The following is a 144,179-nucleotide window of genomic DNA, read 5'->3' as shown; positions in this document are numbered from 1 at the left end:
ATAAATGCTCTGATTGGACTGAAACTGGATTGCATCCACTCTGCATTTGGTGTGACTGAGGCATCATGTCCTCTCCCAGTAGCAGCTGCAGCACTGCTCTAGTTTATCCTTCACCGTGTGTCTTAATCCTGGTCCTCAGCACCCCCGTCCTACAGGTTTTAGATGTTTCCCTGCTGTCACACCTGATCTAAATGAATGAGTGATTAACATATTCCTGCAGCTCTTGATTTCATCCTGAGAAGGCCATGCAGATAAGTAAATCTGAAGCAGACATGGAATGGGCCATTTGACCTATACTATATCTAGATAAACCCAAATTAAGTCTGTATAACCGTTACCGGATCAAGAACATCTGAATGTCCATGTGCTTCACGCTGCAGCAGCCTCTGGTCCAAAACTGATGCAGCTTGAAAAAATTCAGGCAGTCGCGGTTGGCCTGAATTTACAACTGATAATATAATATCAACCATATATAGGATCACTTTGCCCCACTGTATATAGTAAAAATAATTGGTCCAACTGAACCCTGTGGTACTCCACAAGTAACCCTGGAGTATGAAGATTTGTCATGAACATATACAAAATGAAATCTATCAGACAGGCAGGATTTAAACCAGCCTAGCGCTGTTCCTTTGATCCTAAAACATGTTCAAGCCTTTCTAAAAGAACATAAATAAATCATTTTTGCATCCTGGTAATGAGATGCTTAGAGCTGCAGTGTGTTCAGTATTTTAGTTCGAATTTGACTGTAAATTTACACCCAGAATCCTCGTTACAATAATAAAAACTAAACACACACTGCACCTGTGTAAAATCTTCGTTAAAGGCAGTGTTTAGAGGCACTTCACACATCACACAAGCAACCACTTTAGATTTCTTCTAGGTCAAACTGTCGTCACACAGTTGGAATAAAAACCACAACACATTCAAAATAGCTATTTATTCGATTTAGAGTTGAACATTCATCAGTGACTCTGTCATAATAAAGGAGTGTATGAAGCTCTGGAGTCTTGTCATTAGGAGTCCCACTGGGCCACTGTGTAACAAACACTAAATCAGATGTGTTCATGAGGAGCAAAAGACCAGTCACACAGGCATCTCTGATGGTTTCACAACTTCTGGATGACAATAGAAGAGGCTCCGCCTCCTCCGTTACAGATCCCTGCAAGTCCATACTGACCAGCTTTCAGGTTGTGCACCATGTGACCCACAATTCTTGCCCCAGACATCCTGGCAAAGACAAAACAAATACATTTTTTTAGAAGTTCTTGGCAGTTTTAAATTTCTGACACAAACTTTACTTCACACAATGACATCCAATCTTAGAGTGGAGTAGATAAATCGCAAGACTGTAACACTTAGCAATAAACTCATACTCTACTATCAAATCCAAGGTTTTTTTTTCATTTATTCACATTAAAATCAATATACAAAACTAAATTACTAAAACCAAAATAAAAAGGCACGGCAAGGTAGCTTTATCTATATAGCATGTTTCAAACATAGGGCAATTCAATGTGCTTTACAATTAGCATGAAATGGCACAACAAAAACAACAACGACAACAAACAAGAGAACACTAATTAAACACAAACACAGATAAAATTATAATTTTTAGCTAAAAGGAAAAGACAGAATTAAGGTTGAGCGCGGGCGCGGGGGGTGCTTGGCATTTAATTTTTCTCTGCGTCTGGAAAAACATCTCCTTTTGCCCCTCTTTATTTTGGTCCAAGATCATTACTGGGCTGGCCCTATTAGAAACATTCAACACCCCTGCTTAGTAGACTTAATGAAGTATTTTTAAGCCAGTATAAAAATGACTGAAACACAAATATACATATTTGGCATTATTGACCAATATCTTTGATTTAATATATTTGTTAAGAACATCAAGATGCATTACAGTGAACATTATAATAAAGTAAATTTTCTAGGGCAGAGAGGAGACAACCCATAGCAGTGATTTGATCTCATTTCAGAGAAAAATAGAACAGGTCAGATGCACCTAATAAATAAAATTACTAACAAACTCGGGAATCAGTTCTTTGCTTCATTGTTCAGGTGCTGAAAATATCACTCATGCGGATCAAAGGAGATACACAGATGAATGCACCTCTTATTTATTATTTGGAAATTGGAAAACAAGTCAGTCTTCCCTACATTTACTGCAGGTAGCAAAGGCAGAGATTTTTTCTATTGATACATGAATTTACAGAATCCTTTTAAATTTTAATAGGGGAAGACTGCGGGACGGAGCGGTAAACTACAGGGGGTCCCCAGCAAAAAAAATAAACTTTACGAGTCTGATGAAACCTGCTGATTTTCCATCAGGCAGTCACGGGGCAGCTCCAGTGACCCAGTGGCTATGCAAACTAGCAATGGGTCAAGGTTATCGAGCTCAGTCCGGCTCGGCAGAAAGTGAACGAGGCGAAGTCGTGCTCTGCTTAAGAAGAAGTTTTATTTTTCAGCTTCAAAAGAAGTGTCCAACGTGTTTTTACGCTTTCTTCGAGACATGTCACATCGCTAAGTTGTTAGCGCCGCGCGCTAACACGTCAATTGTGCAGCGTAGCCTGCTCGAGATTTTAAGGGTTCAGATGAAAACACCCGACCTCTCACGCTGCTCAAACATCGATCTTAAGTTGTTGCTGTTGCGCTCACACCGTAATACAGTATTAGATGCGGTTAAAGTTGTCATGGTCTGCGTCTGCGTCTCCCCTCGTGTCTCCCTGTGTTCTCCATCCCTCTCTAGGTTCTCCTTTTGTGTCTCCTAGCGCCCACCGTTCATTCTGTAGCTTTATTATAATAATTTTATTGCCGCAAATAAAAAATAGCACATTAAAATGAGAATTATCAGTTTATTACTACTCTGGAAAGAACAAACAGGATATTTAATATCCAGTGTTTTAGTGAATTGTCTACCCATCTTCAAATTCTAGTTACTGCTAAGGTAAATGTTGCCTTTATATCACGTTTATCAGTTATGAACGATTTTATATTTTTATACAGCAGCAAAAACAAGCTGCATCAGCCATCATATAATCACCATTTTAGCATCACTGAGACCCTTCACCAGCACATCTTGGGGTGTCTGAACAAGCATCGCAAAGGATATGCTAGCATTTGCATTTTAATATTTTTTTTTTATCATTGTTGTACCTTGTATCTTTGTTCATCACTTTGGTCAGCTGTCATGCTATTTCAAAATGTGTTATAGAAATAAACCTGGGATGGTATAGTATATTGTTTTTTTTTAATACTTCAATAATTGTGAAAACACAGATAGTATTTCATGGTTGTTAAAACATTTAGTTTCCTTCCACTATCTAGCAACCCACAGAAACTGAAATTGCAGTAACCAGATCTGACCACAGGATGTCACTATAACTCAAATCTTACATACACTCAACAAAAATATAAACGCAACACCTTTTTTTCTGCTCCGATTTTTCATGAGACTGACTTAAAGATCTAAAATTCATTCCAGATACACAATATTACCATTTCTCTCAAACATTGTTCACAAATCAGTCTAAATGTGTGATAGTGAGCACTAGGGATGTGAATCTCAGAGCAACTCACGATTTGATTCAATTCCGATTCTCAGGGTGCCGATTCGATTCAGAATCAGTTCTCGATTTAAATCGATTCACAGTCAATATTAACAAAGAGTGTCAGCTCCAGGATTAACTACTTTGTTGTGCAAGTTAGTTAAAGCTATGGGGATTTTTTATTTTACTTTAAACTGGTCATGCTAAAAAAAAAAAAAAGCTAATTTACAAGGTAAAATAAAGTGATTCTAAAACTGTAAACAGAAACAATCTTTTGACCAAAAGGCAACATTTATTTTTGCTTACCTTGTAAAATATAACAAATTTTTAGTTACCTAACAGTAGCTTTGAAAGTAGTACAGTCAAATACTTTTTAAGTATCTGTGGAAACAAGTTTAACACTCGAGTCCTCAACCTGTTTAAAAAAAGTGCCACAGATTTCTTACAAAGGAAAATGTTTTCTCTCATTTATCAATAACTTCAAATAAACACATGAGTAATCCTGAGTACTCACTTATCAACTTAGAAAATAAATATGAGAATATCTCAAATTTCTGAGTATGGAAAAAGTTACACTCTAGTCCCCACTTATCAGCAGATTCAAAAATAAATCATCCCAATTTATGGGACCACAAAAGTAAACGGAGTACTAACTCTCCTAACAAAGACAAAAAACAGACAAAAGTGCATCTCAAACCTGTAACATGCCAAACATTAGAGTTCCTGGAATCGATTCTGGACCTTTGTGAATCGATTCTGAATCTTTATAAATAAGAAGAAGAAGAAGAAGAAGAAAAAAGTATAATTTCTATAGCGCCTCTCAAGATAAAAATCACGAAGCGCTTCACAAAAACTTGATAAGAATCTCGATTCAGACTTGAATCGAGTTTTTTTCAGCACCTCTAGTGAGCACTTCTGCTTTGCTGACATAATCCATCCCACCTCACAGGTGTGCCACATCAAGATGCTGATCCGACCTCATGAGTAGTGCACAGGTGTACCTTATACTGCCCACAATAAAAGGCCAACCTAGAATGTGCTGTTTTGTTTCACAGCAAAATGCTACAGATGCTACAAGCATTGAGGGAGCGTGCCATTGGCATGCTGACAGCAGGAATGTCAACCAGATCTGTTGCTTGTGCATTTAATGTTCATTTTTCCACCATAAGCCGTCTCCAAAGGCATTTCAGAGGATATGGCAGTACATCCAACCGGCCTCACAACCGCAGACGACGTGTAACCACATCAGCCCAGGACCTCCACATCCAGCAGGTTCACCTCCAAGATCGAGACCAGCCACTCAGACAGCTGCTGAAACAATTGGTTTGCATAACCAAACAATTTCTGCACAAACTGTCAAAAACCGTCTCAGGAATGCTCAACTGCATGCTCGTCGTCCTCATCGGGGTCTTGACCTGACACCAGCTCATCGCCGTAACAGACTTCAGTGGGCAAATGCTCACATTCAATGGCGTCTGGCACGTTGGAGAGGTGTTCTCTTCACAGACGTATCTCAGATTACATTGTTCAGGGCAGATGGCAGACAGCGTGTGTGGCGTCGTGTGGGTGAGCGCTTTGCTGATGTCAATGTTGTGGATCGAGTGGCCCATGGTTGTGGTGGGGTTATGGTATGGGCAGGCATTTGTTATGGACGAAGAACACAGATGCATTTTATGGATGGCATTTTGAATGCACAGAGATACCGTGATGAGATCCTGAGGCCCATTGTTGTGTCATACATCCATGAACATCACCTCATGTTTCAGCAAGATAATGCACAGCCCCATGTTGCAAGGATCTGTACACAATTCTTGGAAGCTGAAAATGTCCCAGGTCTTGCATGGCCAGCATACTCACCGGACATGTCACCCGTTGAGCATGTTTGGGATGTGCTTGACTGGCGTATACGACCTCGTGTACCAGTTCCCACTGATATCCAACAACTTCGCACAGCCATTGAAGAGGAGTGGACCAAAATTCCACAGGCCACAATTGACAATCTGATAAACTCTATGCAAAGAAGATGTGTTGCACTGCATGAGGCAAATGGTGGTCACACCAGATACTGACCGGTTCTGAGTCCCCAGACCCCCAATAAAGCAAAAAACTGCATATTCCAGGGTGGCCTTTTATTTGGGCAGTATAAGGTACACCTGTGCACTACTCATGATGTCGGATCAGCATCTTGATGTGGCACACCTGTGAGGTGGGATGGATTATCTCAGCAAAGCACAGGTGCTCACTATCACACATTTAGACTGATTTGTGAACAATGTTTGAGAGAAATGGTAATATTGTGTATCTGCAATGAATTTTAGATCTTTAAGTCCATCTCATGAAAAATCGGAGCAGAAACTAAGGTGTTGCGTTTATATTTTTGTTGAGTGTAGATCACCTTTAAATACAGTGTGTTGGGAATTTGAAGTCTCTAGGTGTGCAAAAAAAAAAAAAAAGAGGTCCCTTCAGGTGCTTTTTAGAAGTTTTAAACGTTTTGGTCGTATTTTTCAACCTGTTCAGTTTTCTAAATTTTCTATTACTACCAAATATGGTCAAGCGCTTCCATCTTCTTCTAGCTAATATTTTTGTAGTCCATTTGGAAGAATGCCGAATGTCCGATTATTTGAGCTACACAAAACTCAAAACTGCCTCACTTTAAGGAAGAGTGGTGTGGCAGTAGTTGCAACTCTCAGACTGCTGACTACTGCTAAAAAAAAGCTACAGAAGAAGAAAGCTGTGTATGTGAGTGTGTGTGTGTACAGCCTGATTTATACTTCTTCGTCTGCGTTGGTGCGGAGACACACCACGCCATTTTGTGTCGGTGCAAGAGCTCTTCGATGGGCTCAAAGAGGTTGATAAAGAAATTCTTAAAAGTTTAAGCATCTGATGAAATTGAAAGAGCACATGTCTTTTTACTTTTTAATGGAGCAACAGCGATGCTGGCGACAAATTCACAGGAAGCAGCGTCCTGACCAATCACAAGCTTGCTATCTCCGTCACTTTTGACGGATGTTTAAAATTTTGGGCACATCTCTGTCACCCTCTGTGAGCCCGTTGGAGAGTCCTTGCGCCGACGCATAATGACGTTGCATGTCTCCGCACCGAACCAAAACACCACAACACAAACGTCACTATAAACAGCAAAGCTAAAGAACCAACTTTCCTAAAGCTGCTTGTAAACAAAATATGACATTAAAATTATTGTCTATCATTGCAGAATATGTCGATGACATCATGGAACTGGTCTTTGGAGAAGTTTTCCCTGAACTAGATGAGGTAGAGAAGATCAGCATCCCACCAACCCTCTGGTCTCAGTAATCAGACAACGGAGGTCCCTGCCTACGTCTCCCATTTTTATCCAGGACCAGTTTGAAGCCCACATACTGCCCCTCCCTCATCATCAGGAAACTCCTGCCATATCCTGAGGACAACAGAAGAGGCAGGAGGACAGAAACTCTGAGACCTAGATACCACCAGCACCGGGACAAAAAGCACCTGTGTGCACAACGCCTGTTTAACTACTAAAGCCAAAAGGGGAGACAGAACTAAAAGTCCAATACCACTTATTCAAATACTTTTGTTCATTTTTTTTACTTTTGTATTTTTTTCTTGTTTGCTGTGAGGTTCATACTTTGTAAATTTGTATATTAAAATAAACAAACAATAAAAAAAATCACTGATTGTACACTTTCTCTTGGATGGAATGGTCCAAACTCAGCCTTGTAGACATTTACTGCATCCTGTAGGTAAATACACAGAACAGGCTCAGATCCAGGAGGCCATTCTGGCTTTCACCTGACGGTATTTACTTAGAATGCAGGTAAGATTTAACTATATTTGTTAGCAAAGCAGACTGATCTTGGGAATTTCTCTGCATCCTGGTGAAGGTTCTCAGTCATCCAGGTCATGATTATCCAAAGGGTTCAAATGAAGGCAACTGGACTTCTTTGGTTTGCTGAAGACGTTTCGCTTCTCATCTGAGGAGCTTTGTCAATTCCTACTGGAATATGGGAGAGTCAAGCCTATAAGCTGTAGCGGTCTATTGACAAATAACAAAAATAACTGAGTTATGTGGAACTGAACATGTAAACATTCAATTCAATCTATTTATTTAAATGGTGCCAAATCACAGCAAGAGTCGTCTCAAGGCACTTTACTAAGTAAACACTCCAAATGAACCTACTTAGCAGTGCACTGACTTATGTTCATTATTACAATTAGCTGAAAGTTTACTACCTAAGTAAACCCAGCAGATTGCATCGAGTCACTGACTTGTTTCAGAGCTTTTACAGCAACCCCTTATGCATGTAGTGACAGTGGAGAGGAAGACTCCCATTTAATAGGAAGAAACATCACTCGCTGCCACAGCTCCGCCCTCAGCAAACACCTCCTTGAGGTGCATTTTTCAAACAGGAAATGTGGATGGAGTATAACTCTAGTAGGAGGGGTGACTTGCTCTTTCAGTAGAAAACACTTTTATCCATGTTTACGGTCAGCTAAGCCTAGGTTAGTATCATTCTGGAGACTAGTGTACTTAGGGGTTTAAGAGTTCCATGAAAAGGTCTTTAAGATCAACACCATTCTAGAAAACATGAACCTAGGGTCACCTGAGAAAGGTGCAGTGCTTTAGAGAATGAAAACCACCCTAACCTATCACCTACCCAATCGGATGTCCCAAAGACACCGCTCCTCCGTTGATGTTGACCTTTGAGGGGTCGATATCCAGCATCTTGATGTTGGCTAGCACAACCACACTGAAGGCTTCATTGATCTCCCACATGGAGATATCATCCTTCTTCAGCCCTGCAGCATTCAACACCTGACAGAGGTTCATACATCAGACAGGTCAGGACCACAGGGTTCTGGATCCTTCAGTAGATAATATTAGACTCAAAGATTTCATCCTCATACCCACCTTTGGCACTGCAAATGCAGGGGCGATTGGGAAATCAATAGGGGCAACCGCAGCATCAGCAAAAGCTTTAAACAAAAGAAGTCCATGAGAAATCAGTCATGAGTGAACAGGTCGTCTAGCTAACAGAACGGAGGATTCTGTGCTCACAGACAATTCTGGCAAGAGGAGCAACGCTGAGTCTCTTTGCAGCATCAGCAGTCATTAAAACAAGAGCAGCAGCTCCATCGTTCAGCGTGCTGGCGTTGGCTGCCGTTACCGTGCCTAAAAACAACCAGACAGGCTCAATAAGGAAAGTTAAAAATAACTGTTATCAAGAGATTAAAAGTTAGAGGGAACAGAGCCAATGATTCATCGGATCTGTTTAGTAACCTTTAACACAGTATGATGCTTTTTGTCTTTACCGTTTTCCTTCTGGAAGACTGCTTTCAGCTTGGGGACTTTGCTGAAGTCGACCCGTCTCCACTCCTCATCCTCAGACACCACCACATCAGGTTTGCCTGTAAAACCACAGAAACATTAGCAGTGGGGTTTTAGGACTCAAGCCTTTACTTAAAGAACCAGATAATCTCGGTACCTCTCTGTGGGATGCTAACAGGTACGATCTCCTTTGCTAGCACACCAGACTCGTATGCTGCTTTGCTGCGGCTGTAGGAGCTGATGGCGTAGGCGTCTTGCTCCTCTCTGCTGATGCTGCAGCTCTTGGCTGTGTTTTCGGCACAGTTTCCCTGTAGACCACAAACACCCAGATGTAAGAAAACAAATGCTGGAGAATATTCTACAGTAACTTTAAAATGAGTAACTTTAAAATGTTTCCATTGCCACCATGTGAAATTTGTTGTAGACATCGGTGAGGCCGTCCTTGACGATGAGATCTTCCATCCTCACCCCTCCATAGGGTGGCGTCTCTCGGGCCATCACAAAAGGAACGTTGGACATGCTCTCCATGCCCCCTGCCACCATCACGTCCTACACACACACACACAAAGTTAGGACAGAGGGCTCAGGTCTTGGGACGCATCGATGACTACAGTGTGGCTCTGATCTCTGATCTGCGCCTGTACCGCTGTTCTAGGGACTACGGTTCAGCTATCAGCCTTTTTCATAACCAAACTTTCAGCTGGACGAACGACTGTGCTTGGATATTTTTGTTTGAAGCCAGGTATTCCTTGGACTAACCCACCCCTTTCCACTGTCAGAACCATGGTTTTCTCTCATGAACATTTATTCGTGCATATTTATTAAAGATGAACTATGACTAGACAATCTCCTGAACTCCAAACTGAAGGTCAGAATGGGAAATAAAGGTAATTTAAGCTATTTTGAGCGTGGCATTGTTGTTGGTGCCAGACGGGCCGGTCCGAGTATTTCACAATCTGTTCAGTTACTGGGATGTTCACACACAACCATTTCTAGGGTTTACAAAGAATGGTGTGAAAAGGGAAAAACATCCAGTATGCGGCAGTCCTGTGGGCGAAAATGCCTTGCTGATGGTAGAGGTCAGAGGAGAATGGGCTGACTGAACTTTGACTGAAATAACCACTCGTTAAAACCGAGGAATGCAGCAAAGCATTTGTGAAGCCACAACACGCACAACCTTGAGGCGGATGGGCTACAACAGCAGAAGACCCCACCAGGTACCACTCATCTCCACTACAAATAGGAAAAAGTGGCTACATTTTGCATGAGCTAACCAGAATTGGACAGTTGAAGACTGGAAAAATGTTGAGTCTCGATTTCTGTTGAGACATTCAAACGGTAGTCAGTAAACAGAATGAGAACATGGATCCATCATGCCTTGTTACCACTGTGCAGGCTGGTGGTGGTGGTGTAATGGTGTGGGGGGATGTTTTCTTGGCACACTTTAGGCCCCTTAGTGCCAATTGGGCATAGTTTAAATGCCATGGACTACCTGAGCATTGTTTCTGACCATGTCCATCCCTTCATGACCACCATGTACCCATCCTCTGATGGCTACTTCCAGCAGGATAATGCACCATGTCATAAAGCTCCAATCATTTCAAATTGGTTTCTTGAACATGACGATGAGTTTAGTGTACTACAACGGCCTAGCCTAGTGAACTAGACCAAATTCTTGCTTTGCAAAGTTTGTAGGAAGGCTGAAAGAAAATGGAAAAGAGATCCCGAGAAATGTATAGGGATGCGCTGTTTGTTGTAAACAGGCTAAGACTTAGTTTTTTGCTGATCTGGTGGCACAAAGTTCTCATGATCCACATGTCCATTTTAGCATTCTGATTTCTGTTTTGGACCCATCTGATACTTGCCAACATTCTTCTACTAATGGGACATCTGATGATTTCATTCGTTTTTGTGTTGATACGGTGGCAGCCATTAGAGCTGCGATTCCTCCCCATTACTGTGTGTGCCTTGAGTCACAATTCTGAGTGTGGTCAGACAGCCAAGGTTCTGCCCTGAGCCTCGGTATCATCCTCACCTCTCCCTAATGTTACTCTAAGCATGGCTGAAAATGACATGAAATAACTTTTCAGAACAAACTCCTCTGTAGGTCAGCCAGGCCAAACCGGTACCTGTTAGAAACGGCGTTTCCATCAACCGTGCCTCAATTCCAGCTAACTAGACATGGAACCATGTTTTTTTTAATGAAAAAAATCAAAGCAGAGTTTTGTTACTTTATTATTTTAACGTGGATTGCACGTGATAATTGATCAAGCTGAACTTCACCCTGACCAGAGGAGGAGGACGAATTTCTGTGTGTTAATCAGAAACAGCGCCAATAAAAAAAATTAAGAGGTGTGTGTAGGTTGGTAACGTTCATGACCCTTTAAGCTGTAACACATTGAGTCACATAAAAATGTGACTCAATGTAATACACGTGACAGCCCCATCTAGTGGACAACGATTGTTCCTGCGCATACCGGTAGTTATCGTTATCGAGGTGAAATCCTAAATATATTGCGATATTGATTTAAGGCCATATTGCCCAGCCCTAGCGTGTGCATAGAATATATGTGTGTATGAGTGTATAATGTGTGTATGTATGAGAAGAATGCATGCATGTGTAAGGAGAATATATGTATGAGAGTATCAGAGTGAATTATGGCTTACACGGCCCCTCATCCACTTATCTAAGATGCATGTGTTCATCTCATGCATGTGTTCATCTCATGCATGTGTTCATCTCAATTTTAATTCTGGTGCCTGTTAGCAGCTGAAACACATTGTCGCGTGCTTGTGGATGTCATATATCCGATTCTAGAGAGCTGTGATTGGCCAGCCAGAATGCTGTTGGGGCTGCAGAGGTTCCAGTGGAGCGTTCCTAGACCAAACTTTGCAAAGCAAGAATTTGGTCTAGTTCACTAGGCTAGGGGTGGCCATGCCCCCCTTTAGAGATGTATATACTGTATATATTTTCATGGTGTTTTCTTCCTTTCTGTGTGGCTACTCAAAAGAAATCAGACAAGTATTTCAACACATGTAAACTCTGGTTGGATTCTAAATAAACATCCATCAGTGTGAGCTAGTGTGCTTGTTGCTCTGCTGTTTCTGTAAACGTGTGTGAGCTAAAACCACCTGGTGTCCACACATCAGACTCTGAGCTGCCAGCATGATGGACTTCATCCCAGAAGCACACACTTTGTTGATGGTGGTGGCTGGAGTGCTAAGCATCAAACCTGAACACACAAGTCAGAGACACTGAGACCCTCCTGCTTACTCTTTCATCAGTATTCATCTAAATGTTTCTGTTTGAAAGACAAAAATCTTCATGAACACAGAAACAGATGCTTAGATTTCAGAAATGAGGCCATGCGTGGGTAACGTACCTGCTCCAAGTAGAGCCTGCCGAGTCGGAGCCTGACCTTCTCCGGCTTGAAGCACGTTGCCCATGTAAACCTCTTTCACCTCCTCAGGAGGAATTCCTAAAGTCAGTAAACGTTAAGTCAACCGTGCGTTAGCTGCACCAAACATCAGGCTCAGGTAAGGAGAGAAGAGCAGAAACATCTGGAACCGGCCCAGGCAGCAGCTCCAGGTTCTAATGTGGATACATCTGATGACTGACGCTGGAAGCTGCCCCTGGTGCTGATGTGAGTCTCATCTGGACTCCACAGAGAAGCAGCTTAAGGAAACCTTCAGATGACAAGAGCATTTGTGGTGCAATAGTCGTGATAAACTAAAACACGCGGCTAAATAAGTGTTTTTCCTTACAGAACTCATTCCGGTTTAAGAGCACACACCTGTCACGGCTTCAGTTGTAGAAAATCAACTCCTTTTACAAGTTTAGAAAGAAGCTAGAGCATCACTTAACACGATTAAAATGTAGCATTATATATTTAACGATGAAATATTGACATGTTTTTGTTTTGTTTCCATCCAACAGCTCTGCTGCTCTGTTACATGTTTATATTTATGTAACTACGTTGTAAAAACCTTTGTATGTTTCTTACAAACAGATCTCTGCTGAAAACAGCTTCTTAATGATTACTTTTTAAAGTATAAATAACTTATTTAAGGCTGCACAGTGACAAGAGGGCCAAGAGGTTATGATGAATTTGCTGAATGGTGCTAGTATCAGTAACAACAGATCCACAATGAAAACCCCGGAGTCACCTAAACCACACACACTGCCTTACATTAACTGGGACGACAAGTCTGTGCTTTGTGACACTGGCGTGACGAGGATAACGTCTGAACTATTACTTTGTCCATCTCGATACAGCTTGTTGCCTGATGCAGATCTGTGCTCTGATGCCCCTCCTACATGACAGCACATCTAAACCTGGACCATGCTCCATGAGCATTGTTTATTCCACTTGTATGTCGATGTAATTGTCTTTTAATTCCCGTTTTTCATTCTTGTCTTGTTATTTTAAATGGTTTCCTGTACTGCGCTTTGTCGGCACTCTGGTGCCTGAAAGGCGCTTTAGATGTAAAGTTGAGTTGAGCAGAAGCAGGTTGAACACACCTGCTTTCTCTACGGCCCCCCTGATGGCGGTGGAGCCCAGATTGGTGGCAGGAACTGCTGCCAGGCTCCCTCTGAAGGAGCCCATGGGAGTTCGGACCGCACTCACAATCACCACCTCCTGTAACCAGACCAGAACCGGTCAGCTAGCTCCGCAGGAAGCAGGTCCAAACAGCAAGGTCAGATCCTGCTAGCATACGTACGTTCAGAGATGGGCAGGAGGTGTAGGTCCTGGACAGGTATTTGTGTGCCTTTATCGAACACAGACAACAAACCTGCTGTTAGACCTGGTGTTAGTTCTGGTAACTGTACACAACATGTTTCTGCTAGGCTGTACTTCACCAGGAATGGTTCTGGTGTTACATCGATATATGTCCCCCCCCCCCTCGAGATATGTTTCTTTTGCACCCAGCTGCGAGATTGAGCCAACCACTCGCAAAAAAGTGTCCCAACCCACCCCAAACCTTACCCAAAGCATAACCCTGAAACAAACATGAAAATTGTGCTACAAATTATACTTTCACAAATTATATTTATGCAAAACATACATGTTTGGTGCCATGGTGGTTATGGTAGGGTATTTTCTTGTGATTGGGTCGTTTCCACTTGCAGCTGGGTGCAAATGAAACAGATCTCGGAACATATATCGACATAACACCGGTGTTCCGACTATCCGTGCTACTCGTGGATTTGTGTTACTTTGGAGAAATGCGCAGACCGACTACTACGTCACAGGCTGTTTACCTGAAGACAAGCGCTACCTCTAGAAATTGTTATATTACTGCTTGTTGTGTTTACCTGACACTTAGCTCATAAAATATTATTATACTGTAAACAAGAGCGAAACTGTCGTAACACGCTGCGGTAGGAAAATTAGACGCACACACACGGCCAGTCAGAACACCGACCGTGATAAATTACTGGTCAAGGACGGTCAACAAAAGACAGCTAGGGGAGCTAATCATGTCCACCATGTCAAAGCTTCACGATCACACAGAGTAACGTCACATTTACTCCACGTTACCTACCAGGTGCTTACATATCTGAGCATGCATTATTCTAAGTCCACTGGTTGATATTTTGGCCTGGGAGAAAGAACGGGACGGAGAAAAGCTAGCTAACAGCAGCACAGACACATTAAGCTGACGCAATCATAGGAAGACCAAGGAAGGTTCCGCCTTTCTGGCCTCTGATTGGCTATTGTATGTAGGAGTAAACCGTCGCTGCTAAAGCCAGCCTCCACTCTAGTGATGGGAATTCCGGCTCTTTTAGAGAGCCGGTTCTTTTGGCTCAACTCACCAAAAAAGAGCTGGCTCTTTCGGCTCCCAAGTGGCTCCTCAGATTTTCTGTTGCATAGAGTACATTTATAACCAAAGTAATGCTAAACTATATGTAAAATAATTTACTAATGTAAAAAAAGCAATATATCAAATATTTATCATTTCTATGGATTTAATAACTGAACACTTTAAGAAATCTCCACTTTCCGACTGCGGACGCTCATTTTCTCACCGTCCTCGTCGCGCTCTCCTCCCTCTCGCTTGCCTTTTTCCTCCTCCTCATTCCCTCTCGTCTCCCTCCTCCCACATGTGCTCTGCTGTGTGTCTGTCTGAGTATGATCCTCCCTCTTCCCCGCCCCTACTGCTCTGTGTGTGGACAGTCTGGACACACAGTTACACATGTTGACCAATCGCCTGTAGCTTTCACCAAGGCGGGGGGGGGGGGGGGGGGGGGACGGCTCCCAATGATGAGCCGGCTCCCGTCGTTCACTTCAAAGAGCCGGCTCTTAGAGCCGGTTCGTTCGTGACCGACACATCACTACTCCACTCACCGATTCACGCAAGTACAGTCAAGTACAGTTGGCACCAGCTTGTAGCACGGGGCGGGGAGGGTCCGAGGGGGCACAGGCATTAGTATGTCGCTAGCCTGGAAAGTCAGACCATATATGTGAATATATACAAACTTTGCAAAGCAAGAATTTGGTCTAGTTCACTAGGCTAGTATATAGCTGCAGCCTGCAGACCCGGAGACCGCAGACTCAGGCCGACTGCTGATTCAGGCTTGTACTGTTGTTTGAGACAGCGCCCTCTAAAGGATCAACATGTAACTGCAACTGCAGATTCAAGACTAACTGCAGATTCAAGCCTGCAGACTTGAACACCACAGATTCACGCCTGCTGCAATTTGAAGCTTCTACTGTTTAACTGTTATATATAAAATATGCAATTGTCAGTGAAGCTTATTAAAAATAGTTTATTCGTTGTTAAAACTTCAGTGAAGTAGTTATCAAAATACAAATTTGAAAACTCCTGAGTAACTTTTAATGATAAAAGCTTGAATCATGTTTATTTAATTTAAGTTGTTTGTAGAAACAAAAACAAAAAAAACTTTTTCCAATTTTCCTGGTTCTGGACATCCTTAGATCAACCACCTCGTAACAGCTTGATGGACCAAAACACATTTGGCTCATTAATTCAATGCAGAATGCTGTGGGACTTTGCAATGATGAGTTAAATACATTTTATTAAAGTAAAACTTTATTTAAAACCCAGCTGCATTATCATTGGTCCTTTGGATGGTCAATTATGTTTTTGGTTTTCTTCCTTCTTAATATTTGTGAAATTCTGGCAACTGAGAAACTTGCACTAGACAGATAAATTCTGCTAAAACATTTAATTTGAAATACCGGATATGTGGTGCTAAAAACGATCCAGCTGTTTTGCTAATAATTTCTCTCATATTTTTGAGAATTGAGGAAGTAGGGACACTGGCCTATAATTATCAATACAATGTTTGTCTCCATTTTTAAAAATTGGTTTTTATTTTAGCAATTTTCACGCTGTTTGGAAAAACACCTTTTTGAAATGATAAATTACAAATAAAAGTCAGAGGTTTTACAATAAAATCAATGACCTCTTTAATTATGAATGTATAAATAAAATTAATATCAGTGGATTTCTTATTTTCAAGTTTTCTAACAGTTTCTATTATATCACCGTCGGTGATCCTTCCCAAAAAGAATGAATCTTTATTATCATTAATAAGGTGATCAAACAAATTTCATTTTTTATCACAATTTGGAATTTGTTTGGCCAGACTTCTACCAACATCAGCAAAATAATAGTTAAATTCTTCAGCAACTTCTTGTTTATTGTCCACTATATCACCACATTTATTTAAAAAATGTCTAGGATATTCTGTTTTATTGTAGCGACATGATGTCAGGTTCGATGGGCTGAGCTGGAGTGGTTATGAGACCCAGGCGCGGAGTGAATGGTGGATGGAGACTGATATGTGGCAGCGTGGGAAGTTCTCTTCCCGTATGGTTCGTAGAGTTAGTGTCTTAGGTCTTAGAATGGCTTGGCGTCTATCGTTAGATGATGACTGAGTGCCGGCTCCGCTGTGACAGGTCCTTAAATAGGCTCAGCGGGATGACGTCACCGGGAAGCGTCGGTGACAGGCATGCTGGGAACTGGAGTGCAGTGCCAGCCAGGCCCGCAGAGGAGGTTAAGAGGAGGAGTTCATGACAGGACCCCCCCCCCCCCCCCCCCCCCCCCCCCCGCGAGGGACGGCTCCAGAAGGCCCAGGGCGACGAGACCAGAAATCAGCCAACAGGGAAGGATCCAGAAACGAGCGGGCAGGCTCCCAGCTACGCTCCTCCGGACCGTAACCCTGCCAGTCCACCAAATACTGCCATCCACGGCCCCGGCGGCGGGCGTCCAGAATCTTGCGGACAGTGTAGACGGGGTCCCCATCGACATCTCGGGGCGTCGGCACCCGGGCCGGAGGCGGATGGAGAGGAGAAGACACCACCGGCTTGAGCTGTGAGACGTGGAATACCGGGTGCACCTTAAGAGTGGAAGGGAGGCGCAGCCGGTAAGCGACCGGACCGAGGACATCTCGGACTGGGAAGGGCCCCAAAAAGCGAGGCGACAGCTTCCTGGAACCAGCCGGAAACCGGAGGTTTGCGGTAGAGAGCCAAACCCGGTCACCAGGCTGGAACACAGGGCCGGGCCGGTGGCGGCGGCGGTGTTGTCGGGAGTACTCCGTATTAGCCCGGGTGATGGCGGCGCGAGCCCTGATCCAAGCGAGACGGCAGCGGCGGACCATATCCTGAGCCGCCGGAACCTCCACCTCCGGCACCTGATGGTCGAAAAGAGGGGGCTGGTATCCGTAGCAGGTCTCGAAGGGCGATAGACCCGTGGCGGAGGACGTCTGGAGGTTGTGAGAGAGCTCCGCCCATAGGAGGTAACGAGGCCAGGTGGACGGTTGAGACGAGGCGAAGCAGCGTAAGTAACGCCCAAGCTGCTGGTTTGCTCTCTCCGTCTGACCATTAGTCTGGGGATGATAGCCTGACGACAGACTGGCGGAAGCGCCCACCAACCGACAGAAAGCCTTCCAGAAACGTGAGATGAACTGAGGCCCTCTGTCAGACACCACGTCCTGGGGAAATCCGTGGAGCCTCACCACATGATCGAGGAGGAGCTCCGCCGTTTTCTTAGCCGTGGGGAGCCCTAACATAGCCACTAAGTGCACAGCCTTCGAAAAGCGGTCGGTGATGGTGAGGATGGTGTCCAGGTGGTCGGCAGCGGGAAGCCCCGTGACAAAGTCCACACCTATGTGCGACCACGGCCTTTTAGGCACAGGGAGCGGTTGCAATTCCCCGGCTCCAGGTTGGGTGGTGGACTTAGACCGGGCGCAAGTGTCACATGCAGCGGTGTATTCACGCACGTCCTTTCTCATAGAGGGCCACCACAGGGCCCGGCGGAGGAACTGGAAGGTACGAGCCTGGCCTTGGTGTCCCGCGAGCCGTGAACTATGCCCCCACCTCAAGGCCTCCTGTCGACACACGGCCGGAACGTAAAGGCGGTTAGGAGGCGTCTCTGGGGGTGCCGGGTCCGCCGGGAGAGCCGCCCGGATGGAGGCTTCCAGGGGCCATTGCAGGGCGGCCAAGAACCGTTCGGTCGGGAGGATGGACCTCGGTTCAGGAGGCCTTGGATCCTGGGTGTGTTGACGGGACAGGGCGTCCGCCTTGAGGTTCTTTGAGCCGGGGCGGTAGGCGATGTGAAAGTTATAAGGTTCGAAAAAGAGGGCCCACCGGGCCTGACGAGGGTTGAGTTGGCGAGCGGTCTGAATATGGATGAGGTTCTGATGATCAGTCCAGATTAGAAAAGGAGTGGGGGTACCCAGGAGCCACTGTCGCCACTCCTCCAGGGCCCACTTTATCGCCAACAATTCCCGGTCCCCGACCCCATAGTTCTGCTGGGTAGGAGAGAACTTCCGGGAAAAGAATGCGCAGGGATGGAGTTTCGAGTCCTGGCCACGTTGTGACAGTACGGCTCCCGCGCCCGTCTCAGAGGCGTCCACCTCCACAACGAAAGGCCGTGTTAGGTCCGGGTGGAGGAGGATGGGCTCGCTTACAAAGCGGCGGACCAGCTCATGGAAGGCAGCAACGGCCTCCGGGGAGAGGCGGAAAGGGCGAGGCTGATTGGTTGTCTTCGTCAGAGAAGTTAATGGTGACGCCAGGGCGCTGAAGTTGCGGATAAACCGGCGGTAGAAGTTGCAGAACCCCAGGAAACTCTGCAACTGCTTCAGGGTCTTGGGTAGTGGCCACTGCGTGACCGCCTGAACCTTCTGTGGGTCCATGCGCAGGCCCTGGGAGGAGATGATGAATCCCAGAAACGAGGTGGACTCCTGGTGAAAAGCACACTTCTCCAGTTTACAGAATAAGTCGTGCTCCAGGAGGCGTGACAGAACGGCTCGAACATGCTGGGTGTGTTCCTCGGCAGTGCGGGAGTAGATGAGGATGTCGTCCAAATAAACAAAAACCCAACGACCCAGCATGTCACGGAGGACATCAGTGATGAAACGCTGGAAAACGGCAGGGCTGTTGCAGAGGCCGAAGGGCATGACCAGGTACTCATAATGTCCAGTGGGTGTGATGAAAGCGGTTTTCCACTCCTCTCCCTCCTTTATGCGGATGAGGTTGTATGCACTGCGGAGGTCCAGCTTGGTAAACAGTGTGGCTTGGGCAGTGGCGTCCAGAGCCATGCTCATTAAGGGAAGAGGGTGGCGGTCCCTGATGGTGATTTTATTCAACCCACGATAGTCTATACAGGGCCGGAGGTCACCTTCCTTCTTCTTCACAAAGAAGAACCCTGCCGCCCCAGGAGACGTGGAATGTCGGATAAACCCCTTCTGGAGAGCCTCATTGATGTAAGCGTCCATCGCCTGGGTCTCTGCCGGGGAGAGCGAGAACAGCCGACCCCGAGGCGGGGTGGTTCCGGGCTGAAGCCTGATCTCCAGATCGTAGGGGCGATGAGGAGGCAGCTTGGTGGTAGGCTCCTTTGCAAAGACCCGAGCCAGATCGTGGTATTGGGGTGGAAGGAGTGTTAAATCCACGTCCTTGGGTGGTGTCTCCCTAGGCTGTGATCCTGGAAGGAGTGTTAAATCTACATCCTTGGGTGGTGTCTCCCTAGGCTGTGATCCTGGAGACGGATGATGAAGGCGACAGTTAACACCCCATGCCATGACTTTACTGGTGGACCAGGAGATGTGAGGGTCGTGGAGGCGGAACCAGGAATGACCCAGAATGAGAGGAGTCGTAGGGGCGTGAATGACCAAGAAATGAAGGGTCTCTACGTGTTCTCCGATGGTCATCCGGAGGTTCTGGGTTCGGTGCGTGATCGGATATGGCATGAGAGGGCGCCCGTCCACTGAGGTGACGGGAACGGGATGATCGAGGAGGGTGAGTGGAATCTTGAGCCGGTTGACCAACCCCTGGTCGATAAAGCTTTCTGCAGCTCCGGTGTCGAGGAGGGCCACCAGGGGGACCGGTCCTTGGCTCAGCTGGAAGGAGACCGAGAGGGTGGTGTGATGAGGAGCTGCATGAGTGGAAACTCCGAGTGAGGCAGCTCCTACACCAACCCGGAGGGACCGTTTCCCAGGCGTATGGGGCATGTTGCACGGGGATGACCCAGAGCCCCACAATAGGCGCATCGTCCCTCCTGAAAACGGCGCGCCCGTTCCTCGGGGGGCAAATGACCCAGTTGCATGGGTTCCTCCATGGGTTGGTTCTCCTGACGGCGGGGGAAAGTTCGGGATTGTACGGGAACCGCCCTCACTCCTGGTCTGGTGAGGAGGCAGCGGTCCAGCTGGAGAGCCAGGTCCACCACCTGGTCCAGGGTGGTTGGAGCCTCGTGACCAATCATGCCCTCACGGATGCGGGGTGACAATCCCTCCAAGTACACAGCCTTCACCGCGGCATCACCCCAGGTTAGACGGGCAGCGGTGGTCCGGAAGCGTGAGGTGAATTCGGCCACGGTCTGAGAGCCTTGTCGAAGCTGGAGCAGGCGTGTCTCATCTGCGACCTCGCTGCTGGGATGAACGAATGCCTTCTTCAGTTCTTTCACGAAGGCTTCATAGTCGTTGCAGACTGGGGACTTCTGATGGTACAGAGCAGCCGCCCATTCACCGGCTCGCCCAGTCAGCAGGGAGGTTAACAGAGCCACGCGAGAGCAGAAAGTCGGGTAGCGTGCCGGCTGACACTCAAAAGTCATTGACAGAACGGCCAACATGCTCTCCGGGGATCCTTTAATCCCATCCCATTTCTCTGGGAGACTTAGATGCGGCTCCACCACGTTAGGAGTGGCAGATGACTGTCGTTGGAGGGCTGAGGAGAGTTGGACTACCAGTTCGGTGACGGAATCGAGTTTGGATGCGAGGCGATCAGTAACAGCACGCAGCTGATTGTTCTCCACACGGAGTTGGGCGTTGTCCGCCTCCTGGCGTTCTAATCGGCTGAGCAGCTGTGCTACCTCAGCTCGCAGCTGTGCGATCTCCGCTGGGTCTACTCTGGACTCAGTCATCCTGTCAGGTTCGATGGGCTGAGCTGGAGTGGTTATGAGACCCAGGCGCGGAGTGAATGGTGGATGGAGACTGATATGTGGCAGCGTGGGAAGTTCTCTTCCCGTATGGTTCGTAGAGTTAGTGTCTTAGGTCTTAGAATGGCTTGGCGTCTATCGTTAGATGATGACTGAGTGCCAGCTCCGCTGTGACAGGTCCTTAAATAGGCTCAGCGGGATGACGTCACCGGGAAGTGTCGGTGACAGGCATGCTGGGAACTGGAGTGCAGCGCCAGCCAGGCCCGCAGAGGAGGTTAAGAGGAGGAGTTCATGACACATGAATGGCCTCATTTGTGACCCAAAGGTCACACTTCCTCAGCTGGGTCAAGCTGTCCTGGCTATACTTCTATCTACAGATTATCCATAACAGGAGACACAAAGTCTGCTGTAAACCATCTTTAATCTGAACTGCCTTTATCTGACTGCTGTTCCATCCGCAAGATGAAGGACACTTCAAGATTTAAAAGAATCATTTTTAATAAACTCTTTTCACTGTCTATTACAAGGTTCCTAAATAATCATCAAGGTTCATTATGAATGTATTTAATTACTGAAATGAATTATTATTCTTTGGTTAATAATAATTATTATTTATGATCATCAGTAATGTTTAACAGTGACAAGAAGATCATGTGCACTTATACACACCATGCTGGACACGGAAATCAGGTTTAAGGTAAATGCACTCACGTCTTTGTTCCATAACACCAGAGCTTTCTATCTTGGGAGGGCGTGTTCTGAGGTATGTTAAAACCAAAACTCCTCAGTTCAAGTTCAGTTCCTGAGCTCACCAAAATCTCTCCGTGGCACGGGAGTCCAGGGGATCGGGTCGGTCGCTTGAAACCTCTACTAAAGCTTTTCTGTCACGCCGATAGAATTGCTTCCACAGAAATGCCATCTGCAGCAAAGCTGACGCAAAACTCCTTCAGAGTTATTGATTTTTGAGACGCAACCAGTTTCATCAGTCGTTGTGACCCGGAGACATCTCAGGACCAATTTGGTCGCACTACGGTTCTTCTACCCACCTCGTGCTTGGGGATCATCATCTCCTCCTGACATCTCGGATCCAAAAGGGGGTCTCCTAACTGGGTGAGGTGGACACTTCCGACAGATTGCGTCTGGAATGCCTGTTTCGTTGAGAAATAATTTAGCTTTGCTGCAAACCAAATTCTTTCACCCAGAATGCATTTTTCTCTCTCTAAGATAAAAACCTTTTGAGACCTACATTCACACATCTAACACACACACTTCAATTTTAGTTTCATCCAGACACAGATTGCTTTAATACCAAGTTTTAATACCAAAGCTTTTATAAATTGTCATTTATGAATTGTCATCTCTAAAATGTTAGTAATAAATTCTTAACTTTTTAAACCTGACTCTTCTTTGAAATAAAACACAGAGTGGTGTATATTTGGTCACTGAACAGCAAAGATCTCTTTAAATCTTCTGAATTAATAAATAAACTTTTGCTATTAATTTAAATCTCTTAAATTAATTATATATATATATATATATATATATATATATATATATATATATATATATATGTATAATGTATGTATATGTATTTATATATGTACATATTGTTATATATGTACATATTGTCATGATCTGCCCCGGCCTCCCTGACTGTGTCACTCCTGCCTTAATTAGTCCTATTGTTCTCACCTGCCCCTCGTTAATATGCCCATGTGTTCCTAATTATCCCTGTGTATTTATACCTCCCGTCTTGTACCTGTCTTCGTTGGATCATTGAATGTGCATGTCCTCGTTTTGTCCTGTCGCTCCCGGTTACCATTAAATCCATTTTTATTTCATCTGTGCCTGCTCTTCTGCCTCCTGCACTCTCCACCACACATGGTCTGCCATCTCCACCCTCACCTCATGTCACATACACATATATATTGTATGTATGTATATGTATGCATGTATATATATATGCATACACACACACACACACACACATATATATATATACAGTATATATATATATATATATATATATATATATATATATATATATATATATATATATATATACATATATGTATGCATATATATATATATATGTACACACACACACACACACACACACACACACACACACACACACATATATATATATATATATATATACAGGCGCTGGCCAGTAAATTAGAATATCATCAAAAGGTTGAAAATATTTCAGTAATTCCATTCAAAACGTGAAACTTGTACATTATAGTCATGCAATGCACACAGACCAATGTATTTCCGATGTTTATTACGTTTAATTTTGATATTTATAGGTGACAACCAATGAAAACATCAAATCTGGTATCTCAGAAAATTAGAATATTCTAAAGGCCAATGAAAAAATGTTTGTTTCTCTAATGTTGGCCAACTGAAAAGAATGAACATGAAAAGAATGTGCATGTATAGCACTCAATACTTAGTCGGGGCTCCTTTTGCCTCAATAACTGCAGTAATTGGATAACTGCAGCTCCTCCTTGAACCGTCACCTTATCGTGGTGGAGGAGTTTGAGTGCCCTAATGATCCTAGGAGCTATGTTGTCTGGGGCACTTAGTGCCCCTGGTAGGGTCTCCCATGACAAATTGGTCTTAGGTGAAGGGTGAGACAAAGAACGGTTCGAAGGATCTTTCATGGCGGTGAAAACGAAGAGTCGGAGTACCCGGCCCGGAGGGTTACCGGGGTCCCACCCTGGAGCCAGGCCTGGGGTTGGGGCCCGTGAGCGAGCGCCTGGTGGCCGGGCTTTCGCCCATGGGGCCCGGCCGGGCCCAGCCCGAACCGGATACATGGGCTCGTCCAACTGTGGACCCACCACCCGCAGGAGGAACATGAAGGGTCCGGTGCAATGTGAATCGGGTGGCAGACCAAGGCGGGAGCCTTGGCGGTCCAATCCCCGGACAAGGAAACTAGTTTTTGGGACATGGAACGTCACCTCGCTGGCGGGGAAGGAGCCGGAGCTTGTGGCAGAGGTTGAGCGGTACCGGCTAGATATAGTCGGACTCACCTCGACACATTGCATTGGCTCTGGAACCCGAGACCTGGAGAGGGGTTGGACACTCTACTTTGCTGGAGTTGCTCCGGGTGAGAGGCGGAGGGCTGGGGTTGGCTTTTTGTTAGCCCCGAGACTCTCTGCCTGTGTGTTGGGGTTTACCCCGGGGGACAAGAGGGTAGCTTCCTTGCGCCTTCGGGTCGGGGAACGGGTCCTGACTGTTGTTTGTGCGTATGGGCCAAATATCAGTTCAGAGTACCCACCCTTTTTGGAGTCCCTGGGACGAGTGCTAGATAGTGCTCCATCAGGGGACTCCATTGTCCTGCTGGGGGACTTCAATGCTCACGTGGGCAATGACAGCTTGACCTGGAGGGGTGTGATTGGGAGGAACGGCCCACCTGATCAGAACTCGAGCGGTGTTTTGTTATTGGACTTCTGTGCAAGCCGCAGTTTGGCCATAACGAACACCATGTTCGAACATAAGGATGCCCACCGGTACACTTGGTACCAGGGCAGCCTAGGTCGCAGGTCGATGATAGATTTTGTAGTCGTATCATCTGACCTGCGACGGTATGTTTTGGACACCCGAGTGAAGAGAGGGGCGGAGCTGTCAACTGATCACCACCTGGTGGTGAGTTGGATCAGATGGCAAGGGAACATGCCGCGTAGACCTGGCAGACCCAAACGCATAGTGAGGGTCTGCTGGGAACGCCTGGCAGAAGAACCTGTCAAGACGGTCTTCAACTCCCACCTCCGGCAGAGCTTTGACCACGTCCCGAGAGCAGTGGGGGACATTGAGTCCGAGTGGGCCTTGTTCCACTCTGCGATTGTCGAGGCGGCTGTTGCTAGCTGTGGTCGTAAGGTGGCCGGTGCCAGTCGTGGTGGCAACCCCCGTACCCGCTGGTGGACACCAGAGGTTCGGGGAGCCGTCAGGCTGAAGAAGGAGGCCTACAGGGCGTGGCTGGTCTGTGGGTCTCCGGAGGCAGCAGACAGGTACCGGATAGCCAAGCGGGGTGCAGCAGTGGCAGTTGCCGAGGCAAAATCTCGGGCGTGGGAGGAGTTTGGTGAGGCCATGGAGAAAGACTATCGATCGGCTCCAAAGAGGTTCTGGCAAACTGTCCGGCGCCTCAGGAGAGGAAGGCAGCAACTCGCTCACACTGTTTACAGTGGGGATGGGGAGCTGCTGACGTCAACTGAGGCTATAGTCGGACGGTGGAAGGAATACTTTGAGGAGCTCCTCAATCCCACCAATGCGCATTCCGAGGAGGAACCAGAGCTGGGAGGCCTGGGGATGGACTGTCCGATCTCGGGGGCAGAAGTTGCTGAGGTAGTCAAACAACTACACAGCGGCGGAGCCCCGGGGGCGGATGAGGTTCGTCCTGGGTATCTCAAGGCTATGGATGTTGTAGGGCTGTTGTGGTTGACACGTCTCTACAACATTGCGTGGTCATCGGGGGCAGTTCCTAGGGAGTGGCAGACCGGGGTGGTGGTCCCCATCTTTAAGAAGGGTGACCTGAGGGTGTGTTCCAACTATAGGGGGATCACACTCCTCAGCCTCCCTGGAAAGGTCTACTCCAAGGTACTGGAGAGGAGGGTCCGATCGATAGTTGAATCTCAGATAGAGGAGGAGCAATGTGGTTTTCGTCCTGGCCGTGGAACTGTGGACCAGCTCTATACCCTTGCAAGGGTGATGGAGGGGGCATGGGAGTTTGCCCAACCAATCCACATGTGCTTTGTGGATTTGGAGAAGGCTTATGACCGTGTCCCCAGGGGCACCCTGTGGGGGACGCTCCAGGAGTATGGGGTGGGTGGCTTTCTGTTAAGGGCCATTCAGTCCCTTTACCAGAGGAGCGTGAGTTTGGTCCGCATAGCCGGTAGTAAGTCGGACCTGTTCCCAGTGAGGGTTGGACTCCGCCAGGGCTGCCCTTTGTCACCGGTTCTGTTCATCACATTTATGGACAGAATTTCTAGACGCAGCCGTGGTGTGGAGTGTGTCGAGTTTGGTGGCAGGAGAATCTCGTCTCTGCTTTTTGCGGATGATGTGGTCCTCCTAGCTTCATCCAGCTCTGACCTTCAGCTCTTGCTGGGTAGGTTCGCGGCCGAATGTGAAGCGGCTGGGATGAGGATCAGCACCTCCAAATCTGAGACCATGGTTCTCGACCGGAAAAGGGTGGCTTGCCACCTCCGGGTCGGGGGAGAGGTCCTACCTCAAGTGGAGGAGTTTAAGTATCTCGGGGTCTTGTTCACGAGTGAGGGTAGGAGGGATCGGGAGATCGACAGGCGGATTGGTTCGGCGTCTGCAGTGATGCGGACGCTGAGCCGATCTGTCGTGGGGAAGAGGGAGCTGAGCCAGAAAGCCAGGCTCTCGATTTACCGGTCGATCTACGTCCCAATCCTCACCTATGGTCATGAGCTTTGGGTAATGACCGAAAGAACGAGATCGCGGATACAAGCGGCCGAAATGAGTTTCCTCCGTAGGGTGGCCGGGCTCAGCCTTAGAGATAGGGTGAGGAGCTCGGACATTCGGGAAGGACTCGGAGTAGAACCGCTGCTCCTCCGGATCGAAAGGAGCCAGTTGAGGTGGTTTGGGCATCTGGTCAGGATGCCTCCTGGACGCCTCCCTGGGGAGGTGTTTCGGGCATGTCCTGCCGGCAGAAGGCCCCCGGGTCGACCCAGGACACGTTGGAGAAGTTACATCTCCAATCTGGTCCGGGAACGCCTTGGGGTCCTGCCGGAGGAGCTGGTGGACAAGGCCGGGGAGAGGACGGCCTGGAGCTCCCTAGTTGGGATGCTGCCCCCGCGACCCGGACCCGGATAAGCGGAGGAAGACGAGACGAGACGAGAAACTGCAGTAATGCGGCGTGGCATGGACTCGATCAGTCTGTGGCACTGCTCAGGTGTTATGAGAGCCCAGGTTGCTCTGATAGTCGTCTTCAGCTCCTCTGCATTGTTGGGTCTAGCGTATTGCATCCTCCGCTTCACAATACCCCATAGATTTTCTATGGGGTTAAGGTCAGGCGAGTTTGCTGGCCAATCAAGGACAGGGATACCATGGTCCTTGAACCAGGTGCTGGTGGTTTTGGCACTGTGTGCAGGTGCCAAGTCCTGTTGAAAGGTGAAGTCTGCATCCCCATAAAGTTGGTCAGCAGCAGGAAGCATGAAGTGCTCTAAAACTTCCTGGTAGACGGCTGCATTGACCCTGGACCTCAGGAAACAGAGTGGGCCAACACCGGCAGATGACATGGCACCCCACACCATCACTGACGGTGGAAACTTTACACTGGACCTCATGCAACGTGGATTCTGTGCTTCTCCGCTCTTCCTCCAGACTCTGGGTCCTTGATTTCCAAAGGAAATGCAGAACTTGCTTTCATCAGAAAACATAACTTTGGACCACTCAGCATCAGTCCAGTCCTTTTTGTCCTTGGCCCAGGCGAGACGCTTCTTGCGCTGTTTCTTGTTCAAGAGTGGCTTGACACACGGAATGCGACACCTGAATCCCATGTCTTTCATGAGTCTCCTCGTGGTGGTTCTTGAAGCGCTGACTCCAGCTGCAGTCCACTCTTTGTGGATCTCCCCCACATTTTTGAATGGGTTTGTCGTCACAATTCTCTGCAGGGTGCGGTTATCCCTAGAGCTTGTACACTTTTTTCTACCACATTTTTTCCGTCCCTTCGCCTGTCTGTTAATGTGCTTGGACACAGAGCTCTGCGAACAGCCAGCTTCTTTAGCAATCACCTTTTGTGTCTTGCCCTCCTTGTGCAAGGTGTCAATGATTGTCTTTTGGACAGCTGTTAAGTCAGATGTCTTCCCCATGATTGTGGTGCCTTCAAAACAAGACTGAGGGACCTTTTAAAGGCCTTTGCAGGTGTTTTGAGTAAATCAGCTGATTAGAGTGGCAGCAGGTGTCTTCTATATTCAGCCTTTTCAGAATATTCTAATTTTTTGAGATACCAAATTTGGAGTTTTCATTAGTTGTCACTTATGAATATCAAATTTAAATGTAATGAACATTGGAAATACATTGGTCTGTGTGCATTGCATGAATATAATGTACAAGTTTCACGTTTTGAATGGAATTACTGAAATATTTTCAACCTTTTGATGATATTCTAATTTACTGGCCAGCACCTGTATATATATATATATATATAGTATGTCGATGGTTTGAAACCATTGCTTTGAAAATTCCATCCTCCTCCTTCTACACAGCTCAGCCCTGCATTAACAAAGAAGAAGGAAGTGACATCATTTTTCTTTTTCTCTATCATTAACCCCCTCCTACCACTTGGTGCCTTAGCGCTACCTCTGGCTTTTAACACTCATCTGAGTGACTTTTTTCCCTTTTTCTTTTCCTTATCACAACTCTTATTTCTCCAGCAGCAGCATGTCTGATGTTAATGCTGATTCTGATGTTCAGAGTCCCATAGACCCCATGACAGTGGGTCAGTATGCTGACTCGGCCATCCAAGCCTTATCTGATACGAGCTCTTTTTCCAGGTTCACCAAGGAGGTGACGCAGTAGATACTACGATCCTTGGCTGAAAAAGTGCTCAATGATATAGATCACAGTAGAATTCCAGCTAGCCTTGAAGCTTTGAGTAAATTCTCCATCCTCTTATCTCGCCTCTGGCAGAATGAAGCTGAAAACCATAAATGGTCACAAAAAGAACCAAATGCCGAAAGAAAAGAGAAACTTGAAGCAGTACAACAGATGTCATCCCTCGAGGCGGCACAGAAATCCAAGTCTGCTGACCTTGTGGTCCTGGTGATGAAAAAGAAGTGGCAGGGAAAAGACGTGCTATGGTAACTGAGAAATTAAAGCTTATTAAAGCTGATCACGCCCTATGTGGGTTAAAAATAGTAGAACAGGAGAAAGAGATTCTTGAGCTGAAGCAAAAATTAGAAGCAGCTGAAAAACAGGCCTCCACTGTTAAGGAGCATAAGTAACAGCATTCACGTAGCATTCATGTACAAAAGATCTCCATAATCCAGAATAGACACAAATGTTGCGGTAACTACTCATTTTTGTGCCTGAAAAGAACAACACATTTTATTTTGAAGAAACAAACCCAGTACGAGCATGTCTGTCCCTTATGCTGCATAGTCACTGTGGATGGCTGCTTATACTGAGCCAGGATCCTCTGGAGGTTTCTTCCTGTTATAAGGGAGTTTTCCTCTCCACTGTCGCTGCATGCTTGCTTAGTATGAGGATTGCTGTAAAGTCTCTGACACTAGTCAGTGACTCGATGCAACCTGCTGGGTTCCTTATATAGGACACTTTTTACTGATTGGCTTAATGTACTGACCTGTATTGTTTACTGTGTGAAGGTCCTTGAGACGACTCTTGTCCTGATTTGGCGCTTTATAAATGAACTGAATTGAATTCAAGAGTTCTAGAAATCCAAGTTTCATTTTTATACATTGTTTTTAGTGGTTCAAGGTTACAATAATAGCTTATTACCTTTGTGAGTTTACCTGAAATCTTGGTATTATTTGTCTTCTTCCTTTTCTCCAAGTGTACGTGCTGCTGTAACAAGTGAAATTCCCCATGTGGATCAATAAAAACTATTCCAATTCACACACAGAAACGTAATGCTCTTAAGAGAACTGAGTTTATTTTAATTTTGTTTCAGTACAACTAAAACTGAGTTTAATATGACGATGATGTCAGTGAGTTTGGGAAAGGAGGATTGGTAATGTTATAGCTGTTTGGATGTGAAACATTAGACATAGAGACTGGAGTTGTGGTGAATTCCCCATCCTCCCTGTCCCTTGGGTGCGTCTTGGGTGACGTGAGATTCTTCGGAGGCTTGAGGATCATCATGGACCTGGTGTTGTCCAGATTATTCCCACAATGAACACAAGGTCTTTTCTTTTTTAACTGACTTTATTGACAGTAAAATAAAAACACTTTGCATACATACAAGTTAAAACAGAGATAAGAACAGTAACAGTATAAACAGAATATTTAGACAAATATGCACACATGCATTCAGAGAGTTGTTCCAAAAGGGGCTCTCGTATGGAACAGGACATCCTGAAATGGCCCAAAAAATAAAAGCATCCATAGCTAGCTAGCTAGTTTGGTGTTTCCCACTAGTTTATCTTTACTGACCAACAGGAGTTGTTGTTGCCACTGGGTGTGGATTTTCAACAGTGAAGGTTTGTTTTATTGTAGCCTTAACACCTTACGACCACCCCAACAGTTAGAATAAATACAGTCTTGTTTTTTAAAAGTGGTCTTGAACATCAAAACAAGTTCTCAGAAGGAGGAAGTGTAAAAGGGAAGGGGGTGGGGGGTGAGCCCTGTGTAATACACCTAGAACAGGCTGTCACAAGGGCATGTGTTGCAATGAAATGTGTACGGTCAGCATTCTCTGGCTCTCACACGTCCACAGAGACAGAAGTACACCAGTGACATATGCATTCATGAACACAGTTCCTCAAACGAAGCCACAGAAAAACCCCTCCAACGTCAGCCGGGAAGAAAGAAACGTTTCAGCAGCAGTTGGGATAAAGGGGAAGTGACACTGCAGCACACACTTCTGCGTGGGAACTGATGCTAACTGAAACAATGACACCAACACAAAGACGACAAAATAGGATGCTGCTCAGATGAAAGAGCCCGAAATGTCAGACAGCCTACAGACTGTTGTCGCCTTGCAGCATTAACAGCCAACACCAGTCTGATAAGCTATCTGACAGGCCGAGAGTGGAGCACATGCCCGAGACATACATGTACTGAAGGGAAAACAGAAATAAACAAAACACCCTGTCCTACTTACCGTGAAATGAGAAAAAGGAGACGTGAATGCTCTCGACTAGAGCGGCTGCAGAGCACCGAGTTCAGCCTGCTCAACAGTACCCCTCTGTTTTGAATCTACTCGAGTGATTTGTCTCCTGACACCGTGACTGGGGGAGTGCAACGAGTTCATTCGAAGGTTCAGCTGAGGTAACGGCACAGACACTATTCACTGAGTGTTAGAGTGAGCCCCCGCCCCTCGTGCTCTTACTCCAAAGCATAGCACAGCAGCGGCACAGAGACGAGGACTAAAACGGCACATTTAACTGGCAATTACGGTAAAAACTTAAATAAATAGGCAGTTACGAAACATCCAATGAGCTCAAAAAGCCACCTCGTTGAAAAAAAGAAGAGTGGTGTCATTCATGAGCTTCGTCTTCTGTGAAAAACGGGATTTGACAAAACGAGCTCTGAAGACAAAGAAGAGCACTAATCACGACAATGAAAAAACACCTCTGAGTCTCTTCCAGGCGGGAGTTTACTCGTGGCACACATCGGCTTTAATCCACGAGAGATAAAAGAAAGAGTCACGCTCTGTTCCTCCGGTCTGACGCACACACGGGTGTAGATCTGATTCAATACACGGCTGCATCTGGTAAAGTAGCCTCAGGCTGACTCATGCGCGCTCTTCCTGGAACCAGAACAATGAGGACAGACAAAAGGACCAGCAGGGCGATGCGTGGCTGATTTATCATTACTAATCCAAAAGTACTACTGCCAGCACAAGAGTACTACGATAGCCCACTTACTGGCGTTGGGTCTCTTATCTAAGCCAGTATGGAACAACTCACCAATAAAGTCAAAAATAGTTCTCATAAAGAAACTCACTTTACATTATTTAGTGGTGCCACCACTTGGCATCCGTTAAAAGCACAGATGATCACCAACACTTACCTTAGTGGGAAAAATACAACAAAAAGAACTAAGTCACCACTTTCATCAGCAAGTCCAAATTCAAGAAAGACAGACAGTTTCTACAGAAGGCTGAGCTAGATGAACCGTCTCGCTGTCCGAGGATTTCTCCTGCTGAAAGCGTTTGGCGTGGCTCGGCACCGTGGAGCTGACAATGGAGCATACCATAATGACAACAACGTTCTGGAAAGCCACGAGAGCCATTTCTCCTCCTGCCAGGGACCTCAGAGAAAGAGAGAGGAGCTCGTTCAGCGAGCTGAAGGCCACCCCCTCTTCCCCTGATGCTGTAGGCTAAGTGGGGGATTCAGCTCCATGTGCAGGACAGATAGAGATCAGGGGGTAATAAAACACGCAGCAGCCCCCACCGTCCTCCCTCCCAACGCCCCCACTGACCCCAGCCTGCCGCCTGCCTCTACCGAGTTAAACGGTCTCGCTTCTCTCCAGTAACTGCTGGAGGCTCAGGTTACAGGAGAAAAGGAACATTGTTCTAGAAATGCCTTAATCTGTCCTTGTGCAACTCAGAGGCTAACCTTTTTCCTCTTTCCTTGTGAGCACAGAAAAAAGAAAACTTCTCGTCAATTAATCACTATGAACAAGTGGGGGGTGGGGGTGGGGGTCTTTGAAAACGAAATAGGCTTCAGCTACAACTGGCACTTTTTGTTCTAGACAGGGTGTGTGTGTGTGTTTGGGGAGGGGGCTTGGTCTACAGTTTGTGCTGTGTATAGGCGGGGCAGTGAGTGCAAGTGTGTGTGTGAGACACACACAGAGGAGTGACCACACTCACACACACCGCCCCAGTTGGAGTTGTAGCATGAGTCAGCACAGCCCGCACTACGGTTGTACAGTTCAGACCAATGGGTGAGGCAGACCCCACATGGGCCTCCTCCCTCCTCCCTCACCCGCCTAAGGCATTCATGCCCAAATCAGCCTCTGTAGTTCACTCTATCAATAAAGGTTGGACTTAAGTCCTTAAAATAAATCTGATAAAATATTTAGACCCCCCCCCCCCCCCAATAAAACACAGAGATTTTCTTTTCAACTGTAGTGAAAAATGAGCAAAAGACAAAAGTAGGTGGCCACAGTCCAGATTCAACATGGTGTGCAAATGAATAGGAAATGTGTGTTTTGGGGCCGAAGTCGCTGGACTTACCGTTGGGTTCCCCTCTGTGGCGAGCTGGAGCAGCTTGGCCTTCTGGGCCTCCAGTTACTCCCTGAAGGGCTTTTACAGTGCCGCACCCAGTAGTGGAACAGGGTTTTTTCCACCAATGATGGGTGAGGGTGTTGAAAGAGAAAGAAGGGGAGAGGGTGGGGTAGGGTGGGGGCCACAAATCACGCCATATCATTGTTACTCACCAGCCCAAGGGCAGCAACAAAGGCGAGCATGCTGTCCTGTCTCCTGTACTGTACAGACTCGGCCTGCTTCCTCTCTCTGAGGAAAGAGAAAGAGACAGAGAGAGCAACAACTGCAATCCCTTCATAGCTGTCCAAACACTCACACACACTGAGAAGCACGCGTTGAAACACAACCATGAGAAGCTGCTGAGACTGAAGAATGAAGCTAAATGACTAAAATTTAGAAGAACAATAAAGACTGATAAAAAAAACCAAAATGAAACTTGGCTGGTCCTCAGCTGCGGCAGCAGCAGGCACATTTTCCTGCTCAGCTCCTGGCCTCTCCTCACTCACACACACACACACACACACACACACACACACACACACACACACACACACACACACACACACACACACACACACACACACACACACACACACACACACACACCAGTGAACCCGTTCACCTCCCCTGCAGTGACTCCTCTGCTGCTGGAGCCAGGAGAAAGGAATGGAGTGACTTCTCAGAACTCTCACATTTATCATAGGCGGTTCCTGTAAGAACTGGTTTCAGCCAATTATTGAGGAAGTGAGTCGTACCCAAGCTGTGTCATCACTGGCAGAGACCTGAGGGGATGGCCCATGGGGGGAGGGCCCTGCTGGAAGACAGCCCATATTAGGAAACCCTTTACAAGATTTAACCACAAACTATGAACATACTACTTAGCCCCATTTCCTGTCCTCTCTCTCTCTCACACACACGCACGCACACACACACACACGCACGCACGCACACACACACACACACACACACACAGAATGGATCAGTCGCACATCCCAGTAATGGAGTTAGTGATTATCACTATACAAATATGCTCTCAAGACCCCCACCCCTTATCGTTTTGGATGCACGACTCCTCGGCTTCTGACCAAGTCCTCCAAACACACCCACATCACCCCGCTTCTCCTCCAGCTTCACTGTCTGCCAGTCAACTTCAGGGTTCATTTCAAGATCCTGGTTCTGGTCTATAGGGCCTTACATGGACAAGCACCACCATACATTGGTGATCTCATTCCCTACACCCCCATGTAACCTCACCTATGTCACGGTGAGAGGAAAAACAATAAAGGAAGCCTTTAATGATTAACTTTATAACAGCTTGATAGGCAACATGTGAAAAGGCATACATCTAAACAGAAACTAAATCAATCTCCACTTTAAAAAAATACTTTAATACCTTTTAAAACAAATTCTTGGAAATGATCAAACTAGGATGTTATTGAAAAGAGGAACAAGGGCTTCCATTCTTTCATCTTTCCTTTCACGTACTTAAAATGAGTTTGCTCAATAAAGAAAAATGTAAAAGTTAAACCGGTTACATTAATCGGCATAAAACACATCCAAGCAAGAACAAAGAGGGTGAGGGAGAGCTTTCAGAAATGGCGGGCGAATCATCCTCTACTTGATGAGCAACACTGAGTAATAAGCAAATCTACGAACAAAAGCTCTAAGCTAGCCATCCAAAACACAAATAATTGCCACACAGTCACAACTGCCTCTTGGTCGTCCTTTTTTATCTGTAGATTTTGCTTCTTTTCTTTGGAGGGAAGCACTGTGTTAGCATATTTAGGACTTCCTGCTGTAGGAGTGGTCATGATTCACCCGTGAGTCACTGCGCTGAACGTTTTCTTTGTGAGTGGAAAGTTCAAAAGATGAGCACGTTATCAGATGAAGAAGATTTCCTGTTTTGTAACTTATTCACATGTTGCATATATTGAAGTAAGTTTATATTGGTATAAATGTTGTTAGTCTGAATCCAATAAAAATTTTAAGTGTTGAAGCTGAATATGTTCTTTTTCTTTTATGTGTTCATAACAGAACAACTTAAAAGGAAAAAGCAATGAACGGTATTTTAAAAAGAACAAAAGTTTTTTTGAATTTTTGAAGTGAGTTAAAAAAAACTTTCCATCTGCAGCCTAAAAAATAGATTAAAAAGTTGTTATGAGTGTAAAAATGTATGTATGTATGAAGTATGAAGAAAAAGAAAATGGGTTTTAGTTTAGCTGTGAGCTATAATCTGGACTAAAATTTGATAAAAATGCAAAGAGCTGTGAAGATCATGTGTGCTAACAGGGCCGGCTCTAGGTAATTTGGTGCCCAAGGCGAGAGTGCCCCTTTGCCCCCCCCCCCCCCCCCCGTGCCTGCACGCCTCTCACCCAAACCCGTCCACCCACCCACCACACATTGGAAAAAGCAACTCCACAGTTATTCCTTAGTTACTAATTTTTTATTTTCAATATTCACACAGCAACTCTATAAAGTCAACCGCCTGATGGCATGGTCTGCGTCTGCCCCTTTCTTCATGTGCCTCCTGGTATCCTCCATCCCTCTCTAGATTCCCTTTTGTGTCCCTTAGCGCCCTCATGCGTCCTTTGTCTGCGTTTCAGTTAGGTGTCACCTGCCTTCCCTCCAGTCCTCACTCCACACACCTGTTTCCTGTTTCCTTAATTGTTCTCCCTGTGTATTTAAGCCCTGTCTTGTCTCTGTTTGGTGTCGGTCCATTGTTGTTTGTATTTGTCAGCGTTGTTACTTGTGCTCCGTCTGAGCCTTTGGTCTCCAGGTTTTTGATGCTCTAGGAGAGTTTTCGTTGTACTGTGGTCAGGACTTTTGGATTTTTGGCTCACTGCCTTTGGGATTTACTTTTGTTTTTCATTCTGCAAATAAAGGATTATTTACTTTACTTCATCTCCTGCCTCGTGACATCCTGGGTACTGCATTTTGGGCCCAAACATCCCCAAATCGTGACATAATGGACCGACCAACCCAGGACCCAGCAGCAACCCCAGGTAAACGGGATCTGAACTATAGGAGGAATAACTTAAATGGTTACCCGGACGCCCGTGCACCGACAAACCAACTCAAGGGTCCGGGACCGGTGGGTTGGTTCAGCTGGGCAGAGCTCCAGGACAAGTCCCGATTCATCGGCACCCGGCTGGCAGTGTGTCCTCCGGGCTTTGGTCCTGATTGTGGGAGACGTCCCCTGGCAGCTTCTCCAGTTCAGCGTCGCTGGCGAAGAACAGTTCCTCCTGACGCCACCTGCAGTCTCCTGGTGGGTCAGGTCACCGAGAGATCTGCCATCTCCACGCCTCCGTTGACCCAGGAACCCCCACGTCGACGACGACACAGCCACCGTCAGAGGTCTTCTGGGGTCAGCGCGTCGCATCCTACTCCAGCGGTGGTCCTGAGGGTCGCATCGCGTCCTGCTCCGGCGGTGGTCCCGAGGGTCGCATTGCATCCTGCTCCAGCAGTGGTCCCGAGGGTCGCATTGCATCCTGCTCCAGCAGTGGTCCCGAGGGTCGCATCGTATCCTGCTCCAGCGGTGGTCCCGAGGGTCGCATCGCATCCTGCTCCAGCGGTGGTCCCGAGGGTTGCATCGCATCCTGCTCCAGCGGTGGTCCCGAGGGTCGCATCGCATCCTGCTCCAGCGGTGGTCCCGAGGGTCGCATCACGTCCTGCTCCAGCGGTGGTCCCGGAGGACGCATCATATCTTGCTTCAGCGCTTTCTGCTTCGGCGGTGGAGGACTCAGAGGCTCCGGTCCAGCCCGTCCGAGAGGCTTCGCCTCCAGTCCAAGGGTCGACGCCTCCAGTCCAAGGACCGACGCCTCCAGTTCAAGGGCCGACGCCTCCAGTCCAAGGGCCGACGCCTCCAGGCCAGGGTTCATTTCAATATCCTGGTTCTTGTCTATAGGGCCTTACATGGACAAGCACCGTCTTACATTGGTGATCTTCTTCGTCCCTACACCCCCAGCAGGTCCCTGAGGACCAGTGATCAAAGCCTACTGGTTGTGCAGCACCAGGCTAAAGACCAAAGGTGACAGATCATTTGCTGCTGTGGCCCCCAGACTCTGGACCTCTCTCCCCCTGAGCCTGAGATCAGTGGACTCAGTGGACTCCTTTAAAAAGCAACTGAAGACTCACTTGTTCAAGCTGGCTTTTGTATGACCTTCTTCACCACTCTCTCTTTATTCAGCTCTCCCCACCTATTCCACCTTCCTCAGGATCCACTGATTTCCCTCTCTCCTGTTCACTCTCTCTCTTTCTTAACATTTTTTTAATCACAATTGCCTGTTTTTGCTCATTTTAAATATATTTTTAAACATTTTCTAAATGCTTTTTCATATTTTTACATTTTTTGTTTTTGTGAAGCACCTTGTGATTTTTATCTGAGAGGCACTATAGAAATGATACTTTCTTCTTCTTCATGTGCAGTGATGCTTTTCATTATTTTTAATGTTTCTGGACTTTTTATTTTATTCTTTTTTTTAATCTGTTCTATGAAAACATGAATAAAATGATCAAAAACAGGTGGAAGTGAGTGCATCCATGGGGAATATTTGAAAAAACTTATGTCTCACTCTCAGGTGCTCTTCAGCATCAAATAAATTGCAGAATATGAGGAAGAAGATCCGGTGATCTGAGGCACTCTGAGGATTTCAGCACGACCTTCTTCAGGGCATAAACCTTTATGCCTTGAAGATGACTCACTCTGTCACAAAAACTAATGTTCAGCCTGTTTTTTTTTTTTTTTTTTTTTTTTTTTTACAAATTTACAGCCTAATAACATCTTAAGGAGACAATTTCAGATGTGTATGTTCAGATTATTTAATATTCTCAATTCTAAATCAATGCTGCACTCATTGTGCCAAAAATAAGTGTCTGGTGTGGATTTAAATTAATTAATTTTGCATATCGATATGTGATAAGCCGTTTAATTTGAAAAAGTCTGTTTCTACTGCTGATTACAAATAGCCTAAAAAGTAACTTACTCACCTGGTTCTAGATGCTGAGATTGTAACTCAGTAAATGTGCTGCTGCTGAGTGATGCCTGGATAGAAGACGCTGCAGCGTAAACAAGAAAGAGACGGCATAAGATGTCATGCTGGGTTTAGGCAGTTCTCACTCCTCACCGGGCCCGGCGGCAGCTGGGGAGTCCCCGCCATGGCCGCGGCGGTGCAGCCCGCCCGATGTGTCGGACAAAGTTGAAGTTTTGTTACACCCACACCTAACGCTCTTCTGATATGAAAATATTATATTCATATTGTATGCATACTTAAAACTTGAATCGAAGGTCATAAAAAGGCTGTAATCATACAAAAAAAAAAACGGTAAAAAAATCTTACATTCTTCATCATCTTCACAGTGAGACTCAACAGGTGTAGAAGACAGTCCCGCCCCCGTGGTGTCAAGAGGTGCCTGTGTGGCTGCAGATGTCTCAATGCATCTGTACACAACGATTCAAATGTAAAATTAATTGGTTAAAGTTATGAGATACTGTATTGTGTATGTAACAGCTAGCGAGGGTCCGTCCGTGGACCGTGCGTGGCAGGAGAGGCAGTTAGCTAAAATGGTAACGCAAAAAGTTCCTTTGCCAAATTTATAAAGTCTACATACCTCTGCTTTGGGCCCGTTTTTTTTTCTTCTTCCTTCCTTCACTTCCAGAATGCTGATCCCGATGGCTCATGTGTTCTTTTAATCATAAAAGATATCAAAAGTTTCAACGCAACGACAACAGGATGTCCTTCTACAGTGCTAGCCACGTACGTGATCTACGGCACCCTTAACGGTCAAATACATCGAAGCAGTGGCTCAAGCGGGAGCTCGTCATGCAGCCAGATCATTAGAATTTAAATATTGATGTTTTAATTTCATGTCATTTCAGGGGGGAATTTTGAGTATGTGGAGAGTGCATTTCATATTACAAACATAAATTTAATAAACTTTTTTAAAATTTTATTTTATTTATTTATTTTTGAAATTTTGCGCCCTATACATCAGATGGCGCCCCAGGCGGCCGCCTGTCGGCAAAGCCGGCCCTGTGTGCTAATAAATGTCCTGAACACAAAATGATTAATGAACGTGTGAACCTGTAGACATGCTTGTAAAATTTCACAAAAGAAAACCTGTTCTTTCTTGTGTGTGGTTGCTTGAATCTCCAGAGTTTAAAATGGCAGTGTCTCTAATCATCTGAGTAGAAATAATCTTCTCCTTTAATAGTAAAAAAGGATTGTTATGATCACAAAATAACATTAAATAAAAACAAGGCACCTTTTGAATTGCCAAGAATATAGAATAGGGAAGACTGGAATTGTGTGTGTATGTCTCTATTTTATTATTTGATTGATTTTTATTCTCTATATAAAGGGGAACAAAAGAAACAACACTAAAGAATCACCACAATGGTTTTCTCTCTCTCTCTCTCTCTCTCTCTCTCTCTCTCTCTCTCTCTCTCTCTCTCTCTCTCTCTCTCTCTCTCTTTCTCTCTCTCTCTATCTATCTATATATATATATATATATATATATATATATATATATATATTAGGGATGCACGTTTTACAAAATTTCCAGTTATTGCTACCCCTTACCAGTTAATAGCTAGTTAATCCGAATCCCACCCCCACCCACGCACACAAACATTTGCCCCCGCTCCAAAAATATTAAAGCCTTTTTCGTCAACTCTTTTCAATATAATTCTGACGCACAACTAAAGTCCAACACTTGTTACATTAATGAACAAAAAGTAGAGAGAGTGGGATGACAGTTGGAGTGTCCGTCAGACTCAGAACTTGTTCCTCAGCGGACCCTCTGGCATCAATCACACAACGCTGCTTGTGATTACATGCTTATAAGCACATTCTGGAGGTCACAGTTTTTAAAAACACCTTAGTTTTCCTACATTGTACTAAATAATTTCACTGACATTTTTTTTATTTTACTAGACAAATTAGGAGTCAGACCCAAGCAGGAGCGTCATGGCCGACCGACCTATTGCTGGTCAGTTTACTGCACCGTGTTCTGCCAGGCTCAGCTCTTTGATGTGAGGCTTATTGTGTTCCAAGAATGAAATACCTAAGAATAAACTGCTCCCAGGCAGTGTTCTATACTAATCGCTTCATGTTGGAGCACATTTGTTTGGTCATGTTACACTCATTTCTTCTTCTGAGGTTGTCCAGTGAACAGTTTTTGATAGCGGCGCTCTTGCCCCTTCTAGTGGCACAGAATATATTACACCCCAGTGCAGCAGAAGGACTTGAAGAAGTTAATCTGACAAAACTATTTTACCCAGTTACAACATTAACAGCAATTAACTGATTAACTATGTACATCCCTAATATATATATAGATACAACATAAGTATCTTATATAACACATCAGAGCTGCAAAGACACATTTTCATCTAATATTTTCTCAAACAATACAGAGCACTGAACAAATTTAGAAAAATAGCCTCAACGGTCATTTTACAGTTTTTCACAATAGTTTAAATACATTTTCTGAAAGCATTCCCCATTTTGTCAGAACTCTATACACAAGTCCAAAAAATACACACACACAGTGGGCAAAACCCATCTGTAAATATCACACTTTACATTCAAAACAATGTTATTCTAAAAAGAGTATTTAGTTTCCAAATGCCTCACGCAAACCATCATATGAGGAGACATTTTGATTTTGTGTAACAGGTGTGTCCTATTTGATGAGTTGGTAGGCAAAGTAGGTCAACTGACTTTACAGTTTTGAATGACAGTGTTTGTTGTGAAAACACAAGATTTCCTTAATGAAAACTGTGCCAAATGCAAAGAATTAAGTGTAGTGTTCCACAAAAGTGTGTTTTTAAACTGCAGTGTAAGTGTAAAGCACAGATTTTGCTTGTTGCTCAACAGAATTGGCTAAGGGAGTTGGTGCATCAGTTTCATGTTGTAGTATTTGTGTTAGACATACAAGGAATTGTGTTTAAACAAATGAGAAAAACTGTAAATTTAAATATTTCAATAGCAGGTTTCAAATCTGTGCTCCAGTCAGAGCTTTTATGTTAAGTGTTCAATGAGCTGAGAAGGCCTGAGAAGGAAACCCTTCCTACCTCACAACTTCCTGTACAGTAGTCTGATGATCGCTCTGGAGAGTTCATTTGTAATCAACATCTTTGCATGTTTAATTAACAATCATTTCCTGCTTCTTTTCATGAAGAATGGAGTGTGTTTACTTATCCTGTGCCTAATTTCTAAAAACCGAATAGTACAGGCCTCAAGACAGAGGTAACCTTTGACACCAGAACCCCTCCGGAGGGCTGCCGCCATCAGTCCTCACTGCTGTTCATAAAGGTGTGGTTCACTAATTTAATCAGCTCATTTGCAGTGATCTCTAGTAGGAATTAATGCATTGTAAGTTATAGCTTGGCTACAAAAAGCCCTGGTACGCCTGTTTCAGGACCTAAAACACTAGCATCAAATTTGGCTCGTGGTCTATTTATATATGGCCCGCAAGATCAAAAATCAAATACATACTGGCCCACCGGCCCATTTTGCCACAAAGACTACAAATCCCATAGTGTTTTGCAGCTTTAGCACATCAGTTGAAGCGCCCCTTCCTTTGTGTTTACAGTTATTAGCATCCATGCTGCTAGCGTCGGCATCTTCCGCTTTACCCTCCTCAGTCTCTGACAAACTGAAAACACCCGTCTTATTCAACGCAGAATTTACTCAGCAATTGCCGACTGTAGCTGCCATCGGGGACAGTTATAAGATTTTCTTTGATCACATATTTATGGTTGAAAGAGCAATTTATGTTTAAGGAAAAACATGGTTTGTTTTAGGTTTGTTCAAGCATGCATTTAAATAGGCATTTTTTTTTCTCTTCTTCGAGGTGGAACTAATGTTCCATATGTTGTTGTGGTCCGGTCTGTAATTGTGACGCACTTCAGTCAGTGGAGGGCAGCGTATTGATATGTGCGCTTGTTAAGGCACATTAAGGTAAAGGAGACCGTTTTCTTCCTTCAAGAATTAAGAGTTCTACTGCGGGATGTAACCTTTCTTAACCCCTTTGAGTTCATGCGGCCAATGAAGTATGAATGTTTCTGTTTTATGCCATTTTCATTTGTTTTATGCGGATGAGTTGCTATTTATACATAATTAGTATTGTTACACATCATTGTTTTGTGAAATGTTCTGAAGCCAATTTTGGAGTTAGTAAGTCATTTTATGTTCTTAAATGTTTGTTTATTTTTTATTCTCTATGAGAACGTATTTGTGTTACTAAACTTAATATTTGTGCTAATTTGTACAGTTCTCACAGCATGGTTGATGGCACGAATGTGTTAATAAATGCCAGTTAAAGAAGAACGCCTTGTGTCCGTGATTTAACTTGAAGGGAGTTACACCGACTTTGAAGCAAAGAAATGGAGACTTCAACTGCTCAGTGATGTGCCTTTTTTGGATCCGCAGGGTCCGGTTCGTTGCTGGTTGCAGTCCAGGACGACCCTTGGTCTGGCCCTGTTCTTTTATCCCCAGGGGAGGAATGTATGGAAAGCACACTCAAATCTTGTAGTTATTACTTTGATAAGTAAATAAGATGGAAAAAGACTGTGAGTCGGTAGTTTCAAATTTACGTTGATTCGTATAGAAAAACAGGAAAAGGGTACAGGAAACAGATCTGGCCGAGTGCTAGTCAAAGAGCAACTGAACCTCTGCTGACATAATCTTATATAGATGTGGATCAGTACGTGGAAATGTGTCAAGACTCGTGTATGTGACCCATGTGATTGACGCACCTGGAGGGAGCTCCCCAGTTGGTGGACTTTCCCCTTTAAGAGGAATGCTGACCTGCTAATGAGCCAGCTGTTGTTGCTCCAGGTGGAGTGCTGAATCACTCAGTCACTGTTGCTTCAGGGTTTGGTCTTCTCTGCCAGTCTTCAGTGCTTGCTAAAACCTTCAATTCAGCTTACCTGAGGGTGCAGTTGATTCACTGTTCTGAGAGGAAGAAATTGAACCGTACCATTTTAAAAGGGTAGCACTTTGCCAAAGTTACAGGAGTGTTGATCCTCCCTTTTTGCCTAACCGAGGCCAAAGTTTGTGTATGTGTTTATACTCATCGGTCAGGTTTTTGTGTGGATTTCGTTTCCTTTTCCCTTTACATTCAGTTCATCCCATTCACCGTCTTGAATTTTCCTTGGATGGCGAGCCACCCATGAACCAACTGAACTGTGGAACCCTGGATTGATGTCACAAGGAAACGAGCCCTTGTTCATGCAGATGAAGTCTGAAACTCTTCAAGGAATTGATGGACGGTCTATTGGTTATAATGTTTTTTGTAAATATATCACTGCTTATTTGATGTAAACCGTTTCACCTTGTGAATATTCAAAATACAATTTGAATGAAAACCCCTCTTATCAGTTGACTTTTTGCCCATACTGGTTATTGACTCCTTTGTTGAACTTAGTTTTGGTTACCAATTATTCCATCTACTAGTTATAAGTCAGATTAGCGCAAGCTTTTGTCAAGGGGTTACAAGTGGCAAACCAGCCAGGAGTCATATATATTGTGTGGGTAAAAAGAACAATCAAACCCTATTTGCATTCATGGATTCTGTATTAGACACTGGAATTGATCCTGCCTGTTCTGTTCTAATCTCAGGTGTGACCAATACTAGTGAGGATGAGGAAATCCTGGAACATCTGCGGAAGTATGGTACACTGACAAATGTTCTGACCATAACTGATCATGCAAGCTTATTTTATAAAAACCTGATCGTTGAGTTCAGAACCATAGAGGCATTTAAACTTATAGAATCACATTTGCCATATATTTACACCTCTAGGTTAGTTTCTGACCGTGTATTTCATCTTATGTCCTTAAGTAAAGAGGTTAGTGCTAAAGCAGAAGTTCATGATACAATACCAGACTTTTTAGGTACACTGAAGGACATGGCATATACTAGTGATATGAGTTTTGAGATGGTTCTCAAAACTGTGATGGACCAAATTGGTCTTTATTTGAAAGTAGGTGAAGCAGCAGCTCATGAAACTGGCAGTAAGACTGAAACTGGAGAGTAAGAAGAGATTGGGTTGACTACGGCATCCCTCAGATTAAAGTCCCCACAGTTGCCTGTGTCCACTCTTGTCCTCCCACCTTTGCAGCCCCCTCCTGTAGAAGAGGAAATGAGGCCGAACCAGAAACGTCAAGCTGAGCCAACCAACCTTGGTGCTAAACCAAAAATCTCATTGGCTCATGCAGATTTTAACCCTCCGGATGTACAAAGAGTGGTGGTTGAACATGTTGTGCACCACAGTAGTCTAACTGATCCTGGGTTGTCTCACATTCGTTCATTTTCTGGTCGCACTCCTAAACCAGCAAATGAGTCGGATTATGAGTCTTGGCGAACTCAGATAAATTTATTGTTGGCTGATAAAAATCTTTCTACGTTAACTGTCAACAGGCGAATCATGGAAAGCTTACTGATACCAGCAGCTGAATTAGTAAAAGGACTGGAGCCTGATACATCACCTGCTGTCCTCCTGCGGGTTTTGGATGCAGCATTCGGCACCATGCAGGATGGAGAGGAACTCTTCACACAGTTCCTAAACACCTTGCAGAATCCTGGAGAAGGACCCTCAAATTATCTCCAGCGGTTACAACGTAAGCTAACCGTGGTGGTAAAGAGAGGAGGTGTTTTAGCAGCGGAGACGGACAAACATCTGCTCAGACAATTTGTGAGTGGATGTTGGGATAATGACATTATCACCAAATTGCGGCTCGACCAGCAGAAGGCAACGCCACCAGCTTTTGCTGAGCTCCTCTTGTTAATAAGAACTGAAGAAGACAGACAGCAAATGAAAGAGACTCTGATGCAAAAGCACATTGGCTCCAGTTCTGCTAAACAAAGACCTAGCTTGCAGTCACAATATGCTTGTTCCTGTGAGAGTACCTGCAGTTCAAGGGCTGAGCTAAAGGAGCTAAAGAAACAAATGCAGCAGCTTCAAAATCAAATGTCTGTTTTCTTTTCAGAACACAGGAGTTCAGCACCCAAATCTGCAAAACGCCAAACAGAACCTCGCTCATCCCAGTCTGGGACGAAACCAAGACCATGGTATTGTTTTAACTGTGGTGAGGATGGACATGTCTCCAGCTCTTGTAAAAATGTAGCAAACCCCAACCTGGTTGACCAGAAGAGAAAGCAGCTCCGAAACCAGCAGAAGGCCTGGAACAACCAAAAAATGCCTTTAAACTAGAGGCGGTTCCAAAATGGGGACACTTTGGAACATCGACTGACACCTGTCTCAACAGGGTGAGCAAGGTGAGCTACCTACCCAAAGGTCTAATCAGTGGTAAAAGCACCAGTCACATTCTGCTAAAGGGGGATTTGGTGAATTGCTTGTTTGATACTGGGTCCCAGGTTACGACAATGCCTTATACTCTTTTCCTTCAGCATTTAGCTGATGATGACATCAAACCCCTGAGTGATCTACTGGAGATAGAGGGAGCAAATGGACAACTTGTACCCTATTTAGGTTACATTGAGTTAAATGTGACATTTCCATCAGATTTTTAGGTGCTTCTATATCTGGAGACACCCTAGCATTAGTGGTTCCAGATAATAGGCCCTGTCATGCCTTGTTTTTGTTAGGCACCAATACCCTAGATTTAGCTTATCAGGTGTATTGTGAAAATCACCCTGAATTTACTCAGCACCCTGAGTATGGGTATGATACAGTCATTAAAACTTTGCAATATAGGCACCAACAGAAAACTAATGATAAGCCTGCTGTTTTACAGATTAAAGAACCTTGTACTATCATAGCTGGCCAGACCATATTCTTAGAGGGACTGTTGGCCGCGCGTATTCCACAGCATGAGAGAGCAGTGGTGGTAGAGCACCCTGCTTCTCATTTACTACATGGAGGGATATTGGTGAAGTCTTGTCTTGTAGATCTGGCAAAAGAACAACCCTGTTATCTCCCTGTGGTTGTTGCCAATGAATCTGACCATAGCATTACAATCCCAGCTAGAACAGTGGTCGGTGAAGTCAACCTGTGTCAAAGCATTCAAATCTATTGTATGCAGACAGAGCAAATGGCTAAACCCCCATCTTCCCTTCAATATGACTTTGGAGATTCTCCACTATCACCACAGTGGAAAGAGCGAGTGATCGAAAAACTAAACAGCGTTCCTGAAGTTTTTGCCAGACATGATTTCGATTTTGGACAGACAAATCAGGTCAAACACCAAATTAAGTTGTTCGATCCTACACCTTTCAAGCAGAGACCAAGGCCCATACATCCTCAGGATGTTGAGGCTGTACAGCAACACCTTCAGGAGTTGTTGGACTCGCAAGTCATTCGTCCTTCAGAATCACCCTTTGCTTCTCCTATAGTGGTTGTCAAGAAAAAAGATGGCAAAATTCGGTTATGTATAGATTACCGAAAGCTAAATCTACAAACGACTAAGGATGCATACCCACTCCCAAAGTTAGATGATTCTTTCTCTGCTTTGTCAGGTTTAAAGTGGTTTTCAGTTTTGGATCTAAAGTCTGGCTATTACCAGATTGAAATGGATGAGCAAGACAAATCTAAAACTACTTTTGTATGTCCCTTGGGGCTCTATGAATTCAACAGAATGCCTCAAGGTGTGACAAATGCCCCCAGCACTTTTCAGAGGCTTATGGAAAAATGTATGGGGAGCCTACATCTCAAAGAAGTCCTTGTGTTTATTGACGACCTCATTATTCCACCCCCCACCTTGGAAGAACATGAACAAAGGTTGATGAAAGTTTTGCACCGTTTGAAAGAGTATGGACTTAAACTGTCTCTGGACAAATGCCTATTTTTCCAAACCTCTGTGAAATATCTAGGTCACGTAGTGTCCGAGAAAGGCATTAAAACTGATCCAGACAAAATAAAAGCCCTTACTTCATGGCCAGTCCCGCAAACTCTCAAGGAACTAAAATCTATATTGGGATTTGCTGGGTACTATAGAAGGTTCATTTGTAACTATTCCACTCTTGTAAAACCCTTGAATTATCTCACCTCTGGTTACCCTCCAACCCAGAAATGTCAGACAAAGGCCAAGTCTGGAACTTACTTGGATCTGAAGGAGCCGTTTGGTGGGAGATGGACAGTGGACTGTCAAACAGCTTTCACAGCATTGATACACAAGCTAACCTCTGCACCTGTGTTGGCATTTGCGGACCCTCAAAAACCTTACATCCTGCATACAGATGCTAGCTCTACTGGAATTGGAGCCATCTTGTACCAAGAACAGGAGGGTGTGAACCGGGTCATCGCCTATGCCAGCAGAGGTCTTTAGAGTGAAGCCAAGTATCCAGCTCACAAACTAGAGTTTCTTGCTCTTAAATGGGCAATTACTGAGAAATTTCATGATTATTTGTATGGGGCTGCATTCACTGTGATTGCTGATAACAACCCCCTCACTTATCCTCTGACCTCTGCCAAGCTTGATGCAGCCGGCTGCAGATGGTTGTCTGCATTGTCTGCTTTTGATTTCAAGATTCAATATAGGTCAGGCAGACAGAACCTTGATGCAGACGGACTTTCACGTCGACCACATGGAGAGTTGGTCAAAGATTATAAGTCACAAAAGGAACAAGAAAGAACAACCCGGTTCACTCAGCAACATCTGGATCTAGCCTGTGCTCTCCATGATGAAAATACTGTGAAAGCCATTTCAGAGAAGCATCTGTTACAACACCCTGAAAAGGTTGACTCTGATTTTGCCTTGGTACTATCACTATCAACAAGTGCAGATGGTATTTCAGGAAGTTTCTTCAATGATGATCAATTTGTCTGCTCTGTACTTCCTCAGCTCTCACCCGCAGAAATCACAGTGAAGCAGCGAACTGATCCAACCATCCAACATGCCATCCAGCAGATGAATATGGCAGACTTCACGATGAACTTTTGAGGGATAGGCTCATTGTGGGTCTCAAAGATTCATCACTGTCAGAGAGAATGCAGCTCGAAAAAGATTTGACTCTAACCAAAGCTATCACAATGGCGAGACAATCTGAGGAAATAAAAAGACATCAAACTTACCTAAGAGGCGAAAGCAGCACGGGCAAAACAGCCGTAGATGCCGTGCATGTCAAAAAATCACAGCCAAATAAATTCAGAAGCAGAGACCAAAAGCAGTTCAAGCCACAAATAACAAAACGAGAGAATAAAACATGCTCTAGATGTGGAAAAGCACAGATGCACAGTGCCCAGCTAAAAATGCAGAATGCCACAACTGTGGGAAACGTGGACACTACGGGAGAGTTTGTAGGTCTACAACTGTGCATTAGGTGGCAGACAGTGCAGATGGTTTCTTCCTAGGTGAACTGGATTCAGGAGAAGACCCGTGGATTGCTAACATCTGCATGAGAGGAAAAAGTGTGACATTTAAATTAGATGGGGGCAGATGTCACAGCTATCTCAGAGGAGACATTCAAAGACATTAAGCAGCCAAATGAACATTTGCAAAAAGCCGAAAAGCCACTGTATGGACCAGGAGGTGCAGCATAGACCATACTTGGGTCCACAAGGGAGGACATTTCCTACAGTGACAGGAGCACTACAGAGACAATCTATGTAGTCAGAAATCTGCGTGTAGCTCTCTTAAGCAGGACAGCTTCGGTGAGACTGAAACTAATTGCCCGAATAGACAATGTTGACCTTGAGTCGGTGAGGAAAGCGTACCCGTAACTATGTGATGGGCTCGAGCTTGTTCAAAAACCATACGCCATTAAGCTGAAGCCTGACACTTAACCTTATTCAGTGAAAGTGCCATGGTGTGTTCCACTGCCACTACTGGGCAAAGTCAAAACAGAGCTGGAGAGGATGGAACAGTTGGGAGTAATCAGTCGTGTGGAAGAGCCCACAGACTGGTGTTGCGGCATGGTTGTATCCCCCAAAAAGGAGAAAGAGAAAGTCCGCATCTGTGTGGACATGACACCATTAAATGAGTCGGTGTGTCGTGAAAGATATACGGTATCCTACCCTCTGTAGAGCAAACACTAGGCATGCTCACAGGTGCGCAGTATTTCTCCAAGCTAGATGCTAACATGGGCTTTTGGCAAATACCGCTGTCCAAAGAATCTGCTCTCCTCACCACATTTATTACGCCATTTGGTAGATACCATTTCAGTCATTTGCCATTTGGTATTTCCAGTGCACCAGAGCATTTCCAAAACATGATGGTGACGGAAGTGACAGCCGGCCTCGCGGGGGTCGTGTGCCACATGGACGACATCCTGGTCTGGAGATCCACGAGAGAGGAGCACGACGTGAGACTCCACGCTGTCCTCAACCGTGTAGAGAAGGTGGGCGTCACCCTGAACATGTCAAAATGTGAGTTCGGCAAAAGAGCAGTGAAATTCTTAGGATTCATTGTGTCATCTGAAGGCAGGAGTCCTGACCCTGACAAAAGTAGTGCGGTGCAAAATATGAAAGAGCCAAGCACCGTGAGTGGGCTTAGGAGCTTCTTAGGAATGGTGAATCAGCTGGGGAAATTCATCCCTAACCTCTCCGAAAAAGACAAACCACTGAGAGACTTGCTTTCAACTAAAAACATGTGGTACTGGGGGCATGAGCAATAAAACGCATTTAGCAGTTTATAAGAAGAACTGTCATCTGCTCCAGTACTACAGCTTTACGACCCAAAGAAACCCCAAAAGATCTCAGCGGATGCCTCTTCATATGGGTTGGGGGCAGTTTTGCTACAGAAAGACAATGACGTATGGTCACCAGTCGCGTATGCCTCACGATCATTGACACCTACAGAGCAGCGCTATGCGCAGCTGGAAAAAGTAGCGCTGGCGCTCACCTGGGCCTATGAAAGATTCAGTGACTTTATTCTAGGGCTACACTTTGAGCTTGAGACCGACCATAAGCCACTCGTGAGCCTACTTGGAGGGCAAGCATTGGATTTGCTTCCACCACGGATACAGAGTTTCCGTATGCGCCTAATGAGGTATTCTTAGACTATAAGGCACATTCCAGGCAAAAGCATCACCACAGCCGACACGCTGTCACGGTTACCGCTGGCAGGAAGTAACGCCCAGAGACAATGATCTTATGGAGGACACCGATATTTACGTTGACGCAGTGCTGGAGGGCCTTCCTACTAACAGCAAATACCTTACAGATCTCCGTGAGCAGTTACAGTCGGACAGCGTTTGTTCGCAAGTCATGAAGTTCTGTGCAGAGGGCTGGCCTGACAGGAACCAGCTGCAGGGAGTAGTAAAACACTACTGGTCAGAAATTACACAAAGTGTTTATTGATTTGAATAAGATAGACTGGCTTACGCCATTATATGTAGAAGGGTAAATATTGTTGCTTTTAAGCTTAATATGTTACCTTTACTTATGACCAATAAGCTGTGATATTCTATATAAATATAAGATATCAACCTTATTGGTCTTTGGATGTTTAATCAGAAGATTCTAGGATTCTTTGCTTTTTCAGGGATCAAACACACCGCCTCAATTCAGACAGAGTCAGGTTTATAAAAGGCAAGAAATTTACTTTCTAAACAATTAAAAACATGACAAGTTAACCAAGACTACTGTAATGGATGAATCTAAGTGGATGGGATGGGATGTGATGTGTGGTGATTTAATGTGGTTAGAGCCTAGATAAGCAGACAGGCTTGGCAGAGAAGAACCTTGACAAGGGAACATGAGTTTGACAATCTGAGTGTAAACGCACAGTGCCGAATCTTTTCCTGTAGCTTGGAAGATTAAGAGATGCACGGAGGCAGATTCATGTCTGTAGATGACCGGTGGCATGTTGGTCAATGTGTAGGTGAAAACAGACCATTTCTGGACATCACAATATTTTTATGTAATCTTGTTTTGGCATGACTACGATTACATTAAAAAAAGGAAAAAGAAGATGGCCATTGTACTGTATTTCAAACCGAGACATAATCTGCATGAAAACAAGCGCTCCGTCTCTCCTTCAACAAATAAAACGGCGGAACCTCATACCACGTGACACAGAACGCAGCACTACAAGGTAACACTACAAAGTTGTAGAACCACCTCAAACGTCACCATAAAGTGTAGTATGATGAAGCTGTAAAGGGCAAGAAAACAACAGGAGAAAATCCTTCCTGGTCAACCTCCCAGACATCCATAAACAAGACCTTGTACAGTGCTTCGCTATACCCATCGAACTCCCGCAGGCACAAAGAAATTACGGAGGCTATCACTTATCACCTGGCTAAAGATATGGCTGCTATAAACACTGTGCTAAATGAGGGATTTAGGAAAATGATCAACACTGTTGACAAACGTTATGCAGTACCGTCCCGCAACTATTTTTCAAACGTTGCACTACCTGCTCTATACACGCAGTGCCGAGCAACGGTGGAGACAGAGTTACAAGCGGTTCAGCATTTTGCGGCAACAACAGACTTATGGTCCAGCTGAACTATGGAGCCATACATGAGCCTGACCGTCCACTATGTTACCAGTGACTTCACAAGGAAAAGTAGGTGCTTACAGACTGCATTTTTCCCTGAGGACCACACCGGCCAGAACCTAGCACATGGATTAAAGGAGGGTCTTATCTCTTAGAGTTTGGAGGAGGAAAAAATGGTGTCCAGAAGGACAGACAGTGGAGCCAACATCGTGAAAGCAGCATCCTTCAACAACTGAACAAGGCTTCAGTGTTTTGGCCACAGGCTACATCTTGCTATAGGTAAGCTCTTGTATCGAAGTTGATCATTTTATGTTGTTTAACAAGACATGTTATTGATGGTGTATATTATAAACAACAATAGCAGCAGTATGAATAATATAACATTACAAAATAGTCAATATTAAAGCTGTTATAAACAATAAGTCAATAACATCGATGGTGATACTAAATAGTTAATAAAAAATAGTTAATATTACAGCTGTATTTTGTAAACAACAATAATAATTATCCAATAACAATAGTGATACAATAAAATAGTTAATGAATTTAATAATTAAATAGTTAATGAAAATAACTGATTCAGATTTTCTTCTATTTTCTTGCTAGAGAGTGCAATTCAATTCAATTCAATTCAGTTCAATTCAATTCAAAAGTACTTTATTAATCCCAGAGGGAAATTGATTGAAAGGTCAATGAAAGATCCAAGAGTGGATCGTGCTGTAGGTCTATGCAAAAAGCTGGTGGGCTGCTTCAGTTACAGTTGGAGGCGGAAGAAGGAACTTGCTGTGGCCCAAAAGAAGCTCAAGCTACCTGAACACAAGTTTAAAGTTGAGTGTCCAACCAGATGGGGATCCAGACAAGCTATGGTCCAGAGGGTACCGGAACAGCTACCTGCTATCTCGCATGTCCTCTCCTCTGATCGGAAGGCTAGACACCTGGTTCCCACATGGCAGGATGTTGAAGTTCTCGAGGCACTCAACAACACACTCAGCCCACTGACAGACTTCACAAATGCTCTTGTCAGGAGAGCAATATGTGAGCATCTCGTCAGTGAAGCCGGTTCTCCACCTCTTTAAAACATCAGTGGTTGCCGTGCAGGATGATGACTTGGATCTCACAAGATCAATTAAATCAAAAATCCTGGGCTACCTGGAGGAAAAGTACAGTGACCCAAAAACACAGGAGCTGCTAGACATTGCCACATCTCTGGGTCCAAGATTCAAGATGGACCACATCTATAAGGACAGAAAAACCGCCATCAAGGCGAGACTGACACATGAGATGACTGGCATAACTTCAGTTGTGGTAATTATCTTTAAATCCAATCACATCACACTAATCATGATAGTCACACATTTGAAATGGTTAGAAAATGTGATATTGTACTTGTTGAAATTATTTTATTGTGGTGTGAAATAGAATAGTAAGATGAGCTTTGTCAATTATCTTCTCTCTTTTAAAGCAAAGTCCCCCCTCAACTGCAGCCTGGGCCGCCCCCATGAAGAAGAGCCGAACGACCTTAGGCAGCTTCCTGAAAGCAGCAAAAAGCAACGAGGAGCCATCTCAGGCCGAAGATGTTGCCTCAGAGCTATCTGCTCTGAAGCAACATTGACAGTGAGGCGGACCCATTAGTCTGTGAGACTTGACTGTCTCTGCTGGCCAAGAAGTACCTCTGCATTCCTGCCACAAGTTCCCCTTCTGAAAGGGTGTTCAGCACAGGGGGGAACATTGTAACATGTCTCTGCTCCTCACTGAAGCCTCAAAACGTTGATCGACTGCTGTTCTTGGCAAAAAACCTTCAAGCAGCTGGCGGCATAAAAAAGGACTCTTCTCTGTTGTGGTCCTGCCATGGTCAGCCATCATGTGTTCATGTCCAAAGTTATGTTAATAATTATGGTTTACATTTTAACCCTCTGGAGGCAGGTGTTACAGATTAGCAACGTTAAAACTTACCTACCTGGTTACTCCACATACGTGTTTCATGAGCATTTTTAACTCAGAAGTACCCCTGAAGGACTTAGTTGTTCGTCCTTATATCAGAACTTATTTTCAGCCTGAGAGGGTTAATCCTCTAAAGGGTCCCTTTAAAAAGGTATGTGGAGTAACAAGGTAGGTAGGTTTTAACTGTTGCAAATCTGCAACGCCTGCCTCCAGAGGGTTAATGTTAAGTGACAGTGTAACCTAGATCTGTCAGGCTTTTTCTAATCAGAAATCAGAAGCTAATGCAGGAGACAGGTGTAAGAAACTATTTTCATATTCAGCCTGCATGAAAAACTCATAGTGACCAATCATAATCAGAAATAATCATTGAAACACGACTTTTCAGTGAACCACACCTTTAAACACACACACACACACACACACACACACACACACACACACACACACACACACACACACACACACACACACACACACACACACACACACACACACACACACACACACACACACACACACACACACACACACACACACACACACACACACACATGCCCTGACGTCTATCGCAGCAGAGGAAAAAGACCAGGTCCGGTGGGTTACAACATCATCACAAGTAAGTTAGGCAATCACTAGTGTTAGCCAATGCTCCACAGGGCCATAGTTCACACTTACCACAACAGCTCCAACTCTACAAGAAGAATACACGCAGAGTGGTGCTCTGACCTCCTCATCATCTCTGCTCACAAAAAAATTTGATTTGATCAAGTATCGCATGAAGAAAAAAAGGAATCTGAAGTAGTGTGTTTTGCTGCTTCATGAGGAAGTTTGTGATTCATGTGCAAGTGTTGTAGGAATATATTTGTGTGTGTGTGTGTGTGTGTGTGTGTGTGTGTGTGTGTGTGTGTGTGTGTGTGTGTGTGTGTGTGTGTGTGTGTGTGTTACTCCTCCAGTAAACCAGACTTTTGCCTGGTGACTTCATCACTGAAACATGGGGCCCACTCCTGGAAGGAGAGCCCCCTGCCCAGGGTGTTTATCACATCCTCCCTTTGCAGCCATTTGCGTCAGACAACACTCACACCAGCTATTCTCTTTGGTAACAACAAAGCTGCCACAAAAGCAGGAGCACCATATATGGCATCTATTGTTCTTGTCACTTCCCTGACAACATAAAAAAAAAAAACTCCTTCCACTCCTGCTTCTGGGTCACTGAATATCCACACCTGCACCCTTCGTTGGTGCAAGAGCTGTTCAGTGAGTCACATGGGACTGGAGACAAATCCAGACAAGTCAGACTGGTATCAGGCAAGCTAGAAATATATGGGGGCTGGTGAACAGAAGATGCCAAGCACTACTGTTACTGACTTTGATCAAATTTAGAAGGGGTCTGTGGTGACATTGTTGACTTGTACAAGTACAGAAGGCTGCATATCAACTTTATTTTTTCCAAGTTGGACCTGATGATGCAGAAAGTCAGGAACACAACACTGCAGGGATAATGGAATTTATGATCATGAGTTCTACACACAGATAGGCAGTGCAGACAAAATACTCTACTATTCCATGCAGATACCACACATGTTGTGATTTGCTATTTAGACAACCATATCTGTTACAGTGCTGCCCCAGCAAACAGGCCCACCATGGGCTTCTGTGGGCTGTGTCTAGGCTGGTGTGGACAGGGCTAACCCACACTTACCCCAGAGTTCACCCACAAGGATCTTGTGTATGGTTGCATGAATGGGGTTCATAAATGTTGTCCCACGTGGGTCCCATTTAGATTTAGTGAAGGGCAACCCACAGCTGAATCTGCCCAAATCCATCCTATGCTGAGCCCTTGTGGAGTGCCCTAGACCAGCCCAATGGAGGATTGCACATGTGCATTAATGCTGATTATTTCTGTGGGCACCCCGCATTGGGATCTGCCCCAAAACAACCCACAGTGGCCCTGTGACTGTCAGCCCATGTTGGGAATCCAACAATCTTCTCAGAAAAGTATCTTTGAGTAATTTCTGTGTGCCCAAAAATTACCTACAGTGTGAATGATTTTTAGAGTTAAATTCAATTCAGTTTATTTATGCAGCACCAAATAACACTGTAGTGTTGGAGATGTCCAACAAAGTTATTTGTTCACAGCAATGTCAGAGGTCAACCGGCAGTCAAGTGTCCAGCAGTTCTTCTGACAGGAATATTGTGTGCTCCTCCATACAGAACAGTCTCCTATGGGCCATTCCCATCTGTACCAGGTCGGCCCAGGCCGGGTAGCGTAGGTTGTTTACATATCTGGGTGGCCTGGTATTTTACCGGGCCAACCAAGGCTCATTCTCAGCCCTCTTCTCGAGGGAGTCTGCTTCAGGCCGACCAGGGCCAACACACCCACTGCTGACAGCAAATTCACACTTTCCATTAGAGCAAGCCTCTGATTGGTGGGTAGAATCAGCCCACATGGGCTTAAGGCAAGGATGTGTGGAATCAACCGGGCCAGGCTGGGGCCGACTGGGGTTACCCGGCCCGGGCCAACCCCGTACATGGCCCACAATGGGCCATTCCCAGATAGCAGTGTGCTATCAACACTATCTATAGTGGGGACGGTGTGCTGCTGACCTCTACTCAGGACGTTGTGGATCGGTGGGCAGAATACTTCGAAGACCTCCTCAATCCCATCAACTTGTCTTCCATTAAGGAAGCAGAGTCTGGGGACTTTGGGTTGGCCTCTCAAATCTCTGGTGCTGAGGTCACTGAGGTGGTTAAAAAGCTCCTCTGTGGCAAGGCTCCTGGGGTGGATGAGACCGCCCGGAGTTCCTTAAGGCTCTGGATGTTGTGGGGCTTTGTTGGCTGACGCAGCTCTGCAATATTGCGTGGATATCGGGGGCAGTCCCACTGGACTAGCAGACTAGGGTGGTGGTCCCCTTATTTAAAAAGCGGGACCGCAGGGTGTGTTCCAACTATAGGGGGATCACACTCCTGAGCCTTCCTGGTAAGGTCTATTCAGGGGTTCTGGAGAGGAGGGTGCGTCGGATTGCTGAACCTCAGATTCAGGAGGAGCAATGTGGTTTTCGTCCTGGCCGTGGAACACTGGACCAGCTCTATACCCTTAAGGTTGGTTTATGTTTGACGCGCCCGCGAGGTTCGCACGGCTCCGCGCAGCGAAATTGCATCATTTTAACAACCACGCCCCTCCACCGCATCTCCGCACGGCCCAAAATTTCCGCAACGCTCACCTAGTAAAATTTCTAACCACGCGGACGGTCGGACGCGGAAAAACATGGCGGACTGGCAAGAACTACTATGGCAGAGGTTCGAAAATACAGACATTTGTATGATTCAGCTCTCAGAGATCACCGTGATCAACATGTTGCTAATAATTCTTGGAGAGAAATAGCTCACACTGTCGAAAAAGACAAGGACGCTGTTAAAAATGCTGGAATGCCATGTTGTAAACAGTCATTTTTACTTCTACTATGGTGTAGTGTTGGATGCATGCCGTAGAGCTCCATGCTCCCCGTTCAGTTTGGGACAATATTGGCTCACCGCAGAGACAAGCTGTATGAACCATAAACGCTGTGAGTTGTGAAGCACGTTCCATCTGCGAGCCGCATCACCAAGCAGAAAGTGAATGCGTCAAGCATAAACCAAGCTTTAGGGGGATCCTGAAGGGTGCGTGGGAATTTGCCCAACCAGTCTACATGTGTTTTGTGGATTTGGAGAAGGCGTTTGACCGCGTCCCTCGGGGGGCCCTGTGGGGCCCTGTGGGGGGGTACTCCAGGAGTATGGGGTACCAGGCCCCCTGATACGGGCTGTTAGGTCCCTGTATGACCTGTGTCAGAGCTTGGTCCACATTGCTGGCAGTAAATCGGGCTCGTTCCCAGTGAGAGTTGGACTCTGCCAAGGCTGCCCTTTGTCATCGATTCTGTTCAAAACCTTTATGGACAGGATTTCTAGGCGCAGATAAGGTGTGGAGGGCATCCATTTTGGTGGCCTGAGGATCAGGTCTCTGCTTTTTGCAGATGATGTGATCCTGTTGGCTTTATCATATCGTGATCTTCATCTTTCACTGGAGCGATTTGCAGCCGAGCGTGAAGCAGCTGGGATGAGAATCAGCTCCTCTAAATCTGAGACCATGGTCTTGATTCGGAAAATGGTAGAATGCCTTCTCTGCATTAGGCATGAGGTCCTGCCCCAAGTGGAGGAGTTTATGTATCTCTTGGTCTTGTTCACGAGTGAAGGAAAACTGGAGCGTGAGATCGATTGGTGGAATGGTGCTGCATCTGTAGTGATGCGGGTGTTGTACCGGTCTGTCGTGGTGAAGAGAGAGCTGAGTCAGAAGGCGAAGCTCTCGATTTACCGGTCAATCTACGTTCCTACCCTCACCTATGGTCATGAGCTTTGAGTAGTGACCGAAAGAACAAGATCGCGGATACAAGCGGCCGAAATAAGTTTTCGCCGAAGAGTGGCTGGGCTCTCCCTTAGAGATAGGGTGAGAAGCTCAGTCATTCGGGAGGGGCTCGGAGAAGACCCGCTGCTCCTCCACATCGAGAGAAGCCAGTTGAGGTGGCTCGGGCATCTGGTCAGGATGCCTCCTGGATGCCTCCCTGGTGAGGTTTTCCGGGCACATCCAACTGGTAGGAGATCTAAAGGTAGGCCCAGGACACGGTGGAGGGACTATGTCTCTCACCTGGCCAGGGAACATCTTGGGATTCCCCCGGAGGAGCGAGCCCAAGTGGCTGGGGAGAGGGAAGTCTGGGCCCCTCGCCTTAGGCTACTGCCTTTGCGACCTGACTCCGAATAAGCGGATGAAAATGGATACATGGATGGATGTATCCATCACCAGCTCAGCCGGTCACCATTTTACTAGTTTATCTGTTTAATTATAGATCCACTAGGATAAATACAATAAAGTTTATCTTTCACCAAATACAATATTTACTAAGACATCACAATATAACTATAGACACATTACTTGTCTTTGTGTGTGTGTGTGTGTGTGTGTGTGTGTGTGTGTGTGTGTGTGTGTGTGTGTGTGTGTGTGTGTGTGTGTGTGTGTGTGTGTGTGTGCTCTGTCTTCTCGATCCCCAGTGAGTCGTGGAGGATGGCTGCTTATACTGAGCCAGGATTCTCTGGAGGTTTCTTCCTGTTAAAAGGGAGTTTTCCTCTCCACTGTCGCTGCATGCTTGCTTAGTAGGAGGATTGCTGTATAGTCACTGACACTAGTCAGTGACTTGATGCAGTTTGCTGGGTTCCTTATATAGGAAACATTATTTCTGATTGGCTTAATGAACTGTGAATTGGAATGTTTATTATGTGAAGTGCCTTGAGACGACTCTTGTCGTGATTTGGCGCTATATAAATACACTTGAATTGAACTGAATGGAAATCAGTGGATTGTGGGGAAAGGGCTGTGAGTAGTTTTTGGGGGGATACTACTGTGGGATGCCCACAGAAATCACACTGAGGAATTGAACTGGGCAGACTGCTGAATTCCTCACATCTGTCACCTCTGTGGAGGGACGGCCTCTAAATCCATCCCCCATTCATCATTGCACCCCTTCTCTTTGCTTGAACGTGGGTGACCACCAGGAAACCATTTGGTTCCTCCTCATCTCCGCCCCCAGGACGCAGCTCATCCTGGGCCTCCCCTGGCTTGCCCTCCGTGACCCCACCATCTCCTGGTCCACTGGTCGGCTGCTAGGCTGGGGACTTGCCTGCATCACTCACCAGCTCCCCCGGTCACTCCTGCTGGCGCCCCTCTTGCCACCGAGTTGCACGCCATCCCTGCTCCCTACTGGGACCTGGCAGCAGTCTTTGATAAAGGGTGTGCCCTGGCCCTTCCTCCCAAACGGCCCTATGATGTGGAGATAAAGCTCCAGCCGGGAACTGTTCCCCCCATGGGTCGCCTGTTCTTCCTCTCCCCAGCCAAGGACCGGGCCATGCAGGAGTACATCACGAAGGCCCTCAAGCAGGGGATTATTCGCTCTTCCACTTCTCCAGGGGCCCTGGGCTGCTTCTTTGTCAAGAAGAAGGACGGCGGCCTGCGACCCTGCATCAACTACCGGGGGCTCAATGGAATGGTAAATGGTAAATGGTAAATGGCCTGTATTTGATATAGCGCCTTCTAGAGTCCTGGAACCCCCCAAGGCGCTTTACAACACAATCAGTCATTCACCCATTCACACACACATTCACACACTGGTGGGGATGAGCTACAGTGTAGCCACAGCTGCCCTGGGGCGCACTGACAGAGGCGAGGCTGCCGAGCACTGGCGCCACCGGTCCCTCCGACCACCACCAGCAGGCAACGTGGGTTAAGTGTCTTGCCCAAGGACACAACGACAGCGACAGACTGAGCGGGTCTCGAACCTGCGACCTTCCGATTGCGAGGCGAGCACTTAACTCCTGTGCCACCGTCGCCCCACGGAATCACGGTGAAGGATTGTCATCCACTTCCCCTGATGAACACTGCACTGGACTCCCTCACCCGAGCCTCCATCTTCACTAAACTGGACCTTCGGAATGCCTATCACCTGCTCCGAATGAAGGAGGAGTGGAAGACTGCTTTCATCACCCCTACGGGCTATTGGGAATATCAGGTCATGCCCTTCGGCCTCTGCAACAGCCCGGCGGTCTTCCAGCGCCTTATTAATGACACTCTGTGGGACATGTTGGGTCGATGGATCTTTGCTTAGACATCCTCATCTACTCCTCCCATGCCGAGGACCACATCCAGCATGTCCGAGCCGTTCTCACCCGCCTTCTGGTGAACAATGTGTTCTGCAAACTGGGGAAGTGCGCCTTCAACCAATCCACCATCTCTTTCCTGGGGTTTGTCATCTCCTCCGGGCGACTACTGATGGATCCCCAAAAGGTCCAGGTTGTCTCCAACTGGCCTCCTCTCAACAGTCTCAGACAGCTGCGGAGCTTCCTGGGGTTTGCCAATTTCTATCGGTGCTTCATCCAGAACTACAGTGCCGTCGCGGCCCCTCTCACTTCCCTCACCAAGACCGAAAATCAACCTTAGCCTTTCCAACTGACCCCAGAGGCGGAAAGAACCTTACAGCACCTCGTTCGCCTCTTCTCTTTGGCTCCCGTCCTGCTCCAGCTGGATCCTACAAAGCCCTTCATAGTCGGGGTGGATGCCTCGGACATTAGAGCTGGCGTCATCATCTGAATCCATAGGTTCTGATTCAGAAGTCCATTGTAGGCAGAGGAGTTCAGCAGAACTTACTGTGGGGCGTGTAGATGTTGGCTGGAGGAGGGAGAGGTAGAGAGCCGGGGGGAAGCGCAGGAGAGCATAGGTGGAAAGAAGCGGGGCGTCCTGGTGGATGGGGCACTGGGTTGAGATGAGAGGTGGGTTATGGAGGTTGGTGATATGGTCCGCGTGCTGAATATCCAAGTCCTGGGGTAGAGGTAAGTATCCAAAGAGGCCGACAGGAATCCTGAAGAAGGGTAAAAATCCAAATCAGTTCCAGGCGAAGCAAGAAAGGTCAACATCCAAAAATACTAAGAGCTAAACACTACGAACAACATTAATCCAAGAAATACTAGAGATCGAGTGGCTGGCTACTACCAAGCTGAGGCAATCTTCCGGCGTCGAACTGTGTCCTCCATCCACCTTAAATAGGAAAACACCCCACTGATTGCTGATCAGGAACAGCTGGGCCACTCCCTCTCCTGGCAAGAGTCTCACAGATGGTTAAAAGAAAGAGAGTACTCACCCCAGCTCATGACACACATTTTTGTAAGCCAACCTCACTTTTTCCTTTTTGCTCATTTATAACATATAGTCTACTCTTACCAGCTTGAAAAAACAATGATATTTACTGCTTTTTTATAAAGAAATACCATTAAAATTATGCCTTTTGGCCTGGCCCTCCACAATATTTTCTGTTTCTCATGTGGCCCCATGGAAAAAATAATTGCCCACCCCTGCACTACACAGAGAAAAAGCGGCAGATCAACTACAGCAGGTCTTGTCTCACATCCAGAATCTGGGTTTCCTGGTGAATTTTCAAAAGAGCTCACTGACCCCGACAGGGAGCATTGTCATCGATAGCAATGCACGCCGAGATGCTGGTCGCTGTGAAACTTTTTTCAAAAACCTTTTTTAACAACTTTCAAACAAACAATAAAGAAATGATTTGAAATAAATTTTACTTCAATGCTGTTTTGTCTAAAACATTCAGAGTATCAACTAATTATCCTAAAATAAACTAATTTCATGAGAAAATACATAATTTCAGAAAAAGAACTTGAGCCTTTTCTCCTGCAGCAATGACTTGTGGGTAATACCCTTGCCCGAGGTCCGCATCACTGCGGACTTGGGTGATGTGCAGATTAAGAGTGTAATGGGGCGTGGTCAACTTCCGCACTTGAGAATCGGGACACCAAACACACTCGCACCCCTGGCCGGGAACGCGCAAATGAAGGGTGCAAGTGCGAGTGTTGAGATTGGGCCTCCATCTAGTGTTTATATACATGTTCACGAGGAGGGCAGTCTGCACCCTATTGGACACTCGGGTGCAGGAAATGCAGTTGCCATCTTAGATGGGTCGAGCTGACAATGAAGCTAAATGAGACTTCATTAATCATTTATTCCTAAATACTGACTTATGTTAGAGTTGAAACAAGAATGCTGCTGTAGAACCAAATTAATCTTCCTGGTATCAGATAGATCTCATGTCTCTGACCCTCCTCTCTGACTGGAAAGTTAGTTAAAAAGCTAACATGCTAACATGCTGAAGAGACGTTTTCTGGTTTCACTCTTTGAAGAGTTTTGGTTCATTATCATTAGAAATGCCGTTTTGGGTTAAAGAAAGATTATAAGAATATTTAAGGAAGAAATAAACCGAAGAGTAGGAATAACAAGAGGAACGAAGAAAATAGCATTGACCTCTTTTGTACAATGTTGTGTAGACACTAATCTGCAAATCTCATGTTTGGTTTTGTAGGTTTCCCACAAAAGATTTGAGGAAGAAGCGTGAGGAAGAGATGGGGGAGATTTCACAAAAATAAACAATGAAGGATGAACAAGAACCTGCTTTTATATCTGCAGAAAGGGACAGAGATTGATGGTTTGTCGTGTTCTTGTCATCCAGACTTTGTTCTAATTGTTCTCTCTCACCCTCTCTTTGAATTATATTGACACTATATGTATATGAATTACACAAACACTTGTTGTATGAACGTTTTTAATTTATTTTTCTTCTCATTGTTTAACTGATTTTTAGTGATTGTTTTTTTTCTATAGATGTTGACACTAAGCTCTAAATAAGAGTCACATACGCACCCACAGAAAACCCATTGTTATTAAAAATGTTAAAACATGTGTCCTGTATCAGGGCTACATGTGTAAAGTTTGCAGGGAAAAACATCACATTCGGTTGAGAATTCAAGGAGTTATGGTTGATTTAACATGCTGACATTTCAATGTCTCTGACCGATCCAAGGTGGCGGCGCCACCGCTCGTCAGAGGCCACGCGTGGAGCGTCATTTGGAATCCTAGGACGTTCAAGGCAGATCCCGCCTTTCTTGCCTCTGATTGGCTAGAAAGGCTCTACTACGATTGTCTGTTTCATTCAGCAGCAAATCGGCTGTCCTACCAGCAGAAAGCTGTTTTGGGGAGTTTAGTAAAGAAAATGTGAACTTGGCGTTATAATTGTCGTGTTGTTTTGCTTTAACAAGAAGACGCAGGATAACTGTGTGCCTTTTAGTGATGGGAATTATGGCTCTTTTTAGAGAGCCGGTTCTTTTGGCTCAGCTCACCAAAAAGAGCCGGCTCTTTCGGCTCCCAAGTGGCTCCTCAGATTTTCAGTTGCGTAGAGTACATTTATAACCAAAATAATGCAAAACTATGTGTAAAATGATTTACTAAATTTAAAAAATTCTATATATCAAATATTTATCATTTCTATGGATTTAATAACTGAACACTTTCAGAAATCTCCACTTTCCGACTGCTGGCGCTCATTTTCTCACCGTCTTCGTCACACTCTCCTCTCTCTCTCTCTCTCTCTCGCCATTTTCCTCCTCCTCATTCCCTCTCGTCTCCCTCCGCCCGCATGTGCTCTGCTGTGTGTCTGAGTCTTATCCTCCCTCTTCCCCACCCCTACTGCTCTGTGTGTGGACAGTCTGGACACGCAGTTACACATCTTGACCAATCACCTGTGGCTTTCACCAAAGCAAAAGGGGAGGGGGGGGGGGGGGGGACGGCTCCCAATGACGAGCCGGCTCCCGTCGTTCACTTCAAAGAGCCGGCTCTTAGAGCCGGTTCGTTCGCGACCGACACATCACTAGTGCCTTTACTACAAGCTCAAACTTTATTGAACAAAACACCCTGTCTCCCAGTCTTGACGTCATCAACCCCTGCCACCAAAGAACATCAGCTAAGGCAAGATAACAAACTCAGTCCATTGAATACACCATAATAATAACCATTCTGTCCTGTTTTGTTTCATAAAAAACTGAAAAACGTAAAATGTGAATTTATAATCTTGTTGAATAAATCAAACTGTTGGACTTTATATCTCTTGGCTCTGAAGCATTAGAGTACATAGGATAAACATATGTGCCTTACCTGGGTATGAAATTTAACAAAACTGCCATATTCTGCCCAGCTGCGTGCATCAGGTCTGTTTCTTTTATAGAATAATGGAAAATGGTGAAAAATTGGTCTAAATCATAATCAGCTTTAACTTAATTTTTGATAAAACGATACACATTTAATCTGAAGATGAGAGATATGATCTAACGTGTTAACAGCCTTAACCTAGGACAGCCTAATAATTAAGTAATAAGATAACCCCAAACGAGCCAAGAGATAAAACGTCAGTCTACATTGTGATAAAATGCAACAAGATTTATTACAAGTTCACATTTGATGTCTTTCAGGTTCTTTTATGAAAGAAACTGAAACTGGTTTGTTGCTAAATAGGAAAGGATGTTTATTATAGCGATGAGTTCACATTTTCTTCAAAACTCCTCAAGATCTGGCTGTAAACATAAAAACCTGCAGCGAGGGAATACAGCGTCCTCTTAAATGAAATAACCAATCGTAGGGGAGCCCCTTCCAACCAATCAGAGGCGAGAAAGGCGGGACCTTGTTTGATGCTAATTGAAAAAGCCAATCATAATAGAGCCCTTCCAGCCAATCAGAGGCGAGAAGGGCGGGATGTTCCTTAGACATCCTACGATTCCAAATGATACTGCTCATCTCGAACACCTGGTCAGGCTGGTCAAATCAGAGGTAAGGCCTCGATGGTCACGTTCCTCTGTTAGGCACCGAATCGGTTTATCGGGGTTAGGTAATATTAAATTCAAACATTACTTTAACTAGAAACATTTGTCAGTGGAGGCAGCCCGTAGTGTATCAGATAAGAGTAATAATCTCCATCAGCTAGCATTAGCATCCTGTTAGCATGTTAAGACTCGCATCAAAAGTACTAGATAGCTAACAGCTAGTTAGCTAAACAGACCATGGCACGTCCGGGGAACTAGTGTTTAAACTGTGACCCATCTTTGAAAACTCCATTTACTCCCAAAATGTTAAACATGAATGAAGTCTCTCAACAGAAAATAACAAGATGCACTTGTCCTTCTGAAGAAAATCGAGTTTCCTGCACAAGGATGTAGTCTTCCACCAACACTCAGCACTAGTGATGGATCAGTCAGGAACGAAATGGCTCTTTATAGAGTCTCACTGAGAGGGTAGGAAGCAGCGTGCTTCATATCAGAAGTCTCCAAAAGCAACCTTGATCATGGTCGCCTTGGTTTACCAACTAAAGGACAGTAAAGACCTCTCTGCACATCTTTGACCCGCCCACATGGAGAAGTGTGTGTGAACATGTGGAAAGCCAGATGTTAGCCACAGTTCTCTATAGACAGTGGTGATGTAGAGCAGTTTTCCTAGATCTGAGAAAAGCCTCAGATACACCTTTATGTTTATTTTCGATTTCCAGTTTTTTCTTGTTTAAAACACAGAGTAGCAACATTTTATACCTTCATCTGCTGACAGTTTCGCCCAGGGCGAGGCGCTTAAGATGGCAGCTGTGTGACACCGAAACTGTCAACAGATGAAGGTAATAACTTTGCTACGCTGTGTATTAACTAAGAAAAAAACTATGAAAAGTGAGTCACGAGATGCTAACTCGTGGGGGGTGGATATCATAGCCGTGGCTCTGCGTTGAACCTTTGTTGGGGGAACACTGAAATGACCCACTCCCCATTTGCTAAGTGCAAATCCTCGTCAACACACGCAAAAACAAATGCTATTCAGACGGAGAAAAAGCAGCTGGGATGAAATATTGTCCCGGTCTGTCCCTGACACTCGCCCGCCCGCCTACAGCTACAGAGTAACTCACTCTGGTTTTACTCACTGGTCTAACCTCTCCATCGGCTAGTTAGAACTTTAGAACGGTGCTGGTTTAAAGAAGTGATCGTCTGAAAAGCCTCGCCGGTACTGGTGGTTGTTTAAGAAATCATGGTCACAAACACATGCTTTGTTTTTGAGAGGTCCTGAAGATATATCCAACCATTTCTAACCCTACATCTTTATTTCTGGGTTATAGGTAGCATTTAAAGGGAAGACTAGATAAGAAATAAATAACTTCTTCAAAACTGTGGAGATTAAACTCTCTGCTAGTTACACACAGAGTTTGTGCTTACAGTCCAGGAGAGGTGCAATCCAGAGTCAACACTACCTGGATGTGGAGGAGTGGGGCATAATGACGGAAACCTCCCCCATCCAGCTGGTTTTAAAAGCTCTGGTGAGAGGAAGCTGCAGCTGAGATGAGAAAGTTCACGTGTGAACCCAAAAACTGCTTCGGGGATGTTTTTCATGAGAAAATGATGTCCTAGTCTCTCTAAAGTAGTTTAAAAAAAGCTTAGTGTGTCAGTGTTTCAGCTACAGTCTGAGCTCACTTGGTTTAATGTGTGTGTGTGAAACAGGGTAAAGGCAGAGAGATGGCAGACAGCGCAGGGCTGCAGTTTGTCAGTTCTTTTGCATTTGAAGCCATGCAGAAGGTGGATGTTGTTCGCCTGGCGGCCCTCAGTGATCCAGAGCTCCGGCTCCTACTCCCCTGCCTGGTGAGAATGGCCTTATGTGCTCCTGCAGATCAGAGCCACACCTGGGCTCAAGACAAGAAGCTCATTCTCCGGCTGCTTTCTGGAGTGGAAGCTGTCAACTCCATCGTAGCACTTCTGTCTGTGGACTTCCACGCACTGGAGCAGGACGCACGCAAGGAGCAGCAATTCAGGTAGCACCAATGATCTGGTTAAACATTGGACAGCATCAATGTATAATTGTGCTTGGTGGTTACAGTATTGTGTCTGCCCCACCAGAAACAAGGGAGGCGGCTCCAATGGAGAGAGCTTCCTGGTGTCACAGCTTCAACATGGCCTCACCTTGGAGTTTGAACACAGCGACCCCCTCCGTAGGCTACGCCTGACCCTCAGCGAACTGCTGGTCATCATGAACAAGGTGCTTACACACGCCGCAGCATGTCACATAAGCTCTAGCCCTAACCCCCCCGGGGGTCTATTGTTTAAGGAAAATATGTAAAAACCTTCAGGGTTTCCCCTAGAAGTGTGTGTGTGTGTATGTGTGTGTGTGTGTGTGTGTGTGTGTGTGTGTGTGATCCAGGTAGAGCTGGGCGCTATGGACCAACAATCCCTATCTTTTACTTCTATCTTTATCTTTCACTATACAGACTAGAGGTCGACCGATATTGTTTTTTTTTATTGCCGGTACCGACACGAGGCGGTTGTGGTCAGCCGATAGCCGATAAGTGCTGCTGATTTCATGGCCGATTCAGGGTTTCCACTATGTGTATTTTGCTCCACGGCAAAATAAAAGCCGCCACACCTTCAGAAGGATAAAAAAAAATAAAAAAATAAAACAACGTACCTTCAGAATAAATTAATTTTTTGGATATACATTAAAACAATGTAAATACGAGACATATATAGTCTATATTTGCACACGTATACTAACCATAATCACAGTTTAAAATTAATTTAAATATAATGAAACTTTAAAATAAATTTTACTTTGAAAAACCAGTACTGCCGTTTTTTTCTCGTCTGCGAATGAGTCGGTTTGTGTGCGATGCGCTACTCTCACAAGAGATATTGGTCTGTGTGTGTTGGTTTCCTGTGTAGTGTTGGAGATGTCCATCAAAGTTATTTGTCCACAGCAATGTCAGAGGTCAACAGGCAGTCAAGTGTCCAGCAGTTCTTCTGACAGGAATATTGTGTGTTCCTCCATACAGAACAGTCTCCCAGTTATCCTCTCTAACCTCGCCACTGGGAAGAGTAAGCCGTAACATTCCTCTCCCCCTTACTTATGTGCTGCAACTCCAAGGTCCATTCAGAAGACGAGACTTTACTCTTTGAATAAAATTATTATTTTGGTCTCATTAAATGATTTATTTCAATCCACAGGTTGTTTACAATCATATTTATCTACAAAGAATGTTCTATCTAAAGTGATTTAATAGGTAAATCAACATAAATGTTTATAATTTCAGATCTTAAATACACTAAATGAGTCTACTTGATGATTTAATAATGATTTATTATCAGTTGCATTCACATAGTAATATCAGTATATTAACAAATGAATGTGTAACGGATTTATTTCACATTAAGTGGAACCAGACTCTTCTGAGTGCTTGAGGAATGTGTGACGTCTGAGGGTCCTGGTAAACATCTTTACACATTTCTCAGATCTGATTGGTCAAAGTTTATAAACAATCACCTCTTAAAAGTGGACTCACTTACTATTTTTACCAGTTCCGCCAGACTAGCTAAGAGGTCATGCTAAATGACCATCCTATGGGGAATCGACTGGATTTTTCTGTGGAATAATTTTAGCGGCTTAAAGAACCGTCCCCTTTTTTGATCTATCAATTTAATTTAAAAATTGAAAAGAAACAAAGTTAAAGGGTGAGCAAATACAGTGCAGAAGTTGCAGCATAGGAACATTTACTTAAAGGCTGATGAAAACATGAAGGTTTTTATTTTGATTTAAAAGTTTCTAGAGTTGGGGCACATTTGAAGTCATGAGGAAGCTGATTCCATCTGTGTGCCGTATGGTAGCTAAAAGCAGCTTCACTCTGTTTGGTTCTATCCCGAGGTTCTACTCAGAACCTGAAGGAGATCTGACATGTGTTCTGGCCCCATGCCACTGAGTGATTTATAAACTAGTAGAAATACTTTGAAATGGATTCTGTAGTTTACTGGTAACCAGTGTAGAGATTTAAGAACAGGAGTGATGTGCTCGATTCTCTTGGTTCTTGTTAAAGGCCCCGTGTGTGAAATTCACAGAAATCATAGTAAAAAGATCCGACTCTTTAGCACCACGCAGTTTAGAGTCGGTATTGCAGCTATTGGAGCCCCCGAGGATCAAAAAGGTTTTTTTTATCATTATTTAAAACTTTATTAACAAATATAACAAATACAATACAAAATCGTGTTGCTGTAAACGGCAGCATGTCATCATCTAATTCCAGCTTTCAAGTCAGCGAACAGGTTAGTTGTTTTCATCTAACTTATTAATTTAATCTAAATAGGTTTTGAATAAGAAAAACGTTTTTATGTCAGTTATGTTTGCTAATAGCAAACGGCAGCTAGTTAGTGATGACTTCTGACTACAAAAAATGACAATATTTTGTTCATTTTATTTGAGAAATGTTATATTTCTATTTGCCATTTTGGAAATATACAAGGTAGTGTAGTCTGTAATTGTTTTCTCTCCGTAAACAGAGTCAGATATCATCCGATGGTTCATCAGTGGAGACAGACAGAGGACGAGGGAGAGGAAGAGGGCGAGGAAGAGGGAGAGGAAGAGGGAGAGGACAGACGTGTGCCAGCGCACAGAGAGGCAGAGGTGTTAGACATGCGACAGAAGCAGGGCAAGCATCCCAAGATGAAGGAGCCGAATTTGCTCAAACCAGCCGCAACGTCCCACGCACAAGAGGAAGAGGCAGAGCTGCAATAAAGTCTAGAAGATCGGCGCTTTCAAGCGCTTTCAAACTATCCCGTTTCTCAAGTTTGCTTGTAGAATATGTGTGATCCTCCATCGCTAGAAGTACGGTGTGGCTAGTTTCTTCTTCTTCTTAGTTACTTTGTCAGACTGCATGCTTACAAGGCGCACTTCTGCCCCCTGCTGTTTCTTTGAGGTTACATCATTTAAAAACGCAAACATCAAATGCGAAGCTTAATATGTTGTATGTCCCTAAAAGGTCACTGTATTTTAAGATGGCGCATGCCATATGGAGCACCGGTCTGCTTCTTTTGTCTAAAATATTAAAATATAAAGCTAATAATAATGCTTAGAATAAATGCTTGTTTGAATTATCATTAAAAAAAACAAATTTGAGAATGTGATACAAGAAATTTGATAACTTATAAGATGAAATATCACACATTGGGCCTTTAAGACTCTAGCAGCAGCATCTGAACAAGCTGCAGTTGTTTCACAGCTTTTTTGGGAATACCAGTCAAAAGACGACTGCAGTATTCCAGACTGCTGTAGATGAACGCATGAATGGGTTTCTCTAGGTCTTGTCTGGACATAAGACCTCTGAGCCGTGCTATTTGATGCAGATGATAAAATGCTGATGATCTAGTTATAGCCTCAATGTGACCAGTGAAGCTCGGGTCTGAAGAAAATACATTTTGAACCCACCTCCTCATCAATTGGGTGTACAAAGAACAGATAAAGAAAACAGGAGGGAATAGGGTGATATCTCTGATAATAAAAACGTGATGAAAAGTATGATTATCTTCTCGTGGGTTCGTCTGCCACAATGGTGCTCCTCACGTAGGCCATAGCCCTCTCCGGATTCTGAAATTCTCTGGTGTCCCCTTTGAATGAGATGCAGAGACGTGCAGGGAATAGTATTCCATAATGGACATCTCGATTGCCCCGCAGCATATTGCTGACGTCATCGAACGCAGCACGGGCCTTAGCAACCCTTGCGGTGTAGTCTGGAAAAATTGCAACCGGTTGCCTTCTGTAACGCAGCGGGCTGCGTTCCCGAGCACGTCGAAGCACATCCAAGCAATCTTGGTAATAATGTAACTTTGCAATGATGACCCGGGGTTTGCCATTTGGCTTCTTTGGTGCAAGACCTCTGTGTGAGCGGTCAATCAGGATCTCTTTCTCCAACTGCAGAACTTGTTTCAACATCTTGGAAACTGAAACAGTGGTGCTCGAGCCTGCTTCCTCTGCGATTCCCACAATACGAATATTGCACCGCAGCTCCGTACTATGCATCTTACTCCATTGCTGGCTCACTAGCGCCCCTCCGTGGAGGCCATTTGAGTACAGTCACTCATTGTCATGTTCAAGAAACCAGTCTGAGATGATTCAAGCTTTATGACATAGAGTATTAGCTTGCTGGAAGTAGCCATCAGAAGATGGGTACACTGTGGTCATAAAGGGATCGACATGGTCAGCAACAATACTCAAGACAGGCTGTGGTGTTGCAGTGATGATCAATTAGTGCTAAAGGGCACAAAGTGTGCCAAGAAAATGTCCCCCACACCATTACACTACTACCACCAGCCTAAACCGCTGATATAGGGCAGGATCAATCCATACTTTAATGTTGTTGACACCAAATTCACACTCTCATGGCGCTTACACATTTGCGTCGGTATGGTTGGGGTTTGCTGGGGCTGGATGGTGTCAGTTCAGTCTGGTAAGGGTGGTGTGTGTGTGTGTGTGTGTGTGTATATATATGTATGTATGTATATATATATATATATATATATATATATATATATATACATATATAAATGTATGTATATATGTATGTATATGTATATATATATATATATATATATATATATATATATATATATATATGTATATGTATATATATATATATATATGTATATGTATATATACTCTTTCTAGTCTCTGCTCTAAGCGTGGGGTGGGATCTACAGTCTTTCCCCTCATGCTATTGGATACCAAACAACCAGACGTACTCACCGCTACAGATGTCAAGTCAACGATGTGGTCCGCCCTACTCCGTCAAAAAAGATGCAAATACATCCTTTTCGAAATAAACTTAAATACCTCCATCCATCTCCCCTTGAGTCAAAGAAAATCCTAAGTCAAAAATAGTCCAAAGTTGATGCCAAAGCCGTTTCAAATGATCCACCGCTATCTTTATATCAGTAACATCCGTCCACCAACAGAGTGCTGTGATTGACCCACCAAACCAAAACAACGCTGTGATTGAACTAGGGCTGCAACAAATGATTATTTGGATAATCGATGAATCGGATGGGGTCTCGACACGATTAATCGATTAATTGGATTACGTGGGGAAATTTTTAAAAACTGCTAGGGAAATGTTATTTCTCTCCTTCCTTCACTTTATATAACACAACATTATTAGAAAACAGTTCAATAGCAGAAAAACAACATGCCATCACCTAAATTGTCTTATAAGGTGTATAGACAGAGACCCTAAGCTACACCTATCTGTGACCTAAAATGCTTGGTCCAATTAAACAGCTTAAGGGCAATTCTCATCTGTTTTGTTTGATCTCATCTGTAGACATTTATTATAACTGGGGATGTCAAACAACTAATTTTTTAATGTAATTAAACATAGGCTGTGAATTAATCAAAATTGATCACTATTTCCAAAAATGACTGAAAAAATAAGTTGTCACACACTCCATGGAAACTTTCAGAGAATCCACAAATAGTGGCTTTCAAATGGTTTTGTTACTTTCTGCAAGTTTAGAAAAAAAGCAGATGAGACAGCATGTCTGATAATTTAGTTTTTCATCTGATAATATTAGAACATGTCAGTAATGTCTGAGGGGCTTTTATAAACACTGTATAACTAACATTACTGGAGAGGGTATGAATTACACAGAGGCTTCTGGGGAGCCCAGTTGGGGGGGGGGGGGGGGGGCATTTTGCCTTGGCCCCCAAAATGTCTTGAAACGGCCCTGGGTGTGTGACTGAGTGTTTAAGGTGACCTGAATAGTATCAAATTTATAAATATTACATGTGTGTAACTTATTGTTTTATAGGTAAAAACGTGTAGTGGAGCTAAATCTACCTACATTTTACTTTTCAACACTTTGTTTTGTTGTTTTTAACTATTTTCCTGTCCTGTCTGTCTCTCATCTTCCTGCATCTCCTCTTAATTCGCCAGAAAAACTGCTGCCTGGATTCTTACTTTTTCACCTCATCAGTTACTTCTGAGCAGATCAAAGGGATCTCCTGACCGCAAAGCACAGAGCGCGTTTTCGATGCTGCGTCAGGTGAAATCACCGCAGCACAGGTGATGAGCTCCGCAGTAGCGCGCTTCAGGCACAAATAAGACAAAAAATAGAGAACATGTGCAGACATGAACGATCGTGTGCTAATTATAGTTTTTTGGTTGCGCCACTTTGAGAATGGACCGTGCGCTGGACGCAGCAGCCTGGAGAGCTGCACAACAACGCGCTGTGCCGCTCTCTGCTCAAAAGAGTCCAAAAATGATAAAATATAGAAAACTTTTTTCCGGCTCCCCGGATGTGTAGGATATACAGTTCCCCCATAATTCGATCCCTGCTCCTGGATGAAAAGCCGGACATTTTCATCAATACAAGAACCCGCAGTCCGGACGCGCCGGACAGAGAGTGAAAAGTGGACATGTCCGGGGAAAACGGAATGTACGGTCACCATAGTCCTCATAAAGCGGGAAATTATAGATACAGTATTTTTCTCGTGCCCTGGGCCCTTCAGAGTTCGTGGGCCCTGGGCAATTGCCCAGTTAATCCGGCCTTGGGCGGAACCGGTTCGCAGCAGCGCGAGTCCCCCCCCCCCCCCCCCCCCACTAGTCTAATAAGCGTCGCGCTCACGACTTTAGACTATTTTTTTACGAGCTTAGGGCCTGTCTAGCCTGTGTAATAATCCGGGACTTGGATGAATCACTTTTGAAAAGTTTTTAATTTACCCGGACACAGAGTTCTCTCCTTCCTCGCTGATGATCCCGACATGCTTGCGTTTAAGACGCTGCATCATCCCGTGCCATGCTAAGTCTGACCTAAACGTTGCAGGTAACGCATGTCTTCGCCTGATTTAACTGAAAATGCTCCCAAACTTAAAAAGCTTTTACTTTTTTGACTCTCGCTGCTTCTGCCATGTTCCTCTTCCAAACACCTGCCGGCTCTCCCTCGCGCTGATCTGCCGGCTCTCTCTCGCGCTGATCTGTCTGTGCGCAACGGCGGGCGGGAAGGGGGTGCGCTTTTGGAAGAGTTGTGCGACACAACGAATCGATGACGCAATTCGTTGCCAACGCTTTTAGTAATCGATTTTCATCGAATTTATCGATTCGTTGTTGCAGCCCTAGATTGAACCACTACGGAGCAGCGGCCATCTTGGTTTGCTAACTTGCAGATATATCCTGCCCATTTGGCCGACAGTGTTTATGTTTATGTTTATGTTTACTCATTTAGCAGACGCTTTCATCTAAAGCGACTTACAATTTACAGTAGAGTGCTATGATTGGCTCATCAAACATATAGAGCGCTGTGATTGAACTGCTTTGGATGTATGTCGATGAGGCAGTCTGCAATTCCATCTTGGAAAAACTACAAAACACACACAAAAAAAAATAATACATTGTTTTTTTCTAAATAAATGCGCTGGTATTGGCCAGTCCCAATTATTTAGAAGAGTTTTGTCTAGATTACATTTTCTTGCAGACAGTAATGCTGTGCAATGTTCAAGCACTTTCTCACAGAAACAGAAATATATTTTCTATTGACTGTTTGATAAATAAAGTAACAAAAATAATTAAATCGTTTTTTTTTTTTCCCAGTCGGTACATGACATTTAGCATTAATATGCCCTGCTTTCCTGCGGGAGTAGCTATCAACACATATTGTGACATTTAATAGACCTAAATGCTGTTTTTATGGGAAAGTATTCTGAATACAGTACCAGGATTAAACAAAGTAACAGAATGCATTACAGAATACATTTTAAAGCAAGTATTCAGTATTCTGTAACTACATACATTTACAAAGTATTCTCCCCAACACTGCATATATATATATATATATATATATATATATATATATATATATATACACATATATGTGTATATATATATATATACATATATGTATATATATATACATATATACACATATATGTATATATATATATATATATACATATATGTATATATATATATACATATATACACATATATGTATATATATATATATATATGTATATATATATGTATATATATATATATATATATATATATATATATATACATACATACATACATACATACATATATAAATATTTCAGTTTTCAGCATTCTGAATCCTCAATAACTGAGTTTTTTTTCAATCTTTTTAAATATGTTATGTTTTCCTGTATTTTGTACTCTTTAATTTTTAAATACTCTTATTCTTTGTTACTTTTATCCTCCTATTTTGCTCAACTTGCTAATGTAATTGCTACTGTGACAACAACATTTCTCCGCTGAGGGACCACACAGGGATTTTCTATTCTATTCTAGAGAGTAAATATGCTGATGTATTAAAAGTTGTAAATATCAGCTCCATATATGGGCTGACATATCTATTGGTCTATCCTTATTTTGGAGCTCCATCTGTTTTAAGTTCCTTTGTTTTCCTTCAGGTGACGGATTCCAATGGAGAATTTTTCTTAAAGTCATCTGAGCTCTTTGAAAGCCCCGTGTATCTGGAGGAGGTGGCGGACGTCCTTTGCATTTTACAAGCAGGTACCTGCTCCTCTCACTTGTAGGGTGGAAATGTCCTGGAATCAGTGGGATTTGAAGAAGCAGATAGCAAGTAAACAACACGGAACATTAGTAGGCTAAGCTTAATTTCTTCTAAAAGTATTAGTTGGGAGGTTTTAGAAATAAAAAACAGGGTTTAGTGACTAAACCCTGTTTTCTATTTCTTGGGTTGCTTTTCACTCTTAAGATAAGGACTAAGGGTGGGACAAAATATTGATTTGGTGAAGTGTTGCGATTTCAACTCAGAGTCCCAGTACACTCTTTCCCTGCATCGGTTTTTGTTATTAGTCCATTAGGGAGCGTTTCTCATGAGAATGAGCTAAAAACACCATGTGAAGAAAAACACAAGGGACAATATGGTGGAGTCCCGTAGCTGGGAAAGAAAAATGCACTGGCAACTTTACTAAAGTTGGGTTTACTTTACTTTAAGACTATGCAGTATGCAAGAACTGCCTCACAAAGTTATGCTACGAACATTCACAGCCTGAACATGCAGAGAAAAGGCTTTGGCTGTTGGATTGCCCGCACAGTCAGGCAGTACTTTATTCTGGCAGTGTTCCCTTTTTATTTTACTGAAGCTGCATTGGTAACACATGCCATGTCTGTGTGCATCTGCGAGGTTCTTTGCCCGTACAGCACTGTTGACAATGATAGATTTGGCTTTATGATGCGCATCCTTGAACCCAGATATATCATACCAAACCACAGACATTTCACTCACAAAATGACTCCTGCTATGTACGAATAGAACAGGGCCAAAGGACAGGACTCATTGCTGTCTGCGGGGAAAAAACATTTATTTATTATGGATTCTTTACTGCAAAAACATCTGCCTGCAGCTTATTATTTTACACATGTAACCACAACTTACTTTTTCATTGAAAGTAAAGTTAGTTGTTCTAGAAATTTGCCACTGTAAGTCACTTAAACTTTTACACATGGACTTTGCTAAGAGTGACTGTAAGCCACTTACTGTACATGGTGACTATAAGTTATATTACATTCCAGAACAAATCAAATCTTTTGAACAGGTTTTCAAATTGAACGATGGTTCTCTTGTAGAGGACTGTTTATCTTGTCTTCAAGAACCAGCTGCTAAAAAAATGGGACCCACCATGAATGGCTAACTGAAGGGCACACAATCCCTAACCCCGAAGGACCCCTCTGAGGGAACGTTATCTTTGTCTCTGCAGCACAACCCGATCAGGCTAGAATGCGTCCATATCTCCTAACTCAAGCCAAAGTGTGGCATGGAACCTCACAAATTGAGAGGGTGCTCGCTGCAGAACCACAAAGGCGGAGCTGCATCATAAGGTGGAGCTGCACCAGAGTCAGCCCCGCCCATTCACGCAAACTCAGCCTAGCCCACTGACTTCCGTTTTTGTTTTCAACTTTATCGCAAACTGACCTGACCCACATGAGTTACGGCTGTTACTAGTTTACAGTCGTTAATGCTATGTTCTATGCTCCAATTAAACAAGATAAATATAACTTGCTACATGACAAAGACTGAATATATCTCGAAATGAAAAGGCTTTTTTCAGCGAATATCTGCCCACAGCCGGTCTAACAGAAATGGTGTATAACAGCATTTCAAAGTCTTGATTGGGCCTTGGTAGTCTAGTGGCGAGATCGTCTGAGTTAAGATTTGCTTTCCCCTCAGCTGATGCTGGTTCGATTCTTGGTGGGGTCGTCAGCAATCTATTTAGCCAGCTGAAACATTTAATTTGTTTATATTTTAGTTATAATGTTTATTTTCAGCAAAATATTTATGTCTGTAAAAGTTCTTTGAATTTGGTCGTTCCTAAACAGCATTTTAGTTGAAACTGCTCACAAATGGACTCACACTGGCTAAATAAACGAATAAATAAATAAAAAAAACACATTAGTCATTATATGTTAAACTGTATACCAGTAAATTGTTGTAAACATAGTACTGGCAAGTGTAGCTAGAAATGAAGAAAAGAGGTTGTACACTACCTAAAACTTACAGTAATGGGAGGCGAACCTGCGCAAAACTGCATGTTAACCTGACTCCATAACCACTACACCACCACATCTATTATAACTCGTGCGGCGTTACATCTAATTGTGCTGCCCAGTGTGTCTCTGAGATGGGTTGTATGGTTTTTCGGCGGTGTCTCAGTAGAAGTCATTTCAGAAATAATTTGTCAGAAAATTCACAGAATATCCAGATTTGAGAACCAAGACCAGACCCGCTTCGGGGGAGGAGACCAAATTGAAGCTGAGATGGGAGGAAAATGCATGAATGAGGCTAAAAATTGCTTTGGCATGTTTCTTATGAGGAAATGACAATATAACATGATTAAAAGTTCCAAAAGTTAGATTTTCAATTATATGGAACCTTTACAAAAACTGTTCAATTAACTTCTCAACTCCATCCTCAATCTTGCATTTTTTAGCTATAGCACCCTCTTTGGTTCCAGAATGCTATCAAGTCTGACAACTGGAAGGAATTGGATTGACTCTGATGGAATGGGCGGGGCTGATTCTGGAATGGGCGGGGCTGACTCTGGTGCAGCTCCACCTTCTGGTGCAGCTCCGCCTTTGTGGTTCTGCAGCGAGCACCACTTGCACAAATTCACAAACTAATAAAATACAGAAAAAAAATCTAAGCTTTGGCTGCATCTTGTGAGAGTAAACCGCATCAGAGAAAATGTCACAACTGTTAAGATTTGAGTCACTAAACATAGGAACACTAGCAACTCAATAAAGCACCTTGTTGTTAATGACATCTATTTGTGAGACGAAGCATGGACCATGTATCGTTGTGAAAGCAGACCTAACCCACTGTGGCAAGCCGTTTCAACATTTATTCAACAAACATGCCTGCTTGTAATTCTGATTTTGCATAGCAACAATATAATTAATCCTAGTCCAGGTCATATTTTTTATTGCCATAGTTGAAAATAAAGATATCAAACAAAACAAACCTTTGCTCTCGCTCTTATAATTAATACAAACATTTTTCCATCTACTCTTTAAAGTGAGGGTGAAGGCTGGAGATGTATTTCATCCACACTTCCTGTTAGGAAAACGCTTCTGAAAGAGGCGTCTCCTGGCGGACCGAGAGAGCGGCACTGAGGCCATGGTAGACCTCAACCCCCCTGCGTGCGCTGTCGGAGTTTCTCAATCTTAAAACTAGCTGTTAACGAGCGCGTGCACGCACTCACACAAGACTTACCACTCAGGAGAACAGCAGACAGATTCTGCAGCATTCTGGAGGATTTCCTGTTAACCACGATCATTAGATGAAAAGGGGCTGAGCCAGGTGGAGGTACGGCTGCCTCACCTGGAGACCAGTGCAGTGCAGTCACGTATTTGCTGACAACGTCACATATTTCAGCTTAGCCGTCAACCACAGCTGGTCCTACATAAATGTGGAGCAGTTTTAACCTGAAGATGGAGATATACTTATGGTTTTAGGCTGAAATTTTAAATTTAAGAGTAAGGATGCACTAAACTGCCACACTAATGATTACACATGTGTACAGCCCCATTAGACACTCATCTATACAGGTTATCAGCAAAAAAAGTTAGTTTAGGCGTTACTTGCTCTTTATGTTTATGTTTATGTATTTAGCAGATGCTTTTGTCCAAAGTGACTTACGAGTGATAATCGGCATGTTGCCCTTGAGGCTATCAACAACAATAACAACAACAACTTGACATCAATCATGGAGAGGAGGGAACAAGGAGTGGACGGTAGAGAAGGGGGACGGGTGCAGGGAGGGTGCTAGTTAAGAAGATGTTTTCTGAGGAGCAGGGTCTTCAGGAGTTTCTTTAAAATTGAAAAGGAAGCTGCTGTTCTGGTCGTGCTTGGAACGTCATTCCACATTTGTGGAACAATGCATGAGAAGAGTCTGGATTGTCCTGAGCGTGGTGTAGGCACTGCTAGCCGACGATCCTGTGATGACCGGAGCGCCCGGGCCGAGACGTAAGCCTTTGCAAGAGGATTCAGGTAGATGGGAGCCGTACCATCTCAGACTTTGTATGCTAGTGTTAGAAATTTGAATTTGATGCGTGCTGCTAGCTGTAGCCAGTGAAGCTCAATGAACAGAGGGGTGACTTTAAACAAACTTCTGACGCAGAATTAAAGTCCCACAGTGGTTACAACATTCATAAACTAAAATGTCAGTCAGGACCATCAAATATATAAAAATATGGTCATAGCCCACCCATTGCTCAGCTGGGGGAAAGCTGAAGCTGGAGGTTCCCACCACTGATTCTTTTTCACAGAGTCACGCCCAGACAATCTAAAAATGGGAAAAGAGGTGGAGCTGAGGGTAGGGCTGTTACATTTTGAACAAGGTTGGAACAAATGAAACCAATCTAGATACTAGCTAACTTAGCTTACCCAAGAAGCTAAGAACGGCACAGGGGACCAAGGGGCAGCCCACCCGCACGGCCGACCGGCTTCAGTGCGAGGCTGTACTCATGCTGGTCGCCTGTGGAGATTTAAAATGGATATGGGACTGTTAGCGGAGCCAGACCGCTGCGACCGGGAACCCTCACCTTTCAGATCAGCTCATTTTCCACGGTTGGAGATCAGCAGGGCCGTTAGCTACATGCCAACCCGAAGCTAACAGAGTTTTTCCGGGCAATTTTAGTAAGAAAAACATGGTCAAATGACTCCAACATGAAGCCAATTCTGGCCTACTTAGTAACAAATTCATAACTAGGTAAGCTGACTGAGGAAATTAGGCTTTGCTGGTCCACCGCAGTTAAAAATCTGCGAGTTTGCCGTTGTCAATGCATGCAGCTCTGGGACTCGGCTCACGGTTTTGTGTTGCGGTCCCGATCGAAGACAAGAACGACAGACTTGCGGATCTTTCACCGCAGTGGACCTGATCCTCAATCAGATACCCAGTAGCCACACCAACACGTTATATTTCAACCGATATACACCCATCTTAGACCATGCAGTGGTAAACCCATAAAATTTTCCCTATTCAACCAGCAAACTATTAGCGGGAAAAAATGCGGTTGAGCGACTCAAAAGTGAAGCAGCGTCACCTAAAAAAGCTGCAGTGTTTCTGTGATCTTCCTCAGAAATCCAGAAGTGACCAACATTACACAGCCTGGCATCAGAGCTGGTCAGTGCGTCGGCTGACCCGGAAAACGGGAACAGCCAGCCGCCTGCTCTAGCAACTCGTCTCGTTCAGGAGACAGAAGACGCCCCACTAACATGTTTGACCAAGCAGTTAAATGACATAGCCCCCTCCCCACCCCCCACCACCATTCAACCAGCGAAATAAGGTATAGAAATACAAATTTACTTACTGATAAAAAAGAAGCAGAAACTGCTTGGATGACCTATTAGTGCAGTCATTAACCACAGCTTGCCCTCGTTGTCCAAATTATTCCATGATTAACATCCAAACACACAGACAACACTAAAGATCAGAGTCCAAATAGTCAAACATCTATTAACGTGAGGCTGAGGCCTTTCTCCGGAGCTAGCTCTGAAGTCACGTGGCTCTGATGCTCATTAATTATTCAGAATTTTAAGCATTTCATTCCACTTAAACAGAAGAGTTACAAAAAAATTCACCTCCTCAGAGTTTTCATGAATGTAAACTAGATCTATTAAACCTAAAATGGGTTTTGGGGTGTAATGCTGAAGTGAATGAGGTTAAATTGATACACTTGAGTTGTAAGGGGAGAAAAAAGCATCTGCAATTGTCACCCCCATGATTAGAATGAAGCATTGGATCATGCAAGCCTTCATCTTCTTTGACCCATCCATATTCACAACTCCTGAGTCCATGTTTGCTGCTGTATAATATATTTTGCTGGAACAATCACTCTGTAACACAACTACATTAAAGATTTTAAAAGACAGAAACTGACAGATTTGGACATAAATTTATTGCTACATATGTTGCCCTTTGTATTTCCTGCTGCTGATGTTGAAGTCTGGCCAGCAGATGTCACTCATTTTATTGGCTTCAAATGGTTCACAACACTGAACCATTTCAAACCATATGCTTCAGATTGGTTCAATGGGTTGGAAAGCTTCGGTTTCTCCATCACTGCCTATTATGCCCTGACTGATTTAAAATGTGTGAAGGGGAGAGGTAACAAGAAACGTGGCAGTGGAATTAAAAAATGGTCCTGGAGGGCAGCAGAACCCCTGCATTGCTGCCTCCCAGACTGCTGGATGGCACAGCCCTTTTATCCCAGGTGTTGTTCATTAGTGGGACACAGCTCAGCTGTGCTCATCAGCAGCTTGGAGAGGTGGATGGCCAGTGTCCTGGCCCATAAATGGGGCTGGATGGTCCTGGCTCCTGCAGCTTAAGAGGCCAGGCACATGGCCGTAACACTGCCACACATTTTAAAAGAAAGTTTCCTTACATTGAACTAAATAATTATACCGACGTTTCTTTTTTTTTCTAAGACAACTAGAGGAGGTAGACACAAAGTTGTCACTAAGCAGGGGTCTTGGTAGAGATTAACCTGTTGCTGGTTGCTTTATTTCCATTGTTTTCCAGGCTCAGGCTTTGATGTGGCACCCATTTTAACTGCCAAATATAAAATGTGTTTATTTGTTTATTTAAGGATCCCATTAGTCTTCACAATAGTGAAAACTATTCTTCCTGGGGTCCACTTGATAAAAGAAACAAAAACAAGAAGAAAACACATACAATATCACAGTGTAGGATTAAAAGTACAATATTTCATATACAATGTAAGAAAAACACAAGAAATAAAATAATAAAAAAAGCACTAAAAAGTCAATTTAAAAATGGATCAATGAATCAGTAAAACAATAACAATAACAAAGTTTTAATGTTGTTGTCGTTGTCGACTTCCTCCGCTTATCCGGGTCCGGGTCGTGAGGGCAGCATCCCAACTAGGGAGCTCCAGACTGTCCTCTCCCCGGCCTTCTCCACCAGCTCCTCCGGCAGGACCCCAAGGCGTTCCCTGACCAGATTGGAGATGTAACCTGTCTAACGTGTCCTGGGCCGACCCGGGGGCCTCCTGCCAGCAGGACATGCCCGAAACACCTCCCCGGGGAGACGTCCAGGTGGCATCCTGACCAGATGCCCAAACCACCTCAACTGGCTCCTTTCGATCCAGAGGAGCAGCGGTTCTATTCCGAGTCCCTCCCGAATGTCCGAGCTCCTCACCCTATCTCTAAGGCTGAGCCCGGCCACCCTACGGAGGGAACTCATTTCGGCCGCTTGTATCCGCGATCTCGTTCTTTCGGTCATTATCCAAAGCTCATGACCATAGGTGAGGATTGGGACGTATAGTGGGGCAAAAAAGTATTTAGTCAGCCACCGACTGTGCAAGTTCTCCCACTTAAAATGATGACAGAGGTCAGTAATTTACATCATAGGTACACTTCAACTGTGAGAGACAGAATGTGAAAAAAAAAATCCATGAATTCACATGGCAGGATTTTTAAAGAATTTATTTGTAAATCAGGGTGGAAAATAAGTATTTGGTCAATAACAAAAATTCAACTCAATACTTTGTAACATAACCTTTGTTGGCAATAACAGAGGTCCAACAATTACTATAAGTCTTTACCAGGTTTGCACACACAGTAGCTGGTATTTTGGCCCATTCCTCCATGCAGATCTTCTCGAGAGGAGTGATGTTTTGGGGCTGTCGCCGAGCAACACGGACTTTCAACTCCCTCCACAGATTTTCTATGGGGTTGAGGTCTGGAGATTGGCTAGGCCACTCCAGGACTTTCAAATGCTTCTTACGGAGCCACTCCTTTGTTGCCCGGGCGGTGTGTTTGGGATCATTGTCATGTTGGAAAACCCAGCCACGTTTCATCTTCAAAGCTCTCACTGATGGAAGGAGGTTTTGTCTCAGAATCTCACGATACATGGCCCCATTCATTCTGTCCTTAACACGGATCAGTCGTCCTGTCCCCTTAGCAGAAAAACAGCCCCAAAGCATGATGTTCCCACCCCCATGCTTCACAGTAGGTATGGTGTTCTTGGGATGCAACTCGGTATTCTTCTTCCTCCAAACACGACGAGTTGAGTTTATACCAAAAAGTTCTACTTTGGTTTCATCTGACCACATGACATTCTCCCAATCCTCTGCTGTATCATCCTTGTGCTCTCTGGCAAACTTCAGATGGGCCTGGACATGTACTGGCTTCAGCAGCGGACCACGTCTGGCACTGCAGGATTTGATTCCCTGCCGTTGTAGTGTGTTACTGATGGTGACCTTTGTTACTGTGGTCCCAGCTCTCTGCAGGTCATTCACCAGGTCCCCCCGTGTGGTTCTGGGATTCTTGCTCACCGTTCTCATGATCATTTTGACCCCACGGGATGAGATCTTGCGTGGAGCCCCAGATCGAGGGAGATTATCAGTGGTCTTGTATGTCTTCCATTTTCTGATAATTGCTCCCATAGTTGATTTTTTTCACACCAAGCTGCTTGCCTATTGTAGATTCCCTCTTCCCAGTCTGGTGCAGGTCTACAATTCTTTTCCTGGTGTCCTTCGAAAGCTCTTTGGTCTTGGCCATAGTGAAGTTTGGAGTCTGACTGTTTGAGGCTGTGGACAGGTGTCTTTTATACAGATAATGAGTTCAAACAGGTGTCATTAATACAGGTAACGAGTGGAGGACAGAAAAGCTTCTTAAAGAAGACGTTACAGGTCTGTGAGAGCCAGAGATTTTCCTTGTTTGAAGTGACCAAATACTTATTTTCCACCCTGATTTACAAATAAATTCTTTAAAAATCCTGCCATGTGAATTCATGGATTTTTTTTTCACATTCTGTCTCTCACAGTTGAAGTGTACCTATGATGTAAATTACCGATCTCTGTCATCATTTTAAGTGGGAGAACTTGCACAATCGGTGGCTGACTAAATACTTTTTTGCCCCACTGTAGATCGACCGGTAAATCGAGAGCCTGGCTTTCTGGCTCAGCTCCCTCTTCACCACGACAGATCGGCTCAGCGTCTGCATCACTGCAGATGCTTAACCAATCCGCCTGCCGATCTCCCGATCCCTCCTACCCTCACTCGTTTACAAGACCCCAAGATACTTAAACTCCTCCACTTGAGGTAGGACCTCTCCCCCGACCCGGAGTTGGCAAGCCACCCTTTTCCGGTCGAGAACCATGGTCTCAGATTTGGAGGTGCTGATCCTCATCCCAGCCACTTCAAACTTGACTGCAAACCTACCCAGCAAGAGCTGAAGGTCAGAGCTGGATGGAGCTAGGAGGACCACATCATCCGCAAAAAGCAGAGACGAGATTCTCCTGCCACCAAACTCGACTTACTCCACACCACGGCTGCACCTAGAAATTCTGTCCATAAAGGTAATGAACAGAACCAGTGACAAAGGGCAGCCCTGGCGGACTCCAACCCTCACCGGGAACAGGTCCGACTTACTACCGGCTATGCGGACCAAACTCACGCTCCTCTGGTAAAGGGACTGAATGGCCCTTAACAGAAAGCCACCAACCCCATACTCCTGGAGCGTCCCTCACAGGGTGCCCCTGGGGACACGGTCATAAGCCTTCTCCAAATCCACAAAACACATGTGGATTGGTTGGGCAAACTCCCATGCCCCCTCCATCACCCTTGCAAGGGTATAGAGCTGGTCCACAGTTCCACGGCCAGGACGAAAACCACATTGCTCCTCCTCAATCTGAGATTCAACTATCGATCGGACCCTCCTCTCCAGTACCTTGGATTAGACCTTTCCAGGGAGGCTGAGGAGTGTGATCCCCCTATAATTGTAACACACCCTCAGGTCACCATTCTTAAAGATGGGGACCACCACCCCGGTCTGCCACTCCACATGAAATGCCCCCGTTGACCACGCAATGTTGCAGAGACGTGTCAACCATGACAGCCCTACAACTTCCATAGCCTTGAGATACCCAGGACGAACCTCATCCGCCCCCGGGGCTCCGCCGCTGTGTAGTTGTTTGACTACCTTAGCAACTTCTGCCTCCGAGATTGGACAGTCCATCCCTAGGTCTCCCGGCTCTGGCTCCTCCTCGGAATGCGCGTAGATGGGATTGAGGAGCTCCTCAAAGTATTCCTTCCACCGTTCGACTATAGCCCCAGTTGACGTCAGCAGCTCCCCATCCCCACTGCAAACAGTGTGAACGAGTTGCTGCCTTCCTCTCCTGACAGGCTCCAACAGTCTAAAGCACTGCTTACTACTAGTTGAACTGTTCTCTGCTTTTTCCTGGATGCTACCCATAATGGAATAAAATCGCATTTGTAGAATTTATGAATAAATATTAATGGTATTTACCTCTGAGATGTTCTGAACAGGCAGTTAGAGTGGGTTTAGCAAACAAAAATCAGCTTATCTGCTGTGATGTCCAGGATGGTAACTGTGTGAGTCTTATTGGGACATTTGTTATGAAAATATTATCATAGATTGTTATATTCATTTTTGATGAATCTGCTCAAATGGTCTTTTAAACTGTACACTGACTGGTAACCCTACACATTTTTGTCTTTTCAATGTCTCTCCCAGAGCTGCCTTTTCTGCTACCCATTGTGGATGTTGCGGAGGCCTTACTTCATGTCCGTAATGGTGACTGGTTTATGTGCCTGTTGGTTGCCAACGTGCCCGACAGCTTTAATGAAGGTATTTTACTTTTTTGTAGAAAGCTGTAGACTGTCAGCTAACTATAAACTATTGTCTCTATACTGGTGGTTCCTAATCTTTTTAAAATTGTGGATGGGTCACTGTCCTGTTGCAAGACCCATGACCTACCACTAACAGCAAGCTTTCTGACACAGGCTAGCACATTTTTCTCTAGAATCCCTTTTTAGACTTGAGATTTCGTTGTACCCTGCATAGGTTCAAGACGCACTGTGCCAGATGCAGCAAAGCAGCCCCAGTACATAACAGAGGCTCCATATTTCACAGTAGGGACAGTGTCCTTTTCTTGATGCGCTTAATTTTTCCTTCTGGGAACATAAAGCTGATGTGCCTTGGCAAAAAGTTCCTTTTTTGTCTCAGTAGTCCATAAGACATTTTCCCAGAAGCTTTGTGGCTTGTCAACATGCAATTTGGCATATTCCAATCTGGCTTTTTTATGATTTGTTTTCAACAATGGTGTTTGTCTCCCATGTAGTTCACTTTGACTCAAACAGCGGATGGTGCAATCTGACACTGATATTTCTTGTGCTTGTAGTTCACCTTGGATCCCTTTAGAAGTTTTTCTGGGGTCTTTTGATATAATTTGTCATCAATTTTCGTCCTGCCATGTCTAGGGAGTTTAGGTACAGTCCCATAGATCTGGTGCCACCCCTTACTGATGCACTGCACAGTAAGAGGATCAGGAGGAGAACACTGAAATGGCCGCTGTGGACTTTGGCAAAGCACAATGGAGGCTCATTGGCAAGCAGCAGGAGGTGATTCATAGGCACTAGGGGTGTAAGAAAATATCAATATGGATATATATCCTGATATTTTTTCCTGCTTTATTATATCGATGTTCAAAAGCCGTGTATCTAATTTTTGGAAGAATTTTACATGCAAACATTTGTGTATTTTCTTTTCTTTTGGTTCAATTCAAACTCCGACCGCTAGTTGGCAGCAGTGTGCAGTGGGTTTTATTTCCACCATTGGAAAGTAAATCCCTCTATTAAGGTTCAGATATAAACATGTTACGTATCAGTTTGGACTGTTTATTGAATTTTCCTATAATAAATTCAGTCTAAAAAATCGCTGATATCGTCTGGCTTAATGTACCGCAATATATCGTAGTATATTGTATTGTCTCCCCTGTATCGTGATATGTATCATATCACCATAATTTCACCAATACACATCCCTAATAGGCACAGACACTTGAGACGGAGGGGGAGACTGAAAGCATAGAGAAGTCTGAGTCTCCTGGTGGCTGGGAAGGTCACAAGCTCTGATCCCCTTCCATCGCCTGTGGTGCCTCAGGAAGGGGGCGGGGGCCCCATTGCACATTGGCTGACAGCCAGCTGCCTCAGAACCGCCGTCTGCAGCTCCGCCTGTCCCTGCAGTCTCTCCAGCTGTAAGCGTTAGGGTCTGTGGTGCTGTCTGCTTTGCAAATGGTGTAGGAGCCTCTTGTTGGGTGTCATTCAGACCACACAGCTTGCAGGTTCCACACTCTTTATTAGCTCTTGGTTCTCTCAGTGCTTGGCTTAGTGCTGTCATGACTCGTGACCTTCCCAGTCACCGGGAGACTTGGATTCCTCGCTGCTTTTAGTCGTCTCAGTCTCCAGTGTCTGTACTTATGAAGCACCTCTTGCTGATTGCCAATCAGCTTCCGGTAATTGTGCTCTGCCACAGGTATATTTGCATTTATCTTCATTTTTATACTGATGTGTCCCGAAGAACTGGCTGGGATAGCCAAAAAAAAAAAAAACGGTGGTCCAAAAGCCACGTGTGTAAAGAAAAATATGTGCATCCGTAAACAGTCTGAGTGATTACTTAGGGTGGTGATATATGCTCGTCTTTGACTGCAGTGTGCAGAGGTCTGATCAAGAATGGAGAACGTCAGGATGAGGAGAGTGTGGGTGGCCGACACCGGACTGAAGCCCTGAGGCAGCTCTGTCTGATGAACCCCTCTCAAGCCCTTAACATCAGGGCCATGGTGGTTAGTGGAACTCACTCACTGCATCCTCACTAGAGTCTGGAGAAGCTGGTGCCTAACTCCAGTTTTCACTGGACTTTCCACACCTGCATGGGAAGTAGGGTTGTGCTTCGAGTATCGATTGGAACCAGGAAAAAATTTCAGTTTTTTCCGGAATAGTTTAAATTTGAAATTCTGGTTCCTAGTTTTGATGCCCATTCCACCAACTGGAAGAAGAAGCCGCCCAAAATCAATAAAGAAGAGTCCGTTAGAAGTATAGGAGGATCTTTGTTGACATCTTTTTGTCATTGTGTGCAAGCGCGACGTACACTTTAAGGAGAGTTTACTGACAAAACCCCGATACATAAACACTTAAACATCTAAAGACAAGGCGAGGTTTAGAGAGAAGCTTAAAATCTGTATTGAAGAGAAAATTAAAGTTATTAAAAGCCCGTATGAACTCTGGGATGATGGAAAATGTTGGTCTTATTTGCTGGTGTTTTTTTTTCTTCACAAATCTGCTGGGGAGACATTTATTGCTATTCAACAGAAAGCCCTGGATCCTTCACTCATGAAAAATTAGACTTTCAAACGTCTGGAGAGCTACAATTGTATAGTTTTAAAACATAGTTGAGTTGATCTCCCCTGAAAACAGAAAGCTGTGGTCGTGCTAATAGCAGCAGTTAGCTCTGATGAGCTGAGCCACAGCGTTATTTACATCACCTGTGCATGATGGCCAAAGAAAAGGATAAATCCTCAAAGCGACTGAAAAGCTGGTAAGTGTAGTATTACTGCACTGATTTCCAATTTTACTTCAACTGAGTCTTCCTCGGTCAGATGGAGCAGGCGACTCCATTGGTACAGTTCAAGCAGTTTAATTGAGATTGCACATTCTGTTCCAGTATGTACAGGTGTCTTCATCGATGTGAATGTATGTAGAGGTGTATGTGTCTGTAGGTGTATACATGTGATGTGGTTGTCTAGAAAACACACATAAAGGGGAGACAAAGAGATTTCCATTACTGTAAATAATTAATGTATCTATCAACAGACAGCAATACATGTTCAGGTTTACAACTCTACACTAATAATTTTGCAACTCTAGTACCAGAATCCGCACCACCATAATACGTCCACCAGATGGCACTATCAATCCACAAACAGAAACTGATAAATATCAGCTAATTGTAACAGGCTCAACTGGCCAACAGTTCAAAGATTGGAGACACCGTATCTACACACCACTAACATCTATGATTAAATCCAGCCAGGTAAATGGGATGAACTGCAAAAAAAAACATCCACTCAGTATACTGTAGGCCATATTGTGGCATTGGGTTCTGTACAAATAACAATAAGAAACTAACAGAGATCATCAATCCATGTTTATACCCAGCTCAGCTTCCATACTTGCATAATAAATACGCACACAGCGGAGATACACCCAAGAAACACCAACAAACACCTTCAACACCTCAACTGCTCAATCACCAATCAGCTGAGTACGCCCAGGATGCTATAATAAATACTGAGGTGCATTATGGTAAACGTAGTATGATCAATGCGCCGCTAACAGAGGACTTTTAACAGCAAGTCTTCATTAATCTATCCTTTGTAACGTAATGAAGGAGCTGTTCCACCGAAGGTTATTTACCCTCTCTCTCTCCTCAGGATTAACTAATCTGCATGAGACTGCCCCAAGGTCATGCATTTGCTTCTAAACTGATTCTTCCTTTCCAGCTCAAGAGAAGAATGAAGACAAAGGACTCTTACTTTTAATAAATCAGAACTCTATTTTTAATAAAGCTAATCAAACAAAGTGTTTGTCCAATAATAATGTGAACCAATCTGTGAAATGACAATGTTTATGATCAGTTGTTTTTAATAAGTAATACAACTTTAAACTAGCTGCACTAGACATTCTCATCCATGTAATGTTAAGTCACATGACACATTTCCCTTTTCTGATCCAATCAGAACCTTCTAGATCTGACGCGAGGCGTGGTTTTGTTGGTGCTTGGTAAATCTGTCCTTTTTTGATTCGACCGTAAATCAAAACATCCAAATTATAAAACTATGCCCACATCATCTTAACTTCAGTTTAAAGCGTTCTAGAGAAGTTGTCAGAGTGGCCAATCCATAATTTTCCTCTTAAAGCTGAAAGAATTTACGACAAGCTGGATTAAATCTGTTGCATGTTCCACCTGCTGCAACGGTTCCTTTCAGAATAAAAGCTGAACCATCCGGACCCCTTTTTGGGTCTTGCTAGATGCCAATAAAACTGTCGTGACCTGGAAGTATCTCAAGACTGGTCTGGTCGGCAGCCGCTGCTTTTCTACCGGCTTCGGTGCCAGAGGAGGTCAAGCTGGACCTCGACATTCCTGATCTAACGGGGACGTCCGCCAAGGGTATGTAGACTGACAGAATGGCGTCTCAATGTGTGTTATAAATCTCCAAACCAAAGCTTAGCGCAAAACATCACCTTCACGCCCATCAGAACTAATCGTTTCTCCGGATTTGGTGGTTCTGAACAACATTCCACACTACATCGTCTGTCTTGCCTCTTGCTGTAGAAAGTTCCCAGTCATCCAGGTTTTGATAGTCTAAGCAGGTGTGTAACAGCTATAACTTAGACGTCTCATGGGGCTTAAAGGAGACGTACAGTTGGATGTCTTCTGCGTAAAGATGGTAGGAGATTCCTTTGAAGGAGCTCAGGATGTACTGAAGAGGAAGCAGATAGAGGAGGAAGAGCAGAGTCCCCAGCACAGAACCTTGTGGGACACCATGGGTAAGGGAGGTGGTGGAGGAACTAAAGTTGGAGATGGCCACAGAAAAGTAATGCTCAGAAAGATGAGAGGAGAACCACTCCAGAGCAGTTCCTGATGGTCAACAGTGTCAAAGGCTGCAGTCAGGTCCAGCAGGGCCAGAACAGAACAGTCCCCTGCATCACTGAGTCAGAAGGTCATTGGAGACCCTAAGAAGAGCTGTTTCAGTAGAATGAGCTCTACAACAACCTAACTGGAAGCTATCATAGATGTTATGTTGATCAAGAGCAGCTGTGAGTTGTTTAGCCACAACCTTTTCCAAGATCTTGGAGATGAACGAAAGTTTAGAGATGGCTTTATATTTATGTTTATGTTTATTCATTTAGCAGACGCTTTTATCCAAAGCGGCTTACAATTTATAACTTATAGGGCATGTTGTGATCTGTGGGGGAAACCGGAGTACCCGGAGGAAACCCACGCATGCATGGGGAGAGCACGCAACTCCACGCAGAAAGGCCGCAGCCAAGTTTCGAACCTGCAACCTTCGTGCTGCGAGGCAACAGTGCTAACCACTGCGCCACCATGCAGCCGTTGGGTGGTGCAGCCGCAGATGGGTCTGAAGCTGCTATGGAGAGTGGGGTCAAGACTCGTTTTTTAAAGAAGCGGGTGGATTACAGCTTTCTTAAAGTAAGCAGGGACCTGACCAGAAACCAGAGAAGCATTAATTATAGAGAGCACGCTGGGACCGATAGACTGAAAAGCGCTTTTAAACAAAGATGAGGGTAAGATGTGGAGGGGGCATGCAGAGGTCTTCATAGAGTTAACTAGTTTGGTTAGCTCAGGCAAAGAAACAGGAGCAAAGCAATCTAGGATGACGGGCCTGATTGGAGTCGGGAGAGGCAGTGATAAGGCTGACGGAGAGATGCTAGATCTAACCTTATTGACTTTGTCCACAGAGAAAGACAGAAAGTTCTCACAGTCTGCAACAGAGTGGATGGACGCTGTAGGAGAGGCAGGAGAGACAATGCTGCTGATGGTGTTAAACAGCACCTTGGGGTGCCCTTTGCTCAGGGACACCAGGTTTGAAAAATAGGAATCTCTCTGACTGCAGAGTTAAAGGATGTCAGAAGATCCTTTAGGTGCAGCAGATGGATGTGGAGATGGGTTTTCTTCCACAAGCGCTCAATTTTTCTGCATTGGCGCTTCAGGCTGCGAAGGTTGTCATTAAACCAGGGAGTAGGGTTCACAGCAGGAATTGATCTGGTTCTGACAGGACAGATGTCCAGAATGGAGAGGCAGTGCTCATTAAACTAAGAAGTTAAGGAATCTGGGTCGTTATCAGAAGAACATGGTGGATCAAAAGCAACAGAAAAATTGCTAGCTGTGCTCTCATTAAGAAAACGAGAACTAACCAGACAGCAAGCAGAAGGTGGGGACGTAGAAACCGACAAATTAAAGAAAATGCAATGGTGATCTGAAATATAAAAGTCCTCAGGACAAACACTGTCAGCATTTAGACCCAGGGTAAAAACAAGGTCCAGAGTGTGCCCACTGGTGTGTGTGGGGCCAGAAACATGCTGGGTAAAGCTGAAGGTGTTCATGAGGCTGGAGAAATTCATGGCAAAGTGGTCTGAGGGATCATCAACATGGATGTTAAAGTCACCAACAATCACCAGTCTGGACAGCTTCACAGTGGAGGATAGAAAGTCACTAAACTCCTGAAGGAAAGAACTGTTTGCACCAGGTGGACGATAAGCCACAGCACAGTAAAACGGGTCCTTACGCCCGACTTTAATCAGCTGCAGTTCAAAGGAAGCAAAGTGACCAGTGGTTGTAGAGCTACATGGAAGATGGTCTCTGAAAACAACAGCTAGGCCTCCACCACGACCAGAACCCCGGGGCTGGCTAAGAAAAGAATAACCACTTCGGCAGAGTTCAATCAGACCAGAATAATCAGATGTTTGCTGCCAAACTTCAGTCAGAAACAGAAAATCCAGGTTTTTAGATCATTGAGCAGGAAGGTCTTATTGTTAACAGAGCGGGTGTTTAATAGAGCCATGCATAGTGAGATGGAGGAATCAGAAACTAAAGAAACATCTAGAGTTAGTGGACGTAAATTAGTAGGGTTAGATCCACGGTGTTTATAAAAACCACTTATGGAGGGAACAGGAGGAAAAGCCACTGAAGAGTGAGGATAAACAGACCTTAAAAAACTTGGACGGAGAAACCGCAGCGCAACGCGGCCTGGCGGAATGCAGAAGTGGCGCTCACATCACTAAACAAAGGACAAGAAACTAGAAGATCACGCCAGTGTTTACTAGATAAACCAAGAGAAGTCTTATTCTCACCTGTATTCCTGCTCATTTACCTCTTTTCCTCCTACGTTTTCCCGGGACCGGATAATCATCGCTGGAGGCGTCCTGGTAGGAATCATTTGGCTCCGGGCCAGCACGCCGATCAGGTAAACAAACAGGAAGGTACGTCCTCTGTGCATCTTGGGCGATCGTGAACGAACGGAAGGACAAAAGAGTCCGGTGATCATAGGAGATGGTAGCAGGTAAACTACCGAAGAGGATCGCAGACAGGAGCAAGGTGGAAAAGGGGAGGCTAGTAGAGAAAATTTAGAAAAAGTGGCCGGTGAGCGCGGCTAAGCCAAGCACAGGCACCATCTTGTTACCCATTGCATCACAAATAGTATTCTCGCAGGACACGCCCGAAACACCTCCCCAGGGAGGCGTCCATGAGGCATCCTGACCAGATGCCCAAACCACCTTAACTGACTCCTTTAGATCCGGAGGAGCAGCGGTTCTATTCTAAGTCCCTCCTGAATGTTCAAGCTCCTCACCCTATCTCTAAGGCTGAACCCGGCAACCCTACAGAGGAAACTCATTTTGGCCGCTTGTATCCGCAGTCTTGTTCTTTCGGTCATTACCCAAAGCTCATGACCATAGGTGAGGATTGGGAATCTTCTCTTCAAGGCACTCAAGAGTACAGACGCTTCTCTCTTTCGCTCCCTCATCTTTTTTCCCAAGGCTCCTTGTCCTGTCTGCCCACAGAGCGCTTCTCTGCATTTCTTCAGAAAAACTATTTTTACCAACCTTGGATTTGATAAATTGGTCATTCAATGGGATTGATAAGATTTTTTCAACAATGAGAACGGAGCAGGGGACTCCCACATGTCCATAGGGGACACACCCGGTGGGATATATGCTGGATTCCTGGAAGGAGTGGAAGATCATATGCCTCAGCCAGCTGTCCATTGAGGATATGGAAAACGTGTGGATATTCGGCCTGATGATCACTGGATTTCTTCTGATTGGAGTGGGAGGATATCTGGTTTTCTGTAAATTTGGGAAGACGGGAGCGATTGGAGGGCGACCCGAACCCACGGAAAGCACCGTCCGTGTGGAGACTTCTCAGACTGGGACATTACTCGAGGTGAATCGTAAGGTGGACAATGTTCTAGCTGCGATACCGGTATTAGTGCGCAAAATGGATGTCATCTCGGAGAGAGTCACCGGACGGTATGGTCGGGTTTAAAAACCCAAAATTGGCTTCACTGAAGGACTGGAATGATCAGTTTAAAGACTGAAGGCAGAGAGGAAAATTATCTCAGCCTGACCCAAACAAATTCTTGTTATCTCTTTGGCCTCTCTTTGGCCTGTCTAGAAAAAAACTGTTGCAGCCATGAAACCCTCTGGCTCCCCAGATGATGTTATCCCACCTCGACTCCTGAAAGAGGTGTTTCCTTTAATTAGCAATAGCGTGCTAGGCATTATAAATAGTAGCTTGACATTAGCTGAAGTTCCTCGTGCGTTTAAACACGCAGTTCTACAACCAATCTTGAAAAAACCCGGCCTCGATCCCACCGATTACTCTAATCTACGACCAATTTCCAAATTACCGTTTTTATCTAAGGTCCTTGAGAAAATAGTCTATGCACAGTTGATGAAACATCTAAATGAATTTCTGGTAATGGACACCTGTCAGTCTGGTTTTAGACAACAGCACAGCACTGAAACTGCTCACGTTCGGGTGTTTAATGACATTTTTCTGGCTTTACATTCAGGTTTCCATGTGGTTCTGGTACTTTTGGATCTATCTGCAGCATTCGACACGATCGATCATGACATTTTGATCACAAGACTTCACACTTGGGCTGGCATTTCAGGCACAGCCCTGGATTGGTTTAGGTCATACTTTAGTAACAGGTCTGCTAGGGTCATGTTGGATGGCTGTTCATCCGAGTCACAGCCTCTAAGTTGGGGTGTCCCACAAGGTTCGGCCCGTTACTGTTCAACCTCTATATACTGCCCTTAGGAGCCATTTTCAGAAAGCACGCTGTCTCATACCATCTTTACGCTGACGACTGTCAAATCTATTTTTCATTTAAGCCAACTCAATCAACGAAAGTTCTGTCTGATTTTATCCTTGAGGTCAAGCAATGGCTAGCTGATAACTTCCTCCATCTCAATGACTCCAAAACTGACTTAATCGTTTTCAGTCCTTACAGTACCATGGTGACTCATCAACCTGACCTCAACTATCTCTCACCTAATGTATCCTCTGTAATCTCCAACCTTGGAGTAAAAATGGACCAGGCTCTGAAGATGGATGCCCAGGTCAATAACACAGTTAAATCATGTTTTTACCAACTAAGACGCATCTCGAAACTAAAGCACATCCTGAGTGTCCGTCTTCTGAAATCGGTGGTCCATACTTTTATCACTGCAAGGCTGGATTACTCTAACTCCTGCTTATACGGCATCAGTAAAGCAGCTCTTTCTAGACTTCAGCTGGTCCAGAATTCTGCAGCTAGGTTGCTGACTGGAGCTGACAGAAGACAACACATTTATCCAATTCTGAAATGTCTCCACTGGTTGCCCGTGCAGTTCAGGATAAACTTCAAAATTATGCTTCTCACTTACAAATCCTTGAACCATCAAGCTCCTCCATATCTGTGTGAACTTGTCCATTACTACAACCCGCCGCGTGCTCTCAGGTCTGAAGATAAGCTCCTCCTAGCTGTTCCGAATGCACGTTTAAAAAGCCTTGGAGAAAGGGCTTTCTCTGTCTGTGCACCGAAGCTGTGGAACGCATTACCACTGCTAGTGAGGCAAGCACCAACAGCTAGCATTTTTAAATCACGCCTGAAAACTCACTACTTCAACCTAGCTTATACCACATAATTATGAACCTCACTTACATCTGCACTGTTTAAAAATGGACTCCACAATTATCGACTTCCGTACTATTGAGGTTCTTTTTTAAAATGTTTTTCAAATTTTTTATTCACCCTGTGTCTTATTGATTTTTAGCTGTTATTTTTGGGAATTTTGTTGTATTTCCTTTTTATCTTTTATCTGTGTTCGACATGTTTGTATAACGCCGGTTTAATTAACTAACATTTTAGTGTACAGCGCCTTGTTTGGTTGTAATGCCTTGTGAATGCGCTTTATAAATAAAATTGGATTGGATTGGATTGGATTATCTGAATCTGATGCCCTGGTAGCCTTGAGCGGCAAGCAACAAACCCCCACGAAGGAATGCAGACAGATGCTGTGAAAACCCGACCTTGTAGGACAGTGGTCCCTGAGGACCCGGGTTGGGAAACACAAATCTGTTCACTGGTATACCGGCATATGAAAAAATTAATAAAACTGAAATAAACACTGACTTTTGTTACGAACTGGTAGACCACACATGTCTACATGAATATTTTAAAAAAGACACAACAATCTGAAGTTTAGGCTAATTTCTGATGATATTGCTGTGATTCCACACAACAAACCTATTTCTTGTCTGTGTTCAGGTAGAGGAGTGTCACCTGCCTGGTCTCGGTGTTGCTCTGACTCTGGACTACAAGCCTGATGCACCTGATGAGGCAGTCAGCCCTCTTGTTTCCTATGTAAGCGGTTTACTTCTGGGCACTAATAGCAAAGTCCGCACCTGGTTCAGCATGTTCATTCGCAACGGGCAGCAGGTAAGGAGAAAATGCGTTACCTGTACAACCTTTTGCTTAAAGCTGGTGCTTGGAAACTCAAACGTATGTTTTACTTCACATAAGACACACACCATTGCAATAAATTTATTAGCACAAGCAGACAAGTACATTTAGAATTGGTGAAGTACACACGCAGACAAAATTGTTGGTAGGTCAATGAAATAAAAAACCACAATGGTCACAGAAATAACTTGATTCTGACAAAAGAAAGGATAAATAAAACATTCTATGACTATTAACCAATGAAAGTCAGACATTACTTTTCAACCATGCTTCTATGGAATAAAAACAAAAAATAAACTTGTGGAACAGGCATGGACAAAAATGATAATACTCCTAGAAAAGACTGAAAATAATGTGTCCAAAGGGACATGTTAGTTCAAGTTGTGCCCACTAATTGACATCACGTCTACAATCTTGCAATCAGTCAGTGAGCCTATATTTAGGACACCAGGTAGTCACTGGCCCAGTCTCAATACTCGCACTGCACCCTGCGGTCTTCAGCGAAGTGCACTTGAAGAAAGAGCACAGTAAGGCGTGGACTACATCCAGCTTCACCTTTAACCCAAAAATAAGAAAAATAAACAATTTTTTATATAGTGCTTTAAAAATAAAAAATCTCAAGGCGTATCACATTAAAAAAGAAAAAAATAGATATATATAAAAAAGGAAAACTGGGGGGGGGGAACCTTTAATTTAAAAATGAAGGGAAAATGATTAAGGTAATCACAGGAATAGGTAACTGAATTGACATTAAAGAGGAGCTTCATTAAGAAACCATTTTTTATTTTATGTATATTTTTCATGCAGGCTGAATTTATTTTATTTATTGTTTATTTGATGGACATACCAATGACATTGATTCATGTTTTTATAGCACTAGTGCTAATTCACAACACATGTCCCTATCAGCAGTTCAAAAAACAAAAGCGAAAGAAAACCATCAATCAATATATAAACTAAAATACAGCAATATCCTGTCTAAAAACATAACTTAGACACAAAGCCAATGGTACTCAAAACATTCAGCTGGTTCACTACATTTTGCGTGAGCATTGTTGGTGAGACTTTAACCATTGTTAGAGTCCTTTTTTTAAAAAACTCGACTGTTGCTCAGTAGTTTTAACTCTAGCGACTTCCAACCTTTGGGCCCTTTCACAGAGAGAGCAGACTGGCAAAAAGCAGTCTTGCATCTAGGGACAAGACAATCTCCACAGAAGGGTATCTGCAGGTCCTTAAAAAGTCTTAAAAAGTCTTAAACTTGCTTTTCCAAATGTAAGGCCTTAAAAAGCCTTAAAAATGACAAATAATCCTTAAATAGTTTCCAAAGGTATTAAATTATCAAAGACCCAATAAACAAGATTCTTTTATTTATAAAATTTTCGTGAATTTCTAGTTAGTTCAGCATTTTTTGTGTATGATATTGGCATAAGCGGAACTGTACACATTTGGTTGGTTGTGAAAGGGGGCTATTTTTAGATGAGCATGCTAGTGGGAGTTTGAGGCATGGGGAAGTGCAACATTAATGGTAACTGGATGGCTAATCCCATGTTCACGACGCGGTTAGCACTGGTTCCAGGCAATAGCTGGAAATTATAGCTTAAATTTAATTTTAAAAAATAGCTTAAATTTGGTCAAAGTGGCCTTAAAAAGGTCTTAAAAAGTCTTAAATTTGGCTCCCTTAAACCTGCAGATACCCTGCACAGGCAGAGGCACGTCTTTTCCTTACGTGAGAACTTGACCTGAGAGTAATTTTGATGTATTATTATTTAGAAAAGCATATAGCCACAGTTTTATCAACAATGAGCAGGGTTTTTCCTGGCCAAATTGAGGCAGAGGTGGTACCATCCTGACCATGTGTCAGCACATACATTTTCTGTACATTCAACTGCCTCATTGTTTTAAAGCCAAAATATTTTTTGTTAAGTGTTCTAATCTAAGCTTCTGTTGATTAATTGAATATTCCATTTGACAACGTTTCAAGTGAAACAAAACTGGTTTGCTGCTAAAAAATATTAAATTAAACAACAAAATTATCAGACTCTTGTTACAAAAGGCTCAATAATATGCATTAGATTGGGGTTTAGTTCTCTTTTTCGCATCTGATATTTATAGTTAAAAATATTTTTAAATATTTGACCTACATTTCAGTAACATTTTAGGTTTGTATTAATAGCACTCATGTTAGTCAAAATAACACATACATATATCCAGTAAAATATAATGAATTTCATTAACATGCATTTGTATTGGAAATGGTAATAACATTTAATTTCTGCTGCTAACAATGTAATGGTGGCATGTCTGTTATGTACAGGTTAGCAGTAATCCAGTTTAAATTAAGTTCAAAGGTAGAAGCGTTTGTGAATTATATACTACAACGGCTTGCTGTACTTCCTGCGAATGTGACTCGTATATGCAGCGGTTTTGAACCGTAGCACTGCAGGATGCAGAATAAACAGGATGGTGGGGACTTTTCATCCGCTTGTAGAGTTTAATCTTTCTTAGTTTTACGATCATCAAATATATTTCTGTGTGTCACTTGATCATGAGACTGCTACCCGTTAGCTTTAGCATTAGCCCATCTGCGTGTAGCAACACTTTTGATCCCAAACTTTGGACTGGTTCTGCCTTTGCTGGTTCATTTATTTTCCTCCACTGCATCCAGATGACCACACTGTGCTCCAGTAAAAATCATTTTTTCTTACACGATTGGTTCATCTATTCCATTTTACTGTGTGCTGATTTATCGCCCACCTGGACCAGCCACAGCTTTTCTTAAGGATTTTAGTGATTTTTTATCTTCTATCATAAAGCTGGAAAATGTTTTAATTCTGGGAGATTTTAATATTCATATTGATGACAGCACTTCTGGCCCAGCAGTGGAACTTTTAACAATGACTGAATCTTTCAATTTTGAGCAGCATGTCTCTGGCCCCACCCATCAAAAAGGCCATACTCTAGACCTTGTGTTTTCCCTTGATCTGAATATTTCCAATCTTTGTGTGAAGGATGTCCACATGAGTGACCATAGCTGTGTTTTATTTGATTTACACTTTAATCTTGAGTCTACGCCTTCTGTGGTCATCCCACAAAGGCGCATTATTTCAGAGAATACAACAGCTAGATTCATTGAGATGTTTGACTCCAATTTGTTTTTGGAATCTCAGGATGTGGACAGCCTTATTCACAGCCTAAATAGTCGCTGTAAATCCATTTTGGATGTGGTTGCTCCTTTTAAATCTAACAGGGTAACTCGGAAACCATTTTCTCCTTGGATAAATGACAGCATTCAGAACTTGAAAAGACTGTGCAGGAAAACGGAACGCCTGTGGAAGTCCACTAAACTCGAGGTCCATAGGCTGTACCTTAAGGACCTTATGCTTTCTCTAAATGAGCTGATAAAAAAATCCAGGTCTGAATACTTCCGCAAACTGATTATCCAAAACAAGAAAAAACCACAAGTTTTATTTGACACTATTAGCTCTATTGTGGCTCCTGCTGCGCCTCTTACACCTGTTTTCAACAAAGCAGATGCAAACAAATTCCTTAATTACTTTGTTGATAAAATTCAAAATATCAAAGACAAACTCCCATCTTTTCAGTCATGTAATGATGATATTGATGAACTCCCTGCGCACGCGTGGTCCTCTTTCTCACCTGTAACACAGGATGATATTTTAGCTTTGGTAACCACAATGAAGCCCTCTTTTTGCCTGGCTGATGTCTTACCTTGTAAACTCCTTTCAAAAGTATTTGATGCCATTGGTCCCTGGGTTACCAGAATGTTTAACCTGTCCCTTTCTTCTGGCGTTTTCCCTAGCTGTTTTAAACATGCTTTTGTGGAACCCCTACTCAAAAAATCTAATCTGGATCCAACAGATCCTAAAAATTTTAGACCGATATCAAAACTCCCTTTCCTGTCCAAAGTCTTAGAGAAAGTGGTATCTGAACAACTGGTTTCCTTCTTACAGGATCGCAATATCTTTGACAGGTTTCAGTCCGGTTTCCGTAAGCGCCACTCTACGGAAACTGCGCTGCTTAAAGTGTCCAATGACATCTTGATGTCCGCAGACTCTGGGAAATGCACGGTCCTAGTTTTACTAGACCTTTCGTCCGCATTCGACACGGTTAACCATGAGATCTTGCTGAGTAGGCTCCGCGAGTTGGTTGGGTTGTCAGGTTCTGTCCTGGCGTGGTTTACATCCTATTTATCCGGGAGAAGCCTAAGTGTCTCAGTCAACCAGATCCTGTCTGACCCAACTGATCTACGGTGTGGAGTACCCCAGGGCTCAGTTTTGGGCCCGATTTTGTTCTTGTTGTACATCCTTCCTTTAGGAAACCTAATCCAGGAGTTTGCCGATGATGTTTCCTATCATCTCTTTGCTGATGATCTTCAGCTGTATTGTTCTTTCAAGCCTTCTGACGTTAAAAAATTGCATTCTTTATTATCATGTTTTGAGCGAATCAAACAGTGGCTCGGTGCAAATGCCTTACGGCTGAACTCAGACAAAACTGAAGTACTGGTGATTGCCCCCGATGATGCTGCTCCAGGGATTCACCAGCAGTTAGGTGATCTGAGCTTGTCTGTAAAACCTACCCTTAGAAACCTTGGAGTTTTCTTTGACAAGGGAATGTCTCTTGAACATCACGCAAAGCAGTTAACTAGAAACTGTTTTTACCACTTGAGACAAATTTCTAAACTCAGAACAATGGTGTCTAAAGCTGATCTTGAGTTGATTATTCACGCGTTTACATCATCCCGTTTAGACTACTGTAATAGTTTATTTTCTTGTCTAAACAAAAAAGAGCTGTCCCGCTTACAACAAGTCCAGAATTGTGCAGCTAGAATTCTGACCCGTGACAACAGAAGGGCCCACATTACCCCCATTTTAAAAGCTCTTCATTGGCTTCCTATCACATTTCGCATACATTTTAAAATTCTTGTGCTGACTTTCAGAGCGCTGCATGGTCTGGCTCCATTGTATGTTCGAGACATGCTCTGCCCTTACACGCCTTCTCGCAGGCTGAGATCTATGGATCAAAACCTTTTAATGGTCCCACGTACTCAGTTCAGGACACGAGGAGATCGCTCATTCCAGGCCGTCGCTCCTAGGCTCTGGAATGAGCTACCTCTGTCTTTACGCTCAATCGACTCAGTTGATGTTTTTAAGAGCAATCTTAAAACCCATTTGTTTCTCCAGGCATTTTAAACTTAGTCTCATTCAGATTGGTTTTATTTGACACTGTATATTGTGGCTGTATTTTACTGTATTTATATGTTGTTGCCTTTTAACTTGTGAAGCACTTTGTGACCTTTTTGTCTGTGAGAGGTGCTATAGAAATAAAGTTACTTACTTACTTACTTACTTACTTTTGGTCAATAAAGTTCTGGGGAAAATAGTAAATCAAAGATGTTGCACCAGTGCTACATTTAAAAATAGACAGACCCACACAGACAGTTTTTTTTTTCGTCGCACTGTACAGCCCTGCTCTGATATGGAAGAGCCTGGGGGAAAATCTGGACGTCAATAGCACCAACATTAGATATGTACCAACTAGCGAGAAAAGCTATTTTTGATCATTTTCTGCAGTGGTTTTAGAGCTTTTCGGTGCACCGCTGCTGATACAGCGCCCGTGTAGTGGCGCAACACTGCAACTGCAGTTAAAATAACATCCATAGAGCTGGGGGCAGAGTGAAGTCAGGCTGGGGCGACACAAAATTAGCTGGAGGCGGCCACCACGCAAATTTGAATGCAGGAAAAACCCTGTTGATAGTTGAGTGTGATGACTCAAGCCATTTGGAGATGCATGATAGTCTGTGTCAAGTGCTCACCAGCCAGGCTGGATGTTTTAGTGGACACATACATTATTGTGTCATCAGCAAACATCTGACCATTTACCCCTGGGCTGCTTCCCGTCAGGTGATTAATATACATTAAAAATAGTATTGGACCAAGCACGGATCCTTGCAGTACACCCATGCAGTTTGCTAGCAAGAATCTGGGGTTACGTTACATAACCAACATTCTTATTGAGCTATGTGGAGAAGCCTCTCTGACACCTAAATGAAGCACAGCCTGTGACTTCTGTCTCCTCTTTTTTCCTCTGCTACCAGAGTAAGAGAGAGAGCAGCTCGGTTCTGTGGCAGATGAGAAGGCAGCTGCTACTGGAATTAGTGGCAATCTTACCACGTTCACGCAGCACCCGTGTGCCCAACAATGGCAAAATTGATGATGAAGGCAGTTCTGGGTACTCGGGTCTCAGGGAGGAACATGTGGTGAAGGCCAGTGCTTTGCTCAGACTCTACTGTGCTCTCATGGGCATTGCAAGTCTCAGGTAAGACTTAACGATTTATTTCACCTGTTATTTAACCAGGATGGTGTCATTCAATTCAATTCAGTTCAGTTCAGTTTATTTCTATTGCACCAGTTCACAATAAATGTTGTCTCAAAGCATTTTATAAAATGCTACAAACATAATCAGATTGAATTGATTAAAAAATGTGTTGATATGAAAAGTTTACAGGGATAGGGTAGGACCACACCCAAAAGGACCGGATCAGTTATCATTTGCAAAGCAAAGGAAGCCAAGTTAATGGCAGCAACAACAGTAATTACAAATATGGTATAACTAAAGGGATGATCCAGGATAACCCAAGCTAACACTAACTAGACATGGTGTCTGTATCACAGATGGAAATGAGCCTTTGGATTGAAAGCTCTGCCTCTCATTCTTCTGTTAGAAGCTGTAGGAACCAGAAGAAACCCTCCTGTCATAGATTAGTATCATAATGTTTCATATATGCTGCATCCTGGTTTTACTGGTGAAGATTTTATTCAGATAAAAAAGTAAAAGCTTCAAGTCACACATTACTAAATGTGTTATTTAAAACTTTCTGTCCTAGATGTGACTGCAGTTTGAAACTTGCCTGACAGATATAAAGTGCTTGATAAAGTGTATTATTATTTTTATTATTATTATTATTATTATTACTACTACTACTACTACTACAACTACTACTACTATTATCACTAGGGATGTCCGATATTATACGTGTACTGATATTATTTACCGTTATTGACCTTAAAGTATAATACTGGAAAATATTGGTATCTGATTTTCTTCTCTAGTGACCCAACCCTTGCATACCATGCAAACATTCAGGGTAGCCATTTGGTCTTAGTGTTTTAGCATTAAATTCAGCAAATTTAAGTCCTTATAAATTTCAGAAAAAGTGCATTATTTTTTAGATATGTAGATGTTATATTTCATTTTTCAAAAAGTTAACATACATATGTACACAACATATATTTTGTTGTAAATACACTACTAGATTTTGTCTCAATAAATGAAACAATATGGCGAAGTGCACATTACGACTCCGTACTTGTTGCCACGATTTAGGACAGCGGCAATCCAGAACAGCACCTGTAGGAGGGCATAGCTGGTAATGTTTCCTCACTCCCAGGATTTAGCAAAATGTTAATATTTTTAAAATATCAACATAATTTCAAACGAGAAACAGAATGACCCAGTAACATTTATACTAATATACCGTAAATCCTCTAATACAGGCCCGGGCCTGTATTTGACTCAAGCTCATCAAGCTCCAGGCCTTTATTGGAAGGGGGACCAGAATTAGAGGCGGGCCCCAATTTCTATTTGAGCAAAATGAACTAATGGTTCGCTGGAGTTTTTGACAATTATAATTGCGCCCACATTTTCAAAGTTAAACACATTTCTTTTAACAACGGTAGTTTCTGCTTCAGCCCTCTCCCCCCTCCCCCTGTGCAGCGGCCGCAAACTCACTGATGCGCCTGCAGCCTCTCAGAGTTCCTGCTGCTCTAAACATTAAAATAATTATTTTATTTTCTGTTCCTCACTTCTGATTACCTTCAATGGTGTCTGTTTGTTGCAACCAGCAGGTACAAAAACTAACTTGTTTTTATTTGACTATTTTTCTGTCCTGCCTGTTTATTATCTTCCTGCATCTCCTCTCAATCCTAAAGAAACACTGCTACCTGGGTTCATATATATTCACCTTATGAGTTACCTTTGAACTGCAGTTCTAAAAGATCTACCGACCGCAAAAACAGCTGAGTGCTCGCCGGCCGCATCAGTTAGGTGTGTCACCGAGGACAAAACAGGTGATGCGCCCCGATCCACAGCAGCGAAACGCATCAGGCACAAATAAAAGAATAAAAGACAGAAAACATAAAAGGAAATGAGCCGACATGAACGATCGCGTGTTAAATTAGTTTTTGAGGTGGCGACACCTGATTTGATAATGTTACTGTGGCCGTGCTCAGGACGCAGATGTCTGGAGCGCGTCAACAATCAGAGCTTTGCATGCACAAGCTGGTTAAGGTTAGGATGGGGTGAGGGGAATGTTAAATTGCAAGAGGGTGAATGTCACAATTTGGTTAAATGTCCATTTTACGGCGGGTGTCAGTGCCGACGCTCTGGCACAGCGCGTTGCCTCCCGACGCGCAGGAGCTTGTCACTTGCTGACAGCAGGCTGCTGTCTTTTCCTTGGACTGCATCTTGCCGGTCATTATCATGTGACAGCGACTAGTCGATGACAGGCATAAAAAGTCACTATAGAGCGGTGAAGTCGACTAGTGACTAGTTCATACAACCCCTGCTACTGCTCCCCAGAGTGTTCTGCAGCATAATCAGCACATTCTCTTTGAACTTGATGTCAAATTATCGCCTCCTCATCGTCTCCACACGGTTAAAGTTACCCTCGCGGTCTATCACTGGCAAATCAAAAGTGAGACGGATGACACAACCGCCACCCGTACTTGCTTGTTACCACATTCCACCCGGCCACAATAAAAAATCGTCCATTATTCACCTCCGCCGACTCCGACACCGGCCAAAATATGAGTGCGGACAAATGCACATACGAGAGGTCACCGCATGGTTCATAAATCAGTCTTTGAACTGTTTCTACAATTCTAAATTCGGTTGTAGGAGAGAATATAGAACAGTTCCTACAAACGTTAGATAAATGAGGGCCCAGCGGTAGAGTGTCCGCCCTGGGACTGGGAGACCGGGGTTCAAATCCTGGTCGGGTCATACCAAAGACTTTGAGAAAAGGGGACTGAATGGATTGGATTGGGGGTTAAACAACCAAATGGTTCCCGAGCGCAGCTGTTTCTACAGCTCATCACTTTCTCAGGGGAAGGGTCAAATGCGAAGTGTGTGTGACAACTAGTGGGACTTAAACTTATTAGGAGGTACCCCGCATATTTCTATCGGTTTATATTAGTATCAAAAATTAAGAGACAATATTGAATATCTGTAATAAAACCAATATCAAGCATCTCTAATTATTACTATTATTATTACTATTGTGCAGACCGACAGATGAAGAGGCAGAGCAGCTGTTACAGTTGATGACCAGCCGACCGCCTGCCACTCCAGCTGGCGTTCGCTTTGTTTCTCTGTCCTTCTGCAAACTGCTGGCCTTCCCCACCCTGGTCAGGTACCAACCAGTCTTTTAACTAACTACTGGTAACTGTTGTCTGTCCACATGTCTCAGAATCAGGATGTTTATTGCTCTATACTTGTTTTTCTACATTATTTTTTGTAATGTACCCCCACGCCCCAATAAATAAAGTGTGCAGGCTCCCATACCCTACTAGCACCCCCCACTAATTGAGAACTACTGCAGTGACTAAATATCTATTCAGAAACATTTGTGTCTGTTTCTTACGTTTGATAAATGTGTATGTGTGTGTGGGTGTGCGTGTGTGTGTGTGTGTGTGTGTGTGTATGTGTGTGTGGGTGTGCGTGTGTGTGTTTGTAGCACACCAGAGCAAGAACAGCTGATGGTGATGTGGCTGAGCTGGATGATCAAAGAAGAAGAGTACTTTGAGAGGTAAGGATCTTCTGTATTGATGATCTTGAAGCTGAATCTGAACGTAGTTGATCTGTAATGGATCACCTTTCTGTGGTCTATCATTTCTCAGTCATGATAAAACAGCTACGCAGAGATAATCCAAATTATGATTAGATTTGTTTTCTTTAATGCATAAACTGTATTTTTGTCTGCAAATCTAATCTAATTGTACCAAATAACAGAAATTGAGTATAACAACATGAAAATGTTTGAACTTTTCCAACCTTTTGAGATTGCTCTTTTTACTTTCTAAGATCCACATGAAGTTGAACCACTTTTGGTATTTGCACAAACTAAAGTAGCAGTCACTGACATAAATGTATTCCTATGTGTGCACTTTATTGCTTGTATTTAGTGTTTGTTTAAAGCAACAATGGCAAATCTGCAAAATAAGGTACCTTGAAGAGCGAATCACTCCAAATAAACATTTTTTTGCTGATAAACTATATAAATGAGTGTCTGATTGTGCTGTAGACAAATGTAGTCAATAATTTGGCATTTTAGTTCATTTTAGTTTAGTTTAGTGTGTGTGTGTGTGGGTGGGGTGAAATTATGACACATCTCACCTTTATGTTAATATTGTTTTATTTGATGCACTCCACTTTGAACGGCACCAATCCAGCAACTGCTGCATTTTAATAACTAGTATTAAAGGTGAATACACCAATATTTGCACAAGAACAATTTTTGTTTTAAAGTCTCAGTGACACACTCTGCAGGGGGGGGGGGGGGGGGTTGGCATTTAATTTTTCTTGGCGTCCAGAAGAACATCTCCTTCTGCCCCCCTTTATTTGACTTTCTGCCCCCTTTATTTTGGTCCAAGATCATTACTGGGCTGGCCCTAATAAACACGTTCTACAACCCTGCTTAGTGACTTAATGAAGTATTTTAGCCAGTATAAAAATGACTGAAACATAAATTTCTTTGATTTAATGTATTTGTTAAGAACATCAAGATGCATTACAGTGAACATTATAACAAAGAGCATTTTTCTAGTGCAGAGAGGAGACAACCCATAGAAGCACTGATTTGATCTCATTTCAGAGAAAAATAGAACAGGTCAGATGCACCTAATAAATAAAATTACTAACATAAACTCAGGAATCTGTTTCTTTGCTTCACTGTTCTGGTGCTGAAAATATCACTCATGCAGATCAAAGGAGATACACAGATGAATGCACCTCTTGTTTATTATTTGGAAATTAGTGGGTGTGGTTTACATCAATACATTATTTTAAATTTGAAATTGATATGGATTGATCAGAAGTTACTATGTGTTGTTTATTTATAAACTGTTGTTTATTTGAAAACTATTTAAAGAGCAGCCTCAGAATAGAGATTAAATATTTTTGATCACAATAGTAAAACTATTACTGTGTGTGTGTGTGTGTGTGTGTGTGTGTGTGTGTGTGTGTGTGTGTGTGTGAGAGAGAGAGAGAGAGAGAGAGAGAGAGAGAGAGAGAGAATGTTAAGTGATGTGCATCTCTGTAATGAGAAGGGGTGTGGTCTAATGACATCAACACCCTATATCAGGTGTGCATAATTATTAGGCAACTTCCTTTCCTTTGGCAAAATGGGTCAAAAGAAGGACTTGACAGGCTCAGAAAAGTAAAAAATAGTGAGATATCTTGCAGAGGGATGTAGCAGTCTTAAAATTGTAAAGCTTCTGAAGCGTGATCATCAAACAATCAAGCGTTTCATTCAAAACAGTCAACAGGGTCGCAAGAAGCGTGTGGACAAACCAAGGTGCAAAATAACTGCCCATGAACTGAGAAAAGTCAAGCGTGCAGCTGCCAAGATGCCACTTGCCACCAGTTTGGCCATATTTCAGAGCTGCAACATCACTGGAGTGCCCAAAGGCACAAGGTGTGCAGTACTCAGAGACATGACCAAGGTAAGAAAGGCTGAAAGACGACCACCACTGAACAAGACACACAAGCTGACACATCAAGACTGGGCCAAGAAATATCTCAAGACTGATTTTTCTAAGGTTTTATGGACTGATGAAATGAGAGTGAGTCTTGATGGGCCAGATGGATGGGCCCGTGGCTGGACTGGTAAAGGGCAGAGAGCTCCAGTCCGACTCAGATGCCAGCAAGGTGGAGGTGGAGTACTGGTTTGGGCTGGTATCATCAAAGATGAGCTTGTGGGGCCTTTTCGGGTTGAGGATGGAGTCAAGCTCAACTCCCAGTCCTACTGCCAGTTTCTGGAAGACGCCTTCTTCAAGCAGTGGTACAGGAAGAAGTCTGCATCCTTCAAGAAAAACATGATTTTCATGCAGGACAATGCTCCATCACACGCGTCCAAGTACTCCACAGCGTGGCTGGCAAGAAAGGGTATAAAAGAAGAAAAACTAATGTCATGGCCTCCTTGTTCACCTGATCTGAACCCCATTGAGAACCTGTGGTCCATCATCAAATGTGAGATTTACAAGGAGGGAAAACCGTACACCTCTCTGAACAGTGTCTGGGAGGATGTGGTTGCTGCTGCACGCAATGTTGATGGTGAACAGATCAAAACACTGACAGAATCCATGGATGGCAGGCTTTGGAGTGTCCTTGCAAAGAAAGGTGGCTATATTGGTTGCTGATTTGTTTTTGTATTGTTCTTGAATGTCAGAAATGTATATTTGTGAATGTGGAGATGTTATATTGGTTTCACTGGTAAAAATAAATAATTGAAATGGGTACATATTTGTTTTTTGTTAAGTTGCCTAATAATTATGCACAGTAATAGTCACCTGCACACACAGATATCCCCCTAAAATAGCTAAAACTAAAAACAAACTAAAAACTACTTCCAAAAACATTCAGCTTTGATATTAACTAGTTGTTTGGGTTCATTGAGAACATGGTTGTTGTTCAATAATAAAATTATTCCTCAAAAATACAACTTGCCTAATAATTCTGCACTCCCTGTAGTCCGGAAAACACGGTATTTCTTCCCATTTTTTTCTACAGATCTAGAAGTGGATTCATCTGCATACTTTGTTGTTTATTTTTGTAAACTTTTTTTCTTCCCTCACCTCTTCGTTTCTTCTCCCCCTTTCTCTTTCATTTCTGTCCAACAACTGAAAATTATTCTAAAAACGTAAAGAAAAAAAAGAAAGATGCGTGGTGTACCATCGCATTGCTACACCTGCCGACTCCTCCTAGAACGTCATCCTCACTGCCATCCAATACATCAATGCATGCAATGTTTGACGCCGCTGCTGAATTAACCACTGTCATCCTAAAACTCACATAACTTTGCCTTATAGCTTGTTAACTTGCCCCACTTTCGGTCCACTCTGCTCCAGACCTCTTGTGTTCATTTTTTCTCCTGTTGAGAACACACAGCCTGGCGCCCTCTGCTGTTACGGGCGTGTAATGGTTAGACCCCGATGATAAGACGACCCCACATTTTAAAATTATTTTCAATGAAAAAAAAACCTTGTCTCATATTCGGGTCAATATCGTAATACCAGAGAAGGAGAAAAAGATGGCTGCTAGCACTTCAACTTTAGGACAAACTACTAGAGTCCCAAACAGAAAACTCCCTTTGAAGTCACGGAAAATTAAACACAACTGTTGTTTAGTACTGTCTCATTTACTGTGGGAATGTACATTCCCTTGTTGAGGGTGTGTGGCCTAAGGATGTTAGCTGATGGGGTGAGAGTTCAACTCTTCAGCTAGCTTGTTTTGCAGATTTACCATTGTAGCATTAAGGGTATACAATATAAAAGACAACGAGCATTCTAGGAACATTAACAACTGTTTTTATGTCAAGAACATCAGGGTTGATTTGCAACGAGAAATTTTGTCCTGTAAGATGTGGTGTTATCAATGATCCCTATCTGTGTGTGTGTGTGTGTGTGTGTGTGTGTGTGTGTCTCTTCTTACAGTGCTGCAGGCGTATCTGCTTCTTTTGGAGAGATGCTTTTACTGGTTGCCATGTACTTCCATAGCAACCAGCTCAGCTCCATTATTGAGTTGGTGTGCTCTACTTTAGGGATGAAGGTAAAATGGTGTGTGTGTGTGTGTGTGTGTGTGTGTGTGTGTGTGTGTGTGTGTGTGTGTGTGTGTGTGTGCGCGCGCGCGCGCCTTTAGGGTTGGGTGGGGTGCTTGTTAGACATAAAAATCACCACACACCAACCTACATGACCTCACGCACACACAGCATTAGTCCACCTGTGACTGAGTGGTGATGGTGGAGGTTTAAACTCTGCTGCTTCTGCCCTCTATCCTCTGTTGGTCTGGAGGAGATGAGGATCTGGAGCTGCCTGAGGGGCTCTGGAGCCATAGCAGAAATGAATGGGTGGGGATGGGTGCCTGCGATTTGGGGTATTGTCTGGAGGTCAAGGTTCTCGTCTCCATCCACCACCTTCACTATCCCCATGGCAGCTCCTCCCTCACCACATACATTAAAAACAACATAAAAAAAACACAAGCAAAACAACCCTCTTGGTGAGAAATCCACGTACCGACACCCATAAACGCATAACGATTCACACAAACGCATCTCAGACTAGGAGTGGGTTATTCACAATTTTTTTCCATTTCAACAATTCAGATGTTTTGGGAGTTATTCATCAGTTAAATACACCAATTTAAAAGCATCCTAAGTTTGAATACTGAGTTCAGCTCAGGTGATGGAGCGACTCATAATGGTAAGACTGCCTGAGTTTCTGCAGCTGAGAGCCATGTTAGGGGTTAGTGAGTCATGTAGTTTAGGGACCCGAAGTCTCCTTAATTTCTGGTCAGCTCGTGGGTCCCCAGAAGAATGACATAACGGATGCTAGTCAATGGGGCTAAAAGCGCTATTTTGTAATCCACTTTGCTTTACGCCCTGGATCGCTCATATGTTGTACTAGAATTTAAACGAAAATTAATGATGTGTGTTAAACCATGCCAGTCATGTACAAGACAAGACGGTTATTATTATTGTCAACTTTTTTACCGGGGTTTACCACTACACAGGTTCCCGTGACAACCCTATTAACCACATAAACATACCGTAAATCCTCTAATACAGGCCGGTATTCAATTAAAGGCCGGGTCTCCAATTTTGGTCTGAGTCGGCGGAGGTGAATGAAGGCCGATCTCTTATTGTGGCCGGGTGGAATGTGGTAACAAGCAAGTACAGGGGGCGTTGTGTCATCGTCTCACCTTTGATTTGCCAGTGATAGACCGCGAGGGTAACTTTAACCGTGCGGAGACGAAGAGGAGGCTGTGCCAGACCGTAGGTACTGACACGCGATCGTTCATGTCGGTTCATTTCCTTTACTGTTTTCTGTCTTTTATTTGCGCCTGATGTGTTTCGCTGCTGTGGAGCGGGGCACATCACCTTGTCCTCGGGTGACGCACCGATCACTGATGCGGCCGCCAAGCACGGAGCACTCCGCTGTTTTTGCGGTCGGTAGATCTGCCTCCTGAGCACGGCCACAGTAACAATCAGGTGTCGCCACCTCAAAAAATTATTTAACACGCGATCGTTCATGTCGGTTCATTTCCTTTGATGTTTTCTGTCTTTTATTTGCGCCTGATGCGTTTCGCTGTGGAGCGGGGCGCATCACCTTGTCATCCGGTGACGCACCGATCACTGATGCGGCCACCAAGCAGCGAGCACTCCGCTGTTTTTGCGGTCGGTAGATCTTTTAGAACTGCAGTTCAAAGGTAACTCATAAGATGAATATATATGAACCCAGGTAGCAGTTTTTCTTTAGGATTGAGAGGAGATGCAGGAAGATAATAAACAGACAGGACAGAAAAATAGTCAAATAAAAACAAGTTAGTTTTTGTACCTGTTGGTTGCAACAAACAGACACCATTGAAGGTAATCAGAAGTGAGGAACAGAAAATGAAATAATTATTTTAATGTTTAGAGCAGCAGGAACTCCGAGAGGCTGCAGGCGCATCAGTGAGTTTGCGGCCGCTGCGCAGGGGGAGGGGGGAGAGGGCTGAAGCAGAAACTACGTTGTTAAAAGAAATGTGTTTAACTTTGAAAATGTGGGCGCAATTTTAACTGTCAAAAACTCCAGCGAACCATTAGTTCATTTTGCTCAAATAGAAATTGAGGCCTGCCTCTAATACTGGCCCTCCTTCCAATAAAGGCCTGGAGCTTGATGAGCTTGAGTCAAATACAGGCCCGGGCCTGTATTAGAGGATTTACGATATTCTATAAGATTTAGACGCACGCATGCATGAGCACACACATATGCACACACAAACACATGTGCGCGCACACATACACACAGGTTAGAAACAAAAAGAAAAATATGAAAGGATGAAATTACACAATACCAGCTGCTGCCTGTAGGTTGTTTTCACTCTTATAGGCCTACCACTCTGCTTCTCATTGTTGTTTTTTCTGCTGCGTGTTTAACTTCTTACAGATAGCCATCAAGCCCGGTTCTCTCAGCAAGATGAAGACCATCTTTACTCAGGAGATTTTCACTGAACAGGTAGAGCATCCTTCCACCAAAAACTATTTGTATTTTTATGCACCTGGCTGTGCAAACAAGTCATTTTTGTGTATAGATATATTTTTTAATTTATTTATTTTTTTCCCATTAATTACAGCAATGACATTGACTAATCAAACTGAATTTTGAAGGGTTAAAATTCTCTAAATGACTGAAGGTTTTATAGATTTGATCAGGACTGAAGTTGTTTAACATAAATAATATGAATGTATACGTTTTTATAGCCACTTTTATGAGCGGACATTTTTGTCCTCTGGTCACAATAAATTGACTCCTGGGGGTTAATGCGGTACTCAGAACATCAGATGTTATTCTGGTTCAGTCAAGGGGCAACAATTATCTGATCACATCTATTTGCAATGAACTCACCTGATTATTTGTAATGTTGTGGTTTAGGTCGTTACAGCTCATGCAGTGAGGGTTGCCGTGACCAACAATTTAAGTGCCAACATCTCAGGATTTCTGCCAATTCATTGTATCTACCAGTTGCTTCGGAGCCGGGCCTTCACCAAGCACAAAGTATCCATCAAGGTATGTCAGACTATTTCATCCTCTATCCATTAACTTTGTCCAGTGTACTGTAGTTATAATAATACACTGCCTGCCCAAAAATAGTAAGTACTGTTTATTTGTAGCACCTTTCTCAGAAAGAATCACAAAGCGCTTAACACAAAGTAATAAAACATAAGCCATAAATATATGTAATAAAACATAATGCCATAGAAAGTGGCTACCATAAAATGAAAAATAAACACAAACCAATGAAGCAAAAAAGCATAAATTGAAAGTTTTAAATCAATAAAAATCAACTTAATCAATAAAATGCCTGAGTGAATAGATGTGTCTTCAGCAGACAACACAAATAAGCTATGTTCATAAACATGTAGGACTTGTGCTGGAAGCAGACAGCAGTGCCAGGTGTGTCGGCTCGATTTATTTCTAAATCTATCAGTTAGAGGTGTGAACAAGTCACTGCTTTGCAAGTCGCTAGTAAGTCACAAGTTTTTCCAGTCAAGTCCAAGTCAAAGACTACCAAGCCCCAGTGGAGTCCAAAGTCAATAATGTGGAAGTCGAGTCCAAGTACTTAACTTTAAATTTTCAAGTCATAATCAAGTCATCTGTCCCAACTTCAATTTAATGATAATGGTAAATAAATTCCAGAATAAAGCTTCTTAAAGCTTAATTTATTTGCCCAAACAAGCAGAAAGTGCTGCTGCATTTATGATTTTTGTCCATGTCGTGCCACTTTTGTGCTAAAATATCAAATATGCTCAACATCATCTAATGCCACACGTAAAGAAGAAGTAACATTATGAAGTAGATGATCAATTTGTGAAGGGCTAGAAATGAAAATATTGCCCTCTGCTGCGTTCCTCTGAGATGCTGAAGACCATAAAGATGGAACAGTTGATGTAAAAGTTGTAATAGTTATCCAATAGAAGCTCATACCTATTTGCTTAATTAAATCCAGGTGGTGGCTTATTTTTCTGGCTGGGTCGTGTTTTATTCTCTGCATGCTCCTGAGAAAAGTGACAAGATGAACCCTATAGCCAATTACATTAACCTTACTTTGTGGGGTTGTCCCACTTTTTCAGGACTGGATTTATCGTCAGCTCTGTGAGACAACTACACCCATCCATACTCAGCTGATTCCTCTAATCGATGCTTACATCAACTCCATCCTCACTCCAGCATCCAAGGCCAATCCTGAGGCTACAAACCAGCCCATCACTGAGCAGGAGATCCTCCGTGTCTTCCAGAGCTCTGCAGGAGTGAGTCATTCTTTGATTATCCAGGAGATTGTTAAAGTACCAGACTGAAGCACCTGGCTGAGTCATCATGCTGAAGCCTCATGTTTGAGCTGTACCTTTTCTGTTTGCTAGCAGGCAGACAGCAGCCGAGGAGGACGCCAGCGCTACTCCATCACCACACAACTTCTGATCCTGTACTACATCCTGTCTTATGAGGAGAACCTGCTGGCTAGCACCAAACAGCTTGGTGAGAGAATGACCATCTAAATGAAAACACCTCCCTACTGTGGAGATGACTCACCACCTCTGCTCCTCTTACTTGATTATAATTTCTTTCTCTGAGAATGCTCTGTTAGTTTGATTTCCACCAGGCAGCAACAAGAGGAAGGAAGCTGTTTTCTACTACTACTACTACTACTATTACTACTACTACTACTACTACTACTACTGCCTTTAAGCAGTCATTCACCCTTTACTTTCTTGGCACTGAATGCTGGCTGCTTCCTAAGGAATAAATGGGAGCTGAACAAGGCAGCAATGAAAGCACGGCCAACTAGGACGCATGTAGGTTAGAGGGAGCAGTAGGCTGAACGATCTGAGGTTTTTTGATCAAAGTTGCCATAACAATGTAATCATTTAATCGTCATAGCTGTAGTTTTTGCAGCTCTTCTGACTAACCCAGGAACTGTTGTGTTGCACATACTGGGTTTTTCCATCAACATATATACTGGACAAATTGTGTCCATAGGCTGGAATTATAAGTTTTTGATATAAAACGGGAGGTTCCTACTACCGCCATTGTGACCTTTGCTAACCCAAGAAGCCAAGAAAGGGCTCCAGGGTAGCCAACCCGCGCAGACGCTTGGCTTCCATGCAAAGGCTGTAGTCATGCTAGTCACATGTGGAGCTATAATATGCACAGTTAAAATACAAGCAGAGCCTCAGACCACTGCGATCATTGCCAGGCACCCTGGCCGCTTAGATGAGGTCATGCTCTGCCTCGGTCGGAGCTCAGCGGGAGCTTCATGCTAACTCAGGGTAACGGAGGTTTTTCGGGCGCATTTAACAAGAGAAACGTGGTAAAGTGACTCAAAAATAAACTTTAAAGAGCAGCAGTGTTTCTGTAATCTCCACACTGGCCAAATGTGTGAAGCTCTCTATTTGATTTGTCCAAAACAATGCTTCCATTCATTAACAAAATGCATTATGTGTGGCAAACGTTTGAGCTGACCAGTCATTGCGTATTTTCTGTTCTTTGCCATATGCATATTGCGCATGTCGATATCACGATGGTACGTTTGCGACTTATTGTTCAGCCCTACTAAGGCTGTAGTCATAGGTTTACCACATGCCGAGATGTCCGAATCGATCGTGAGGTTCTCAGTACCTTCTTGGGAACCACAATCTGAAAAACATGGGAAACATGTTTTTTTCATAATAAATAATCCTGAAAGCAATTCTTACTTTCAGTTCATTCTTTCAATATTAGAGTACTAGTTGTTAATGTTTGGATTAAATGATGTCATTTATAGTCATGTTTGTAGATATTACTGAAGAAAATCATGAATCAAATCACTATTTCTGCCAGAAAAAAAATCACAATGATATCTTTCCCTAAAATTCTTCAGCCCAAGCACCGACCTACCTAGCAGCTATACACACTCCTCTCTCCTTCATTATTTCATATTCATGCCATCTCTTTAGTGTCTTTGTTTACCCGAGTGCTCCCCAAGAAAACCACTCCATACTCAGTCGTTCTTCTTTATACGCATTCTGGTTATGGTCTGTCTGACACAACCTTGTATCTGGTCTTTGTAGCACTAATGAAGAGGAAGCCAAAGTCCTACTCAGCAGCTCTGATGGACCAAATCCCCATTAAGTACCTGGTGACCCAGGCCCAGGGGCTGCAGCAGGAGCTGGGGGGTGAGGTTAAAACTCTCACCCACATTAGTTGGTTCAAATGAGAAAGAAGAACCTAAATCTGAATAACGTTGTGTGGTTTCAGGTTTGCACTCAGCTCTACTAAGACTACTTGCCACTAACTACCCCCACCTGTGTCTGGTGGAAGACTGGGTGTGTGAGGAGGAGGTGACTGGTACCTTGCCTCTGCTGAGGAGGATGATGCTTCCCTTCATTGCCCGCAGATACACCCAGAACCAGCTTCACCAGGGTATGACGGAAACAGCATCAGCTCTGGTTCAATGAGCTGTTTCCACTGGTTGTGACTCATTTTAGACACTAAAGAATTGGATATAAAGCTACTGATATTCAGAGAAGATGAGTCCAGATCTGTTCTGTTTTCTCTAATCCAGCTTTCCAGAAGTTGCCCTCCAGCAGTCCCAGGCTCATGCGGATCCTGGAGTATCTAACGCTGCTCTCACCTGGAGACCTCATCCCCTATGCTGAGGCTCTCACAGCCAGCATGTCCCTGCTTCTGCAGCCCGCTGTGCCTCGGCGCCTGATCCAGACCCTCAACAAGCTGTGGATGGGCCTCAACACGGTGATGCCCCGCAGGTATGTGCTCTGGATACAAGGAGATGTTTCTTAGTGCAGCGGCCCGAGGATTTTCAATAAATACATTTGTAACCCCTTGACAAAAGCTTGCGCTAATCTGATTTATAACCAGTAGATGGAATAACTAGTAACCAAAACTAAGTTCAACAAAGGAGTCAATAACCAGTATGGGCAAAAAGTCAACTGATAAGAGGGGTTTTCATTCAAAGTGTATTTTGAATATTCACAAGGTGAAACAGTTTACATCAAATAAGCAGTGATATATTTACAAAAAACATTATAACCAATAGACCGTCCATCAGTTCCTTGAAGAGTTTCAGACTTCATCTGCATGAACAAGGGCTCGTTTCCTTGTGACATCAATCCAGGGTTCCACAGTTCAATTGGTTCAAGGGTGGCTCGCCATCCAAGGAAAATTCAAGACGGTGATTGGGATGAACTGAATGTAAAGGGAAAAGGAAAATAAATCCACACAAAAACCTGACCTAAAACAAAAGCCAGAAAGGGAAATTATTAATTCTACATATTTACATATGTACAAAATATCACAAATCATTCAGGTTCTCCACAGAATTTCCAGGAGGTCCACATTCACATTTTTCTTAATTACGTAATTATGTTTGTTTCACTCAATTTGATTAATTGCTCAGCTGAGCTTCCCCACACAGGAAACAAGTGCTTAGGTCAAATATCTTTGGACAGGACTTATGTGAAAACAATAAACCACATTCTGTCCAACATCTCAAGACACTAAAAATATTCCAAGCAACACTGGATCATGCAGCTAATCAGTGTAGATAAATGAATATGTTTACTCACCGATGAGTAGAAACACATACACAAACTTTGGCCTCGATTAGGCAAAAAGGGAGGATCTATGACGGTAAGTATAACATTAGAAAATAAAACAAGTAAATTGGCTCCATCGGTAACTGAGGAAGATGAAAGTGCAGCTTACCAACACTCCTGTAACTTTGCCAAAGTGCTACCCTTTTAAAATGGTACGGTTCAGTTTCTTCCTCTCAGAACAGTGAATCAACTGCACCCTCAGGTAAGCTGAATTGAAGGTTTTAGCAAGCACTGAAGACTGGCAGAGAAGACCAAACCCTGAAGCAACAGTGACTGTGATTCATCACTCCACCTGGAGCAACAACAGCTGGCTCATTAGCAGGTCAGCATTCCTCTTAAAGGGGAAAGTCCACAAACTGGGGAGCTCCCTCCAGATGCGTCAATCACATGGGTTACACTCTCCCCCCTTTTCCACAGGTCCGTCCTCTAACTCAAACCAGGTAACATATAGCTCTTGTCCTGCAGGATGGCCGTAAAGGCTGAACTCAGGCCGTGGAGCAGATTTTGGACACTGTCCAGCGGGGGTTTCCCAGGGAGGGAGTACTGTAGCCGTTCTGGTGGGTTGCCTGGAACGAGTGGATCAACGAAGTGTCGGTTCAATTTCAGGACTGTCATGGTCTGCAGGCACTATCAGATCCCGTTCCAAGGTGGCAATAACTGGTTCATAAGTTTTAATTGGAGAGGACCTTTTATCTGATGTAGAATTCTCAAGGGATGCAGTTTCCATGACAACTCCTCCCTGACCCTCCTCCACTGCATCTGTTTCCACTGGAAACTCCCCTGTCACCAGCTCCTTTACAGCAGTCCCGGGATCTGATAACACGGTGGGTAAAGGACAAGGCACAGTCAATGGGACATCAGGGGAGACAGATGGTTGAACAGGGACAACAATGACGGTGGTGAATCGCTGTGGCTCCATTGGAGCAGAAATAGGTATCAAGACCCCTTGATCATCCAACTCATTGACTGTAGTCTCAGGATTAGCTGAAGAAGAAGAGACAATGGTAGCCCTCCTGCCCTCCCTCACAGCTTGTGATGGCTCAGGTGGAAACAGGAACCCACAGGGAAGGAGGAGGTCTCTGTGCAGAGTCCTGAGTGGGGTAGCTTTACTTTCAGGCTTTACAGTATACACAGGTAAGTTGCTGGCTTTCTTTACCACAATGTACACCGTCGACTCCCACTTGTCTGCTAGCTTTTGTCGTCCCCTTTTCCGAACGTTCTTCACCAGAACTCTGTCTCCCTCATTCAGTTCTCGGGGTGTAACATGTTGGTTGAATCTGTTACTATCCATCGATTTTTGAACATTGTTCTTGGCCAACCGGTATCCTTCCTCCAAATGGGCTTTCAGCTCCTGGATGTATTGGGAGTGATTTACAGGACCGTTACCCATCGGCAACCCAAACGCCAGATCCACAGGGAGTCTAGGCTGGCAGCCAAACATGAGTTCATAAGGGGAATAACCGGTGGCATCGTTTCTAGTGCAGTTATAGGCATGTCCCAGGGGTTTGACATACCCTTTCCAATGGTGTTTTTGTTCATCATTCAAAGTCCCAAGCATGTCTAGTAAGGTCCTGTTAAAACGCTCTACTGGGTTTCCTCTGGGATGATATGGAGTAGTATGAGTTTTGTGAATACCCACCATCTGACATAGATCTTTAATAACCTTGGTTTCAAAGTCTGGGCCTTGGTCGCTTTGAAGATTTCAGGGAACCCATAGTGGACCAAGAAATTATCCCATAGACATTTAGCCTTGTTCTTGCCTTTTGGTTCGGTGTTGGCACAGCAATGGCGTACTTGGCGACATGGTCAGTCATAACTTGAATATCTTTGGTACGCCCATCTGGTTCTAATGACAAGAAATCCATGCAGATCAGTTCTAATGGCCTGAATGTATGGATGTTAACAAAGGGGAAAGTCCACTAACTGAGGAGCTTCCTCCAGGTGCGTCAGTCACATGGGTTACACATTTCTGGAGTCAAAAACAATGGCCTCAGTCTTAGTCTAAGTTGGCTGCCAACCACCCCTTCACATCAGAGAGTCAATCTGTGAGCAATAAATCTGTGTTTAGTGCATTCTTCACCAAGTATGTTTGACAATCATCAACTTAAATATGGTAGCCTATGCCATACCCCTCAAGAAGATAGATGGGGAACAGAAGGGGCCCCAGGACAGAACCCTGCGGCACCCAGTCAGCACACAAAATAACCAGTTTGCCAAATAAGAATGGAACCAACACAATGTAGGACCAGAAAGACCGACCCTGTATTTTAGACTATCTAATAGGATTTTGGGGTCAAATGTATCAAAAGCTGCTGAGAGATCTAATAGCAGCAGCAAAACATAGGGCCCTGAATCAGATGCAACCAAAATGTCATTCTGCACACCGATCAGAGTGGACTCGGTGCTGTTGTGTAGTCTGAACGTAGATTGAAACATATGGGTCTTAATCTGTGAATGATCAACTTGTTCCAGGACCTTAACAGGAATGGAACTTTCAAAAGTTCACAAGTTTTCAAAATCTGAACGATCCAAACCAGTAGAGATGCCTGAAAACACTTATTCATGTCCGAATCGCGATTCCTACTAATAAAGATGCACAATTTATTCATAAAACTCAAAAATCGATCCTGTTGGAAAGACTTTATGTAAGCTGCCATATTTCTGAGTATCCCTGAACACCTCTTTGCTGGAGCCAGTGCTAGCATTAGTTGCTTGCTCTGTGTGCTCCTGTGCATTTTTGTTGAAATACGATAGACTTACCTTTCTCATTATTCATTATAATTATTCATTATATGTAATATATTGAGTAAGTTTAATAATGTGTTAGTCTTGTGTAAAGTGATAAATGTTACTGGTTTATGCGAATACATACATGCTTCTGCGTGTTATAAAACTTGTTTATTAGTATACAGTGTTTCACATATAGTGTGTGTGTGTGTGTGTGTGTGTGTGTGTGTGTGTGTGTGTGTGTGTGTGTGTGTGTGTGTGTGTGTGTGTGTGTGTGTGAATTCAAATGTGTAAGGAGTATGTACAATACAAATAAACTAGAACTTCATATAAGAAGTAGTCACCTTAAAAAAATACATGAAATGGATTAAGGTGGGGAATATTAACCCAAGGGAAGCATTACCTTAAATTCCTCTGCACCTTTGTGAACTACAATGAACTTCACTGTCTTTTCATTGTTTTATTATTTTTGATTTACAAAATCAGATAAAGTACACCAAAGAAAATTCCACAAACCAAAAACTGAATTACACATTCTGCTATTAGTGTAAAATAATCTAGTTCAGCTCTGAAGAGCCTAGATTAACCTTGTAGTTTCTGGGCTGGACCAGTTCTAATGTGATGCAAATGCAGAAAATGTGCTGAAATAGGCCTTAATTGGGCTTTCACAAATCTGATGAAGGTCTTCTAAATCGCACACTGGTTTTTAGGATACTGCTATCTATGTAGAATATTTGACTCCAGGTTTTAGTTGTTTTGAAATGAGAGTGAATTAAAAAGGGTTGGGGGTAAAAAAATTTGTTGAAATTCCCTTCATCAATTTTTCCACCTCAGTAGATAAAAGTTGAACTACAGTGGTTGTAAACTCATATTACTACTTAAATAGGGTTCATTTAATAATGTTAGGACACCCTTGTGTTGAAAAACAATGTGGAATAGAAGTAAAATCAATAAATTACGAAAGTTTAGTTGTAATTGTATTGTGTTTCGTGGCCGTTATAAATCTAATTTAAATAGAAATCAAAAACATGGTTGGAAGCTGGAAATAGCGCCCTCTTCAGTTCTGGAAAGAAATTGCACCATTTCCATATATGATATAGTTTGGCCATATCCCATGCCCTGCCCCGTGCTAGAAGTTGCAGCCAAGTGTACTTGAATTTATGAGCCATTCATATGGACGTGTACTAAATCCTGTCCATCATCCCTCAAGTCGACCCTGATGTCTTTTGATGGTTTTGACCTACCCAGGTTTTATTGAAGGTCACTAAGCTCAGAATGTTAATCAAAAAGTGATCTTGAGATGGATTATTGCAACTCATTGTTCTCTCCTAACCTAAAGTACTGTTGATCCAGAACCCAGGAACCAACCGATCCAGCTCCCCTCCTCTGCTTTCATGTTCCTGTTACCTCAAGATACTTTGAATTAACTTTGTTTACCCATATTTCAGTGTGTAAAGCATGAGGACTTGTTTCAGATTGTGGGTGATGACTGTAAACGCCCTCCAACCATCAGCCACTCTGCAGCAACAGCAGACCTGCACCCAGAACGACCTGATGATTGATCCTCTGATTGTGCTGCGCTGTGACCAGAGGGTGTACAGGTAACCAGACTGGCTACAAGCTCAAACAAAGCTAAATACACATATCAGGAAATATGGTCATATCTTATATCATACATTACCAGATGGCTTCATCAGAATGTGATTTCCAGGTTTTACTCGAGCGGTTTGTAGCAGAGTTTGAAGCAGCTGGGATGAGAGTCAGCTCCTCTAAATCTGAGACCATGGTCTTGAGTCGGAAAAGGGTAGAATGCCTTCTCCGTGTCAGGGATGAGGTCCTGCCCCAAGTGGAGGAGTTTAAGTATCTCAAGGTCTTGTTCACGAGTGAGGGAAAGATGGACTGCAAGATCCACAGGCATATTGGCGCTGCGTCTTCAGTAATGCAGACATTGTACTGATCTGTCGTGGTGGAGAGAGCGGAGCCAGAAGGCAAAGCTCTCAATTTACCGTTCGATCTACGTTCCTGCCCTCACCTCTGGTCAAGAGCTTTGGGTAGTGACCGAAAGAATGAGATACAAGCGGCCGAAATTATTTATTTTCCGCATGTTGGCTGGCCTCTCCCTTAGAGATAGGGTGAGAAGCTCGGTTGAGCCTGTACAATTGTTCCACTGAAAAATCTGGTTTGATTCCCCATAGGATGGTAATTTAGCATGAGCTGTGAGCTTTGGACGAAGCTCTGGCGGAACTGGCTAAAACAGGAAGTGAGTTCACTTTTAATGAAATGGTTGTTTGTAAACTTTGACCAACCTGATCTGAGAAGTGTGTATAGGCGTTTACCAAGACACTCAGGCACTGCCCTTTCTGTGATGCTTAGAAAGCTCATTTCATTTAGTATATGGAGCAAATCTGTTACACATTCATTTATTAATACACTGATATCATTATGTGAATGCAACTGATAATTAAATGATCATCAAGACTCATTTAGTGTATTTAAGATCTGAAATAAATCAGGAACCCCAGAGGAAGAAGCAGGAATAATTCAGAACATACCAGGGTATTTTTGTATTGTTTTAAGTTTATGATGTATAAAAATAAAATAATATAGAGCATGAAGGGATAAACAAAATGACTTGCTATTTAGATGACTAAATAAGAACAAATAAACTCATCTTGTTCTTAGGTGTCCTCCCCTGATGGACATCGTCCTTCACATGCTTAATGGGTACCTGCTGGCCTCCAAAGCCTATCTGCAGAGTCACCTGAAGGAGACGGCCGACTTTGAGCGACAGAGCCAGACTGTCTCTAGTGTGACGGGATCGGGTCAGCTGGACACACCTGAGGTCACCAGGGAGGAGCTAAAGAACGCCCTTCTAGCTGCTCAGGTGTGACGGTACACACCTGATCTCATCCATTGTCCACAATAATCTCCTTAGACCAGGAAAGAACAAGTAATGATACTGATTTTACCCACTTCTAAGCACCTATCCCTCCTAACCTGCAGGACAGTGCAGCCGTCCAGATTCTCCTAGAGTTGTGCTTGCCCACCTCTGATGAGCAGCAGTCCGGAGGTTCATCAGAAAGCCTTTGGAGAAGCAATTGGGGCTCGATGCTGAAGACACCCAAACCAACAAGTCTGAGTCCATCGGCCTGTATGGGTGTAGAGGATGCAGAGCCACAAGGAGGCCTGCTCAGTGACTTGAGGGAGGTGCAGTGTCTCATTTGTTGTCTCCTGCATCAGATGTTCATCGCTGACCCCAACATCGCTAAATTGATTCACTTTCAGGTAAATGAACTTTCTAAAGACCTGCATGTCACCACTGCCTAAAAATCCACTTGTAAAGGTGAAAGGTCAGCATGCTCCATGGCTGCTGCTTCTGCTGATACCAAACAGTAATGTGGAGGAGTGGCTGACACCTGAAGGGTCAGCCAGCACTAAACCGGTCAAATCAGCGCATCAGTTCAGTTGCAAACACAACACAGGGTCATGTGATGTGTCTGCTGCCGCCGCTCCCCTCTGAGTCCCTCCCTCTGTCGCTTTAAAGATACTTTTGTGGCATGGCCTTCTCCCATCGTTGATGTTTTCTAGTTTTATTGCTGTTCTTGTTGTGTTTCACAGTGTTTTTATCCTTGCACTGTTTTTAAATGTGCTTCATAAATAAATGGTATCGGCACACTCCTTGATCACTCGTCCTAGTCGGCAGCTTTTCCTCTCTTCTTGTTCCTGGAGGGGTGACAGTTGTGAGTTATTATTGTGTTTATGTATTTCAGAGACATTGTAACACATTTGTCCGTCATTCTCCACCACTTAAAGCACTTACCACCTCTAAACCCACGTTTGTCATCATTTCCATCCATAAGCATATCATTGTACTGCTTCAGTCATGGATGTGTACATGTTTATGTTTTTTGCTAGACTGTCTTCAGTTTTATGCTCGTCTGTCACTGGATATCTTTGACACTTGTGGTATTTTTTGATGGGGTAATGTTGGTGCTGTTGACAAAGTAAAAGGAAGCGGCGTTCTGACCACAAGTCTGTCACTTTGGAGGCACAGTTAAAAATTAGGAATGTCTCCATCCCCCTGATCATGCTCACAGAGCCCTTGCATTGACACATCATGGTGTTGCGTGTCTCCATTCCCACGCGGAAGGAGACATATAAATCAGGCTTAACTCTGCTCCTCCCACCCCCAGGGCTACCCTCAGGCTCTGCTGCCTCTCACCGTAGCAGGAATCCCCTCCATTCACATCTGTTTGGACTTCATCCCTGAACTTCTAGCCCAGCCCCAGCTGGAGAAGCAGGTGAGGCCTCCTCTAAACTGAACCAGAACCTCATACCAGTTCTCTCAGCTGAATGATGCATATGGTAACATAATTAATAATGGTGCTCTTTGCTTGTGTGGTCCCACAGATCTTTGCCATACAGCTGCTGTCACACCTGTGTACCCAGTACGCCTTACCCAAATCTCTGAGTGTGGCCCGATTGGCCATTAGTGTCATGGGAACTCTGCTAACAGGTCAGCTGATGTCTTTTCCCGAGACATTATGACGGCTTCCTTTTATATTCTGATTCCCAGTTCTTAGACCATTAGATAAAGTCCAGAACAGCAGCTGTTAGTCTACACACATACATACTTCCTTTCTTGTTTCGATTCCGGTGCCTATCGATTTCCAGTGGCAGGATCCAAAAACATCACATTTTTAAAGAGCCAGCTAGCCACAGGTCTTACGTGAGGAAATAATCCTCAGTGTGAATTTTAATTCTATGAAATAGCATCACCTTCATTTAGAATAGATACACAACCAGTGTGTTTTTTTCTGACCACAATCAAATTATGGGAGAGGCCTCCACGATGAGAGGCCAAATGTATTCCGCAAAACCAGAAAAGTCCAGCAGCTTTCAGTTAAAACCATCCGGATGAGAACCTACACCTACATGCTGCAGCAACCATTCAGTCAGACTGGAGAAGCTTAAATGTAGCTGCTGTCAGCAACAATCTAACAGATTTAAAACAATAAAACTCTACAGACTAAATAGTTATATAGCAGTGCTGCTCTCAGGGTCTCTGCAGAGTCGGAGCTGGTGTGATCAGCTCTGAAAGGCGTCGATCAGATTCTCTTCATGCGGAATTGAAAAAAGAACTTTGAATGATTCCTGTAAAAACTGACAGTTAAGGTTGGTTTATGCTTGGTCCGCGAGGTCATCATCTCAACAACAGCATCATTTTAACAACCACGCCCCTCCACCGCGCCTTCGCACGGCCCAAATTTTTTCCGCACCGCGCACCTAAGAAAATTTCTAACCACGCAGACGGTCGGACGTGGAAAAACATGGCGGACAGGCAAGAATTAGTATGGCAGAGGTTCGTAAATACAGACATTTGTATGATTCAGCTCTCAGAGATCACCGTGATCAACATGTTGTTAATAATTCTTGGAGAGAAATAGCTCGCACTGTCGGAAAAGACGAGGACGCTGTTAAAAAATGCTGGAATGCCATGTTGTAAACAGTATTTTCTACTTCTACTATGGTGTAGTGTTGGATGCATGCCGTAGAGCTCCATGCTGCCCCCTACAGTTTGGGAGAATATTGGCTCACCGCAGAGACAAGCCGCACGAACCATAAACGCTGCAAATTGTGAAGTGCGTTCCATCTACGAGCCGCATCACCAAGCGGAAAGTGAATGCGTCAAGCATAAACCAAGCTTTATGCCCCACCTGACTAGCCCATCCACCACTGAGCGCGTGCAAACATCCTGATGTGTGTGTTCTGCTTCCTAGTGCTGAGCCGGGCCAAGCGTTACTCCTTCTTCATGCCAACCCTGCCATGCTTGGTGGCGTTCTGCCAGGCCTTCCCTCCTCTCTACGACGACGTAGCAGCTCTGTTGGTGCAGGTGGGCCAGGTTTGTGCTTCTGATGTGGCCACCAAAGCCAGGGACGTTGATCCTTTTATTGCCCGTGAGTACAACTATTAAAGTTATTACTGTTACATTCCAGCTTCCTGCACAGCCCTTATCTACTGATAGTTCCTACCAACACTTCTGAAATGTGATCCTAACCAGAACCCGAATGGCTCTTTGGAGAGTGCATGTAAACTAGTCAGCATTAAAGTGACAATAGAATAGCATTCATTTCTAATAAACATTTTTGAACCTTCATTAAGCCTATGAAACTTTGTTGGTGCTCAGACTGGACCCCCCACTCTCTGCCACTCACTCAGCCAGGACGTGAATATTAAATTATGTATGTGGATTATTTCTTTGATCTGATGGCACCATCTAGTGGCTGACACGTGTCACACCAAGACGTTTCATTTCTGTTTACAGCAGACAGCAACACATCTTGTTCATGAATGTGCTCCTCTAGCCAACAAAACAGAGCTAAAGCACATTGTTTTACAATTCTTACTCTCATGTTATGTTGTGTATTCATATTTTAAAGACCTACTTGGGCATTTTAACACATAACCCATGGCTAAGTTATTACCACGTGCTTTTCAGCTAAAATTGTTACTGTTATATATCCTCATTCAAATTAAATTAAAGTTTATTTATAAAGCGCCAAATCAGGACCAGAGTCGTCTCAAGGACCATCACATAGTAAACATTACAATACAGGTCAGGTCATTAAGCCAATCAGTAAATGTTTCCTATATAAGGAACCCAGCAGGTTGCATCAAGTCACTGACTAGTGTCAGAGTCTTTACAGCAATCCTCATACTAAGCAAGCATTTAGCGACAGTGGAGAGGAAAACTCCTTTTTAACAGGAAGAAACCTCCAGAGGATCCTGGCTCAGTATAAGCAGCCGTCCACCACGACTCACTGGGGATGGAGAAGAGACAGACACACACACACACACACACACACACACACACACACACACACACACACACACACACACACACACACACACACACACACACACACACACACACACACACACACACACACACACTCGTGCAGTTTGTCGCAGTGATATTTTTGTTCTGTTGTAGTTTTGTGTGCCCCCCTTTCTTCTCTCTTTTTCTGCAGGTCCAGAAGCAGATTATTTTACATCCTTTATTGTTTATCTTTGTGATCATTTTTTTACAACCTCTTCCTTATCCCCCCCCCCCCAACCCCACCCCCCTTTCTCTTTCATTTATGTCTCTGTGTCCCAGTGTTTGCGAAAACTTTTGAACCATTGTCGGTACCAGATCGACTCGGGGTTCTGCATCTGCAAATTACGTCACAGTAGATGATTGAACGTTGATCTCCTTGACAAAGTTATCAGGAACTACTGATTTTGTTTAATAAATGATAAATGACCCGCACTTGTATAGCGCCTCTCAGAGTAAGGACTCCAAAGCGCTTTACACTACAGTGTATCATTCATCCAGTCACACACACATTCACACACTGATGGTGATGAGCTACGATGTAGCCACAGCTGCCCTGGGGCGCACTCTTTATTTGCCACTTTATTCCCCATGTGGCTTTTATTTGACCTTTATTCTTATTCAGTTGTTCACCATAGTAAATTAGTTTTTGTTTCCTAATTATTGTTGTTAATTATTGTTTATATTTATCTTCAGCTTCTTTTGTTTGCAGTTTTAAGAAACATGTATACATTTTATTTTTCTTTGCTCAAGCGTTTTTTTATCCCCTTAGTCATCCATGGCTGTTTTTCCTTTTACCATTACTTTTTATTACCTGGTGCTGGTGCACACCTTGTGGTGCAATAAACAGACATGAAAAAATATGTTAAGTAAGGGCATGTCCCCTACGGAGGAAAATTTTGGACATTTTATATTTAAAAGCATCAGTCTGGCATTATAAAACACTCCTTGTTCCCTCCTCTCCATGATTGATGTCAAGTTGTTGTTTGCCTCAAGGGCAACATGCCGATTATCACTTGTAAGTCGCTTTGGACAAAAGCGTCTGCTAAATACATAAACATAATATATTTGATTGATTCTTTATCCTTTCCTGTCTTCAATCCATTTTGAATGCCAACTACAGCAAAATCTTCTGATGCATCCATGCTGCTCAGTTCCAGAACTGCGTCATGTCACCAGTTACTAAAATCAGTGGCAAAGATGCTGTTGAACGTGTGAGCGTGCAGAACTTGCAAAACTACATGACTCAATTTAAGGAACAAAATAGAATCCAGCTGCTTTTATTTATTTGTTGTGGATGTTTATAGGAACTTGGGCTTCACAATATATCGCAAATATATCGTTATTGCGATATTAGCATGCGCAATATGTATATCGCAAAGAACAGATAAATATCGCAATGAATGGTCAGCTCAGATGTTTGCTACACATAATGCATTCTTTCAATCAAAGGGAAGCATGATGCTTTTCTCAATAAAGCAAATAGAGCTCTAACCATTTGGCCAGTTGGGTGGGTTCTCAGAGGTTGGATGTCCGCCCCCGAGGCGGACGGCACTTAATTTTGATGGTTAGCAAACACCTGCGTTAGCTTTGTTCTGCGCTTTCTGCTGATTCTGCTTTTCCTGGGATCCACTGCTTGACTTTTCTTGTTCATTTTCTTTTTCCCTTTCCTCACATCTTTTGCTTTTCTCATTTTTATGAATTTTTTTTTTGTTGTCATTAAGCACACTTAATTTGACGTGGTTCTGATGTTGCACAATGGAGATAAATCTCAGAAACCAAAAAAAATTGGTTAACGGTCTGTATTTGATATAGCGCCTTCTAGGACCCTGTAACCCCACAAGGTGCTTTAAAACAAAATGAGTCATTCACCCATTCACACACATTTACACCCTGGTGGTGATAAACTACATTGTAGCCACAAAAGCCCAAGGGCACACTGACTGAGGCAAGTCTGCTGTACACAGGTCCCTCCAAACACCACAAGCAGGCAAAGTGGGTTATGTGTCTTGCCCATGGACACAACAACAGTGACATACTGAGCAGGGCTCGAACCTGCAACCTTCCAATTATGGGGCGAGCACTTAACTCCTGTGCCACCGTCGCCCCTCAAAAACTTCTCCAAGCTTGTGTTATTTGTGGAGATAAAACAAGTCAGGTGGTAGAGTCGAGTCGTTGTTATCCAGTCCCAAGCAAGATGTCCACATATGAAAAAATAAGACTCCAAATCCCGTCTGTTGCCACTTTCTGCGGCAACAGATTGGCCGGTGGCTTTTTTGCCCCAAGTATGGCTTGCAAGGTATTTATTCCTATCAGAGACTACTGCAAATGTATAGACTAGTTTTACACACCTTTAATGCTTTTTTTTTCTATTATTGTGGTTACTTACATTAAGACAATTTTCCATGTATATGGATAATAAAATTGTATCTAATCTGATGCACTTATAGAGTTATGTATATTTATATATTTGTCCTGATAACTAATTGCCATGTATTTCTCTGTCCTCTTAGGGTTACAGAATCTACAAGAAAAACCTGAGGAGGGTCCAGTTCCTGGAGCCTCATCTAAGCTGGTTCTACCTCAAAAAACAAAAGAGGACCTGGGCGGAGCAGACCCTGATGTCCAGCTCTGCTACTGCATTGAAGCCACCTTTGTAGACATCATCAGCTCTACGCTCCATGGACTTTAGATTAAGTACACGTGGGTTGGGTCTTGGGGCTACATGAATACATGTCTTAGAGTTTAAGATCCATTCAAATTGTGTAAAAAGGTTCTTGCTTCAGCAGACGTTCTAAACTTTCTCTACTGAGTCTAAAAAAAGACCTTCTGCCTACTTCAGTCATCATTTTGTATTTTTGCAAATCCTAAAGTTATTTTGTGTGTGTGTGTGTGTGTGTGTGTTTTCACCTAAAGGTCATTTTTTTCATCCCAGCAGTGACAGTTTTCTAAGATGTGATGTAACATTTTTATTCTCAAACTGTGAAATAGAAAAATGAATTGAAACATGTTTTTTCTTGTAATAAAACAATACCATACCATACCATACCATTTTATTTATAAAGCGCATTCAACATGGCATTACAACCAGACAAGGCGCTGTACATTAAAAGATTACAGTTAAATTAACACGTTCAGAATGACATTTAAAGCATAGTTTATAAGAAAAAATGAAAACAAGAAAATACTCGAACTAACAGTCGTAAAACACTAAAAACGCAAAGGAATGTGAAACAACAGATAAAAACATATGAAAGAACCACAGTAATACAGATGTTAATTATTGTGCATTCTATTGTAGAAAGAATGCAGATGTCGAAAGTGGTCCATGATTATGTATTATATGCAAGGTTGAAGTAGTGAGTTTTCATGCGAGATTTAAAAATGCTAATTGTTGGTGCTTGCCTCACTAGTAGTGGTAATGCATTCCACAGCTTGGGAGCACAGACAGAGAAAGCCCTTTCTCCACGGCTTTTCAGACGTGCGTTTGGAAGAGCTAGGAGGAGCTTATCCTCAGACCTGAGAGCACGAGGCGGATTGTAGTAATGGACGAGTTGACACAGATATGGAGGAGCTTGACTGTTCAGGGATTTATAAGTGAGCAGCATGATTTTGAAATTGATCCTGAGATGAACGGGCAACCAGTGGAGAGATTTTAGAATTGGTGTAATGTGCTGTCTTCTGTCAACTCCAGTCAGGAACCTAGCTGCTGAATTCTGGACTAGCTGAAGTCTAGATTGAGCTGCTTTACTGATGCCGTATAAGCAGGAGTTGGAGTAATCCAGCCGTGAAGTGATGAAAGTGTGGACTACTGATTTGAGAAGACGGACACTCAGGATGTGCTTAAGTTTAGAGATACGCCTGAGGTGGTAAAAACATGATTTAACTGTGTTATTGACCTGAGCATCCATCTTCAGAGCCTGGTCTATTTTAACTCCAAGGTTGGAAATTACAGTGGAGACATTAGGTGAGAGATAGTTGAGGTCAGGTTGAAGAGTAGCCGGGATGCTGTGAGGATTAAAAACGATTACTTCTGTTTTGGAGTCATTCAGATGGAGGAAGTTATCAGCAAGCCAAAGCTTAACATTATCGATACAATCAGACAGAACTTGCATTGATTGAGTTGGCTTGAATGAAAAGTAGATCTGACAGTCATCAGCGTAAAGATGGTATGAGACAGCGTGCCTTCTGAAAATGGCTCCTAAGGGCAGTATATAGAGGTTAAATAGTAACGGGCCGAGTATTGAACCTTGTGGGACACCCCAACGGAGTGGTTGTGACTCGGATGAACAGCCATCCAACATGACTCTAGCGGACCTGTTATAAAAGTATGACCTGAACCAATCTAGGGCTGAACCAGAAATGCCAGCCCAAGTCTGAAGTCTGGTGATCAAGATGTTATGATCGATCGTGTCAAATGCTGCTGATAGATCCAAAAGTAGCAGAACCACATGGAAACCTGAATCTAAAGCGAGAAAAATGTCATTAAACACCCGAACATGAGCAGTTTCAGTGCTGTGCTGTTTTCTGAAACCAGACTGAAAAATGTCCATTACCTGATTGTCATTTAGATGTGTCAGCATCTGTTCATACACTATTTTCTCAAGGACCTTAGATAAAAACGGTAATTTGGAAATTGGTCGGAGATTAGAGTAATCAGTGGGGTCGAGACCAGGTTTTTTCAAGATTGGCTGAAGAACGGCATGTTTAAAGGCAGAAGGAACTTCAGCCAATGTCAAGCTACTATTTAAGATGTCTAGCACATTATGGCTAATGAAAGGAAAAACCTCTTTCAGGAGACGTGGTGGGATAACATCTTCTGGGGAGCCAGACGGTTTCATGGCAGCAACAGTTTTTTCTAGATAGGGCAGAGAGATGGGCTGAAAGCTTTGAAGTTGCACATGAGGGGGAATGACTGAATCAGGAACATGGTTGGTTTGGTGAATCTGAGCTGTGATTACACTAATCTTATTTAAGAAAAACTGCAGGATTTGGTTACACAAGTCAGCAGACGCAGAGGAAAATAGTTTTGTAACTGGTGAAAGCACTGCATTCATAGTTTTATATAACACACCTTGATTATTAGAATTAGCCGTTACAATGCTTGCAAAAAATCGATTTCTTGCGCCTCTGACTGCTCTTTGGTACTGAGACCACGCCTCTCTCATGGATTCAAAGGATACAGTAAGCCTGTCTTTTATCCATTTACGTTCCAGTCTTCTGGCATGTTGTCTCATGGAACGAGTTTGCTCGTTCAGCCATGGGTCAGGTCGGGATGTATTTCGCCTTGATTTTAATGGAGCGACAATATCCAAAGCAGCCAGACAGGATGAATCAAGCGCATGAAGTAATCCCTCAACAACAGTAAATTCATCAGTAGATTGAAATGGAGCTGAATTCAAAGCAAGAATAGCAGCAAAATGTGCAGCAGTATTGGGTCTGATTGTTCGAGAGAAGCTGGGACGGAAACACTCAACACGAGAGGCAGAGTCTAAGTTCATATTAAACACAACTGGTGAGTGATCAGAAAAAGTTGCAGGTAGAATGCCAAGATCACTAATTTGCAGCCCATGACAAAAAATCAGGTCTAGTGTGTGTGTATGACCATGAGTGGGTCCATTAACACGTTGGGACATGCTAAATGAGTCAATAAGATCTAAGAAATCCTTTACCAAAGGTTTGTCAGGACAGCAGACATGAATATTAAAATCACCCAGCAAGAGTATTTTTCCATATCTGCAGGAGACGTCTGCCAGGAAGTTTGCAAATTCATTAAGAAAATCCTTGTTATAGGGTGGTGGACGGTAAATGAGTGCACATAACAATGGAGGGGAACGTCCCAATTCAAACAAACTTAATTCAAAAGACAATGGAGTTGATTGATGGGTAATCGGTGTGCAGACAAGATCTGATTTGAATATAGTCAATAGACCTCCGCCCCGGCGCTGTGCTCTTGGAATGTTAATGAAGGAGCATCCAGGAGGTAACATTTCAACAATAGCAGCTGAATCTCCAGGGGTTAACCATGATTCAGTGGCGCATAGAACAGACAAGCTATTGTTCAGGAAGAATTCCTTCAGAATAAAAGTTTTATTTCCAACCGATCTGGCATTGATCAGTGCAAAGCGAGTCGACTGCTTTCCCGATGGAAGAGAAAGTCCGGCTCCATCAAATCTTGCAATATACTGTAGGTTGGCCAGATTTATTCCCCGCTGATTGTGCCGTCCAAAACGAGAGCGGCGAAAACGAGAGCGGGAGGGCAACCCGGTGGAACCCAAAGAAACAACAGGCACCAAGCACCCACCTCGAGCATCAGGGGAACTCCGAAAGCACCGCTCCTTTCCCCATACGCAGTTCAATAGAACAAAATCTGATCACTATTCATTAGTTAACACTGTACAGTTTATTCAAAAAATTGATCCATGCAAACAAATCTGACCAAACTTGGATAGACACAGAAGAAACAATATACAGAAATATTGAAGTCTCAGATGTATCTACTTCTGGACCTCTTCCCCTGAAGAACAAAAAAATTAATGCAAGTCAGTGGGGCTAATCATTTCTAATGCCATTTTTTAACTTATGTGCCACTGATTTCACATAATGATGTCTGTGAATTTTAAAGACACAATCTGATGCCAAGAAGATAATTATTTTCAAAGAGGGGCAAAAGTTATTTTAGGTTTGTGTGAAAATATATCCAGGACTACAACTGCACAACATCAAACTGACATGATTAAACCAAACACGGACAAGAGCAGAGGAAAAATGGCTCAAGTTAAACAAACTTTGAATCCTTCATTCAGGAGGAAAGAACCAACAAAATGTCACGTGGTAAGTAGCAGCTAAGCTAGGGCAGACGAGATTCTGTGGTGATGTCAAATATGCAACAAGCTGACGTCTGATTTGTTGTCAGGAATTACGAATTTTTACAAGCTGATAATTTTTGCAAGCATTACTTTTAAATGACAAGATATGTGCAATTTAGGCTATACATAAGTAAAGTAAGTAAAAGTTTATTTATAGAGCGCCTTTCACAGATATAAATCACAAAGCGCTGTACACATGGACGTAATTTTCACTTTAGAAGTGGGGGGGACACGGAGTGGGGTGGGGTGTGTGTGTGTGAATCTTTACAGTATGCTCTAATGGGAAACAGGCTTCAACACAAACAATTGTTTTCCGCTTGGTCCTAGAGCTCAACCAGCTGGGACGTAATTTTGGGGGGGGACGGGTGGGACATGTCCCCCCCACTTTTTCAAAAGGCAGTTTTGGTCCCCTGCACTTTTTTCCGTCCAAAAACAATATTACGCTCCATTAAATGGATTTGGTTGAGCACTAGGACCGAAACGGAAACCGGTTTCCTACTAGACCCGCCCAAAAGCTAATCTATTGGCTCTGTTGATACTTGCTAACGTATTATTGGCTGTTGCTGCTGTCACTCAAGTTGTAAACAGTCAGAACGTGCTCACGTTGTTTTGCTAGTTTGGAGCCGCTAGGGAACACCGGTCCTGAGTCACATCGTCAACTAGACGCTGTGTAATATCAGAGCTCAGCTCAGCTTTCATTACATAACATTTGAATAAGTGTTCATTTGTGAGTCTTTGGTAGTTAGGCACAGCCAGGAGGCAGCATGTCAAGAAAATGAAAAGTGGATATAAGAGACTTCTTTCAAAGTCAAAACGTAAGTTGGACATGTGACACCCCTGCATTAAGCTCAGACTCACCTCCTCCTTCACAAACATACTCAAAACTAACTTTTACAAACTCATCTCCTCCACATAACTGACTCCTCAGACACAATTTATTCGTATTATTATAATTATTATTTATTTATTATTACTATTATCATCATAATTATTATTACTAGTAGTGGTAGTAGTAGAAGTGTAACTTCAAAACTTTTATCATTTAACTTTATTGTAAACTTTATTGCAATGTATATGTTCACATTAAAAAGCTCTGAAAAATGAACAGTATCATCATCGTCAACAGATTTCAACAGATTTTTTTAAGCTTAATGTCAAAGATGTACACTTTTCATTAGATTTATCTTATTTTTTCCATTTATTTTGTGTGTGTTGAAATGCAACAACTGTTTAAACACTTTTAAGGGAAAAAAACATTTAATGTTTTTATACACTCAAATGTTAGGGTGATGATCATGTGTAAAACATTAGTTCAGCATGTCCTCTAACACAGCAAATGAACAAACGGCCAGATCTCAGGAGGGACCGTTTATGTATAAATAATTTTTATACTTTTGACTAGGCCTGGGAAAGTAACACATTTTGCTGGACGATATTTTGTCCAACAAATTGTTGATGATAAACGATATCATTGTCAACATTATCTAGACCAAAATAACCACTAATATAATGTTAATATATCATAATAATGCAAGTACGCCCTTTAAAATGCAACAAATAAACCTTCATTTAACATTGAAATGTCCAGAACCAGAATCGGGAGCCAGTGGAGGGACTGTAAAACTGGAGTGATGTGAGTACAAATTAGGTCTTCCATCCCTGTTAACTTGCATTAGTGTTTTCGTTCTTCCAGGGACCCGTGATCCAGTCGGAAAGGGGAGGAGGCTTAGGCTCCCAATACATACACACACCAATCTGAAAATCCCTGCATTTGTCAACATGGACAGAAAAGGGGATTAGTCATCATAGACACATTTTTACCAACACTGTCATCATTCACACATTTGGTCAAGAAATAAAAAATTGTGAGCAAATGCTTCAATATTTAAAATAAGATCAGCTATTCCAGACAAAATAAAAACTTGATACATTTGGATCTACCATATATCTTATAATTTTGTAAATATCACACCCAAAAATAAAAACTCAAGATTATACAAACTACTTCTGAGTATAGACCGTTCACAATCTTTAACAATCACAAAACAAAAACAAGATCTTGCATTTCAAACATTCCAATTTCTGGACCCAAATATGCGTAAACATATACACAACAAATAAATAATTTACAACTCATACAATTTAAAATTTTACACAGATATGTATGTTTACACATACAGGCTACAAGTTATGAAAAAATGACTTCAGACATATTTTCACATTGCACACAAGGAAATAAGGACAGTTGCATTCATGCATACCGGTTCAAGCATTCTGGGAAACAATCACCTAGTTGCTCTCTACACTATTTCGCTACCACACCCCAATGTCTCCACTTCTCTGTCTACTTGGCAGGACTTCCACACCTCAACAAAGTCAATAAAAATCAGCTCCTGGAGTCACTGACTATAGCCAAATTATTCTTATCTGGAAATCAAGGGCAAACATGCACATTACAACAAGGAAGAACCTACTCTCAGATTACATTTCCATACAGAATCAGTCTGAACCAAACACAATAAACACATGCTAGTCCTCGTTTATCTCCATCACGTCTGCTACCCGAGGTAAGGATCCACTCGCAGGTGAGGAAGGTTTTAAGTCTTAATAAGTAAAACTGAAGACACAAATGCGGACAAGTTATTCACATTTTTTCCTCCCATTGCCTAAAAAATTAGCCTACAATTTTTTTAATTTGTTTTGTCATTAATTTGTATATCAATTATTCATGCACACCCCTGCTTCACTTTATCTTGTGGTGACTACAGTGGGTACAGTAAATATTCAGACCCCAGTCAGTTTTTATCTGTTATATTGCAGCCATTTGCTAAAATCAATCAAATTCATTTTGTTACTCAATAAAGCACACACAGCACCCCAAATTGACAGAATTTTAGAAAATATGCAGATTTATTAAAAAAGAAAAACTGAAATATCACATGGTCCTAAGTATGCAGACCCATTGCTCAGTGTTTAGTAGATGCACCCTTTTGAGCTAATACAGTCTTCTTGGTCAGACAGAAACTGTTCCATTCAAGACACTCAAGACACCCAAACAGAAGCTTAGTGGACTAGTTTATGTAGTCCAGTGTAGTGAGGACTGTCCAGACCATTACGCACACATTTTCTTATCAGTAACAGAAACAACGTTTTGAGAAAAGAAGACGGTAATTAATTAGTTTGCTCGTTACTGAAATAAATATTTTTTTAGTAGCACAGTTATTTTAAACGGCGTTATTCCCATCACTGCTCTGTTGTGTCTACAGCATGCAGTGACTGAGACAGTGAGGGTCTCCGCCCACCCAGCCAATCATCATCGTGTTTGTAAGCGCGTTACCCATAGGCGTCATTTTAACCGGGGACGCCGGGGACATGTCCCCGGCAAAATTCGTGATCGGCAGCTGTGTCCCCCCCCCACTTTCAAAAAAGCCTGCTGATGAGGATTTTTGTTTTACCTGCTCAGATCTTATACCAGGGGTCGGTAACCTGTTCCCATCAAAGAGCCATTATTACCCATTTCCCACCGTAAAGAAAACACCGCAGCAGCCGCAGCGTTGCGGGCGGGGCCTAGCCTCAGACAGCAGAGCGCTGCTCACAACAGGTGACAGCAGCCGGGGGCATCGCACCCGTGGGGGATTCAACACCCACACTTTTCCAGCTGTTTTGCTCACCTCCACACCAGTCTGGTTTCTTTACGTCGCACTCACTCTGTTTGCCTCATCTCCTTCTTCACCTCCCAGCCGATGTCGGGTTTCCAGGAGAGCAGGAGAGGGAGGGACGGAAGAGCTCGACTGAATTCATAATTTTACATCTTGAATTTAGCTGTACAAAGTCTGAGTTTGATAAAGTGAAGAACAACAATTTGCAGAGGTTTATAACTGGCGCGGCGCCAGGTTTTCATTTTTGGGTGGGCCACGGTAATTTTGGACAGACCTTAATAAGCAGTGACTTAAGTGAAGCAGGCAGGTCGCGCTAGAAAATTTAGTTTAAAAAGACGTCATAAATGTTTTCCCCCGTCATTTTTATTTCTAAAATATGAAGTAAAAACTCACAATTTAATTTTCATTCATTTGTCATTAATATTTAGTCTACAACCGTGCGTTAAGTGGACCAACTTCCAGTAAACGCAAAGCATCCAGTCCACCTCTCCAAATGCGTAAAATGTGCATCAGCCGCTAGGCGTGCCGCGCGCACCATCAGCTGATCAGCCCAGACAAAAGCAGAGCAAATAGAGAAAGAATAGAGGATAATTGTGTCTGGATGTGGATGGAGATTACATTTTACATCAGCCTGATCATCATTTAAATACGTAAACCATCACCTGTCTTCTATCCACGCTATCAGCATTATTTTAATTGGTGTGTGTGTGTGTGTGTGTGTGTGTGTGTGTGTGTGTGTGTGTGTTTTCCACTTCAAACACTGGTCTAACCAACCAGACCAGCGTGTCCAGTAACACATTAATGTTACAATTAAACTTGATTAACCCCAGAGCCGTGCGCACTGCACTGTACTGACTGTAAATGAGGGGGAAACTATTTAATCGGATCCTTTACTTTTCAACATGGTTTAATGTAAAGTTTCATTCAGTACAAACTTTAGTTACACCAATCTAACGAGACAGAGCCTAGATTTGTATTCTGAACAGTTTAAACATGTTTGAAACAGAGACGTGCGTGACGCGTCTAAAATTCGCACCTGCTCCGCTATTACGGAAATTAAACTAACAAGATGAATAACATGAAATTATTTTAGGCACAGACAACATCCCCCACACTTTTGAAAAGCTTGCAACGCGCCTGATCGCTCATGTACGTCTTAATTATCTTTCATTAGATGATAATCAATAAAACAATTTATATAAAATGGATCCAGAAGTTGTAGCCCGTCTCTGCCTTCAATTTTTGGTATTTTTCACCCTGTTGATGGTTTTACTGAGCAGGTGCCACTTTTGTCCTATGTTTCTTTTTAAAACATGTTTAGACTGTTCAGAATACAAATCCAGGCTCTGTCACGTTTGATTGGTGTAATTAAACTTTGTAGGTGGGGAAGGTCAGAAAGCAGCTCAGAAGCGCCGATATGATTACGCACAAGCGTGACGCATCAACCCGGTCTCACAGTAAGACCGGGTTGGAACTGTTCAGGTTTACGCAGACAATCTTTACATTTAGAATTAGCTTACAGATGTAAAATTAATGCAGTAAAATATAAAGCTTTTTATTTAAATATCCATTCATTATTTCACAAGCACAGAGAGCCGCATCAGAAGGATGGAAGAGCCGCATGCGGTTCCAGAGCCGCCGACCCCTGTGCTAGCCTACTTTATTGTCCCCAGCAATTTTTAAACCCCACTCAAGTGTATGGTTATTGTCCCCAGCAATTCTGAAAACAAACTGACGCCCTTGGCGTTACCGACACCTCTCTCTCCCTGGCTGCAGCTGAAGTGTGGCGGTCAGAAAGACTCACACTGTTGCTCAACGTTCAACAAGCACATAGTAATGCACAACCTTCCGTCCCCAGTAATGGTAACGGCGTTGCAACAGTGGGAAAGGTAATTAATTACATTATTCCGTTTGTAACAGGTGTGTAAAACAAGAGAAGCAATTTTATATTCCATCCAAAATCAGTTGTTCCTTTCTGTGTGTATTTATCTTCTTGATATACAGATTGTATTTTGTTTTGGCGAGGAAGCTTTCATTTTCTTAACCCACTGGATGTCATTTCCGTGTTGGCGCTCTTTTCCCTCAGTTCGCGCTTAGCTGCGCTTGGGAGAGGTGATTGAGTTGAGTTGTGTCGCAAATTAATGTGTTAATGTTATAGAAAACACTTTCAACTTGCATTAATTAACTCTACAGCCTGTTTAATGTTGTTATCCATCCATTTAGGGGTTTTTGGGTGGGTTTTTTTTTTATCAGTGCAGTGGTTGTAAGTTCATGTAACCTTTATCAGGCTCTCCTGTACCATTGTGGTTTCTTTTTGTTCTTTATTGAAGGTGTTTGTGAGGAGACCTGTGTTACTGAAGTGCTGCACTGAAAATATTCTTGTTTTAAACAGGTATGTAAGTGAGTTTTGCATTGGTTGGCTGTAAAATATATTGTATCCACGGTTGTTAATATTTTAGTGCCAAAGTTTTGATGGTAGTTTGTTCTATAAATTATACACAAAAAATAAGTTATCAGGCAGATTTTTTTGTTTGGTTTATGTGCTGTATTTTATTTTAAGATTCTCCAGTAAAATAGTGATTTGATTTTAGTGAGAATTGTAAGGAGTTCGCACTTAGCTGCGCTTGGGAGAGGTGTTTGTGAGGAGACCTGTGTTACTGAAGTGCTGCACTGAAAATATTCTTGTTTTAAACAGAATAAACCTGCCTGATTGGCTGCAACCCTGTGGTGGTTCTTATCTGCTGGCCCCTTGGTCCACGACACACAACGCAGAATACAAAGAGACAAGGGAGGGGTCGGCTACAGTGGTGCCGTGACCCGGATTCTTCACTGCTCCAAACTGGTCCATCACGGTTCGTGAGGAGTGGGTCAACGTCAGCTGATCACTGGAGGTTGCTTGTTACATTTGTGTACCCGTAGCGACCGAAATATTCTATCAAGTGACTGTGAAGTATTTAACTAAAAGGGTTTCAAGGAATACCAAAGTAGGGAAGGAATTCGGTCTATTGTATTTTTGGTTTTGTGTTAAGAGTCCTAACACGGGTGAAAAAAAAAAAAGGAAAAAAATATATATGTATATATATATCTGTGAAAATGACCTATGTTAAAAGCAAAGCTGATGATGCCACAGGTCTGTTGAGTGGTTCGAACTTTTCTGTGGGAAGAGGGAGAATGATTGAAGGTTTGCATTTCACTCCAGTAAGAAATACTACTGTTGCAGGCTCTCCAGCATTTTGTTCTACACGGATGGTTGAAGACGCGGCTACTAGTTATGGGCAAAACAGTGGGGTTTCTCATAGTTCACCTAGTGTTGATCCACCATTAAATGACCTGATCACAAGTATTGCACAGCAAGTTGGGCAGTCCATAATGGACCAGTTGAAAGGTGGATGTGGAGAAAGAGGAACCATGGGTCTGCAACCCCGAGACAACGTGGACCAACCGTCAGGTGAACCCACTTACCTCAATTTGACTGGAGCAAAGTTAGTGATACAGCCGGATGTCAAAGAACCTCCTTTGTTCAGGGGAGATGGATCGGACAAATACACCATCCATGAGTGGGAAGACATGATGAATGCATATTTCAGAAAGCGAGACACACCTGTTCATGAACAATATCCTGAGATTGTTTCTAAATTGATGGGCAGAGCTAAGGACATTGTGAGGATCACACTGAGAAATAGCCTTTCACTTAAGCCTCAAGAGAAGCCAGATGTTATCTACAGCATCCTCCGGCAACATTTTAGCGATGTGCCTTACTCATGCATGCCCATGGCTGACTTCTACAATACCGTGCCAGTAGTGGGAGAGACACCACTAGATTACTGGGTACGACTGAATAAGGCGGTTGACGTGGCAGAAGAAGCCTTGAAGCGTTTAGGACGGCACATAGACAACCCTTGCCAAGAAGCAGCTATGATGTTTGTTAAACATTGCCCAGACCCAGCCCTTGCTGCCATTTTGAAGTTCAAAGCACCTGATAGATGGACGGCTGGTGAAATCCAGGAGCATGTGGATCGTTATCAGATGGAAGCAAGAGAACAGGTGTTTTCAAGGTCAAAATATACTAAACTGGCTGCAGTTCACGCTCAGGCTCCCTATCCCGAACCTTTACCATCAGGCTCTCACCCAAGTGATGTACAGACGCAGCAAGAAGCTGGAGCAGCGGTTCAGCAACACTGTAATGACAGCTGCATGAAGACATTAATCAGTCTCTTTGAACGTACCCTCACACAGAACAGTCAGATTGCAGATAGACAGATCTTACCTGGACAAGCGCAGCACAGAGCCTGCCGGGTTTGTCAGTCCAGGGATCATTCCACTGTCACACACTGCAGACAGAATCGTTTGTGCTTAGCATGCTTCGAGCCAAACCACATTAAGCGGGACTGCCCCAATTGTTTTGGGGCCAAAGGTGAACATGCTTCTCCATCACAAGATCCCCAACATTTAAACTAGCTGGCCTGCACTGGATGAGGGGTGATGTGGGCTCAGAAGGAAAAACCCTCAGAAGCAATGATATTGAGCAGCAATATATAAAGGTGTGTGCAACAGCGCCAGTTGGTGCTAAGGTGATAGCTCAAAACACACAAAAAGTTGAACCCTTTGATGAACTGTTTTACACCACTGTGACTCTTAACAACAAGCATCAACTGCGGGGGATGCTTGACTCAGGTTCTATGGCATGCACATTGAGCGAAAAGGCGGAACAGATGATGAAGAGTCAGGAGTTGCTCTCAGATCCTATCCCATTCTCTCAGGAGATTGTTCTCATTGGCTGTGGCGGAACTCTCAGCAGACCTCGTTGCTTATATGAAGTGGAAATGAAACTGTATGGAGAAACATGTGTTGTTCCTGTGCTGGTAGTCCCTGGTCAGAGGGATGATTTAATCGTAGGAACAAATGTTATAAGGTTTCTCATGCACCAGCTTAAAGTCACTGACGATTATTGGCGTTTGATGTCCAGTCCCAGCCTACTCCCAGAGTGTGAGCAATTCCTTGATATGATGGCAAGTACTTCCCGATGGAGAGGTGGGAGCCTCCCAGGGAAGATTGGTACGGTCAAGCTGCAGCAGTCAACCACCCTGCTAGCAAGGACTGAACACCTAATATGGGGTAAGCTGCCAAAGGATGTTCCCGTGTCTCCAGGGAGTACAGTAATCATTGAACCAACCTCATCTAAATCAGTGCCTCGGAACATCATGGTTGCTCGTATTATAACACCATTGTGGGGTGACCGGTGGGTCCCTTTGAAGGTTACCAACTTGTTGGACAAACCCATCACCCTGAAAAGAAATAGTAAGCTGGCAGATGTTTCCCCCTGTCTAGCAGTGGAAGATTTCGAAGTTTTTCAGAACATCAGTCAGGTTGAAAACAATACTCCAGAGGAGGAACCTGCTGAAGACCGACCCACAGATCTGAAACAGCGGCTGCACCAGGCTGGTCTCGGCGAAGTGAATATTGACTTATGTCATGCTGATGATGCAGGAAAAAGGAAACTGGTTGAGCTGCTTGAGAAATACAATGACATCTTTTCCAAGCATGCTCTAGACTGTGGGAAGGCAGAGGGTTTTGTACATCGCATCCGACTTGTTGATGATCGTCCATTTCGCCTTCCATACCGCCGGATCCCACCAGCTCATTATCAAAAGCTACGCCAGGTTCTGTCTGAAATGGAGGAGCAGGAGATAATAAGGAAGTCAGTGAGCGAATATGCCTCACCTCTTGTACTGGTTTGGAAAAAGGATGGCGGTCTAAGAATTTGCACGGACTTCAGATGGCTTAACGCCAGGACATCCAAGGATGCGCACCCACTGCCACACCAGTCAGACTGTCTAGCTGCTCTTGGAGGCAACGTCTACTTCAGCA

At 43.6% G+C, this 144,179-nt stretch overlaps 3 protein-coding genes across 4 annotated transcripts; 2 read left to right on the top strand and 1 right to left on the bottom strand.

Annotated features, from left to right (window-relative positions):
• Positions 1-925: 925 nt before the first annotated feature.
• Positions 926-14,598, bottom strand: acat1 (acetyl-CoA acetyltransferase 1). Its single transcript, XM_015960142.3, has 12 exons — positions 14,425-14,598; positions 13,600-13,647; positions 13,400-13,517; positions 12,261-12,356; positions 12,010-12,110; positions 9,283-9,426; positions 9,035-9,185; positions 8,862-8,957; positions 8,608-8,721; positions 8,461-8,525; positions 8,207-8,364; positions 926-1,230 (listed from the first exon to the last, which is right to left on the bottom strand). The coding sequence occupies exons 1-12, from the start codon at positions 14,449-14,451 to the stop codon at positions 1,110-1,112; spliced, it is 1,239 nt and encodes a 412-aa protein (XP_015815628.1). The 5' UTR covers positions 14,452-14,598; the 3' UTR covers positions 926-1,109.
• Positions 14,599-41,502: 26,904 nt separating this feature from the next.
• Positions 41,503-52,578, top strand: LOC139072091 (zinc finger CCHC domain-containing protein 18-like). The gene is made up of 2 exons (XM_070555295.1): positions 41,503-45,484; positions 48,010-52,578. The coding sequence occupies exon 1, from the start codon at positions 44,349-44,351 to the stop codon at positions 45,417-45,419; it is 1,071 nt and encodes a 356-aa protein (XP_070411396.1). The 5' UTR covers positions 41,503-44,348; the 3' UTR covers positions 45,420-45,484; positions 48,010-52,578.
• A 12,137-nt stretch (positions 52,579-64,715) lies between these two features.
• ints2 (integrator complex subunit 2) lies at positions 64,716-130,687 on the top strand. 2 transcript variants are annotated; one of them, XM_015960145.3, is made up of 25 exons: positions 64,716-64,789; positions 66,490-66,797; positions 66,883-67,021; positions 75,224-75,326; positions 85,841-85,954; positions 87,817-87,947; positions 96,501-96,671; positions 102,811-103,031; positions 106,060-106,185; positions 106,510-106,581; positions 110,486-110,600; positions 112,976-113,044; positions 113,462-113,596; positions 114,661-114,837; positions 114,952-115,063; positions 116,635-116,739; positions 116,822-116,986; positions 117,129-117,330; positions 122,382-122,507; positions 123,589-123,790; positions 123,910-124,191; positions 125,100-125,207; positions 125,317-125,422; positions 126,687-126,863; positions 130,297-130,687. In XM_015960145.3, the coding sequence occupies exons 2-25, from the start codon at positions 66,505-66,507 to the stop codon at positions 130,473-130,475; spliced, it is 3,630 nt and encodes a 1,209-aa protein (XP_015815631.3). In that variant the 5' UTR covers positions 64,716-64,789; positions 66,490-66,504; the 3' UTR covers positions 130,476-130,687. The 2 variants fall into 2 exon arrangements, with proteins under 2 accessions (XP_015815631.3, XP_015815629.3); XM_015960143.3 differs by having other exon boundaries at positions 114,949-115,063.
• Positions 130,688-144,179: the final 13,492 nt, after the last annotated feature.

Source organism: Nothobranchius furzeri, chromosome 10 (genome assembly GCF_043380555.1).
Source record: "Nothobranchius furzeri strain GRZ-AD chromosome 10, NfurGRZ-RIMD1, whole genome shotgun sequence".
In the NCBI taxonomy this organism is placed as follows: Eukaryota; Metazoa; Chordata; class Actinopteri; order Cyprinodontiformes; family Nothobranchiidae; genus Nothobranchius; species Nothobranchius furzeri.
Note: the sequence above shows the minus strand (reverse complement) of the source record. Positions and strands in the feature narration are given on the sequence as shown.

Coding starts and splice junctions, on each gene's coding strand:
- acat1 (XM_015960142.3), bottom strand. CDS start 14,451: ATGCATGCTCAGATATGTAAGCACCTG. Junction 8,722..8,861: donor AGTCTTCCAGAAGGAAAACG/GTAAAGACAAAA, acceptor GGTTGTTTTTAG/GCACGGTAACGGCAGCCAAC. Junction 8,526..8,607: donor TCCTCTTGCCAGAATTGTCT/GTGAGCACAGAA, acceptor TTTTGTTTAAAG/CTTTTGCTGATGCTGCGGTT.
- LOC139072091 (XM_070555295.1), top strand. CDS start 44,349: ATGAGGCCGAACCAGAAACGTCAAGCTGAGCCAACCAACCTTGGTGCT.
- ints2 (XM_015960143.3), top strand. CDS start 66,505: ATGGCAGACAGCGCAGGGCTGCAGTTTGTCAGTTCTTTTGCATTTGAA. Junction 113,045..113,461: donor AGGAGATTTTCACTGAACAG/GTAGAGCATCCT, acceptor GTTGTGGTTTAG/GTCGTTACAGCTCATGCAGT. Junction 116,740..116,821: donor GCTGCAGCAGGAGCTGGGGG/GTGAGGTTAAAA, acceptor GTGTGGTTTCAG/GTTTGCACTCAGCTCTACTA.